The sequence below is a fragment of the Pecten maximus genome, chromosome 2 (genome assembly GCF_902652985.1).
Source record: "Pecten maximus chromosome 2, xPecMax1.1, whole genome shotgun sequence".
Classification (NCBI taxonomy): Eukaryota; Metazoa; Mollusca; class Bivalvia; order Pectinida; family Pectinidae; genus Pecten; species Pecten maximus.
This window is the reverse complement of record NC_047016.1, coordinates 53,686,981-53,798,634: the sequence shown is the minus strand read 5'-3', so window position 1 is coordinate 53,798,634 and position 111,654 is coordinate 53,686,981. Positions and strand designations below refer to the sequence as shown.

Below are 111,654 nucleotides of genomic sequence, written 5' to 3'. Positions count from 1 at the left end.
AGCAAGCTTTAGAGGTATGAGAATACATAGCAAGCTTTAGAGATATGGGAGTACATAGCAAGCTTCAGAGATATGGGAGTACATAGCAAGCAATAGAGATATTGTAATACATAGCAAGCTTTAGAGATATGAGAGTACATAGCAAGCTTTAGAGATATGGGAGTACATAGCAAGCTTTAGAGGCATGAGAATACATAGCAAGCTTTAGAGATATGGGAATACATAGCAGGCTTTAGATGTATGAGAATACATAGCAAGCTTTAGAGATATGGGAGTACATAGCAAGCTTTAGAGATATGGGAGTACATAGCAAGATTTAGAGATATGGGAGTACATAGCAAGCTTTGTATGTATGAGAATACATAGCAAGATTTAGAGATATGGGAGTACATAGCAAGATTTAGAGATATGGGAATACATAGCAAGCTTTAGAGATATGGGAGTACATAGCAAGATTTAGAGATATGGGAGTACATAGCAAGCAATAGAAATATTGTAATACATAGCAAGCTTTAGAGATATGGGAGTACATAGCAAGCTTTAGAGATATGGGAGTATATAGCAAGCTTTAGAGGTATGAGAATACATAGCAAGCTTTATAGATATGGGAGTACATAGCAAGCTTTAGAGATATGGGAATACATAGCAAGCTTTAGAGGTATGAGAATACATAGCAAGCTTTAGAGATATGGAAGTACATAGTAAGCTTTATATACATTGGAGTACATAGCAAGCTTTATAGACATGGGAGTTCATAGCAAGCTTTAGAGGTAAGGGAGTACATAGCAAGCTTTAGAGGTATGAGAATACATAGCAGGCTTTAGAGATATGGGAATACATAGCAAGCTTAAGAGATATGGGAGTACATAGGTAGCAGTGTACAGTAAAAATGCCAAATTCTGAAAAATATGGCACATGCTTTAGATATGTAAACATTGCCAGTTAACCTTACATATAACCTCTAATAAAGTATATATATTTGAAATCTGTACAACATTTGCAATTTTAATAGAGCTCTGAAGGATAAGTAAACTGATATTTTCTGTGATTTTAAAGCTGTGAATACCATGGTAACAGCTTAAAAAATTCTCAAAAATTGCAAAATATTATGATATTTGACCCAAAATGGCACAATTCTCTACACAATTTTTTTTCTGAAACCTATTTAAAATTAAATATCTCTATCCCAAAGACAGAATTAATCTTGTTTGGACATATGTTGTAAATTAAGTTTTTCCGCTATCTTACCTTTTCTGTGGGCTTCCATTTTGCGCTGTAGGCAAAACTAAATTTCCTGTGTAAACACACGTTCGGAAAATCCGGATATTTAAAATCCGGAACCAATTTATTGATTTTTGTTTTAATAAATGTGAAGCCTGTATGTACTACTTCATACTGGATATACCAATTATAGTGTACATTTATTTTTTCATTTTTTATACATATCATAATACAGGAGTTATTTGCTTAACAAAAAAATTGCCCATGGCCAGGCTGTCTTACTGTGGTGTGCTACCATAGCAAGCTTTAAAGATATCAATGTGAGGATAAAACGCAAGCTGCAATATATAGAAATATAAGGATATATAGCAAGCTTTAGAGATATGAGAATACATAACAAGCTTGAGAGATATGATGATACAGTTATTAGATTTGAGTGTCTATTCATGCTGTAAGTTTGGTAAAATGGGACAAAACAAGCTTCAATCATGCGAGGGAGAATCCCATGTCTTTATCATCTCACGTGTCACAAGCCCCATAGACACGTTGTAGAGATCTTCTTGCTGTATTCACGCAGATAGTATTTCAAACTCTCCTTAATCTCATTTCCATCGTGGTCTTTTACGCCTACCTCCAATGTAACGCGCTTAGCGTTTGAGGTATCCACGTGTATGATGAACACGGCTATATCTTCGTAAACAGTATTGATTTATTAATTAAAAGCTTTGTTTCATCTTTAATTAGGTACTTGAACTTTTAGCTATTAGTGTATTAATACATTTTGCGCTCTGTTACGTTGTCAGACCATGAGATAGAACTTCAGACAGTTGTGTTATTGGTTATAAATGAACAGGTTTAATATATGGGTGACTTTCTTTCTCTGTAACACATTGTACATAAGTAAAGTCAGTTTTATCTCTTCATCAGATTTACAAATTCCTGACAGATTTCTGATGTGTAGAGTTGAACTGAGTATGACATCAGCGGACATCCTATTTACCTGGTTCCTACTGGCATTGATGACAAATGTCACCATCTCGTCACCAACGTTACAAGATGTGAAGGATATCTACACACACATTTTTAAAGGTTATGACAATCGAATCCGGCCTCTCATCAACCAAAGTGAGGCCTTATCTGTGTCCATGACCTTTCTATTGAGTTCGATAAACGAATTCAATGAAAAGTCACAGAAACTTGTAATCGCGGGTTGGTTTAACATACAGTGGGTGGACGAATCTTTAACCTGGAATAAGTCTGATTTTGGTAACGTGTCGCATGTATATGTTGATGGGAAATCAATCTGGCAGCCGAATATTGTCCTTTTGAATTCCTTTGGTAGAATGAACATGCTTTCCCAGTTAGAGACAAGGGCTGGGATCCACGCGAACGGGGAAGTTGAATGGTTCCCATCTGACAGTTTCGTTGTGAAGTGTGAAGTCGATATTACGTATTACCCTTTTGATACACAACAATGCTCTTTGGAATTCGAAATGTGGGAAGCTCCCACCTCCGAAGTGGTGCTCATGCCAACATCAAAATCAATTGATACGAGTTATTTCGAGGAAAATGTGGAATGGAGACTGACGAGTTCTGTTGTAAAAAAATTGGAAATGGAGTACGGAGAACCGATTTCATCTGTACAATATTTATTGCTCCTACAGCGGAGACCTCAATTCGTTATCCTGACACTTATCGCTCCCATTATCCTGTTGGCGTTTCTCAATATCTGTGTATTCCTAATTCCCTTATCGTCAGAAGAGAAGAATACGTTCTGTGTAACCGTGTACCTGTCATACGCTGTGTTTCTAGGAATAATCAGCTCAGAGCTCCCACCCAACTCCAAAAACGTGTCCTATCTGGCCATATATCTGCTCGCACTGTTGGTTTTCAGTGTCATCATCGTCCTGATAACAGTCATACAGGTTCGTCTTTATATCGAGTATGGAGAAACACCAGTTCCGGCATCAATTTTGAAAGTGTGTTGCTTCTGCACAAATGGAACTCGATCTCAAGTAACTCCTCAGGACAATAATGATTTGGACGTCACGACAGAAAACGTTGTGGAACCGTTTGAATTAAACAATCAAAACGGAAAAGAGACGATAACTTGCTTAAAGGACATCCTGCCGAAATTTGACATTCCTTTGTTCTTTTTGTTCCTGGTCATTTTGTGCGTTATGACGTCGACTATCGGCGCCATATCCTACTCACATTCCATATGAAATGGATGTTGTGATGACCAAGTTTAGCGTTGTGGTCGATTCTCGTTCTTTGTAAAGTATTTCGAGGGCAACGATAGCTACGAGTATTATGACCTTTCCATGTTACAATGCATTATGACGATAACTATTGACTTTGTGGTATATTCACATTTATGATGACGGTTATGGACGTTGTGGCAAAATCCGATTTTTGGAATTTGTATTGTTTTATGTATGGTTCATGTGACCTATTATCTTAATATTCCTTGATCAGGATCGTATCAGTTGTATCTAAAATGTACGGTCCTCTATAATGGAACGCAGTTGAATTTAAAGTGAGTTTCCAAAATGGCGGCCGTCTCTCAAATATAAAAAAAACGATCATTTGTCTATTTGTTTTACATCTAAATTGATGTGAAATCAATGCAGGAGTATTGTAGTCATACATTAACATATAGAATCCATACAATTTTATCGCTGTTAAGATTTCTTGCCTAAGTTAACGAAAATAGTACATTTACATCTGGTAGAGACCCGATAAAGAAAAACATGGGGTGTTTCTGTGTAATGAGTTATGACCGTTACAAAAAGATTTAGACTTCGGGTTATTCCGGACTATTCTTCGTTTGTGTGAATCAATGGCATTATGGACGCCGTGGTAGATGTTTCTGTGACATTGCATAGTATGTGTTTGAACAATGCATTAGTGAAATGTCCCTTTGGGTATTGTGTTTGTGATGAGGGACTTACACTTGAGAATGAACCTTGTAGAATTGTGATAAAATCTCTTTCAATCATTTTCGAATTATTTTAAGATGTTGAACAGTAGAGCAGAGGAAAGTGGAACTTAAGAATAATAAGATTAGATTTGATCGTATTTTACAATAACAAGTGTACTTCACTGGAGTATAAAATAGCTATTTACAGCAGAGAAGAATATTTTATATTGATTTATTTTAAGTGTAAACCATGTATTCAGATCTAAAAATTGGCTTAATATGAAATAATATATTGAAGAGTTCAAACATTCAAGAGACTGCATTTTGTCATATAGAACTCGTTCATCAGGCTTAGTAAACTTTTGTTATCATAAAAACAACTGCCTACCTTTAATTTTGTTATTTTAAAGGAAAACACAAACCATACTTGTCTCGGACAAAAAGCAAGTTAAGGAACGATCTTGTAATGTCGATATGCTATGTCTGATGTATATTTTTTATGTAACCTTTAATGGTTGTGAATGTAATTCATCATGCAACACGAGGAATAAAGCAATTTTGGCAAATTTGAATTTCTTTCCCTTGTATTTCTACATTATCTTTGACAGAATTAAATCATTTTCTGGTTTCCATATCATTTTTGACAGATTTAGATTTCGATATTATCTTTGGCAGATTTCAATTTCCTTTTCTGTATTTCCACATCATTTTTGGCAAATTTGAATTTCTTTCCTGTATTTCCATAGTATTTGTGGCAGATTTGAATTTCTTTTTCTGTATAAATTTCCCCATTATTTTTGTCAGATTTGAATGTCCTTTTCCGTATTTCCATATCATCTTTGGCAGATTTCGATTGCCTTCACTGTATTTCAACATTGTACCTCCCACCATAATATTTATGAATTATCCAAGAAGGGCGGAACATAGTAAGAAACAGCTACATTACAGTTTTAGTTCTTTGTGCCGTATTTTAATTGACGCTTCATAATATACGCATCCCTTCTGACCACTTTCGTGGGTTTTTTTTCGGTCGCATCCTAGGGGGCCGCGGTGGCCGTGTGGTTAAGGTGTCCCGACACTTTATCACTAGCCCTCCACCTCTGGGTTGCGAGTTCGAAACCTACGTGGGGCAGTTGCCAGGTACTGACCATAGGTTTTTCTCTGGGTACTCCAGCTTTCCTCCACCTCCAAAACCTGGCACGTCCTTAAATGACCCTGGCTGTTAATAAGACGTTAAACAAAAACAAACCAAACCAAAACAAACCAAAAGCCTCCTAGGAATCAAATCCTTAGGTTCTTAAAATCACGTAGAAGTCCTAGAAAGACGAAACAGCTTTGTGATGCATTTAAATTCATGATTTTGGCTCTATCGTATCTAACTTCCAGTTTGTATTGAATTGTGTTAATATGTCGTGTGACATTTATACAATCCATACGACGTATGCTTTTCTTAAGGAGGTGAATCAGCAGTAAATCATGCTTTTAAGGTTAAAAATCCAGTATTAACGAGGCAGGTTTGTATCCAGGTAAATAACATCTATCACGCCAGGATTCAACACAGCACCTTATTTGGGTGGTCATTGTTTCATCGCAAAAGATAGGAAAATAAGCAGGTAGAGCTACCTGGATTATCATAAACCTTCTTCATTTTAGAATCAGGAAACTTAATACCTTTTCCATAGAAGGGTAAAGTTATCGGATGCTTGAATGCTAACATACTTATCCACACTAAATAAAAAATTCAACATGTCAATTAATTTGCCGTCATCATCAACGAAAACTGACGTGTTAAATAATCATTTTATATCCCAAGCTGCTAACCCTTTTAAAATCATGAACTGAAGTGTAAAGGCAAAACCAAGTGTTCTGTATGCCAATGGATCCGTAGGTGTTTTGAAACCGACATTCTATTTGAATAACAACATTTTCCGGATCTAAACAATATACGTAAAACTTTCCACGGAAAGGTATTGAAACTTGATATCTTTGATGATATTTACTTACTAAGTCTCTAACTATACAAAACTTGATGAAAGTTAAGGCCTTCTACATCCAGCTGTTGCATCATCATAGTAAAATAATTAGAATAGTGGAACCACATCGAATATGAACAAGTATATAATAGGTTTGATTTGGTTTGTTTGTTTTTGTGTAACGTCCTATTAACAGCCAGTGTCATTTAAGGACGTGCCAGGTTTTGGAGGTGGAGGAAAGCCGGAGTACCCGGAGAAAAACCACCGGCCTACGGTCAGTACCTGGCAACTGCCCCACGTAAGTTTCGAACTCGCAACCCAGAGGTAAAGGACTAGTGATAAAGTGTCGGGACACCTTAACCATTCGACCACCAGGTTCGACTTGCATCGCACAATCAAATAGAATATTTATTTCAACATGATTTCGACCAACCTGAAAACTTCCCATGGTCTCCATCCATAAATCTACAATTCTTAAAAGCCTGAGTTAGTTCCGATAATCAATAACCGATATTGGTCATGGATGGGTTATTTTGCGATGTAACACTCTCCTTAGCAACCAGCCGTAATGTATCTCTAATAAGGTATTTGTCTTACTTTTTTGGTATTTATGTGTCAGTGTAAAGGTGAAATATGACGTGGACATGAGACCCGAGGAAACGAGATAGAGACTGTGGTGGCGTCGAGAGAATGACAATTAATGTCTAAGGTGACAAATAATTTACCAGTTCGAACGTTAATGAGACACAGGTATGACAGGACAATCGTGTTTATTGATATAAAACATCAGTAATTTCACGGTTCTCTGATATGACGTTGTTAATGTACAAAACGAACGTGTTAGTATGGGGTATACGCGTGTATTAAACCGGTAATAGACGCTTTGCTATTAAACATTTACAACCTATAATTAAATTCTTACTTCACACCCCTCAACGAAATCACGGCTTAAAACAGTTCTGGCATTAAACCAAATATATGCACGTGATAATACCACGTATTATCATCCCTTTACTAGGGGAATTCGCTACAGCAGCTTCAGGATTAATCACAGACGTTGTGGATGTTGGTTTGTAGAGTACTGAAGAACATGAAACCAGCAGACAATCCATTGACTTGGTTCTTACTGGCATTAATGGTAACCGTCACAATCTCGTCACCAACGTTACAAGATGTAAAGGATGTTTACAAACATATTTTCAATGGCTATGACAATCGAATCCGGCCTGTTATCAACCAAACTGACGCCATACCTGTGTCCATGATGTTCCTGCTCAATTCGATAAACGAATTCGATGAAAAGTCACAGAGACTTGTAATATCCGGATGGTTTAGCATATGCTGGATAGACGAGTCTCTAACCTGGAACGAGTCTGATTTTGGTAATGTGTCGCATGTGTATGTTGATGGGAGTTCAATCTGGCAGCCGAATATTGCCCTTATCAATACTTTTGGGAGGTTGAATATGCTTTCCCAATTGGCTTCAAAAGCTGAGATCATGGCAGATGGAAAGGTTGAGTGGTTTCCAGCTGACAGTTTCGTTGTGACGTGTGAAGTCGATATAACGTATTACCCGTTCGATACACAAACCTGCCATATGGAATTCGAAATTTGGGATGAGCCTTCTTCCAAAGTCGCCTTTATTACAACACCAGCATCAATCAACATTAAGTATTTCGAAGAAAATGTCGAATGGAAATTGGTGAGTTCTGAGATTGAAAGTGCTGAACTTGATTTGGAATCTAATTCATTTGTAGCTTATTCATTATGTCTACAGCGGCGGCCGAAATTCGTTATTTTGACGATCATTTCTCCCGTAATCCTCCTGGCCTTTCTAAACGTCTGTGTATTCTTAATTCCGCTTTCATCAGGAGAGAAGAATTCCTTTTGTGTGACCGTGTACCTGTCGTACGCTGTGTTTCTGGGAATTATCAGTTCCGAACTTCCTCATAACTCAATAGATGTATCTTACCTAACGATTTACCTGCTCGCACTTTTGATGTTCAGTGTCATCATCGTCCTGGTAACAGTCATACAAGTTCGTCTCTACATCGAGTATGGAGAAAGGCCAGTACCGGCGTGTATTTCTAAAGTATTGATATCCTGTAAACAAGGGAAGCAATCCAGCCTAAGCAGTGCTGACATTAAAGATTCGGATAACGTGAGTGATATCAGTGTGCAATCATTCACGGTAAAAGAAAGAAATGGAACAGAGACACGTGTTTGCCTTAAGACGTGCTGCCGAGACTTGACGTGCCTTTGTTTTGTTTGTTTTTCCTTATTATGTTCGTGATCACGTCAGTCATGGGCGGCGTGGCTTTTTCACAGACATTTGATGAAGTATAATGTTTGGACTTTGCTTTTATTCTTATAGAACATTTTGCGTATTGACCTCATTAGTGATTTCCGTTGCTGAAAAAGTGCAATTGAGAAGAATAGAGGAGCCATGGACCTTTTCTAATCAACTGCTCTGTGATTACTACATAACCTATACCTATCATCATTGTCTGAAAGATATATATTTAATATGTATCTTGTTTCTAAAGCTTTAACACAGTTAGTTGTAGGAACATTTTACATCGAGGTTAGTATTACTATGGAACATACAATATTAACTTGCCTTATGGTAGGCATTGTTTTGTCTGTGTAGGAACTCGTATGTTGTTCTGATAGCAGCCTTTGTGTTCTGATCTTTTAATTACTGGTAGTATTTATTTCTATCTATTGTACTTACGTATACAATAATATAAATAGTACTGAAAGTGAAAAGGTATGGGATCACCTGCCCGACCCGTGGATTTTCTCCGGGTACTCTAGTTTCTTCACATTAAAACCCCTTCCACACTTCCATCCGGGCAACAAGCGTGATTAATATAAGTTGATATAACTTGTTTCGCAATTGTTGTAAAATAAATAGTTTACATCAAGTCGTACTTTACATGAAGGCACTCATGACAACTGATTATTAGTGGTGTAATTCGATCCAGAAGAACTTAAGTGGTGATGCGAGAAGAATTAGTAGGGAACATAACATGAACAGTAACACAGAGACATGAACAAAAGTATTGTTCAAGTGTTCATGTGTATATTGCAGAGGTACTTGTTCGTGTATGTAATGTTCAATCTAAATTAAGCTGCATTGCTGACCGTATATAAACAGCTCCTGCATTAAGTGACAGCCACACTGTATTATAAATAGAAGTAGCACCGAAAATGAAAAATAATGATAATAACACTACTCTAATAATGACTGCTAACTGGACAGAAAGTTACAGACAAAATATAGGGCTGGATCACGTTCGAATTTCTTAGGGTGAAATCAATTATTGATTCAGGATGGTAATAACACGAGACATTTGATTTTTGGCATTATCACAAAATATGCCATACAAGTGTAGCTTATAACTTTTTGTATTTTGTTTTTGTTTTTGTTTTGTTTGTTTTTGTTTCCAATAAATCATAATTATTCATTACTGGACATATAGCATCTTTAAACTAAACTGGTGTAACAGAACGCTAATTACTAGTAGTAGGTCTAGTAACGGAAACCACCATTACTTTTAATCTGTTAATTAGTCAACACGCTGACATTGTGTGCTTATTATATAATAAACAAATTCTGCTTTTCGTAACTTAAGCTCGACAGTAACACTTCAATGTTAAAATCATCTTGTTATCTCACAGAGCATTAACCGACATTTAGAATCACTGCAGACAAAACAATTTCTGTATAATATCCAATTTCAATTGGATTTCACACCCAAACGTAAGAAGATATATTCTAGACTAATTATGTACAACTGTAGAAGTTTAATGATGATAAGTGATAATCGTCTTACTGTGTATCAGTAATTAGTTAATACAGGTCTAGTGAAATAAATACATATTGCTGTTTATGGTTGTCAGCTGATTGAAGCATCACACATCTTCCCGTCAATAAATGAAATGCTAATTGTTATTGTAAATACATTACAAATCACCGCTTTCGTTGGCAGTAGCAAACGATTTATCAGTCTAGTTTTAATTGTTCTATTTTATAAAGTTCTGTATTTTTAAAATATGAAATATCAGTAAGATTGGACGATGCACATCCCAACCAGTTGAAAGCTGTTTGGAAATAAGCAAGTGGATGTCAAAAAAAAAAAAAAAAAAAGAAAAAAAAAGAGTTGAATTTCATCTAAGAGATTGGGAAGTCAAACAGATATGTCCGTCTTCACTATATTGTCAGGTCAATGTGTCTCAAATTAAAACACCCCCTCATCACTCTATTGTCAAAGTAACTTCAATAATACACTCCCTCATCACATTATAACTCCTATAGATTCGCTCCCTCATCAGTTTATAACTCCTATAGATACACTCCCTCATCAGTTTATAACTTCTATAGATACACTCCCTCATCAGTTTATAACTTCTATAGATACACTCCCTCATCAGTTTATAACTCCTATAGATTCGCTCCCTCATCAGTTTATAACTCCTATAGATACACTCCCTCATCAGTTTATAACTTCTATAGATACACTCCCTCATCAGTTTATAACTTCTATAGATACACTCCCTCATCAGTTTATAACTCCTATAGATACACTCCCTCATCAGTTTATAACTTCTATAGATTCGCTCCCTCATCAGTTTATAACTTCTATAGATACACTCCCTCATCAGTTTATAACTTCTATAGATACACTCCCTCATCAGTTTATAACTTCTATAGATACACTCCCTCATCAGTTTATAACTTCTATAGATACACTCCCTCATCAGTTTATAACTTCTATAGATACACTCCCTCATCAGTTTATAACTCCTATAGATTCGCTCCCTCATCAGTTTATAACTTCTATAGATACACTCCCTCATCAGTTTATAACTTCTATAGATACACTCCCTCATCAGTATACGTCTCATATAGATTCATCCCTCATCACATTATGGATAATGTGACTCACATAGATATACTCCTCAGTTAAGGTTAACAAATTATTTTCCAAAGCAATACAGTTGACATTTGACCTTTCAATATTATAGAAATTGAAAAAGAAAAATCTATATCTTACAAAGTGTGTTCAGTATAACGAGTTATTGTAGGTTCGTGGTTTATAGATTACTCGGGTCGATAATCCGTACTAGGACTAACCTACCGGACGTTCGCTTACCTCTGTTCATTAACCAATACTGGATGTATATATATATATATATATATATATAGCTACTGATTATGTCAGAGGGTTACAATTATCCCTGGTAACAAGCTAATTTGTAACAACGCTGACAGTATAGGTTTACGTGTTACAAACGATACGTAAGTGTATAACGTTTCATCATTACGCGTACTCCGTCACCTTCATGGAATCAGTAAAGATATTATCTACACTTATAGTAGGCGAGATAATAAATGTCTAAGAAGTCAATTCGGATAACAATATTAACAGTAACACTTGTTAATAAGTGATTTTAGTGGACGAGATGACAATTGGGAAATTTTTAATTTGTTTGTTACAGATTATACGGTATCTATATATACGGTATCTATATATACAGTATATATATATACATATATATAGTTTGTATGTTTCTGTTTGTAAGTACCACTGATAATGAGAATGATTTTTAAAAGCTTTTATTTGTTTATCAGTTTACTACTTGAAATCCCAGCATCTAAATACATGTAGTTGTATCCTTTTATTTACGGCTAATTAATAAGCTCCCCTTGTTCTGTACCGTGCACTGCCCAAATCGATACCCCATTACCTGTCATATACAAAACAGTCAGTATTGTACAAGAGTGAAGATCTGAGGTGGGTAGTGCGATCACATAGCGGACGGTAGCTATGTCTAAGGAAACTTTGTTGATGTGTTTGTGCCAATAGGCCAGACAACTGTTATCATTAATGTATCACCACTCCACCCACCAAACAAGCTTTCCAAATGACTAGTTGTTCCAAAGTCAAATAACATAAATAGTAAGTACCCCCCCCCCAAAAAAAACCCCAAAACAAATAAAGAGATCGACTACAGTACACTAACCACGTGTAGCAGTACACTAAACACGTGTATCAGTACACTAATCACGTGTATCAGCACACTAATCACGTGTATCAGTACACTAGTCACGTTTATCAGTACACTAATCACGTGTATCAGTACACTAAATACGTGTATCAGTACATTAAAAACGTGTATCCGTAGACTTAACACGTGTATCACACTTAACACGAATATCAGAACACTAAACACGTGAATCAGTACATTAATGACGTGCATCAGTAAACTAATCACGTGTTTACGTACACTAATCACGTGTATCAGTACACTAATCACATGAATCAGTACACTATTCACGTGCATCAGTAAACTAATCACGTGTATCAGTACACTAATCACGTGTATCAGTACACTTATCACGTATATCAGGACATTAAACACGTGTATCAGTTCACTAATCACGAATCACTTGTATCAGTAGACTAATCACGTGTATCAGTAAACTCAACATGTGAATCAGTACACTGAACACAAGTACCAATACACTCAGCTATGTATCAGTAAACTGAACACGTGTACCAGTACACTCAACACGTGTTTTAGTACACTAACCACGTGTATAAATACTCTTAACACGTGTATCAGTACACTAATCACGTGTATCAGTACACTTACATGTGTATCAGTACACTTAACATGTGTATCAGTACACTTATCACGTGTACCAGTACACTTAAAACGTATATCAGTACACTAAACACGTGTATCAGTGCACTAATTACGTATATCAGTACACTAATCAGGTGTATCAGTACACTTATCACGTGTATCAGTACAATAAACACGTGTATCATTACCCTAATCACGTGTATCCATAAAAAGCTTTATGATATATATAGTTACTCAAATAATAATCCATTCATTTGACATGTAACTTGATCACGTTCCTCCCTTCCTCTCTCCTTGGTCCTTCTGTTCTGTGGTGGTGTCCCGATCTCCGACACGGGTCTGTATAGTCATTTGACCTTACAAATCGCTGTAGCAAAGATGTTAAACACAAACATTCAGCGTTTGGCGATAGCTGATAAAGTGTTTCATTAACATCTGAAATCGAATCGACGTATATTAATGTTTAATAGCAGAATATACTGTCCAGACATCTACGCTTAGCGATCGACATGCGAGCTCAAAGAGCTGCCAATACCATCTGGCTTACTCCTTAACGTATATGAGGTCTTATTGAGACATATTACATGACAGCCTGTCAAAAGTTTCCAGTCGTGTAAACCTCTAGTACTTTCGGAGTACATCTGGCTGTGAAATCAAAAGATACCAATATCAATATCAGTGTCAGAAGATTTACACCAACAGGTGTCAGTATAAACTTGTCACGTGACTTCTTACGTTCGCGGTCATCATAAATGCTTTATGATTGTTGAACTAAAAATCTGTTGATCCGCGAGCACGTCCGTTCACATTTCTTTTGTTTCGTGAGGTTTGTTTGAAAATCGGTATCATGGTCCCGATTTGAGATGTAGAAACAGCCTCCTCGGCTGGATACGACTCCAATGAACCGTGTATTGTGGAAACCGTCATCCTCCTGTCTTGTGGTAACGTCACTGGCTCCGTGATGGAAACCCTGAAAGGGGAGGTAACTTTCACGCTGGCTGAAGATGTAGAAGGAGCGGCTGAAGTTGATGGATGTGATTTCGATCTCCGCGATTTTTTGACAAACATGGGACTTAGAAAGGTTTCATTCGACATGTTCGCCTTCGGACATGTTGTAGCTTTACCGACAAGTAAAGCAAAAACTCCGATGATCAATGTCAGGGTAAGACTTCCGGTAGCTATTTAAAATCCATGTTGTCGTGATGACGTCATCCCCAAATGATACATGATGTATAGCGCTGTCATGATTCCACCAAATAGGGCTACAAAATAAAAAAAGTATTGAAATTTTGCTGATGTTTGTTTAGAAAGTACCTGCTATGCAATGCTTTAACGTTTCTCCATTTTAATAATTGACCTTGAACTGTTTTCAAAGTCACCGGAGTCGAATATGATAAAGACTTCCAAGAATCAAGTTAAAAAAAAATCATCGTCATCATCTATAATATTCATAATCATCATAACACTGGGCACAAATATAATAAAACCCCATCAGATTCAGTTAAGATTCCAATGACTCTTACAGGTGGCTTTAAACTTAAAGGCGACAGTGCAAGTTAAAGCATTCTGTAATGTTTTGAGGATATTTCAGAAACAATTTCAGATTACAGACACGTATATATCTACTTAAAATTTCCCAATTGGAAGCTTTTCAACTTGCGCTGTCTCTTTTAAAGTAGCACTAACTTAAACTGCGTGTGGTCACCAACACACTTGTCATTGCTACACGTATCTATGGGTTTGTGTGTTTCTTGGGTATATGATAAACGTCGTACAGTGTCTGTGGCTGAACACTCGCTTTATGAGGGGCCGCGGTGGCCGAGTGGTTGAGGTGTCCCGACACTTTAACACTAGCCCTCCGCCTCTGGGTTGCGAGTTCGAAACCTACGTGGGGCAGTTGGCAGGTACTGACCATAGGCCGGTGGTTATTCTCTGTGTAGTCCGGCTTTCCTCCACCTCCAAAACCTGGCACGTCCTTAAATGACCCTGACAGTTAATAGGACGTTAAACAAAAACAAACCAAACAAACCACTCGCTTTAGAATTTACTTCGTCAAGTCTGATGAAGGGAAAGGTAGGTTTCTACCCGACATTACTTAATAACGTAGTTGGATTTTCTTTCTGGTATAGGACTTGTTATTTTCTACGTCATGGTAAACATCTACGACGAAGCTATACCATGTCTGTCCTGCAGGTAGGCAATGGTACTGCTGCCCCCAGTGCTTAATCGTAAGAGGCGACTAAGCTTGGAGTCTTCACTTTCTCTTTTGAAACAACTTTTTTCTTCTTTGACATTGACCTATTGTTGGCCTTCAGTTAAGCGTTTGGACCTGTGAGGAAGGCTCTGGGTTCTATCCCTTGCCTCAGACATTCTAAAGTCGATACAAATTGGGAAAGGCTACTCCTACTTTTGAAGTTGGACGTCTGGTTGGCCTGATGTCTGTATAATTTGACCGATAAGGTTTCCTGCTGGATGTCTTTGACACTATCCTTTAGCAAGATCACAGCCTTCTAAACGTACGCATCACTCACATAAATGGCCATAGCTGTTGATCTCATACGACGGTACAGGTAGTGGGAATGCAATTAGACTGAGGCTGCTGTGAAAGAAACCATCATATTTTATATCTACACAATGGTAGTTATCACGAATGAGAGAGGTATAAAACGCCATAAAGCCATGGACTTACATGTGACCAAAGCCGATTCTCCACACACGAATAGGAAGTAACGACTCCATGGGTAGGGCCCACAAAAGGTCAGGCTACAACTAGCGATAGACACAAAGTAGAAGAGGAGAGCCAGTGTGGCAAAAACCTGAGAGGCCACGAACAGACCTGTAAAACAAACGGGAACTCTGTGGATAGGGACATTCACAGGGACATGTCTAGTCTTATATCAACAAAGTCTTTATAAAAAATATATATAGATATTTATGACTGTATTTTGATATAAGACTAGACTTGCCCCTGTGATCCATAGGTGTGTATTGTATATGAATCGTGGATTGTGAAGTTGTCCTACATCCCTGTGAATTATAGAAATCAAGAATACCTATACAGCTCTACGACATGTCACTCAGGTGTGTCGTAATCATGCATACTACAGGTCACTCAGGTGTGTCGTAATCATACATACTACATGTCACTCAGGTGTATCGTAATCATACATACTACATGTCTCAAAGGTGTGTCGTAATCATACATACTACATGTCACTCATGTGTGTCATAAACATACATACTACATGTCACTCATGTGTGTCGTAAACATACATACAACAGGTCACTCAGGTGTGTCATTAACATACATGTCACTCATGTGTGTCGTAAACATACATACTACATGTCACTCAGGTGTGTCGTAAACATACAAACTACAGGTCACTCATGTGTGTCGTAAACATACATACTACATGTCACTCAGGTGTGTCGTAATCATACATACTACAGGTCACTCAGGTGTGTCGTAAACATAAATACTACATGTCACTCAGGTGTGTCGTAAACATACATGTCACTCAGGTGTGTCGTAAACATACATACTACATGTCACTCAGGTGTGTCGTAAACATACATACTACAGTTCACTCAGGTGTGTCGTAATCATACATACTACATGTCACTCAGGTGTGTCGTAATCATACATACTACATGTCACTCAGGTATATCGTAAACATTCGTACTACATGTCACTCAGGTGTGTCGTAAACATACATGTCACTCAAGTGTGACGTAAACATACATGTCACTCAGGTGTGTCGTAAACATACATGTCACCCAGGTGTGTCGTAAACATACGTAGAACAGGTCACTCATGTGTGTCGTAAACATACATACTATATGTCACTCAGGTGTGTGTGTTGTAAACATACATGTCACTCAGGTGTGTCGTAAACATACATACTACATGTCACTCAGGTGTGTCTTAAATTACATACTACATGTCACTCAGGTGTTTCGTAAACATACATACTACAGGTCACTCAGGTGTGTCGTAAACGTACATACTACATGTCACTCATGTGTGTCGTAAACATATGTACTACATGTCACTCATGTGTGTCGTAAACATACGTACAACAGGTCACTCAGGTGTGTCGTAAACATACATACTACAGGTCACTCAGGTGTGTCGTAAACATACATACTACAGGTAACTCATGTGTGTCGTAAACATACATACTACAGGTCACTCAGGTGTGTCGTAATCATACATACTACAGGTCACTCAGGTGTGTCGTAAACATACATACTACATGTCCCTCATGTGTGTCGTAAACATACATACAACAGGTCACTCAGGTGTGTGTGTTGTAAATATATATGTCACCCAGGTGTGTCGTAAACATACATATTACATGTCACTCAGGTGTGTCGTAATCATACATATTACATGTCACTCAGGTGTGTCGTCAACATACATACTACAGGTCACTCAGGTGTGTCGTAAACATACATACTACAGGTAACTCATGTGTGTCGTAAACATACATACTACAGGTCACTCAGGTGTGTCGTAATCATACATACTACAGGTCACTCAGGTGTGTCGTAAACATACATACTATATGTCACCCAGGTGTGTCGTAAACATACGTTCAACAGGTCACTCAGGTGTGTCGTAAACATACATACTACATGTCACTCAGGTGTGTGTGTTGTAAATATATATGTCACCCAGGTGTGTCGTAAACATACATACTACATGTCACTCAGGTGTGTCGTAATCATACATATTACATGTCACTCAGGTGTGTCGTCAACATACATACTACAGGTCACTCAGGTGTGTCGTAAACATACGTACAACAGGTCACTCAGGTGTGTCGTAAACATACATACTACATGTCACTCAGGTGTGTCGTAATCATACATATTACAGGTCACTCAGGTGTGTCGTAAACATACGTACAACAGGTCACTCAGGTGTGTCGTAAACATACATACTACATGTCATTCAGGTGTGTCGTAATCATACATATTACAGGTCACTCAGGTGTGTCGTAAACATACATACTACATGTCACTCAGGTGTGTCGTAAACATGCATACTACAGGTCACTCATGTGTGTCGTAAACATACATACTATATGTCACTCAGGTGTGTCATTAATATACATGTCACTCATGTTTGTCGTAAACATACATACTATATGTCACCCAGGTGTGTCGTAAACATACGTACAACAGGTCACTCAGATGTGTCGTAAACATACATACTACATGTCACTCAGGTGTGTGTGTTGTAAACATACATGTCACTCAGGTGTGTCGTAAACATACATACTACATGTCACTCAGGTGTGTGTGTTGTAAACATACATGTCACTCAGGTGTGTCGTAAACATACATACTACATGTCACTCAGGTGTGTCGTAAACATACAAACTACAGGTCACTCATGTGTGTCGTAAACATACATACTACATGTCACTCAGGTGTGTCGTAATCATACATATTACAGGTCACTCAGGTGTGTCGTAATCATACATATTACAGGTCACTCAGGTGTGTCGTAAACATACATACTACAGGTCACTCAGGTGTGTCGTAAACATACATACTACATGTCACTCAGGTGTGTGTGTTGTAAACATACATGTCACTCAGGTGTGTCGTAAACATACATACTACATGTCACTCAGGTGTGTCGTAAACATACAAACTACAGGTCACTCATGTGTGTCGTAAACATACATACTACATGTCACTCAGGTGTGTCGTAATCATACATATTACAGGTCACTCAGGTGTGTCGTAATCATACATATTACAGGTCACTCAGGTGTGTCGTAAACATACATACTACAGGTCACTCAGGTGTGTCGTAAACATACATACTACATGTCACTCAGGAGTGTCGTAAACATACATTCTACATGTCACTCTGGTTTGTCATAAACATACATACTACAGGTCACTCAGGTGTGTCGTAATCATACATTCTACATGTCACTCAGGTGTGTCGTAATCATACATACTACATGTCACTCAGGTGTATTAATAATATAGTACGTCACTGGATGGTCATTTACATACACCATAATTAAAAATATAGTTCGTCACTAGATGTTCATTTACATACACCGTAATAAAATTGTAGTTCGTCACTGTATGGTCATATACATACACTGTAATTAAAATATAGTTCGTCACTTGATGGTCATATACATACACCATAATTAAAAATGTAGTTCGTCACTAGATGTTCATTTACATACACCGTAATAAAATTGCAGTTCGTCACTGTATGGTCATATGCATACACTGTAATTAAAATATAGTTCGTCACTTGATGGTCATATAAATACACCAGAATTAAAAATGTAGTTCGTCACTAGATGTTCATTTACCTTCACCACAATTAAAAACATAGTTCGTCACTTGATGGTCATTTACCTTACTTAAGTTACTCACTGAATTTTCGCATAGACCATAATTAAAGATATAGCTTGTCATTGAATTGATATTTACAAAGACCATTACGAAAAATATCCTGTTATGAAATTTAAACACAGAATGAATTAGCGAATTACTGATTTTTTTAAATTTAATTTTTCTTCTATTTTTATCTTTTATTTTCAGAAAAATACTCCAAAGAAATTCAACCAGTAATTGTAAGATGCTATGAAATAAAGCACAGATTCATGCGCCAAAAAGGAGCAGTATTCTTTTCAACATTTAGTCTTTTCTAAGTCAAGCTTGAACAGAATTTGAATTAAAAATCGTTTTCGTTTCTCATTCATTCTGAATGTACATTCGATGTTAGTGTTGATCGTTTTTAATCTATTTCAGAGATGACTCAAACAGACTAATTAATTTAAAAATTTCTTTTGTCCATTTCTAATTAGCGATGTGTGTTATGCATATAAAACGAGAAACACGTTTTATAATTACAGAACGTACAGTGCTAATAAGGTGTATATGTTTACCTCTTTTAATAACTTATTGGGGGTATCGTATACAAATGTTATTTCCCATATCATGACGTCATTCTACATCAATTTGTCGTACTTTACGCAGAGCGCGCGTCGTTTCAGTAAAAACAAACTTCATTAAAAAGGTTGGCACCTATCTGATGGCATACCTTGTCAATGTGTATCGCTGTTACAGCAAATCATTTCCTTTAAATCGATCGCCTGTGATTGGACCAATATAAACCAAGAGACAAGTTGTTTACGTTGTAATCAGGTGATATATCGAGTGACGCATGAAGGGAAAGGAGATATTCCTGAATCGATTACAAAAAAAAAAAAGACAATTATAATCTGTGACTTCACAATCAATTAAACGGTATCGAAACTGACTGATTTATACAAGTTATTACATATAATATTCCGTTGGTCGATACGGAGTATACACCGCCTCGTCTCTTGTTTCCAACTTAGACGCCATGGTATACACGTTGTTTAAAAATTCACCGAGTGTCAAGTCATGCCAAGTTTCACTTAGAAAAGGTAAGCTCAGAACTGGTAAACTTACAAACGCGACTATCTTTTTGATATTATTATTTTCTGATGTTTACATCTCAATTCAATTTCATTACAATGAAGCATTACAGTTAAAGCATGTTAACATTGAATTTTATAAGTATCCATATCATCATATGTTCATGATGGCTGGCACTATTTTAAGTTGATCAGGACATCATAATAACGGACGATTTCTAATACATTAAAGTATCGCGGGACGGTGTCCTACTGACTACATGTATATATGCCCCTTGGGTAAATGATCACCATAGTCGGAACCAAACAACCAATAGTTTTCCCATAGGCTTCAGTGTTAATGTTCTGGAGTATATGATTTAAATTCGCGAACTTCAAATTGGATTTAGAGATATAAGGATACATTGCAGCTTCCCAGTATTAGATATATGAGAATAGATTTGGTTTATTTTTGTTAAACGTCCTTTTTAACAGCCAGAGTCAATATGATATAAGATATAAGGAGATACAAGGTCTCATAGCAAGCAATAGAGATACAAGCTTTAGCGATATTATAATACATAGCGAAGCTTTAGAGGCATGATGGTACATAGCAAGCAATAGAGAGATAATAAAACATAGCAAGCAATAGAGATATTGTAATACATAGCATTTTTTTAGATGCATGCTGATACATAGCAAGCTTTAGAGATATGGGAATACATAGCAAGCTATAGATACAAGAGGATACATAGCAAGCTTTAGCGATATCAATATGAGGATACAAAGCAAGCTAGCTATAGAGATATAAGGATATATAGCAAGCTTTAGAGATATGAGAATACATAACAAGCTTGAGAGATATGATGATACAGTTATTAGATTTGAGTGTCTATTCATGCTGTGAGTTTGATAAAATGGGACAAAACAAGCATCAATCATGCGAGGGAGAATCCCATGTCTTTATCATCTCACGTGTAACAAGCCCCATAGACACGTTGTAATGATCTTTTTGCTGTATTCACGCAGATAGTATTTCAAACTCTCCTTAATCTCATTTCCATCGTGGTCTTTAACGCCTACCTCCAACGTAACGCGCTTAGCGTTTGAGGTATCCACGTGTATGATGAACACGACTATATCTTCGTAAACAGTATTGATTTATCAATTAAAAGCTTTGTTTCATCTTTAATTAGGTACTTGGACTTTTAGCTATGAGTATATTAGTACATTATACGCTCTGTTACGTTGTAAGACCGTGAGATAGAACTTCAGACAGTTGTGTTATTGATTATAAATGAATAGGTACAACCTATGGGTGACTTTCTTTCTCAGTAACACATTGTACATAAGTAAAGTCAGTTTTATCTCTTCATCAGATTTACAAATTCCTGACAGATACCTGATGTGTAGAGTTGTACTGAGTATGACATCAGCGGACATCCTATTTACCTGGTTATTGCTGGCATTGATGACAAATGTCAGCATCTCGTCACCAACGTTACAAGATGTGAGGGATATCTACACACACATTTTCAATGGTTATGACAATCGAATCCGGCCTTTAATCAACCAAAGTGAGGCCTTATCTGTGTCTATGACCTTTCTGCTGAGTTCGATAAACGAATTCAATGAAAAGTCACAGAAACTTGTAATCGCAGGTTGGTTTATCATACGGTGGGTAGACGAATCTTTAACCTGGAACAAGTCTGATTTTGGTAACGTGTCGCATGTATATGTTGATGGGAAATCAATCTGGCAGCCGAATATTGTCCTTTTGAATTCCTTTGGTAGAATGAACATGCTTTCCCAGTTTGCGACAAGGGCTGTGATCAACGTCAATGGGGAAGTCGAATGGTTCCCATCTGACAGTTTCGTTGTGAAGTGTGAAGTCGATATTACGTATTACCCTTTTGATACACAACGCTGCTCTTTGAAATTCGAAATGTGGGACGCTCCTACCTCCGAAGTGGTGCTCATGGCAACATCAAAATCAATTGATACGAGTTATTTCGAGAAAAATGTGGAATGGAGACTGACGAGTTCTGTTGTAAAAAACTTGGAAATGGAGTACGGAGTACCGATTTCATCTGTACAATATTTCTTGCTCCTACAGCGGAGACCTAAATTCGTTATCCTGACACTGATCGCTCCCGTTATCCTGTTGGCGTTTCTCAATATCTGTGTATTCCTAATTCCCTTATCTTCAGGAGAGAAGAATGCGTTCTGTGTAACCGTGTACCTGTCATACGCTGTGTTTCTAGGAATAATCAGCTCAGAGCTCCCACCCAACTCCAAAAACGTGTCCTATCTGGCCATATATCTGCTCGCACTGTTGGTTTTCAGTGTCATCATCGTCCTGATAACAGTCATACAGGTTCGTCTCTTTATCGAGTATGGAGAAACACCAGTTCCGGCATCAATTTTAAAAGTATGTGGCTTCTGCACAAATGGAACTCGATCTCAAGTAACTCCCCAGGACAATAATGATTTGGACGTCACGACGGAAAACGTTGTGGAACCGTTTGAATTTAACAATCAAAACGAAAAAGAGACGATAACTTGCTTAAAGGACATCCTGCCGAAATTTGACATTCCTTTGTTCTTTTTGTTCCTGGTCATTTTGTGCGTTATGACGTCGACTATCGGCGCCATATCCTACTCACATTCCATATGAAGTGGATTTCATATCAGCCTATATTTATACCTTTCTTTGTGAGGTGTTGTGATGACCAAGTTTAGCGTTGTGGTCAATTCTCGTTCTTTGTAAAGTATTGCGAGGGCAACGATAGCTACGAGTATTATGACCTTTCCATGTTGCAATGCATTACGTCGATAACTATTGACTTTATGGTATATTCACATTTATGATGACGGTTATGGACGTTGTGGCAAAATCCGATTTTCGGAATTTGTATTGTTTTATGTATGGTTCATGTGACCTATTATCTTAATATTCCTTGATCAGGATCGTACCAGTTGTATCTAAAATGTACGGTACTCTATAATGGAACGCAGTTGAATTTAAAGTAAGTTTCCAAAATGGCGGCCGTCTCTCAAATATAAAAAAACGATCATTTGTCTGTTTGTTTTACATCTAAATGGATGTGAAATCAATGCAGGAGTATTGTAGTCATACATTAACATATAGAATCCATACAATTTTATCGCTGTTAAGATTTCTTGCCTAAGTTAACGAAAATAGTACATTTACATCTGGTAGAGACCCGATAAAGGAAAACATGGGGTGTTTCTGTGTACTGAGTTATGGCCGTTACAAAAAGATTTAGACTTCGGGTTATTCCGGACTATTCTTCGTTTGTGTGAATCAATGACATTATGGACGCCGTGGTAGATGTTTCTATGACATTGCATAGTATGTGTTTGAACAATGCATTAGTGAAATGTCCCTTTGGGTATTGTGTTTGTGATGAGGGACTTACACTTGAGAATGAACCTTGTAGAATTGTGATAAAATCTCTTTCAATCATTTTCGAATTATTTTAAGATGTTGAACAGTAGAGCAGAGGAAAGTGGAACTTAAGAATAATAAGATTAGATTTGATCGTATTTTACAATAACAAGTGTACTTCACTGGAGTATAAAATAGCTATTTACAGCAGAGAAGAATATTTATATTGATTTATTTTAAGTGTAAACCATGTATTCAGATCTAAAAATTGGCTTAATATGAAATAGTATATTGAAGAGTTCAAACATTCAAGAGACTGAATTTTGTCATATAGAACTCGTTCATCAGGCTTAGTAAACTTTTGTTATCATAAAAACAACTGCCTACCTTTAATTTTGTTATTTTAAAGGAAAACACAAACCATACTTGTCTCGGACAAAAAGCAAGTTAAGGAACGATCTTGTAATGTCGATATGCTATGTCTGATGTATATTTTTTATGTAACCTTTAATGGTTGTGAATGTAATTCATCATGCAACACGAGGAATAAAGCAATTTTGGCAAATTTGAATTTCTTTCCCTTGTATTTTTACATTATCTTTGACAGATTTAAATCATTTTCTGGTTTCCATATCATTTTTGACAGATTTAGATTTCTTTCCTGTATTTCGATATTATCTTTGGCAGATTTCAATTTCCTTTTCTGTATTTCCACATCATTTTTGGCAAATTTGAATTTCTTTCCTGTATTTCCATAGTATTTGTGGCAGATTTGAATTTCTTTTTCTGTATAAATTTCCCCATTATTTTTGTCAGATTTGAATGTCCTTTTCCGTATTTCCATATCATCTTTGGCAGATTTCGATTGCCTTCACTGTATTTCAACATTGTACCTCCCACCATAATATTTATGAATTATCCAAGAAGGGCGGAACATAGTAAGAAACAGCTACATTACTGTTTTAGTTCTTTGTGCCGTATTTTAATTGACGCTTCATAATATACGCATCCCTTCTGACCACTTTCGTGTTTTTTTTTCCGGTCGCCTCCTAGGGGGCCGCGGTGGCCGTGTGGTTAAGGTGTCCCGACACTTTATCACTAGCCCTCCACCTCTGGGTTGCGAGTTCGAAACCTACGTGGGGCAGTTGCCAGGTACTGACCATAGGCCTATGGTTTTTCTCTGGGTACTCCAGCTTTCCTCCACCTCCAAAACCTGGCACGTCCTTAAATGACCCTGGCTGTTAATAAGACGTTAAACAAAAACAAACCAAACCAAAACAAACCAAAAGCCTACTAGGAATCAAATCCTTAGGTTCTTAAAATCACGTAGAAGTCCTAGAAAGAGGAAACAGCTTTGTGATGCATTTTAATTCATGATTTTGGCTCTATCGTATCTAACTTCCAGTTTGTATTGAATTGTGTTAATATGTCGTGTGACATTTATACAATCCATACGACGTATGCTTTTCTTAAGGATGTGAATCAGCAGTAAATCATGCTTTTAAGGTTAAAAATCCAGTATTAACGAGGCAGGTTTGTATCCAGGTAAATAACATCTATCACGCCAGCACCTTATTTGGGTGGTCATTGTTTCATCGCAAAAGATAGGAAAATAAGCAGGTAGAGCTACCTGGATTATCATAAACCTTCTTCATTTTAGAATCAGGAAACTTAATACCTTTTCCATAGAAGGGTAAAGTTATCGGATGCTTGAATGCTAACATACTTATCCACACTAAATCAAAAATTCAACATGTCAATTAATTTGCCGTCATCATCAACGAAAACTGACGTGTTAAATAATCATTTTATATCCCAAGCTGCTAATCCCTTTTAAAATCATGAACTGAAGTGTAAAGGCAAAACCAAGTGTTCTGTATGCCAATGGATCCGTAGGTGTTTTGAAACCGACATTCTATTTGAATAACAACATTTTCCGGATCTAAACAATATACGTAAAACTTTCCACGGAAAGGTATTGAAACTTGATATTTTTGATGTTATTTACTTACTAAGTCTCTAACTATACAAAACTTGATGAAAGTTAAGGCCTTCTACATCCAGCTGTTGCATCATCATAGTAAAATAATTAGAATAGTGGAACCACATCGAATATGAACAAGTATATAATAGGTTTGATTTGGTTTGTTTGTTTTTGTTTAACGTCCTATTAACAGCCAGTGTCATTTAAGGACGTGCCAGGTTTTGGAGGTGGAGGAAAGCCGGAGTACCCGGAGAAAAACCACCGGCCTACGGTCAGTACCTGGCAACTGCCCCACGTAAGTTTCGAACTCGCAACCCAGAGGTAAAGGACTAGTGATAAAGTGTCGGGACACCTTAACCATTCGACCACCAGGTTCGACTTGCATCGCACAATCAAATAGAATATTTATTTCAACATGATTTCGACCAACCTGAAAACTTCCCATGGTCTCCATCCATAAATCTACAATTCTTAAAAGCCTGAGTTAGTTCCTTTAATCAATAACCAACATTGGTCATGGATGGGTTATTTTGCGATGTAACACTCTCCTTAGCAACCAGCTGTATTGTATCTCTAATAAGGTATTTGTCTTACTTTTTTGGTATTTATGTGTCAGTGTAAAGGTGAGATATGACGTGGACATGAGACCCGAGGAAACGAGATAGAGACTGTGGTGGCGTCGAGAGAATGACAATTAATGTCTAGGGTGACAAATAATTTACCAGTTCGAACGTTAATGAGACACACAGGTATGACAGGACAATCGTGTTTATTGATATAAAACATCAGTAATCTCACGGTTCTCTGATCTGACGTTGTTAATGTACAAAACGAACGTGTTAGTGTGGGGTATACGCGTGTATTAAACCGGTAATAGACGCTTTGCTATTAAACATTTACAACATATAATTAAATTCTTACTTCACACCCCTCAACGAAATCACGGCTTAAAACAGTTCTGGTATTAAACCAAATATATGCACGTGTTAATACCACGTATAATCATCCCTTTACTAGGGGAATTCGCTACAGCAGCTTCAGAATTAATCACAGACGTTGTGGGTGTTGGTTTGTAGAGTACTGAAGAACATGAAACCAACAGACAATCTATTGACTTGGTTCTTACTGGTATTAATGGTAACCGTCACCATCTCGTCACCAACTTTACAAGATGTGAAGGATGTTTACAAACATATTTTCAATGGCTATGACAATCGAATCCGGCCTGTTATCAACCAAAGTGACACCATACCTGTGTCCATGATGTTCCTGCTGAATTCGATAAACGAATTCGATGAAAAGGCACAGAGACTTGTAATATCCGGATGGTTTAGCATACGCTGGATAGACGAGTCTTTAGCCTGGAACGGGTCTGATTTTGGTAATGTGTCGCATGTGTATGTTGATGGGAGTTCAATCTGGCAGCCGAATATTGCCCTTATCAATACTTTTGGGAGATTAAATATGCTTTCCCAGTTGGCTTCAAAAGCTGAGATCATGGCAGATGGAAAGGTTGAGTGGTTTCCAGCCGACAGTTTCGTTGTGACGTGTGAAGTCGATATAACGTATTACCCGTTCGATACACAGACCTGCCATATGGAATTCGAAATTTGGGATGAGCCTTCGTCCAAAGTCGCCTTTATTACAACACCAGAATCAATCAACATTAAGTATTTCGAAGAAAATGTCGAATGGAAATTGGTGAGTTCTGAGATTGAAAGTGCTGAACTTGATTTGGAATCTAATTCATTTGTAATTTTATTCATTATGTCTACAGCGGCGGCCGAAATTCGTTATATTGACGATCATTTCTCCCGTCATCCTCCTGGCCTTTCTAAACGTCTGTGTATTCTTAATTCCACTTTCATCTGGAGAGAAGAATTCCTTCTGTGTGACCGTGTACCTGTCGTACGCTGTGTTTCTGGGAATTATCAGTTCCGAACTTCCTCATAGCTCAATAGATGTATCTTACCTGACGATCTACCTGCTCGCACTTCTGATGTTTAGTGTCATCATCGTCCTGGTAACAGTCATACAAGTTCGTCTCTACATCGAGTATGGAGCAAGGCCAGTACCGGCGTGTATTTCTAAAGTGTTTATATCCTGTAAACAAGGGAAGCAATCCAAAGTCAGTAGTCCTGACATTAAAGATTCGGATAACGTGAGTGATATCAGTGTGCAATCATTCACGGTAAAAGACAGAAATGGAACAGAGACACGTGCTTGCCTTAAAGACGTGCTGCCGAGACTTGACGTCCCTTTGTTTTGTTTGTTTTTTCTTATTATGTTCTTGATGACGTCAGTCATGGGCGGCGTGGCTTTTTCACAGACATTTGATGAAGTATAATGTTTGGACTTTGCTTTTATTCTTATAGAACATTTTGCGTATTGACCTCATTAGTGATTTCCGTTGCTGAAAAAGTGCAATTGAGAAGAATAGAGGAGCCATGGACCTTTTCTAATCAACTGCTCTGTGATTACTACATAACCTATACCTATCATCATTGTCTGAAAGATATATATTTAATATGTATCTTGTTTCTAAAGCTTTAACACAGTTAGTTGTAGGAACATTTTACATCGAGGTTAGTATTACTATGGAACATACAGTATTAACTTGCCTTATGGTAGGCATTGTTTTGTCTGTGTAGGAACTCGTATGTTGTTCTGATAGCAGCCTTTGTGTTCTGATATTTTAATTACTGGTAGTATTTATTTCTATCTATTGTACTTACGTATACAATAATATAAATAGTACTGAAAGTGAAAAGGTATGGGATCACCTGCCCGACCACGTGGGTTTTCTCCGGGTACTCTAGTTTCTTTGCATTAAAGACCCTCGTACGCTTCCATCTGGGCCAACAAGCGTGATTGATATAAGTTGATATAACTTGTTTCGCAATTGTTGTAAAATAAATAGTTTACATCAAGTCGTACTTTACATGAAGACACCCATGACAACTGATTATTAGTGGCGTAATTCGATCCTGAAGAACTTAAGTGGTGATGCGAGAAGAATTAGTAGGGAACAGAACATGAACAGTAACACAGAGACATGAACAAAAGTATTGTTCAAGTGTTTATGTGTATATTGCAGAGGTACTTGTTCATGTATGTAATGTTCAATCTTAATTAAGCTGCATTGCTGACCGTATATAAACAGCTCCTGCATTTAGTGACACCCACACTGTATTATAAATAGAAGTAGCACCGAAAATGAAAAATTATGATAACACTACTCTAATAATGACTGCTAACTGGACAGAAAGTTACAGACAAAATATAGGGCTGGATCACGTTAGAATTTCTTAGGGTGAAATCAATTATTGATTCAGGATGGTAATAACACGAGACATTTGATTTTTGGCATTATCACAAAATATGCCATACAAGTGTAGCTTATAACTTTTTTATTTTGTTTTGTTTGTTTTGTATGGGTTTTTTTGGTTTTTTTCCCAATCAATCATAATTATTCATTACTGGACATATAGCATCTTTAAAACTGGTGTAACAGAACGCTAATTACAAGTAGTAGGTCTAGTAACGGAAACCACCATTACTTTTAATATGTTAATTAGTCAACACGCTAACATTGTGTGCTTATTATATAATAAACAAATTCTGCTTTTCGTAACTTAAGCTCGACAGTAACACTTCAATGTTAAAATCATCTTATCTCACAGAGCATTAACCGACATTTAGAATCATGCACTGCAGACAAAACAATTTCTGTATAATATCCAATTTCAATTGGATTTCACACCCAAATGTAAGAAGATATATTCTAGACTAATTATGTACAACTGTAGAAGTTTAATGATGATAAGTGATAATCGTCTTACTGTGTATCAGTAATTAGTTAATACAGGTCTAGTGAAATTAATACATATTGCTGTTTATGGTTGTCAGCTGATTGAAGCATCACACATCTTCCCGTCAATAAATGAAATGCTAATTGTTATTGTAAATACATTACAAATCATCGCTTACTTTGGCAGTAGCAAACGATTTATCAGTCTAGTTTTAATTGTTCTATTTTATAAAGTTCTGTATTTTTAAAATATGAAATATCAGTAAGATTGGACGATGCACATCCCAACCAGTTGAAAGCTGTTTGGAAATAAGCAAGTGGATGTCAAAAAAAGAAGAAAAAAAAGAGTTGAATTTCATCTAAGAGATTGGGGAGTCAAACAGATATGTCCGTCGTCACTTTATTGTCAGGTCAATGTGTCTCAAATTAAAACACCCCCTCATCACTCTATTGTCAAAGTAACTTGAACAATACACTCCCTCATCAGTTTATAACTTCTATAGATACACTCCCTCATCAGTATATGTCTCATATAGATTCGCTCCCTCATCAGTTTATAACTCCTATAGATACACTCCCTCATCAGTATATGTCTCATATAGATACACTCCCTCATCAGTATATGTCTCATATAGATACATCCCTCATCAGTTTATGTCTCATATAGATACACTCCCTCATCAGTATATGTCTCATATAGATACATCCCTCATCAGTATATGTCTCATATAGATACACTCCCTCATCAGTATATGTCTCATATAGATACACTCCCTCATCAGTATATGTCTCATATAGATACACTCCCTCATCAGTTTATAACTTCTATAGATACACTCCCTCATCAGTTTATAACTTCTATAGATACACTCCCTCATCAGTTTATAACTCCTATAGATTCGCTCCCTCATCAGTTTATAACTTCTATAGATACATCCCTCATCAGTATACGTCTCATATAGATTCATCCCTCATCACATTATGGATAATGTGACTCACATAGATATACTCCTCAGTTAAGGTTAACAAATTATTTTCCAAAGCAATACAGTTGACATTTGACCTTTCAATATTATAGAAATTGAAAAAGAAAAATCTATATCTTACAAAGTGTGTTCAGTATAACGAGTTATTGTAGGTTCGTGGTTTATAGATTACTCGGGTCGATAATCCGTACTAGGACTAACCTACCGGACGTTCGCTTACCTCTGTTCATTAACCAATACTGGATGTATATATATATATATATATATATATATATATAGCTACTGATTATGTCAGAGGGTTACAATTATCCCTGGTAACAAGCTGATTTGTAACAACGCTGACAGTATAGGTTTACATGTCACAAAAGTGTATAACGTTTCAGCATTACGTGTACTCCGTCACCTTCATGGAATCCGTAAAGATATTATCTACACTTATAGTAGGCGAGATAATAAATGCCTAAGAAGTCAATTCGGATAACATTATTAACAATGTTGATAAGTGATTTTAGTGGACGAGATGACAATTGGGAAATTTTTAATTTGTTTGTTACAGATTATACGGTATCTATAGATACTGTAATTGAAGTATCTTTGGGGATAATAAGCTGTCTTTCCTTATTTTGATATTTTTGAACCCATTTTGAGTTTCCATCACTTCCCTTGAGGAGTTCAGCACTTAAATCCTAACCCTGTGAGTCCTAAAAGGATGAAACAGTCTTATTCGTCCTAAACTCCATACGTTACATTGTGTACTAACTTTTTTGTTATCGTGTTTTGTTTTGTGTATGAAATAAATCATACCTTATTTATTTAGCTTTATAACTTTTTTTTCACAGTGAAATAGACGGTTTTACAATGAAAATATAAGGGATATTTGTACACACAATCAGAGCACAGTACACAAATTAGTTTCATTTTTAATTTTTCATATTATATTCTCTTAATGAAGTATTAATTACAAAAAAACAATATGACCTAGATTTACATCACTGTGTTGTCGATGAAGAAGGAGACGTTCACCCTCCCGGGATACCTGGTCTTGAATCATTCGAAAGGTCTATATGTATATTTTAATTTTTTTTTTACACTTTTTCTACTGTGATTCTTTTGGATATCGGTATCTAGCTGTACAGAGAGTAGTTCAGCTTTAAAAAGCTTTATTTGCAAGCAATATAAAGCATCCATCTGTTTCGGAGAAAAACATCTTCACTTTAGATAGATATGTTCATTCTCCAAGTCTTCTTTCCATGTTTTACATATGATCTCTGTAGTTTGCATGTTTCTGTTTGTAGGCACCATTGATAATGAGGTTGAATTTTTAAAGGGCATGATGAGAGGTCAATGTTTATTTGTGTATAAGTTTACTGATTGATAACCCAACACCTAAATAGTTGTATCCTTCCATTTACGGCTAATCTATAAACTCCTACCAGTCATACACACGACAGATCGGTCAGTATCGTACTAGAGTGAGGATCTGAGGTGGGTGGTGCGATTACATCGCGGACGGTAGGTATGTCTAAGAAAAGTCTGTGCTGTTATGTTTGTGCCAATAGGCCAGACAACTGTTGCCATTGATATATTTCCACTCCACCCACCAAATCAGCTTTCGAAATGATTGTTCCAAAGACAAACACTAAAAGATTAAATACCTAAAATACAAAGCATAACTGTTTCGACCTTGTAGGGTGATCGGTGATTCTAAAGGCCAAAGGTGTAAACAAAGTTTAGGGCTGGGAGGGTAGGTAAAACACTAAACACGTGTATCAGTACACTAAACAAGTGTATCAGTATAATATACATGCGTATCAGTACACTAAACACGTGTATCAGTACACTAAACACGTGTATCAGTACACTAAACAAGTGTATCAATACAATAAACAAGTGTAATAGTATACTATACACGCGTATCAGTATACTATACACGCGTATCAGTACACTAAACACGCGTATCAGTACACTAAACACGTGTATCAGTACACTAAACACGTGTATCAGTACACTAAACACGTATCAGTACACTAAACACGTGTATCAGTACATTAAACACGTGAATCAGTACACTAAACACATGTATCTGTACACTTAACACGTGTATCAGTACACTAAACACGTGTATCGGTACACTAAACACGTGTATCAGTACACTAAACACGTGTATCAGTACACTAAACACGTGTATCGGTACACTAAACACGCGTATCAGTACAGTAAACACGTGTATCAGTACACTAAACACGTGTATCAGTACACTAAACACGTGTATCAGTACACTAAACACGCGTATCAGTACAGTAAACACGTGTATCAGTACACTAAACACGTGTATCAGTACACTAAACACGTGTATCAGTACATTAAACACGTGAATCAGTACACTAAACAGGTGTATCAGTACACTAAACACGTGTATCTGTACACTTAACACGTGTATCAGTACACTAAACACGTGTATCGGTACACTAAACACGTGTATCGGTACACTAAATACGTATCAGTACACTAAACACGTATCAGTACACTAAACCCGTGTATCAATACACTAAACACGTGTATAAGTATACTAAACACGTGTTTCAATACACTTAACACGTGTATAAGTAAACTAAACACATGTATCAGTATATTGAACACGTGTATCAGTACACTAAACACGCGTATCAGTACACTAAACACGTGTATCAGTACACTAAACACGTATCAGTACACTAAACACGTGTATCAGTACATTAAACACGTGAATCAGTACACTAAACACATGTATCTGTACACTTAACACGTGTATCAGTACACTAAACACGTGTATCGGTACACTAAACACGTGTATCAGTACACTAAACACGTGTATCAGTTCACTAAACACGTGTATCGGTACACTAAACACGCGTATCAGTACACTAAACACGTGTATCAGTACACTAAACACGTGTATCAGTACACTAAACACGTATCAGTACACTAAACACGTGTATCAGTACATTAAACACGTGAATCAGTACACTAAACACATGTATCTGTACACTTAACACGTGTATCAGTACACTAAACACGTGTATCGGTACACTAAACACGTGTATCAGTACACTAAACACGTGTATCGGTACACTAAACACGCGTATCAGTACAGTAAACACGTGTATCAGTACACTAAACACGTGTTTCAATACACTTAACACGTGTATCAGTACAATGAACACGTGTATCAGTACATTGAACACGTGTATCAATACACTAAACACGTGTATCAGTACACTACACACGTGTTTCAATACACTTAACACGTGTATCAGTACAATGAACACGTGTATCAGTACATTGAACACGTGTATCAATACACTAAACACGTGTATCAGTATACTAAACACGTGTATCGGTGCACTAAACACGTGTATCGGTGCACTAAACACGTGTATCAGTACACTAAACACATGTATCAGTACACTAAACACGTGTATCAGTACATTGAACACGTGTATCAGTACACTAAACACGTGTATCAGTACACTTAACACGTGTATCAGTACAATGAACACGTGTATCAGTACATTGAACACGTGTATCAATACACTAAACACGTGTATCAGTACACTAAACACGTGTATCGGTGCACTAAACACGTGTATCGGTGCACTAAACACGTGTATCAGTACACTAAACACATGTATCAGTACATTGAACACGTGTATCAGTACATTGAACACGTGTATCAGTACACTAAACACGTGTATCAGTACACTAAACACGTGTATCAGTACACTTAACACGTGTATCAGTACACTAAACAGGTGTATCCGTACACTAAACACGTGTATTAATACACTAAACACTTGTATCAGTACACTAAACACGTGTATCAGTACACTAAACACGTGTATCAGTACACTAAACACGTGTATCACTATACTAAACACGTGTATCAATACACTAAACACGTGTTTCAATACACTTAACACGTGTATCAGTACAATGAACACGTGTATCAGTACATTGAACACGTGTATCAATATACTAAACACGTGTATCAGTACATTGAACACGTGTATCAATATACTAAACACGTGTATCAGTACACTAAACACGTGTATCGGTGCACTAAACACGTGTATCGGTGCACTAAACACGTGTATCAGTACAATAAAAATCCTTATGATATATAGTTACACAAATGATAATCCATTAACAGATTTATAGAAGGACTACTGTATAGATTTATTGTTGATAGTAGCCAAGGTCTCCCGTAGCAATGTGTTATAACCCCATGAGTCAACCCACTCGGTATATATAACAGGAAATGATATATTTCAAACTGGTGACATTTACATCGGGTATAAAATTCTTCAGACTTCCTTACTGCCCAACAAAACGATCAGTTTCTGTTCATTTCACATGGAACTTGATCACGTTCTTCCCTTCCTCTCTCCTCGGTCCTTCTGTTCTCTGGTGGTGTCGCCTCACTTATGTTTTAATTCCATTAAATATATGTTTTATTTATTTCCCTTATGATAAGTGATAAGAACGTATCAAAGTTAAAGTTTACTCACGCTGTTTCTTAGTTGACAGGTCCAAGGGGTTCATTCCATTATACCATGGGTAGGATAGGAGGACAGAGTGACTTTATGGACATATGGTCAGTTTTATTTACCTTAAGATGAAAAGAATTTCACTTAAGGGACAAGTATTTTGCATTATGTGTGCACATAATTTTTTTTCACTTAAGTGAAATTCTTTTTGTCTTAAGGGATATTAACATTTATTTGCATTATGTTTTATTTCACTTAAGTGAAATTCTTTTCACCTTAAGGTGAATAAATTATTTGCATTATGTTTTTTTTTCACTTAAGTGAAATTCCTTTTTCACTTAAGTGAAAAAACATCCCCTTAAGAGGAAATGGGATTAAATGTTAAAACGGCTTGCCATAGGTGTCCGGATCTCCGACACGGGTCTGTAGTCATTTGACCTTACAAATCGCTGTAGCAAAGATGTTAAACACAAACAAACATTTAGCGTTTGGCGATAGCTGATAAAGTGTTAAAATGACATCTGAAATCGAATCGACGTATATTAATGTCTAATAGCAGAATATACTGTCCAGACATCTACTCTTAGCGATCGACATGCGAGCTCAAAGGACTGCCAATACCATCTGGCCCTGAAATCATAAGATACCAATATCAATATCAGTGTCAGAAGATTTACACCAACAGGTGTCAGTATAAACTTGTCACGTGACTTCTTACGTTCGCGGTCATCATGAATGCTTTATGATTGCTGCACTAAAAATCTGTTAATCCGCGAGCACGTCCGTTCACATTTCTTTTGTTTCGTGAGGTTTGTTTGAAAATCGGTATCCCGATTTGAGATGTAGAAACAGCCTCCTCGGCTGGATACGACTCCAATGAACCGTGTATTGTGGAAACCGTCATCCTCCTGTCGTGTGGTGACGTCACTGGCTCCGTGATGGAAACCCTGAAAGGGGAGGTAACTTTCACGCTGGCTGAAGATGTAGAAGGAGCGGCTGAAGTTGATGGATGTGATTTCGATCTCCGCGATTTTTTGACAAACATCGGACTTAGATAGTTTTCATTCGACATTTTTGCCTTCGGACGTGTTGTAGCTTTACCGACAAGTAACGCAAAAACTCCGATGATCAATGTCAGGGAAAGACTTCCGGTAGCTATGTAAAATCCATATTGTCGCGATGACGTCATCCCCAAATGATACATGATGTATAGCGCCGTCATGATTCCACCAAATAGGGCTACAAAATAAAAAAAAAAAGTATTGAAATTTTGCTGATGTTTGGTTAGAAAGTACCTGCTATGCAATGCTTTAAAGTTTCTCCATTTTAATAATTGACCTTGAACTGTTTTCAAAGTCACCGGAGTCGAATATGATAAAGACTTCAAGAACCAAGTTAAAAAAAAATCATCGTCATCATCTATAATATTCATAACCATCATAACACTGGGCACAAATATACTAAAACCCCATCAGATTCAGTTAAGATTCCAATGACTCTTACAGGTGGCTTTAAACTTAAAGGCGACAGTGCAAGTTAAAGCATTCTGTAATGTTTTGAGGATATTTCAGAAACAATTTCAGATTACAGACACGTATATATCTACTTAAAATTTCCGAATTGGAAGTTTTTCAACTTGCGCTGTCTCTTTTAAAGTAGCACTAACTTAAACTTCGTGTGGTCACCAACACACTTGTCATTGCTACACGTATCTATGGGTTTGTGTGTTTCTTGGGTATATGATAAACGTCGTACAGTGTCTGTGGCACTCGCTTTAATGAGGGGCCGCGGTGGCCGAGTGGTTGAGGTGTCCCAACACTTTAACACTAGCCCTCCACCTCTGGGTTGCGAGTTCGAAACCTACGTGGTGCAGTTGGCAGGTACTGACCATAGGCCGGTGGTTTTTCTCTGGGTACTCCTGCTTTCCTCCACCTCCAAAACCTGGCACGTCCTTAAATGACCCTGACAGTTAATAGGACGTTAAACAAAAACAAAAAACAAAAACAAAAAACAACCCCAAACAAACCACTCGCTTTAGAATTTCCTTCGTCAAGTCTGATGAAGGGAAAGGTAGGTTTCTACCCGACATTACTTAATGGCGTAGTTGGATTTTCTTTCTGGTATAGGACTTGTTATTGTCTACTATGTAATTAGATTGCGGTTGCAGTGAAAGAAACCATACTATTTTATATCTACACAATGGTGGTTATTACAGATGAGAGACGTGTAAAAACGCCATAAAGCCATGGACTTACATGTGACCAAAGCCGATCCTCCACACACGAATAGGAAGTAACGACTCCATGGGTAGGGCCCACAAAAGGTCAGGCTACAACTGGCGATAGACACAAAATAGGAGAGTAGAGCCAGTGTGGCAAAAACCTGAGAGGCCACGAACAGACCTGTAAAACATGAAGTATGTACATGTATGTTTACGACACACATGAGTGACATCTAGTATGTATGTTTACGACGCACATGAGTGACATCTAGTATGTATGTTTACGACACACCTGAGTGACATCTAGTATGTATGTTTACGACACACATGAGTGACATCTAGTATGTATGTTTACGACACACCTGAGTGACCTGTAGTATGTATGTTTACGACACACATGAGTGACATCTAGTATGTATGTTTACGACACACCTGAGTGACCTGTAGTATGTATGTTTACGACGCACCTGAGTGACCTGTAGTATGTATGTTTACGACACACCTGAGTGACCTGTAGTATGTATGTTTACGACGCACCTGAGTGACCTGTAGTATGTATGTTTACGACACACCTGAGTGACCTGTAGTATGTATGTTGTCGTAATAATACATCTTACATGTCACTCAGGTGTGTCGTAATCATACATATTACATGTCACTCAGGTGTGTCGTAATCATACATATTACATGTCACTCAGGTGTGTCGTAATCATACATATTACATGTCACTCAGGTGTGTCGTAATCATACATATTACATGTCACTCAGGTGTGTCGTAATCATACATATTACATGTCACTCAGGTGTGTCGTTAACATACATTTGTCAAATGTGAAATAAATCCAGAATTAAATTGGGATTTAAACTAAGTAAATGACCTGTCAATGAATACTCTAATGGCAATAGACATTTCCGTCCTAGATACCGTTTTTTTATATTGACACACACTAGTTTTTTTTATAGAAACCTCACTCCGAATGTTTCAACAAGTAACAAAAAAGAAAGAAAAAAAACCCCAATAATCTCATTACTTATTAATTAATATATAAATCATGTTATCGGTTTACGCGAGTATGCTAGTTATTGAGAGCGTGCACTGTTTTTATTATTTCATGAGAAATTCATTTTCATGATCTCATTTGATTCAAGTCAAGAACACGAAAATAGAAAATTGTGATCGAGTTGATATTTTGTGTATGAACGAAGAACTAAGAACGAGAGTACAGATATATGAGGACGATATGTTCCATAATTATGAAACATTGCTGAAATATTCATAAAAATGGTATATTTATCACCGTCTGAATAAAATCACGAGAAACAAATACACGAAACAAAAAAGAAAGGTTTACACAGCAAGAACAGTTTCTCTGAAAGTATTAATTACCATTCATGTGAATTATAACAGTTCGTCCGACTGAAGAATATATCGTTATACGGTTTACCAAACTAATTTATATCATGTATTGTCAAACAGCTGTGTTATCTACGATCTTCTTATTTCTTTTTTATTTTCTCTCCTTACTTATAAAGATAAACCAATACATTCACCACGTACATAAAGTATACACTAGATGAGGATAAAAAGGACAAATTGGTAAAGATAAAACTGTAGCACGTATTTCCAGATATATACAAAAATGAAATAAAGTAACTGGCATAAAAGATTTCCGGATTATCAAAAAAAAAAAAAAAAAAAAATCCTGTTCGGATTACGAGTTTCTGGATAAAATATCATGTCTTACCGTTGACTGACTCCGGTGAGACTGTTCCACACGCCTGGCTTCGTGCTGTAATGATACAGACTGTGAATATTCCATACTGGAGTATGTGACCGTCCGTCCGGATATAAGTCCAATACGGAATAACGAATGCCACACAGTAACACAGAAATCCAAGGGCACATAACACCAAGCAAGTCCACCGACTGATTATATGTTGTCTAAAACTGAGAGCCATTACGATATACCTGTGGATAATGGAGTTATGTTAATTACGAGTTACAGTTTTTAGTATCATTATGGTCAATGTTTTGTCGCGAAGTTTACCTGTTATATATGGTTTTATAAACATACGTTAATCTAACACATTCGAGACAAATTAAGTGAAAATGGAAGCTTGCAATTAAAGTGTGAAATAATCTGATTGGACAGCTCTAAACCCACTCTCGTTTATAGTTACACTATACAAATGTTGATGTTTATAGTTACGGTGTAAATTTCCGAGCATTTAATCGTCAAAGCAAGTCACTGATGATTGAAAGATACGAGGTTTTTATATTGAACACCTGACATGACCTCGATTTATTGCTCATGATAATAGTTATCGAAATATACATATGTACATCCGGGTTATGAAAACAATTTGATTAAAAAAATCTTGCTGGCGATTCTGAGATTAACCCCTGGGGTTTATATGTACAATGCCTCAGTCGAAACTATTGTGTGAGTTTTTTAAAGTCTCCTGACACGGGGGAACATATTTTATTGAAACGGCCTATAAGGGCTTAACGTATCACGCCTATATCGTAAAATAGAATAATACCAATTTATTAAAGGAAGTAAATATCGCAGAAATGATAAGTGGTTTCATTATAAGTTCGACGCTATTTATTTTTTGAAGGACCGCTAACACTATAGGCTCTCCGAGGTCAACCTTAGTACATTTTTTTTCTCATTGAAAAGGGACCTATATATTTTATTTTTATATATAGGTCTCTGCACTGAATGAGTCTTTTATAAAATAATTTCTCACGCGCTCAATAATTATTTTAAATATATCTCCCTTTATACATGATGTGAAACAATGTGTGAACTGATACATATTACACCAGAATCTTACGACAGAAAACCAAACCACCTACAAACCCGATAATATTTATATAACATTTACTGTGATATTTTTTTGTTGAATGAATTAATGCATCAATGTTATTTATCATTGTTGACGAGGTCAGGAGAAACAGACAACGAAGACAATTGGTCATTCTGTCGATATTTTCACATGTAACCCGCACAAACCTCCGGGGAAAAACACAAAATACCTTAAAGTAAAAACATAAATCGTTAATTGTTTCAATTCAATTTAGTTTAAATGTATTTTACTTTAAAATTATTTAACTGAGTATGGTGTACTTATCGGTGCAAATGTCTGAAAATAATATCATTAGTATATTATTGGTTGTATACACAAATGTGCACGTGTAAAATGAATCAATATTCATATCTAAATCATATAGCTGAAAAATCTAGGATTCGGCTCAAGGTTTGATAGTAAAAAATGACACACGCTCTCAAAACAATGTCGGCGAAATGAGGAGGATCCCGTAATTGAAGTGATTTTATTGGTGTCTTAATTTTGTTTATCCATTCGGGTATTTATTTTTCTTCACACAAAGAAAACGAATAATTTGCCTTCGGAACCTACTTGACATCCAGTTTTTTTTTCGGAACTTATCGTCAATCTAAAGTGCCGACAAATAGTAATTATGATCGATTTAACAAATGGATATGCTGTTGTATATTGCTATATAATACCCTATATTAAAACTTCATGCTATTACAACCCTCAAACAGTTTGAACTTCTAATTTTATCTTATAAATCTAAAGTGGGAAAATGATTAATCACATCCCGTAGAAATTCTTTCGTGCTCCGCGCGCGCCTCTACCAACCTGTCGCGTCGACTTTTTCGTGGGACACGCAAATTAGGCGACCCACTTGCGCTAAGGTACATGTACATGTATGTATGTTTCGGTACATTGAGTACAAATGCTCACATTAACAACACACTGACAAAAAATAACTGCTTTTATCACACAGGAAAAACAAATCTCGTATACACTTATACCTGTACTCGTCGACTTTACCACTTACCCCTCACGACTGGCTCGTCAGTGGAACAAGTCTCCGGCATCATTCTAAACTGTCGCCTATACATGTACATGTATACACTCTATCTATTTTCATAATGGTCATCGACTCGTCTGCCAATCAAATATCAACATCACAGGTCACTATGGGTGGAATCACAGGTGCCTGTCTCGTTTTATAAAATAATAACATGTAGAGTACATATTTATATGTACTCTACATGTTATTATTTTATAAAACGAGTCAGGCACCTGTGGTGGAATATAACTTTGGGTCTTAACATGATCATTAGTAGGACACTATTATCATTTTTGTCATTTGTTGGTGTTAATTAGACAGATTTTAATCAGTGTGTGCAGTTTTATGTATGGTTTGTGACTTGCAGTGTATAGATTATCGGCACTGTAGCATATATATATATATGTTGAGAGTAGCTACAATTAATAGTACCACCCTATATAGTCGGTCACAGGTTCATCCACGTTTGTAAGAAAGGTTACAAACAAAAAGAAAGTATTATGTCAGACAAGGAAAACATTTTACTTGTATTTACACTTGATACCGTGACAAACTGAAGCGGACACGAGATGGAAATTCGGTTATTGGTACTGTACGTCATTCCAGAGATACCATCGCCTACTCTTTCAGCAGCATGGGCTATCGACCAATTCAATTTTTTAAAGTTAAATTTATAACTAAATCAAGACGATCGTGTCGTTATATTCGAGATCTTGGTCCATCAATTCATCGATATTGGTATAAAAACCATGTACTAGTGTACTTTTAATTCACGAAGAAAACTGAATGAATGTAACTTCTTTTGATGAAGGTTAATTCATAATTTCATACAGAGAACTTTTCACAGAAACACAATTATCATTATGATAGAATATTTATCAGGATGAGTCGATGTATATCATACACATATGTACCTATAGCTTCATAATCTGACGACTCAAAATGTTTAACTATTAAGAACAAAAGTCGAAGGTTAAAATGTCTCGACTTTAATACACATACAAACGTACAGATCGAGATGTGTACGTACAGTGTAGGCAAATGATGTGCATGACCGGGTTTATATTTACATGGCAGCAGAGACGTATACAAGTCTCAGATGGCAGCTACGCCCTTGATACGAACAATTTCTTATTTTTATCGTGTCAAAATTATCATTGTGGTAATTTTTCATAAACCCATTATGTTATAGAGGACAATTATTTATTTTGATTCATGCTGTGATCTTACATACACTGTTTACCAGAATGTATTTTTTGTCGTTGTACTCTACGGTACTAAAACTGAATAGAATATTGAATCCAGGCCAAACTTTGGAAATATATAAGGTGAAACAGTAAAAACAACTACATTGTACCTATAGAAATGTTAACAGTGAATGTGCATAACTACACGACAATTAGCCTATCAATTAAATAAACTGAACGGCCAACCAGTGCCAGCATGGATTCGCGAGAATTTCCGCGGATTTACCGGTAGCTGTAAACATTTATATTCGAATGCATTGTGAAGTTTTATTCGAACGCGCCGAAAGTAAGAGCTCTTCAATCGGAAGGTAGATATTTTTAGTAAACAACACGTTGAAAACTGAACAGCTGGTGGTGAAATAGAGGTAAAGTGTAAGTGGGTACGTCATTTTTATTTGTTAAGCATTTTAATTTTTATGAATGTTATATATATTAATAAGATATAGCTGTGTTAATGAAACACATAACAGCCCATACTGGAAACAACAGTAGCGGTCATGGCCCTAAACATGACAGCTACACTTTTTTTTATTGTATACTCACATCTGATGTCACATATGACCTTAACTAGGTCTCGGCTAATATATCTGAACGGTATATATGTTGTGCTGATTACTGTTTCTCTGTGCATGTAACTAAAATACTGATAATATATTGAAGGCTACGATATTTATATATATACACAAATGATACATTACCAGAAATAGCCTAATGTTTTGATGAGTTGAAAATTATTGTAAAATGACCTATATAATTTTATTAGGTATCCTATGGTACCGATAACCATTAAGTGTCTTTTTTTGCTTTAAACATATTTATTGTCCAAAATAGGCAAAAAGGATTTGGCACAAGTTATGCCAACTTATGAAGCCATCTCCTATCAACAAAACATTTGGGGCCGCGGTGGCCGAGTGGTTAAGGTGTCACAACACTTTATCACTAGCCCTCCACCTCTGGGTTGCGAGTTCGAAACCTACGTGGGGCAGTTGCCAGGTACTGACCGTAGGCCGGTGGTTTTTTTTCCGGGTACTCCGGCTTTCCTCCACCTTTAAAACCTGGCACGTCCTTAAATGACCCTGGCTGTTAATAGGACGTTAAACAAAAAACAAAAACAAACAAAACATTTTACACAATTGATGACATCGACATTTACAGAGTCAATGTTTAAATAAGTCAATTTTACATAATTATGTAAATAGTGATATAAAGACAGACTTGCATGTTTTAAATTTCTTGCTGGATTTGATAAAAACCTGCACATTTTCGAACACATAATCATTTACATCCAAAGCCAAGTCTTCGTTACCAAAAACTAACCAATTAAGATTAATTTGTATATTCAAATAATTCAAAGCATTAAACATATCTGAACGGGCAGTGTTTATATTTACTCACGAATAATTTGAGATAACATCTGTATCGTTTTAGATATCAACAGTTAGATACAAAAATGGCAACCTCGCAAAATCAAACATCTGCAGCAGAGAACATTCCAATTGACATACATTTCAACAAATTATTGGGTAAGTAAAAATTGCAAGGGTTAGTTAATTTTTTACCAGGATAAATAGAGAAAATGTAATATTTAGACGGAAACTAAAACCTGTAAACTGGTGATTAGTCTAGACCAGTTTAATCACACTCCTCCCTAGACCTTCACCAAACCTATAAAGTAGTGATCAACCCATGCCAGTTTTATCACATCCTAGGCCTTCTCCAAAAGCTTTCTGTTGGTCTCTGATATATATTAAGCTAATTTAAAAATTAAATCACAAATCTGAATGGTCGTCAAAAACTATGTCATGTAGACACCTTTGCAATTCCAAGAGTCAAAACTAATTCTGGGGTGTCAAATACATATACCTAAAGATAAACTGAGAGTTATCAAAGTTTTCCTCCCCAAGTACACAGGAGACTCTAGAGCTATACCACATTCAAAAGTTCATAAATCTAAGAACAAGAGTTGAAGACCTTGCATGCATTGGATGTGGTGGCTTGGACCATCCAACTCTTTTAAGATTATATGAAGACATGGTTTCTATAGATTTGTATTTAGATTTGTAAGATGAGTTAATGTTTGTAGATTGGCTGATTAATCGCCGTCACTGCGACAAAGAATGGCACACAGCCATGACGGTCATAAGGAAGAAGATCAACCAAGCAATACAGGACATGCCAGCCATGGAGGAAATCACGCAACTCCTGGAGGGAACATGTAATATATTATTCATAAATTCATTATAGATGTAAAAATTTAAAAAGGAGATGAGGGTTATAATTAGTACCGGTTTTGCTCTCATGCTCTGTACATGTGTAGGCTTTGAAAAGGCAAGCTCAATTTTAGGAAACTGAAGTTTTTATGCAAGATTACATCATGTGTAAAGGGCTGGGCCAAGAATTAAAGCATGTATATCTAAAGAAAAGGACATGTGACTAAAATGTTGTTGTGTAATTATATATATAAAGTGTCCTAGATTATAGATAGGGTCTAGTAAGTAATAACGACGGTATAAACCAATATAGGTACTAGGTCCTAGATTATGATATACATGTAGTAAACCTAAGTGAAATACACACATCTGTAGAACAGTACTTTATGATAACAGTACATCTTTATAACAGATTTGTTCTAATACAAATGTGTCTTCATTACAGATGTTAACTACTTTCACTGTCTGAAAATTGTGGAAATTCTAAAGGACAGTGAATCAGGAAAGAAAAATATGTTCGGGCAGTATTCATCACAAAAAATGAAGGTATCAGTATGATTATTCATATCAAAATGTAGATGATTTATAAAAGGCCATATCCCACTCAATGATTTCATATAAACACCAGATATAAGTGGTATTAATGATTCACATACTGTATATATTATAAATCTTATTTAGACATTTTTAAAGTTTGATACTTTCACCAAACCAAACATTATCCAGAAAATTAATCAGCTAACCCCAAAACTAGTACAGTAAGAAATGATTGAGTTTTATGTGCCACAGTTCAAGTACAATCTATAAAATCATCAAATATCCAACACCTTGCTCTCAAACAGTCATGCATTGATTTTCATATAAAACAAAACATTTTCTCATCTGACATTAAAACAAACAGTTGTTCTGGCAGAATTAAATGAATCAAAATTAGCATCCTGTTTTACCAGAAATTATTTAATCAGGATTTTAAAATTGTTATTAAACTGTGATTAGCCTAATCACCTTTTTAACAACTGTGCCATGAAGTCCTTAAACTCTTGGTAAAAGAAAGTAATACTGTTCCTAGAAATAAAAAAAAACAACAGACAATGTGGCATTTCATATTTGAAATCAATGCCCATTTTACATATCATTATTTTTTATATATATATATATATAATTGACTTATATTTGTTTCAGGATTGGGTAGAAATCATCAGGCTTTATGAAAAAGATGGAGTGTATTTAGGTAAGTGTTACCCTCACTGTCCCGGATACATTACACAAATAATAAACTCCAATCTTCTGGTACTATTTTGTATTAGACTTGAAGGTAAGCATAGACGTGTGCCTAGCTCAGAGGCTTACAATGGAACTGACTTGAAATACAAAGTTTACTCAATATACCATTTATAACACAAAGGAATCCCTAACGATTACAAAATGAAAATAGGCATGAAGTAAAGTTACGCTGTTCTGAATCCAAAATTAATTAACTATCGTTATCTGACATTGACTGTGGTCACAAAGCTACATTGTAGGTGTCCTGACAGCTATGAAATTTATTACACTGGCTGCACTAGCTGGGATAGCCCAGGCAGCATCTAATTGTAAAGATAACCGCTACATCCATGAAATTGAACTTGACCTCAGGGGTCAACTTTTACTCTTAACAGTAAGGTAAACCTGTTGTCATGGATATTAAATTAGTTAAAAAAAGAGTCTGGGATATCATCGAAAATGCTAACTGAGGTGAATTCATGGTGATAGCACTTGGCACTTAAATTTAGTTGACTGCACTTCCTGTGATGGCTTGGTCTCAAATGATGTCACAGGTCTTTTGGTTCAGGGGCTATAATTCATGCGAGATTTCACGGGATAGAATTTACATGTTGCAAGTTTTCTTTTATTTTTAATATTATCATGCATGCTTGAAGTAAACGTATATGCATTTCATGTTTCAAAATTATTCTGTGAATGTAAATAGACAAAGAAAATCTGGTTTCAAGTTTCCATGTTTGTCACCTTTAAAACATTTATGCCAATTAGGAATAATTTGTGTTGATGAAGTTGACAGAAAATGTAAAAGAAAATGCTTTTCACTGATTAATTAAAGTCTCTTAGAGAAAATATTCAACATAAAACATATAAAATATTTCTGTTTTTCAAGGAGAAACAGCTCAAATGATCGGACGTAATGTAAACTATGAAGTTCCTGCCTTGAAGAAACAGATTGCAAAATGTCAACAAGCTCAGAAGGTGGGATAAAATTCATTTCTTCTTACATTAACTAAATGAGCTCCATTTTCTTTTTATTGTCAAGTCTGAGTATGGAAATATGTTATGATTGTGTACAGTGAAACTTCAACCATTGACATGGTACCGAACCTAGCACAAGTTCAAATCGATGAATGTTTTTGTTACAAGTTTTTTTGTTCTTTTTTTTTGTTATAGGAGTGTGACAAGAAAGAGGCTGATTATGTTGCCAAGGCTGCTGAGTTACGTAAGAAATACAATTCCAGGTGTAAGGAACTGGGCATTGAGGTAAAAACTGTAAAATAAATATCAACTTATTAAAGATATTATAAAATATATTTAGTCAAACATTTGAAGGAAAACAAATTTCACATACAGAACTGCATCAGTAGTGGTCAGTTAAGTAATAGAAAACTTCTGTTTGTAATAACCTCATCAATATATGTGTGATGTTTTCCATTTATCTACCATTATCATCTACTGGTGATGAATTTACTAATTATACTAGTGACATTTTTTTTTATTTTAGGGAAGTAAGATCAAGTCAGAGTTGTCTGCCCTTGTTAAAGACCTCCCGGTGACTTTCAATAAGATTGCAGATTCAGCTAAGGATATACAGGAGGCCGTTCAGTTTTACGGAGATTTTGTTAACTTTGTTATGGACAGGTAAACAAATTGAAATTATTTTGCTAGTCATATGTAAATATATAAACTTTGTTAGTAACAGGTGAATCAATTATTTTGATTATCGATATGTATAAAATATAGTAAATAGAATTTCCTCTTTGTATTAAAAATAGAACTGTTATTGGTTTTGATGCAATTGAACCTGTTAAAACATGAAGACAGAAATATGTATGTAGTTATATATACACAATGTATAATAAACATATCACATGATTTCATGCATTGCTATGATTGGTTGTCTACTAGGAATTTAGTTATTGAAATACAGCAGCTCCTCTGTCAAAACCTGGGGATAGGAATAATTTCTTAGAATATTTAAATGTCATTTGACAGATAAGAATAATTTCTAAGAATATATAGATGCCATTTGACAGATATGTATAATTACTAAAAATATATAGATATCATTTGACAGATAAGAATAATTTCTAAGAATATATAGATGTCATTTGACAGATAGGTATAATTTCTAAGAATATATAGATGTCATTTGACAGATAGGTATAATTACTTAGAATATATAGGAGATGTCATTTGGCAGATAGGTATAATTACTAAGAATATGTGTAATTACTAAGAACATATAGGAGTATATTGTACACAGTATATACAGTGATATTTACCCACCAACATGAATGTCTCACCACAAAAAAATATTTTTTGTTAACCGTCCTCTGATAACTCACTTTATATTTGAAGCCAAAAGCACCAAGAGACATGTTTGCCAATGTTAAAACACGTACAAGAGTTTGGAGACACAACAACGTACGAATGGAAAACCGGCACCAAGCCTGAGAAGATAGTTGAGGCATCCATTTTGATTAACCTTGATGATGAACAAGATCAACTAGACAGTGCTGAAAATGTAAGTTTTCCTCTTACTCTGGGTGAGATTCTGTATTTACCACAATACGCTGTGTTTTTCCACTCTCAAGCCATTGTATAAATGTGCCGACTGTTGGATAAATATATGTTATATACCACTAGTGGTATATGACCTTCCGGTCTTTTGATTGGTCAAGAATTCAAACTTTGACCCAAGCTGCAATTGTTATTGAAGTCATCAATAATCGAATCACATCACCGGGTCCCGAACGCCACTGGCACACTTTATTTCCATACACGAAATTATACTTGGCCACGTTTCCCTTTGATTCAAGCCGATATTATTGTGTTAGAAACAGGTCACACGACTCGTGATTGTTGGATATGGAATTTATTTCACACTCGTAAGTTATTTTTTTAAAGTTGCAAAAGACACTCGCTAAAGCTTGTGTCTTTTGCAACTTTTGAAAATAACTTACGAGTGTGAAATAAATTCCTTATCCAACAATCACTCGTTGTGTAACCTCTATTTATCAGTCAGCAGTCTTATTCCCAAATATTGTTTCTTCAATCTACTGGAAACTATTTTCACTGCTTCCTGTCAAGGCTAGATATATATATATATATATATCTCCACATGTAGGTATCTTAAATTTATACAGTCCCCTTATGGAGCCCTGAAACATTTGTTTTAGTTATATTTCTTAACTTAAACAGTTCAAAATGAAAAAGTAAGTATCAGAAAATTAATTTGTTTAGATCAATTTGGAGATTTTTTTAATGATTTTAATTCAGTAAGTCGTTTTCTGTTTTACCAGATTGACTGGGACATCGGGGCTGACATTGAAGCAGACATTGATTTTGGTGATGATGTCAACTTTGACATTTCTGAAATTACCATCGAACAAGGTGGAACAGAGGCTGGAGACCAGGTGCAGTTAAATATAGAATTTGACATTTAATTTCCATTCCATTCGTTTGTTGAAGGACTAAAGATTTTCTAAATCTCTACCAAAGATCTTCACTTCACTAAGATTGTGTTTCCGTGGTTCTGAACACTACAAAATAAATGGGTTGTGAAGTGTGGATTAGATTCTGTTTTCTGGTTGCTTGTCGGTTGTTTTGATGTTTAATAAGTTAGAGACTGTATAACTAGTATTTTTTTCTATATCATATTGTATAAAGATACATACAGAGGAAAATTTAATACTTTCCAGCTAATGAAGACAATGAAAGCAGATCCTATTATACTGTTAGACCAAATCATTTACTGGTACATTGTACATGTAGATGTAGTAGACTCTACTTAAGTGCAAGAGAAATTTTGCAAAAAGAGTACTTAGATTTGCTTTAAGTATCAATTGCTAGCAGGTCTAGGAAATCTGCTCATTATCTATTTTATTCGAAGATTAAAGATTGCATTCTTAATTGAATAATAAGAATTAAATGTCTGTTCACTTTTATGTTTTCCAATATTGATATTTTGTATTTTCTCTACTCCATCCCAGACGCCTGTGGAGCAAGACAGTGACAGTAATGGTATAGACTGGAGTGATACAGTTCTGGTGGAACACCCAAATAAAGGTAAGCTCCCCATCAGTAGTGGTATATACTGGAGTGATACTGTTCTGGTGGAACACCCAAATAAAGGTAAGCTCCCCATCAGTAATGGTATATACTGGAGTGATACCGTTCTGGTGGAACACCCAAATAAAGGTAAGCTCCCCATCGGTAATGGTATAGACTGGAGTGATACAGTTCTGGTGGAACACCCAAATAAAGGTAAGCTCACCATCAGTAATATTATGTAGGCTGGAGTGATACCGTTCTGGTGGAACACCCAAATAAAGGTAGGCTCACCATCAGTAATGGTATAGACTGGAGTGAGACCGTCCTGGTGGAACACCCAAATAAAGGGAGGCTCACCGTCAGTAATGGTATAGACTGGAGTGAGACCGTCCTGGTGGAACACCCAAATAAAGGGAGGCTCACCGTCAGTAATGGTATAGACTGGAGTGATACCGTCCTGGTGGAACACCCAAATAAAGGGAGGCTCACCGTCAGTAATGGTATATACTGGAGTGATACCGTCCTGGTTGACCATACAAATAAAGGTAAGCTCCGGTCCACATCAGTAATGGTATATAGATGGAGTGATACTGCCCTGGTTGACCATACAAATAAAGGTAAGCTCACCGTCAGTAATATTATGTAGACTGGAATGATACCGTTTTGGTTGAACACCCAAATAAAGGTAAGCTCACCGTCAGTAATATTATGTAGACTAGGTGATACTGCCCTGGTTGACCACCCAAATAAAGGTAAGCTCACCGTCAGTAATATTATGTAGACTGGAATGATACCGTTTTGGTTGAACACCCAAATAAAGGTAAGCTCAACGTCAGTAATATTTTGTAGACTAGGTGATGCTGTCTTGGTTGAACATCCAAATAAATTAACTTATATTTTACCAGATACAATTATGGTGCAGTGTTATTTTTCAGATGGATTTTGAGGGTGTTTGATTAAAATGTCAGTATGCCATAATGCATCCAAACGCCTTCATACAGTTAAAATTGAAAAATGGTCGTGGATTTCTTCTTTAAAAAATGATCTGATTTACTGTGATCCTAATCTATCAATGCTTTTCTTCAATTTCCTGAGTCAAAAATGTTCCTTCTGATATGGATACTGATTAAGTTCTGTAATATGTGTAGACCAGGTTTCCCACTTTCATTATATTTCTACAGACGGGTCAGAGGAGGGCGTGGCTAAAGGAGTCGATGCACTGACCATACTGGACAACCCTGTCACTCGCACCAAGTTCATGGATGACCTGATGGAGGTACTTTGTAACAAACATCTTCTGTATCAACAATCATTGATTAATTTGGAGAGAATTTGAGTTGTCTCCCCTTGATTATGATGGCGTCATGCAGCCTTACAGCTTAATATGATGTACTCTGCTAGCTAATACTGACCATAATCACAAGCTCCAAAATTCTGGCTGGTCACCTGTTTATGTTCCATCTTGTAATACACACGTGACATAGGGTACATCAGATTTATAAGAAAAGTATAAGCAAATCAACAGATTGGTTTGAAATTGCTGATAAGATCTGATAATTTTCATGCACTGTGTATATTATAACTGATCAGACTAATTATATGCAGTCATATGTTCAAACTTTATCATGATTTTCAAATCCAGCATCTTACTGTGGCACATTCTCTGATGACTGAACTTGATTAAGATTTTAACTATACGCCTGTCTTTGTTAACTGCTGATGCAGTTGTGTAGTAGTCGCCATCTTGTTGACAGCTGGAGGCATTCCTGACCCAGCGGATCTGTGAGATGGAGGGCAGTGGAGACTCGGATATAGTCAGTACCAGTCAGTTCCAGAACGCCCCTTCATCTGTACAGGTGGAGAAAAGCAAGGTCGTATCCATGACATCCAAGGTCAAGGATATTCTTGGTCAGCTGACCTCGGTCAAAATGCACCACTTACTGCTGATCAGGAATTCACCAAGGTAATGAACTCCTGTTGTGAGAAGCTGAACTGCCACATCATCCTAACCTGTCTAAAGAGAACTACTTAATGGAATCTGTATAGTATAGATCAAGTTGTTATCATTATCAGAAAAACTTGTCTAAACTGACCTTTAGTTTCACTGGAACTAGTCTAAACTCAGTTATTTTAACTATATCATTAAAACCAGTGAAAAACGAACTACTGTACAATCAGATTTTTTTTCTAAAGTCATGTAGGCAGTAAACACATAACTAACTAAGGCCAACAGGACCTTTACCTTATCTGTGAGAGGAAGTCTAGTAATAGACATAGCTATGTAGGCGGTAAACACATAACTAACTAAGGCTGACAGGACCCTTACCATTTCTGTGAGAGGAAGTCTAGTAATAGACTCGAACTAACTAAGGCCGACAGGATCCTTACTGTATCTGTGAGAGGAAGTCTAGTAATAGACCGAGTCATGTAGGCGGTGAACACGTAGCTAACTAAGGGTGACAGAACCCTTACCATTTCTGTGAGAGGAAGTCTAGTAATAGACTCGAACTAACTAAGGCCGACAGGACCCTTACTGTATCTGTGAGAGGAAGTCTAGTAATAGACCGAGTCATGTAGGCGGTAAACACGTAACTAACTAAGGCTGACAGAACCCTTACCATATCTGTGAGAGGAAGTCTAGTAATAGACCTAGTCATGTAGGCGGTAAACACTTAACTAAGGCCGACAGAACACTGACTGTATCTGTGAGAGGAAGTATAGTAATAGACAGAGTCATGTAGGCAGTTAACACTTCACTAAGACCGTCAGAACCCTTACTGTATCTGTGAGAGGAAGTCTAGTAATAGACAGAGTCATGTAGGCGGTAAACACTTAACTAAGGCCGACAGAACCCTTACTGTATCTGTGAGAGGAAGTCTAGTAATAGACCGAGTCATGTAGGCGGTAAACACATAGCTAACTAAGGCTGACAGAACCCTTACCATATCTGTGAGAGGAAGTCTAGTAATAGACAGAGTCATGTAGGCGGTAAACACTTAACTAAGGCCGACAGAACCCTTACTGTATCTGTGAGAGGAAGTCTAGTAATAGACAGAGTCATGTAGGCGGTAAACACTTAACTAAGGCCGACAGAACCCTTACTGTATCTGTGAGAGGAAGTCTAGTAATAGACAGAGTCATGTAGGCGGTAAACTCGTAACTAACTTAGGCTGACAGAACTTAACCCTTACCGTATCTGTGAGAGGAAGTCTAGTAATAGACCGAGTGAGTCAGGTAGGCAGTAAACGAGTTACTAACTAAGGCAGACAGAACACAGACAGTATTAATGAGACAAAACCTAGCTATAGGCAGAGTCATGTAAACCAGGAAGTAATTAAACTATCAAAAGTTAGATTGCAAAATCTGATTCTGACCCAGTTGTATGAACTTCCACAATATGTGCATTGTTAAAATATCCTACATATTATAAATCATAAAATGTAGGGATAATGATCTTATGAAATGAAACATTATCAACTTTTAAAACTTTTAAAATACAGGTATGTTGACCGACTGAAAGACTCCCTGAAGCAGACACTGTCACTGGCAGACAAAATGGTGTTTTATGAGAAGGAGATGGTTGTCAAGAAGAAAGACGTTTTGGAGGAACAGAGACAACTTGAGCCTAAACTTGATGTGATCGTCCAGAGAACCAAGGATATACAAAGACAGGTTTGTAAACACTATCTCTGCTACAGTAATATAGTTATCATTACCTGTTAAATATTCAGCATAGAGGAGAATATCACCATTGAGATTTCATTTCATTTTGGTAATACATTGTATGTTGTTTTAATGAATGTTGAAAAAAAAACGTCAATGTTTTGTAATAAACGAAATCTTACATTTGCTTCCTTCTGTCAGAAATTTATCAAACTCATCACAAGCGTTATTTTTTCCCTTTGTTATTTGCATGGTAAAAATGAAAAATTTAAAATTCGTTTTATAATTTTGAGGCAAAATGGAACTAATATAAACTCGTCTGTGTAACAAATCTCTCCTCTCTGTATGTGATGTTAGAATTGAATGGGAATTAAACAAGGTTCACAATACTTAGTAAAGAATGCATGCTTGATGATTGAGTACAGTCAGGCTATAATGTTCACGTTGAGCTTTGATAACATTTTATGGCAGGATTAAGATATTATTTTGGAATTTACAAAATGTTCTTGGTTTATATCTTTGTGGAAACAAATGTTAAATATTTGAAAAATTTCGTTTCTTTTTTTGCCTCCACCATAGATGGAGACATATAGTGTTTTACCGATATCTGTATGTCCTCCGGTCTCATCCCGTTACGTCCTGTCCAGTCCCATCCAGCCATACTGTCCTATTCAGTCTCGTCCTGTCCTATCCAGCCTCATTCAGTCCCATCCGGTCTCATCCCGTCCAATGCAGTCTTGTCTTGTACTATCCAGTCCCATCCGGTCTCATCCAGTCCAATGCAGTCTTGTCTTGTCCTATCAAGTCTCATCCGGTCTCATCCAGTCCAATGCAGTCTTGTCTTGTCCTATCAAGTCTCATCCGGTCCCATCCAGTCCAATCCAGTCTTGTCTTGTCCTATCCAGTCCCATCCGGTCTCATCCCGTCCAATGCAGTCTTGTCCTTTCCAGCCAAAATTATGTGAGGGTAGAATTTTGCACATTGATGTCTATATCAAAGTGAATGAATATTGTATTCATTAAGCTTGAGGTTAATTTTCATTACATTCTAAAAACTGACGAAGTGAAAATTTTATACCAATTAAAGTACGCAATATAATGTACTTAATGTTTTTCAGATGGAACAAGAAATTTCATCCAAGTACAAGAACAGGCCTGTCAATATTATGGGTGAGATCAACATGATATGAAACAGGAATCTTAACTCGATATCCAGACCAGCACTGAACATTGTGACACTTTTTCTATTCAAATGATTCTTCAAAATAACAGTTTGCCGGTTATGTTTATGGGAAGTGTTGACTACCACATGGAACTCCTTCATTGTGCTATAAGATATGAATTTTAGTGAGATTGACACCAGGACAATCATGAAACTATTAACTGTAAGTCAAATCTGGCCAGTGGAGTGGTAAGGCAGCCCTAGATGAATTCGAACCTCGCCATAAAATTCAACTTCAGAATAACTATGTATATGTTATTGACCGGTTTGTTCCAACATTACAGGCAACTGTCCATATTAATCACATGCTATATCCAAACTTAGCAGGTACTGACTTATTCTTTGATATTTAGGGAGTAAAGTGTTGATCACAAATCTGGATATTTGTTATCAGAATTGGTTGTCATTTAGCAGAAACTGATATGTATACTATCTAATTTCATATTTAACAGTTAATATTAAAGTCTAATATTAGTTTCATGCAAATGAATATTGTTTCAGATTTTTATTAAGTACATAAGGGTTACAGAGTGACATCAGTCAGTTGTATCAAGTAAATGTTAAGTGCTAGTCACCTTTGTATAATGGGGCACTTCAGATTGTCTGTTAAATATAACAAAATTACTTTATTTCAGAGAATATTGTTATAAAAAAAACAATTTCAGAGAATATTATGATTATAAACACAAAACTCCCGGCTAATTTGTTGCTAATTTTTCTTTTAGATCTTTAATATAATTATGGATGAAAAATTGTGAAATAGTGATAAAATCTCCATGTTATGCTACACAGACATAACGGTATGGAAGAGATGGTGCATTTGTTTTGATAAAATGATCTGTATGTAAATTAATATACATACATGTATATGTGTAAGGAAGTGGGTTGATAGCGAGATGGAGTGTGAGACAAAGTATACATGTATGAGTTGAGAATATTATATGGGAAATATGAAGGTGTATGTGTAACATAACGAGCGTAAATGTGTACATATTGTATCCATACATTCAGACCAGCAGTGCTATGATTGATTTGTGCAAATTTGTACATATTTATAGCATCATGTATTTAAATTAATAAAGAAAGAGGCCCAGTGGACCTGCACCATCGATATTGTTTGTCAAGTATATCAAATGATGCTGCGGATATTGTAGTCAGGTCTATACCGAAAAGTGTTAAGATAACACTGCAGCTATATGAATAATTAATTCATAAGGAACCAAGCCTGGAAGCCACATGGTTACTTAACTGATGTACTGAAAAAAGAACCCAACTTCCCCCATAAACGTTATATGGGAAAGTAGTCAACATATAGTAAAACAGTTTGGAATTTTTAATTCTGCAGATTCATAGTCCCAATGGACATGGCATAAGATTGACTATGTATAATATAGGGAAGAGAACTGAAATACACTGTTTTCGAAATCGATCTCAATATTCTATGATCTGCTGCACATTTGACCCAGTATCAGCTCCATTTGATTAGGGAATCCTAGCTGGCCCTTTTATTTGCAAACGTGTAAACTCAAACTCGAAATTGAGAAACCTTAATAAATACTTGTAACATCATTTACTCAGAGACCTGTTTAAATATATTTAACAACGTTACGAGGTGTTTAGGAAGAGAAATGTTCTTCAAAGAGAGGAACGTGAAAAATACAACGCATGATTGTATGGCAAAAGAATGAAAAAAAAAAAAAAAATGAAAAAAATAAATAAAGGGTGTCATTCACCGATGTGGAATTATTTCCAATGAGACCCGCGCGATTGACAAGGTATATCTATGGGGACAATCCTGTTAATCGAGAATCGTGCAAGGGAAGGGATTTAGAAAAAATATATATGTATAGTGTATTTTCCTAGAAGATAGCAGAAAGACGTGATGGAAATAAATAGTAGATAAGTCTAATTAGTATTAATTATAAGGATATCCGCATAATGGAAAGCTCCGTGTAGGTGTTTTATAACATACCCTACATTTTACTTCATATCCGTCCGTATTTTAATTGTATCAGAAAACCCTTACGTCTTCATATCATAATGTGTATTTTATACCTAAACATTTTGATTAAAACATATTGAAGAAATACCGTTTTTGTTCATGTGATAGATCATTTAAATTCAAAGACATGCAGATTTTCTGCCGGACCAGAGCTCGGTATGAGGTAGAGAATAGGACTGATTAAAAAAACCGACGAAGAATATCTGATGCTAAATAATACCACACACTATTACTGTTATCGGGCACCTCTTTGTATGTATTTTGAAAGTCAAGACCGTTTACACTTTCCTAGGTTCTGTTATTTATTATTCTTGTTACACTTCTGTTTGCTACCATCACTGACGAGTCATGGAAGGATGAAAGCAACAAAATGCAGTTTTATTTTTTTGTATTCGGCAAATACTCCCCTCTGCCTTTGTGCATGAAGGAAAGGCAGCGTGGAAGTAGACAGATTACTTGCAACAGCAGGACACCAACTGAGAAATGAGGGCAGACATACACAGGTTGGTTTGGTTGGTTTATCTTGTTTAACGTCCTATTAACAGCTAAGGTCATTTAAGGACGGCCTCCCGTGCGTGCGACATGCATGCGTGTTGTGAGTGCGTATATGTGTTTTGGGAGGCTGTGGTATGTTTGTGTTAAGTCTCTCTGTGATAGGCCGGAACTTTTGCCGATTTATAGTGCTACCTCACTGAAGGATACTGCCGAAGACGCCCAGCAGGACACCCGACCCAGTCACAATATACTGACAACGGACGAACCAGTCGTCCTACTCCAAATATGCTGAGCGCTAAGCAGGAGTAGCAACTACAATTTTTAAAGACTCTGGTATGTCCCGGCCAGGGAACAGAACCCAAAGCCTTCCTCACAGGGGCGAACGCCAAACTAAAGGCCAAAACTGAGGCATTGTCAAGAGAGACATTAGGAAGAAGAAAGTTGTTAAGAAAGAAGAGAAAAGATAAGATCCCAAATTAAGTCGCCTCTTACGATCATGCAATGGGGGCAGCAGGTACATTTCTAACGCCCTACCTGCAAGGCACACATACACAGGATGATCATCGTAATAAAGGTTTCTCAACACCTCTCTGCCCGGACATCATGTTGTAGTCCCGAAGATCCAAGCAAATAGTGATGATCGGATTAACCATGGAAAGACAGGATTGAGGAGGCCAACGAGTGGAAGCAACATAAGTACCTGCAGCTAGTAGAGGAGTGTCAACAACATGAATGGAGGACATGGTGTCTGCCTATAGAGATCGGATATAGGGAATCCCCCGGTCAATCAGTCTGTCGAGCCTTACGACTACTATATGAGTCAAAGAAGCGGACCGGATATGAATAGCAGCCAAAGGTTGTTTCCAGATGAATATAGAGAAAGTTCATAGATGAAGAAGGAGGAAAGACGGAGGAGTCACCAGACAGGACTTTCTGCCTGACGATGCAGCAGTTGACGAGATATCCAGTTAATGATGGTACAGGAGAGCATTGGATGTCATGTTTTGAATATATAAATCTATTACTAAACACGTTTCTAAAGGTGTCCTTAACAAGTGTATATTCTCAGGATAATTTTAAAAGGATAAAAGTCTGACTGCACTTTCCTGAGGCTAAATTAAACCATTTAGATACGAAATGCTTTATTATTTGAGCACATGAACTTGTTGAATTGTTACGTTTCTTGTCATAAGTTGATCATCTAGACCCTCGTTAATATAGTTTTATGATTACTTGATTGCGGAAGACTTTAAGGTATCCCGCAGCATTGTTATATTGATGTAAGAAGTCTGATCTTTGTACTTATAAAGGACATTTCATCTTCAATTTTTTCTTTAATCTTTAAGAAGTTTTATCGAAATTTCAGTTTATTTGACCCTTTTTGGCCACGCCCAATTTTGGTAAAGCACCTTAATACCTTTCCATATTTGAGATGCATTTGATTCGACCTTATATGGATTTTTAGAAGTTAAAAACTTGAAATGAATTCTGATAGAAATCAAACAAATGATAGTCAAATACATTGTACATGTGATGTCCCCATATAAACTATAGTAAAGTTTACCCCCTCCCAAGGAGCAAACGTGAGACCACAGGGTCATGAAATTCACAACTTTGGTAAAACTTCTCAAGACTCTTACATCTATGAAGAGTATGCTTGTATTTAATTCTACCTTATTTAGGTCTTGAGAGGAGATTTCTTGAATTTTCAGTTTATTTGACCCTTTTTGACCCTGCCCATAAGCCCTTGAGGGTCAGTCAGTGCCAGTATGCATGTATTTTGCAACATGCATATAATACTAAAAAATTCTATCCAAGTTTGTTTTATTTCCAACGGTAATTGGAACAAATAATGCTCTAAAATGTGGTTTCTCTATATAACTTTAGTAAATTTAACCCCCCCCCTCCCCAGGAAGAAACATGAGACCCCAAGGTCATGAAATTCACATTTTCGTTTAAGCACATTAAGACCCTTCAATATATGAAGTGCATTTGATTCTACCTTATTTTGGTTTTTAGAAGAAGTTTTGTTAAATTTCGGTTCATTTGACCTATTTGGCCACGCTCATACATCCCTGGGGCTCAGTCGGTGCCAATATACATGTACTTTACAACAGGCATCCCATATTGATAATTACAACCAAATTTGTATTATTTTCAATGACAATTGGAACACATACTGCTCAAAAATGTGATTTCCCTATATCAACTCAAGTAAACGTTACCCCTCCCCAGAAACATCATACCCAATGGGTCATACAGGACCTTTATACCTTTCTATCTGTGATGAGTATTTGCTTCTACTATATCTGGGAATTGAGAAGAGGATTTTTGAAATTTTAGTCAATTTGATTCTTTTTGGCTCTGCCCCTCAGGCCTCTGCGGGCTGGAACAATATAAATCACAATTTTGTTTAATCGTTGGCCATGAAAGCTTCCTACCAAAAGGCATATATCTTCAATGTTTGACATACTGAAGGAAGGGAGACAATCCATCTATCAGCTGTCAGTATGACCTAAAAATAGTAGCGAAACTTATTCTTCCTTATGATTTGAAATATGGGGTTTTATTAAAAGTTAGTAGAGCGACTTCACTTAAAATGTTGTATTTACTTGGAGTTAAGAACAGTACTTCTATTGGAGAACATGAATTTATCCTTTATCAACTACTATTGTAAACAGAATGATCAATTACTGGACAAGAATTTTGGTTGGAAAAACTGAAAAATTTCTACATTCATGTATAATGAATCTTATCTAAAATTCATTAATGGGAATGTGATTTGTCATTGGTTAAAATATTTCAAAAATAGTAGTATGTGAATATATAAAAAAATAATGTGAAAGGCGAGTTTATACAAAAATGGAAAACTCTTAAAAATCTACATGTAACCGATTTTTTTTACTCTGTACTGTGTTTCGAGAAATACCTTGATGTTTTAAATGTAAAAATGCAAAGAAATTGTGTAAATTTAGAACATTTAGTCATGATTAACGAAATGAAACTAGCAGGTCGGAATATATAAATAGACATGAAAGGCTATGTTTTCTATGTAGGGAATAAAAATAAACTAGTGATGAGTTTCATTATATTTCAGATTGTCCAGAATATGAAGAAACTTACTTGGTAAATACTACTGCGAAAGAGTTACTCTTTTGAAATATATTAAACTAATGTACTAAGAAAATAGGGCAACGTCACCCCATAAACATTATATGGAAAAGTAGTCAACATACAGTAAAAAAATGGAATTCATAATTCAGATTATGGTGCCAATGGACATGGCATAACAAAATTGACTATGTATAATAGAAGAGAAAGAGAACTGAAATTTCGAAATCCATCTCAATACTCTGCTTATGTTCTGCTGCAATCATTTGACCCAATATCTGATCCATTTGATTAGGGAATCCTTGCTGGGCCTTTTATTTGCAAACGATAGTCATCTCCTTATTTCATACCAAACAGTGTAAACTCAAAGTCGAAATTGAGTAACCTAGAAAATATAGAAATAACATCATTTACTCAGAGACCAGTGTACATATATAAAACACCGTGATCAAGTGTTCAGGAAGAGAAAGGCTCTTCAAAGAGAGGGAAGTGAAAGATACCACACATACTTGTATGTCCAAATAATAATAATAATAAAAACCATACGAATATCATACACCGATGTTGAGTACTTTCTTGCAAAGGAAGGGATTTATTAACTTCTCATGAGAAAAAATTATATAATGTATTTTCCTGGAAGTAGACAGCAGGAAGAAGTGATGCATTGATTCCCGTGTCTGTAATGATTCATACCTCCTGGATAATCTTTAATTCCATTAGAAAATAATGTAGGTAAGTCTAACTAGTATTAATTATAAGGATATCCGCATAATGGAAAGCTCTGTGTAGGTGTTTTATAACATACTTTACACTTTGCTTCAATATTCTTCTGTTATGAACTCTTCAAGTATAAGAAAGCTCCGAAATTTATGTAAGTTTATCAAAGGTATTAATTATGCCATACAGAATGTACAAGTGTGTTCAGGACTAAATAATTACCAAGACGGACAGATATTGGTTCATTGTTTTATTCAACATTTATCACATTTTACAATCGCATTTTGCACAAGACTTCAGCTTCTTACATATATGTACATCTATAACCATCGGTACGATTTACATCTCGCGCTATCCAGAGTTTCCGCCTCAAACCAGGTAAAAAAACATTTTGACGGACAGACCACGGGCGTCTGCTTCTGTTTAGTATTGATAGAAGGAAAAAAATAAGCCCCCTATTTCTACTGTTGATGTAGCATGGTTAAGGCCTTATATATTTTTTCTATCAATACTAACCGGAAGCAGACGCCTGTGGATAGACGCTGTGGTTTGATGCACCCATCCGACAAAATGCCTTAAGTCTGGTGCTGGGAAAAGAGGAAATTCGGACAATTTAAACCAGTGTATATTGATACGTTTTTAATTGCCTCCCAAACCTCACACACACATTTTCAATCGCTCTCGCAGTAGTTACCATCTAAAGCAACTGTATACCACGGACATTACAGCATATCACAGTTCCGCGAACGCTACTAGGATAATTTGATAACTGTGTTATATTATTATAGCGCTTTCTTTAGATCGATACGGGATTTGAAGCTAATGGATCTGGAAGCGATGGAAGTGATAGAAATATTTTTTTAAGTACTGTACAAAGGTCACAGACTGGAGGCTTAGTACATCTGCTGAATGTTCACATTTTAAAACACATTTACTGACAACTCAGTAAATAAAAATTGTATCGAAAAAAATGACAGGCAATTATATTAAGCAAACAATGGAATATTCTGATAATTATAAACGGTTACATCACACGTAGATTATTTTTTTTAGAATAGTAATACGCGGAAAATAAGATTCGTGGAAGATACATATTGATACAAAAAAGGAAACAGTGCCAAGTGAATAAATGAAGTTTGAATCATCGCAACCGTACACACATAAGCATTTACGCAAAAGAACAAAGAGGTATGCACACTTTGAAAGTGGAGCAACTTTGCTTGAACGCTATCACTGCAAACTGCGCTTATCTGTCGACAATTATTACCATCTCGTAAACACTTACCACGTTAGTGTCTACACGCTACACTTTAAGTCTGACGAAAATAACAGAGCTGTTATCGAAACGTCACTAGCAATAACGTTATTGGTTGTGTTAGATACTGTTTTTACATAGTCGACATAACGTAAAAAGTTGGGAATTTTCAGTTCAGTTTCATGGTCTCCATGGAGATGGAGATGTCTAGTAAATTCATAAAGTTTGAAACAAACATAAGCATCCATGCAAGGGGGACAAAGGTATGCACATTAGCACAAACGCACACATATAATACATAAAACAATTATTTTTTGTTCCAATGGATGTATGAAAAACGGCGGTAGTTTAGATGGATTATCTCTGAGACAAGTGTAAATTGAGAAAGATATAAATGCGTGGTAATACAATAACATATTTGTTATTATAAAAAAACATAACAATTACCACTTAGCGCATAATAAAACGTGCAATCCACGGAGTGCCCGTGGTACACGCCTATGAACAATAGTAACCGACCAGCAATCAACACTGCAACAAGCATTTAAGTGTAGATAAATACATGTAATCAATAACTTTTAACAATTATCATTTCTTTAAAACAACATATACTTTATGTATTACATCCAACTGCTCTATGGCTTCCTACACATTTATTGAAAACACGTGTAATTTAAACATCATTGCAAAGATAAAAATAATAAAATATCATCTTAAAATCCAGCAATAGAGCTAGATCTTGATTAAATTTGATTCCGACACATATGACTATTTAATGTGTGGTACATCTATACGAATTTCAGAAACATTTTTGAGATTGGCATTAACTAAGTGATCGCTTTCACTGACTGAGTGAGATTGACGTGAATCATTGCATCACGTGCATCAAGTTATGATTGAAGTGTGAGCCACTTAGATTTATACACTGATGTAAAGCAAATCAGTAACATGAATCCAGGAAAAAGATGATTAAAACAACACTTGGCAGTCACGTTGATTTCGTGCAAGTCACTGTCCGTTTTATAACAAGTAACTGTAAGTACAACGGAAGTGAAAACATCCTTCATAAAGATTAATTATGTAAACAGTAACAAACATGGCTTATTTTGGATTTCGCGTATTGTTTTGGTTACAGTTAACGTCCTGGGCCGGTCTGGAAAACGACCCACATTTATCGTAAGGTTTGTCGACAAGCGTGAAGCAGCTTCGCTTTATATTTTCTATAGTATCATATTCGGCGGACCGCACCACGTCATACGGGTTATCCTCAGTCGAATCGTCAAAATTGTGTACTACAATCGGTAGGACGCCATTGCTGAAGGCGTTCGACATCCTTCCTTTGAATTCTAACTGATTGTACGTGTTGTCTGTGACTATGTTGTCAGGTTTGGGAGATATCTTTGATGTCCTGGCCTGTTCCCTGGGTCCAGGTTTGCCACGGATTGGTGTTTCCTTCAACGTATCAGGTCCATCAATTGTATTGTATATGCTTTCCTCCTTCTCCAGGACGAAATAAAAATGTTCCTCTTCCTTCTTTCTTTGTGCTTTCTTTGCTTTTCTGTATAAATACATATAGGTAAATGAATAACTAACACTGTGTATTTTACAGCCTACATTTTAGGTTAATCTAGTCAAATAAAAAGCTTCCCTGCCCTGTATAGTTTGAAAATTTACCTTTGACTTATGAAATTAAAAAAAAAATGCTAACAAACTCATTTCATTATTTGCAATATTTATGTTAATCAGACTTGTTGACCTTTAAAATGTTATACACTAAAACATACTTGTATAATTAATAATACTTTTGATTCCAAGTATGTTTTCATTTTCGTTTACCAAGACTATTAAAATGCCCTTGATATGTCCACTCGACCAAATAAAATGTTAAGAATATGGCAAAAGAAACAAATATGGCAAGCATGATACGATTTGAACTATTCTTACCTTTTCCGGATGCTACAGATGATTATTGTCAGAATTATCAATATAAAAACGCCTGCTGCTGCGGGTATGATGATGTAGAATATGACTGGAATAGACAATAACATCATGACTGGTGACAGTGTAGATTACTATACAGAAAAACACCAACTTTGATTTCAAAAATCTATAGGTAGTTATACAGAAAATCTGCCGTAATTCGAATGCCATCATTTTGGGGAATACATAAATATTCGAGTCCATTTGGGACCGTTTCAAAATAACAAGCATGATATGTATACTGTGTTAATCAAGTGACATGCTTACCAAACAAGTAGCCGTCCGGGTCAATTTCCGCTTTTGTCAGTCCAGTATCAAAGTCGTTCCGGTATGTATACTCGTTTGACTCGGGGATACTACCGTCTACAAGTAAATAATGAGTGTCGATAAACAAACACCACTCCTTATCTCATATATCTATGGTCTACCGAATACATATTATTTTGCGTACTTGTACATGTATAGAACAGAGAATAGGGATATTTCCGTAATCTCGTCTCCAGTCATGATCAGAGACATATATATATCATATACAGTGTATGATGTATAGGTCTCGTCTCCAGTGTTTTCATTGCAATGTTATTAGATTTTTCAATCGTCCTACTAGGTAAAGAAGGGGGTATTTAATCGATTGACTTGTGGTATCAGGTATATTTTTCTGTTATCTTTTAACATAACACTGTTGTATCGCTTTAATTGAGTGTCCCCTAGTTGTACTTACGCAAATGACATATGTAGGGCAGGTGTTCTTTACACGACACGCTACCTAACGACCAGGAGTCGTCCACTTCATTCTTCTGTAAAGTCAGACATGTCCGGGTTCTATTCTCAATCCTCTGTGAACGGGGAAGGGACATATCCACAACATTTTTATCTGTAAAATATATAAATCTCAATTACCAAACAAGACCAGCTTCGAACAATTTAAATCTTTTTTCACATGTCAGGACATGGCATGATGAAAGAGGGTTTCTTTTATTCGTGTGCGTATTTTCTAGTTTGAACAATGTGATTTGCGAGTTGCTAAGTGCACAGTCGTCTGCTTCTCGTTAGTATTAATAAAAAACGACAGCCCTACTACTGATATATCTAAAAGTGAATAAATACATATAAATTTCAGTTTTAACAATATTCGGGAATCGTACAGAAGATGCGCGAGCATTTCATAATGATTTCCTCGTTCAATATTTCTTTTTCTTTAATATAGCTATCAGAATAAAAGAAACTAAGAATGAAATGATTGAGAGTCCGCGATGAGATAGAAGCCTCCAGTGAGAGGCGACATTTTGTAAGTTGGAGTTCGCAAATGCTGCAGGGGAATAAAATAATGTTTTTCGTAAAAAAGAAAGAATAGGAATAGGTCATAATTGATGAAGCTGTTGTCGTCCCTGTTTGATACTTACTGCCACCAATCCAGGTCTGAACAACTCGTGTTAACCCTGTCCAGTAAAACGTGTGATGTTTCAGGATACTGTCCTCATCCTCCACAGCCCTGTCAGAGAGATGACCACCCATCTGTTTACATTTTTTAGCAGATTCAAACCACGTTTGTGCATCATCAGAGGCAAAATAACAGGGGATAGCTCTTTTGTAGAAATTACAGACGCCGGGATTGTTAACTGAAAATAGAATAAACTTATATGCAAAGATATTCATAGTTTCTAAACATTAATGTAAATAAAAACAATTGTGTTAAACAAAATTATTAAACAAGTAACGAAAAGAAATTGATATAATAGTACATATATATAATACATATTAAGAAATGACCATAAATAAAAAAAAAAATGAAAAAACGTTATTTTATTAGATCGCATGTAAACAATCAATGTGTAATAATAATGTCTGTATTAATAAGCAAAGTTATCAAACAACAAACAAAAAGAAATTGGTAAAAATAGATTAAGGAAAGACAATGAAATGAAAGAACAATAAATGAATAACAAATAAAAAGTATGATTGAATGAATATAAATAAAAGGATAACTAAACGTGATTTTGTTAGATCGCATATATGCAACCGATTACACGGTGTCACTTATCCCCGAAAGTTAGCATCATATATAGCTTACCTATCTTACAGATGTATTTGTGTCGCTGTGTACAGTTTCCAGAGTACCACATGGTTTGATTACTATCAATCCGCATTATCTGTCCACAGTCCTGTCGAGTTTGTTCCGCATCTGGTTTATGCATATGCCATCCCAGGGAATCTATCAAACGAAACAATATTTGTACTTTAGGAGAATGAACAACAAATGTATTGAAATCAAACGAAACAACTTAACGCTGAAAAACAACAAATGTATTGAAAGCATAGCATGTCTACAATTATTATAATTCCATATAAATTCTTTGACATGTAGGCAACTGCAGGAATAGGGCTTGCTTTGATATAGCATAATTCTCAACTTCCATTGAATCATGTCAACCTGATTTAGTCTGGTTTGACATATTATTTTTTAGGAGTTGATGTAAGGTAAAAGTCTCATAGAAAATATATTGATTTCATCAGGATATAGCAGGATGGGCAAGCACTCAAAATTACTAAACCCGATTATAGTAAGAGAGAAATCCGGTTCTAAGTGCTAAAGTGTTTTATTCCTGATGTGATAATAATAGACAGATGGACTCATACAAATTGATCATTACCAGTAACGTTGCAGTCAAGTGCTCGTTACAATTGGTTTTAAAACCGTGTCCTTTTTAAGGTATCTTCAATACTAATTCTGTAAGTTTTAGATCAAACTAATTTATCTTATTATCACAAATATCTGGTTTTAACAGACCGTATCTTAGGCTAACATCTGGTTTAGGTATAAAACGACTTCACTTTCAATTGTTATTTGGCCTGTTTTTAAGACACAGTGTTGTTGTAAGGAGAGAACTATGACACGAGCCACTCTCTCGAGCCACTCTCGTGAGCCCACCTCACCTTCAGTGTTGTAGACGGTGACGCTGTTATCGCCTCCACAGAACTGGTACCTATTTCCGGGGCAGGCTGTGTTACAATTGGCATCCAATACTGATTCAAACTTCGTCTCTTCTCGGAGACAAAAACACTCGGAACCCTAGTCAATTGTAAGATTAAACCACACTTAATACAAGTATGATGAAATAGACATCGCGTGCATTAAAAAAAGTCGATCAATATTGTAATTTAACATCTTGTACAACGCAACTTCTGGATTAATCACAGTAAAAAATTACAAAGTTAATTACCAAATTAAGCAACGAAAACATTACACAGTAGAAATATATCATTGGCTTAAGGATAAAAAGGTTAATAAGAATTTAACTACATATGTTATGGCGAAGACATAACTCTAACGACGCTAATTTGAAATATTGATGATTTTGTTTGTTCTGATACCGAAAATCACTTAAATTTCGTGTCAAATTTATTTTCGCGTTAATAACACCTGTCGTTGTCTGCCACGATATCGGATACTAATAAATGAGTCTTTTGGAGCCCATGACCCGAATAGGTCATTCGCGAAATAATATATAAGCGAATATGTCTGAAGAGTAAGTTCGCAAAATAAAGTATTCGCGAAATCTAAGTGATTTACAGTAACAAACGAGAACCAATACACAGGATATGTTGACCAAACCGCAGGAATGAATATTCATGAACGAAACAAAAAAAAATGTAGAAATTGAATCCCTTTTTTCGGAACAGTTTTTATCGTGAGTGGGGTAATACAAGTCAATACATACATTTGCATCTTAAATGCGTGAGTATCTACTACATTATTTTAACTTTATATTTTATTAATTGATCAGGTCGACGTAATTTGTCGGTAACGTTACTTACCTTCAGACCAGCGTATTGGGTGGTCATACTGTGCTTACAGAAACTTGTACACAAAGTCGGCTGATTATTCGTGAAGTTACTAGGATAGGTAAACTTTTCTGTAAAACAGCCTATTGGCTTCCTCTGGAGTACGGATAAATCTGCACAAGAATAAAATGCACACATATATATTATATCAAATACACTGTATATACCACACATTCAAATGCATGAATCACATATCTGAATTACACATATACAGTTAAATCACACACATATATATCACATATACAAATTCTATTCGCCGATTGAAATATTAAAATAAAACGTTTGCTGACTTTTCACAAATTTTGTGTTGATAACACATACATGATTTATAATGATAACAGATACAATGATACGGTAAAAATGCACAATTCTGAAAAATAAAGCACATGTTTTAAATATGTAAATATAGTCAGTTAACCGGATATTTGTAATCTACACAACATTTGCAATTTTAAAACAGTTGAGAAGGATAAGTAAATTTATTTTTCTCTGTTTGTCATATCCATGAAAATCTTGCAATTTTGGTAACCTCTTCAAAAATTCTAAATAATTGCAAATTATCATGATTTTGGACCCAAAATGACACAATTCCCTACAATTTCCTGAAACCTATTTGAAGTAAAATATCTCTAGCACAAAGACAGAATTAATCTTGTTTTTATGCTTTCTTCCCTTGTCTGCGGCATCAGATTTTTCGCTGTAAGCAAAACAAAATATCCGGTGTAAACACACTTTCGGAAAATCCAGAAATTTATGATATTGAACCAAGTTTTCTTTTTTTTCAAACAAAAGTGAAGCCTGTATATACATCTTCATAATGAATATACATATATTTTATTTTTTCTTCATGTCATAATACAGAATGTTATTTGTTTGCTTAAGTGAATCACCCATGGTCAGGCTATCCTACCGTGGTCTGCTACCTATAAAGTATATAACTGTAACAATAGGTATGTGTTAAAAGGGAACAACCAACCAATTGAAAAAATATATTTTTGAAACAGCCCCTGTTGAACGTTGAGCCAAGGATAAAATGTCTGGCAGCCACTGATTGGCCAGTATGTTATGAAGTGAGAAAATAGATATGTAGCCTGATAGGTAACTATCAATAAGAAATGTTGATATAAATTTCGTAAGTCCGATTGGTTTTTTCCCAAAAGTTCACGTAATAATAGTAAACAGGTAAACATTTACGATTTTTGAGAATTTTTACTGCGAAATTCACCTATTTTCAAAATGGCTACCCTGGAGAAAATTTGAGCTGAAGGACCCAACTTTTTTTTTTCGATTAGGTGTTATATCAGACCCTAAACTTTTGTTATAAACCATAATCGTCATATTCAATTCAAGAATTTGAATGAAATAATGCAAAACGTTAACACTAAAGTCTATGGGAAAACAATTGGTTGGTTGGTCTCTTTAAAAGACTGATATGATATACTGTTTAATCTTGGTATGCTGTCCAATCTGAAGTATGAGAAGTTATATACATGTTAGTATTGTATATAACATATTTTTAAACATCCTTCAGACATCCGTTTGAGTCTTTTAAAAAAAAATTGTCATTTTTTTTTCACAAACACACTTGTGATATCCAATTTAGACATCCTTATAAAAACATAACGACCTCTCTGTTTATGGGTTTTGTGACGGGAAACAACGATGGCGACGGAAAAGTTGTTTTGTAACAGAACGAAAATCAAGTCAAGTGGCCATCATTACAATTGGAAGTTGTTCTGAAGGCACGGGTCCAGGTTCCCACGACCATTAATGGCCAGTGTAGTACAGAGATCATCCTTATGTTAAGTAATATCCTGATTTACTTAACACACGCCTCTCTTGTTTGGACTGATATAACTTGGTAATTGAGAGGGTATCACTAGCATTACACACAACTATTTGATCAAATATGCTTTTCTATTTAATGAATTCAAAATTAGACAAAGATGAACAGTGATAATTCTATATTGTTTTATTAAAAAAATAGATTTGCAACGAGCACATTTTGTGTAGCAAAACTGTATATGTAACAAAACTACCGCCATTACAGTTATGAGGGTATCAAAGATTAATTTGATTGTTGCAAAAGCATGATGACACCAGATTGACCTATGTTTTCGTGTACGCAACTCATTCGTCAATAACGACTCCCATATGCACAAAGTGGTGATGGTATTCGCGGAGAGATATGTTAAGAGAATTAACTTCACCAGAGAAAATTAAGAAATACTCGCCTTTAGTATAAATGTCTAAATGGTGGTCATTTTCTGGTACTGACAACCCAACATCAACCTTGATTTTTTTTTCTTTTTACGATAGGATTACTGAAGACATATGTCTCGAACCGTTTAAATACTACAGAATAATATTAAAACTGTGCTAAAAGCAAGCATGTAAGATTGAAGCATCATGAACATGTTTCCAAAGGACGTTATTCCGATGATTTTTGAGAGATTCGAACCCAGGACTTTAACTCTTAATACACTTCATGAATTATAAGAAACTAGCTCGTATGTGTATGTGCCTCTCTAAAACAATTCTTGCGATTATAAAATACATGAATGAAAAATAATCATCCCTCTTAAAAAGCATTTGCGGAAAGACATCCTATATCATTACAAAAGACATACCATGTGACCATATCCAGGATTCCTTATCTTCTCGGCCGCCGATCCATATAGTTGACCCAGTATCTGTGACGTTTAATCGGTCAATCACTTTGTCCCAGTAATCAATATCTTCGATGGTCAAAAGTTTCCCGCCTCTGTTCCGACATAATTTCTTGGCATCCTTCCAAACAGTGGCACGACTGTAATATGTTCCTATGCCACGTAATGACGTCCATTGGGCGCCTACAGTAGATTGATGTTGTAAAAGATAAGTTGAATTCTGAAATGATTGCTTATCTAGACAATTAAGAGAATACAGAGAGATAAAGAAACAAAAAATAAACCAACAAAAAACTAATAATTTTTAAATATTTGTGACGACCTATTGGCATCAGATGGAAACAGTGTACAGTTATGGGAACTGTGTCTGAGCAAAAGATGATATAGTGAACACGAACCCGGGATACCACACCCATTTATTGTCACTTTAAAATTAGAAACTGGTCTAAATACGTGATCAACAATTCTCAAAAGGATCGGTAGACCTAATATTTATAGCCCGATTGTTTTAAACTGTCAGCCTCGATTCATTTCCACCATATGCTTTAAAGAGGATGAACAAGTGTCAATTATGATACAACGTAACAACGACAAAAGTTATTTCTTTAGGTAAAAAGGAGTAATATTTTTTTTAAATGTTTCATCAATATCATATTAAGTTTTAAAATGTACGGAGTTTGGATATAAATTATCACATCTGCCCGTGTTCGTTATCTAAGGTAACAGTTAAAGTTTATTGGTTGTGCCATGAAAACACACATATATTCTCCACGTGTTCCAAACTTTACACGTGCCAAACACGTCAGCTGCAGTAGCAATTGATGTAGGAGAGATAACGTATCATTTATCTGCACGAATTGGTAGCTGACTAGCACCTTGTTGTTGATAGAAGTTTTCCCAAGAGGCTTTCATTCCGTCGTACATGCAAGTGGGTATTCATAAACACTTCGCATCTATTTCTTGAAAGTGGGTTTGGAACATGAGATAATTTTGTAAATGAATTAATACATTTGTAGAACGTAAATGATCAAAACTGATGTTTTAAAACATTAAAAAAAAACAATAATGATGTAATGATATGACATATTTATTATAGAGCACACGGTATTAAATATATATTAAGTGCCAGATTTTGGAAAAGAAATCTCAAGAAATCTCAAGAGACCTGCGTATGAGTTAGTCATATACCTTGTGATATTGGACAATAACTTATTGATTTATGTAACAATCCGTACCATCTAAAATATATCGCAAAATTTGAGTACCAAAATACAACAAAAATGATAATGCGAGGTACAATTTTGCCAAAATCATTCCTAATTTCAGATAAGAATTCATTACACACAAAATAATAAGTAAAAGGTTTGTACGTGTATAAATGAATTTAGGGTTGCAGATTTGCACTCTGAGAGGTAAGTCAGTTTAATCTGGCATATTCGTTGGTCTAGACAGGATATAGGTGAAACGATCAATGTTTTAACACACTTGGGTCATCTTGGCTTGCTATAACAATAAGTACCTTAAACACAGTAGACATGGGATAAGGTTGATTGAATAAGAAATAACACGCAAAAAACGCCAAATCAACTCTGAAAAATTATAAATGATAATACATGCATGATCCATTTTATTAACCTCCTACACAGACATTCAACATAAATATTTTAACTATGTCATAATTACAAAAACTGTCGACACTACATATATAGTTGACAATGACAAAGAGCTGCAATAATAGATAGATATATAACCTATGTAACTAGAGATATGTCACTAATAAACAACTGCTATAACAAATATTCGATGGGTATGTAGTGCACAATTCGTCTCTATTAAGTTAAATGACGATTCTCATGCAGTTTCTTATCATTACGTATAGTCATCTCGGATACATACACTGTTGGTTTATATATACCACTCGTTACCAGGCGGAAGTGCCTAGCTCGCGCGGATACTCTACATCTCGTATATAATGTCTAAAGATCGATTGTCAGATGATTTGTTAGCTTAACGAAGTAGCAATACGAAATCTAAAAACTACATTGTTAAGCATTGTTGGAAATGTTGATGTTCACGTCTATAAAATTTATATTTTTAAATTCATCTTTAGTCCCTTTATAATATGATTTTACTTATGGATTGCTCTATTTCTTAAATACCTTATAAATGCAGCTTGTATTTATCAAATGATCAAGCGAATCAGACTTTAATAACGTGTCCTTAAATGTCAATCATTGTGACCACAATGCATTAGGCATAGTTCACAAGCATTTAACATCGTCTGTGCGATGAGACATACCCACATGTGAGAACATCACTAAGTTCTGGCGTTTTGCCTATCTCCACTCTGTTGCCATGAGATGGAAATGTTTATAAATATATTTATCAGCTGAGCGTTGACTTTTAGCTTTAGTCTATACGCAAGACATTTTAATGGCAACTGTTTTTTTGGTTTCCCACCAAAGTTTTTTTTTAACTCTTGTCGAATAATGAACTCTTTGATGCCAACCGGTTGCTACTTTGCTTTGACCAGAATATAATATTGTAATTTATTCATATTGAATACATGATTATATTAAAACAGACCAAAATCTCCTTCTATAGTCGGACTATGATATCTGTTAGGAGTTTGGTTAAGTGGATACCACCCAATAAAACTGATTATTTCCATATGTATTGTCAATTTCACAAAAAAAAAAAAAAAAAAAATATATATATAATGATAATAAAAAATTGGGTAATGGGTTAATTTACTGCAATTTTATCCTAACAGGTTTATCTCCTTTGAATGAATCGTTTAACGTAGTCGACAGCTAACAAATGTTATCATGTTGCTGTTTGTTTTGTTGATAATTCAGCCTATAGTAGATATGGTGTAACACAAGACAGCGTTTGGTCCTTTTGTTAAGTGAAACTGATTCAGTAAATATTTATTTCAGCTCGTGATAATTACATTATGTACACATGAATTGCATAGGACGTTTTGATTAGGAGTGGTATATATAGTATAATTGTGTACTTTGTGGTAATTATTTATTTCCTTTTTATGTGTAAAATAACTCAACAATACTCCATAAGTGATGCACGATCGCGATAGCAGTCACGTATGCCATGGAAATTATATTTTGGTAGTAACAAGGGCTGCAGAAGTTAGAAGTATCAAATTACTTACCGAGATATGTAAGTTCTATAGAAATTGGCACTAAATTATAAGTATGTGTGTTACTCGTATATACTTTAACAAAACAATATTTAACAAAAAGTTTTTTTTATAGACAAATTATGTCATATCTATAAATCATGTCTACAGTGATATGTGATGATGTTTAATTGATTAACAGACTTGTATTGTAGAAGGGTATAACAAGTATGCTGTAGAAACCTGCAAATTCATCTCCTATTAGAGGCACCGAAAAAACTTGACTACAAATTTGATCATCTTTTGTTGTTTTTATTCGTCCCCAAAACGTAATTGTTTACATATTTTTCTTTGTTTCTCTGCATAAACCTGTCATTCATGGAGTGTTTTTATTCATCTTTGTGGATATGTACGAACACAATGTTGAGTTGTAAATATCTACATAAAGAAATATATGTCGACATTGAGTAAGAAGGCCACAACAGCATTAACTATAACATAACATAAACTAGTAACATACAATACAAACCATACCCATACTATTCTGAAAAAGTCTGACTTACCCAGAACAGGCAGAAGTAAACTTCCATAAACAACAGCTGTAGCTACCAACACATACAGACTATCCGCCATCTCGCTTGGTGAAATGTACGAACTGGTCGTCCCCTGGTCACCTGCTTGTGTGGAAACAGGGAAACGTAGATCAGTTTAACAATAAATGAGGCACTGTTGATGAAGGACCATAGTATCAAGTGCAACAGGATGACAGCGTCATATACCTTCGAGTAGTCACCATTACGCGTGTGGGCCAGGCATAGTGTAAAAAACACCCAGCCTATATGATAGATGTAAACAGAGCGAACATAGTAACAACAGTAACATGTCTGCCTTCTCTACTAGTGAAGGTTACAGCAACATGTCTGTCTTCCCTACTAGTGAAGGTTACAGCAACATGTCTGCCTTCCCTACTAGTGAAGGTTACAGTAACATGTCTGTCTTCTCTACTAGTGAAGGTTACAGTAACATGTCTGTCTTCTCTACTAGTGAAGGTTACAGTAACATGTCTGTCTTCTCTACTAGTGAAGGTTACAGTAACATGTCTGCCTTCTCTACTAGTGAAGGTTACAGCAACATGTCTGCCTTCCCTACTAGTGAAGGTTACAGTAACATGTCTGTCTTCTCTACTAGTGAAGGTTACAGTAACATGTCTGCCTTCTCTACTAGTGAAGGTTACAGTAACATGTCTGCCTTCTCTACTAGTTAAGGTTACAGTAACATGTCTGCCTTCTCTACTAGTTAAGGTTACAGTAACATGTCTGTCCTCCCTACTAGTGAAGGTTACAGTAACATGTCTGCCCTCCCTACTAGTGAAGGTTACAGTAAGATGTCTGTCTTCCCTACTAGTGAAGGTTACAGTAACATGTCTGTCTTCCCTACTAATGAGGGTTACAGTAACATGTCTGCCCTCCCTACTAGTGAAGGTTACAGTAACATGTCTGTCTTCCCTACTAGTGAAGGTTACAGTAACATGTCTGTCTTCCCTACTAGTGAAGGTTACAGTAACATGTCTGTCTTCTCTACTAGTGAAGGTTACAGTAACATGTCTGCCTTCCCTACTAGTGAAGTTTACAGTAACATGTCTGTCTTCCCTACTAATGAGGGTTACAGTAACATGTCTGTCTCCCCTACTAGTGAAGGTTACAGTAACATGTCTGTCGTCCCAACTAGTGAAGGTTACAGCAACATGTCTGTTTTCTCTATTAGTTAAGGTTACAGTAACATGTCTGTCTTCTCTACTAATGAAGGTTACAGTAACATGTCTGCCTTCTCTACTACTGAAGGTTACAGTAACATGTCTGTCTTCTCTACTAATGAAGGTTACAGTAACATGTCTGCCTTCTCTACTACTGAAGGTTACAGTAACATGTCTGTCTTCTCTACTAGTGGAGGTTACAGTAACATGTCTGTATTCCCTACTAGTGAAGGTTACAGTAAGATGTCTGTCTTCCCTACTAGTGAAGGTTACAGTAACATGTCTGCTTTCCCTACTAGTGAAGGTTACAGAAACATGTCTGTCTTCTCTACTAGTGGAGGTTACAGTAACATGTCTGTCTTCCCTACTAGTGAAGGTTACAGTAACATGTCTGCCTTCCCTACTAGTGAAGGTTACAGTAACATGTCTTCCTTCCCTACTAGTGAAGGTTACAGTAACATGTCTGCCTTCTTGACTAGTGAAGGTTACAGTAACATGTCTGTCTTCCCTACTAGTTAAGGTTACAGTAACATGTCTGTCTTCTCTACTAGTGGATGTTACAGTAACATGTCTGTCTTCACTACTAGTGAAGGTTACAGTAACATGTCTGTCTTCCCTATACTAGTGAAGGTTACAGTAACATGTCTGTCTTCCGTACTAGTTAAGGTTACAGTAACATGTCTGCCTTCACGACTAGTGAAGGTTACAGTAACATGTCTTTCTTCCCTACTAGTGAAGGTTACAGTAACATGTCTGTCTTCCCTACTAGTGAAGGTTACAGTAACATGTCTGTCTTCCCTACTAGTGAAGGTTACAGTAACATGTCGGCCTTCCCTACTAGTTAAGTTTACAGTAACATGTCTGCCTTCCCTACTAGTGAGGGTTACAGTAACATGTCTGTCTTCCCTATACTAGTGAAGGTTACAGTAACATGTCTGCCTTCCCCACTAGTTAAGTTTACAGTAACATGTCTGCCTTCCCTACTAGTGAAGGTTACAGTAACATGTCTGTCTTCACTACTAGTGAAGGTTACAGTAACATGTCTGTCTTCCCAACTTGTGAAGGTTACAGTAACATGTCTGTCTTCCCTACTAGTGAAGGTTACAGTAACATGTCTGCTTTCCCTACTAGTGAAGGTTACAGTGATATGTCTGTCTTCTCTACTAGTGAAGGTTACAGTAACATGTCTGCCTTCCCTACTAGTGAAGGTTACAGTAACATGTCTGCCTTCTCTACTAGTTAAGGTTACAGTAACATGTCTGTCCTCCCTACTAGTGAAGGTTACAGTAACATGTCTGCCCTCCCTACTAGTGAAGGTTACAGTAAGATGTCTGTCTTCCCTACTAGTGAAGGTTACAGTAACATGTCTGTCTTCCCTACTAATGAGGGTTACAGTAACATGTCTGCCCTCCCTACTAGTAAAGGTTACAGTAACATGTCTGTCTTCCCTACTAGTGAAGGTTACAGTAACATGTCTGTCTTCCCTACTAGTGAAGGTTACAGTAACATGTCTGTCTTCTCTACTAGTGAAGGTTACAGTAACATGTCTGCCTTCCCTACTAGTGAAGGTTACAGTAACATGTCTGTCTTCCCTACTAATGAGGGTTACAGTAACATGTCTGTCCTCCGTACTAGTGAAGTTTACAGTAATATGTCTCTCTTCCCTACTAGAGAAAGTTACAGTAACATGTCTGTCTTCTTGACTAATGAAGTTTACAGTAACATGTCGGCCTTCCCTACTAGTGAAGGTTACAGTGATATGTCTGTCTTCTCTACTAGTGAAGGTTACAGTAACATGTCTGTCTTCTCTACTAGTGAAGGTTACAGTAACATGTCTGCCTTCCCTACTAGTGAAGGTTACAGTAACATGTCTGCCTTCTCTACTAGTTAAGGTTACAGTAACATGTCTGTCCTCCCTACTAGTGAAGGTTACAGTAACATGTCTGCCCTCCCTACTAGTGAAGGTTACAGTAAGATGTCTGTCTTCCCTACTAGTGAAGGTTACAGTAACATGTCTGTCTTCCCTACTAATGAGGGTTACAGTAACATGTCTGCCCTCCCTACTAGTGAAGGTTACAGTAACATGTCTGTCTTCCCTACTAGTGAAGGTTACAGTAACATGTCTGTCTTCCCTACTAGTGAAGGTTACAGTAACATGTCTGCCTTCCCTACTAGTGAAGTTTACAGTAACATGTCTGTCTTCCCTACTAATGAGGGTTACAGTAACATGTCTGTCTCCCCTACTAGTGAAGGTTACAGTAACATGTCTGTCGTCCCAACTAGTGAAGGTTACAGCAACATGTCTGTTTTCTCTACTAGTTAAGGTTACAGTAACATGTCTGTCTTCTCTACTAATGAAGGTTACAGTAACATGTCTGCCTTCTCTACTACTGAAGGTTACAGTAACATGTCTGTCTTCTCTACTAATGAAGGTTACAGTAACATGTCTGCCTTCTCTACTACTGAAGGTTACAGTAACATGTCTGTCTTCTCTACTAGTGGAGGTTACAGTAACATGTCTGTATTCCCTACTAGTGAAGGTTACAGTAAGATGTCTGTCTTCCCTACTAGTGAAGGTTACAGTAACATGTCTGCTTTCCCTACTAGTGAAGGTTACAGAAACATGTCTGTCTTCTCTACTAGTGGAGGTTACAGTAACATGTCTGTCTTCCCTACTAGTGAAGGTTACAGTAACATGTCTGCCTTCCCTACTAGTGAAGGTTACAGTAACATGTCTTCCTTCCCTACTAGTGAAGGTTACAGTAACATGTCTGCCTTCTTGACTAGTGAAGGTTACAGTAACATGTCTGTCTTCCCTACTAGTTAAGGTTACAGTAACATGTCTGTCTTCTCTACTAGTGGATGTTACAGTAACATGTCTGTCTTCACTACTAGTGAAGGTTACAGTAACATGTCTGTCTTCCCTATACTAGTGAAGGTTACAGTAACATGTCTGTCTTCCGTACTAGTTAAGGTTACAGTAACATGTCTGCCTTCACGACTAGTGAAGGTTACAGTAACATGTCTTTCTTCCCTACTAGTGAAGGTTACAGTAACATGTCTGTCTTCCCTACTAGTGAAGGTTACAGTAACATGTCTGTCTTCCCTACTAGTGAAGGTTACAGTAACATGTCGGCCTTCCCTACTAGTTAAGTTTACAGTAACATGTCTGCCTTCCCTACTAGTGAGGGTTACAGTAACATGTCTGTCTTCCCTATACTAGTGAAGGTTACAGTAACATGTCTGCCTTCCCCACTAGTTAAGTTTACAGTAACATGTCTGCCTTCCCTACTAGTGAAGGTTACAGTAACATGTCTGTCTTCACTACTAGTGAAGGTTACAGTAACATGTCTGTCTTCCCAACTTGTGAAGGTTACAGTAACATGTCTGTCTTCCCTACTAGTGAAGGTTACAGTAACATGTCTGCTTTCCCTACTAGTGAAGGTTACAGTGATATGTCTGTCTTCTCTACTAGTGAAGGTTACAGTAACATGTCTGCCTTCCCTACTAGTGAAGGTTACAGTAACATGTCTGCCTTCTCTACTAGTTAAGGTTACAGTAACATGTCTGTCCTCCCTACTAGTGAAGGTTACAGTAACATGTCTGCCCTCCCTACTAGTGAAGGTTACAGTAAGATGTCTGTCTTCCCTACTAGTGAAGGTTACAGTAACATGTCTGTCTTCCCTACTAATGAGGGTTACAGTAACATGTCTGCCCTCCCTACTAGTAAAGGTTACAGTAACATGTCTGTCTTCCCTACTAGTGAAGGTTACAGTAACATGTCTGTCTTCCCTACTAGTGAAGGTTACAGTAACATGTCTGTCTTCTCTACTAGTGAAGGTTACAGTAACATGTCTGCCTTCCCTACTAGTGAAGTTTACAGTAACATGTCTGTCTTCCCTACTAATGAGGGTTACAGTAACATGTCTGTCCTCCGTACTAGTGAAGTTTACAGTAATATGTCTCTCTTCCCTACTAGAGAAAGTTACAGTAACATGTCTGTCTTCTTGACTAATGAAGTTTACAGTAACATGTCGGCCTTCCCTACTAGTGAAGGTTACAGTGATATGTCTGTCTTCTCTACTAGTGAAGGTTACAGTAACATGTCTGTCTTCTCTACTAGTGAAGGTTACAGTAACATGTCTGCCTTCCCTACTAGTGAAGGTTACAGTAACATGTCTGCCTTCTCTACTAGTTAAGGTTACAGTAACATGTCTGTCCTCCCTACTAGTGAAGGTTACAGTAACATGTCTGCCCTCCCTACTAGTGAAGGTTACAGTAAGATGTCTGTCTTCCCTACTAGTGAAGGTTACAGTAACATGTCTGTCTTCCCTACTAATGAGGGTTACAGTAACATGTCTGCCCTCCCTACTAGTGAAGGTTACAGTAACATGTCTGTCTTCCCTACTAGTGAAGGTTACAGTAACATGTCTGTCTTCCCTACTAGTGAAGGTTACAGTAACATGTCTGTCTTCTCTACTAGTGAAGGTTACAGTAACATGTCTGCCTTCCCTACTAGTGAAGTTTACAGTAACATGTCTGTCTTCCCTACTAATGAGGGTTACAGTAACATGTCTGTCCTCCGTACTAGTGAAGTTTACAGTAATATGTCTGTCTTCCCTACTAGAGAAGGTTACAGCAACATGTCTGTCTTCTTGACTAATGAAGGTTACAGTAACATGTCTGCCTTCCCTACTAGTGAAGGTTACAGTAACATGTCGGTCTTCTCTACTAGTGAAGGTTACAGTAACATGTCTGCCCTCCCTACTAGTGAAGGTTACAGTAACATGTCGGTCTTCTCTACTAATGAAGTTTACAGTAACATGTCTGCCTTCCCTACTAGTGAAGGTTACAGTAACATGTCTGCCTTCCCTACTAGTGAAGGTTACAGTAAGATGTCTGCCTTCCCTACTAGTGACGGTTACAGTAACATGTCTGTCTTCCCTACTAGTGAAGGTTACAGTAACATGTCTGTCTTCCCTACTAGTGAAGGTTACAGTAAGATGTCTGTCTTCCCTACTAGTGGAGGTTACAGTAACATGTCTGTCTTCCCTACTAGTGAAGGTTACAGTAACATGTCTGTCCTCCCTACTAGTGAAGGTTACAGTAACATGTCTGCCCTCCCTACTAGTGAAGGTTACAGTAAGATGTCTGTCTTCCCTACTAGTGAAGGTTACAGTAACATGTCTGTCTTCCCTACTAATGAGGGTTACAGTAACATGTCTGCCCTCCCTACTAGTGAAGGTTACAGTAACATGTCTGTCTTCCCTACTAGTGAAGGTTACAGTAACATGTCTGTCTTCCATACTAGTGAAGGTTACAGTAACATGTCTGTCTTCTCTACTAGTGAAGGTTACAGTAACATGTCTGCCTTCCCTACTAGTGAAGTTTACAGTAACATGTCTGTCTTCCCTACTTATGAGGGTTACAGTAACATGTCTGTCCTCCGTACTAGTGAAGTTTACAGTAATATGTCTGTCTTCCCTACTAGAGAAGGTTACAGTAACATGTCTGTCTTCTTGACTAATGAAGTTTACAGTAACATGTCGGCCTTCCCTACTAGTGAAGGTTACAGTGATATGTCTGTCTTCTCTACTAGTGAAGGTTACAGTAACATGTCTGTCTTCTCTACTAGTGAAGGTTACAGTAACATGTCTGCCTTCCCTACTAGTGAAGGTTACAGTAACATGTCTGCCTTCTCTACTAGTTAAGGTTACAGTAACATGTCTGTCCTCCCTACTAGTGAAGGTTACAGTAACATGTCTGCCTTCCCTACTAGTGAAGGTTACAGTAAGATGTCTGTCTTCCCTACTAGTGAAGGTTACAGTAACATGTCTGTCTTCCCTACTAATGAGGGTTACAGTAACATGTCTGCCCTCCCTACTAGTGAAGGTTACAGTAACATGTCTGTCTTCCCTACTAGTGAAGGTTACAGTAACATGTCTGTCTTCCCTACTAGTGAAGGTTACAGTAACATGTCTGTCTTCTCTACTAGTGAAGGTTACAGTAACATGTCTGCCTTCCCTACTAGTGAAGTTTACAGTAACATGTCTGTCTTCCCTACTATTGAGGGTTACAGTAACATGTCTGTCCTCCGTACTAGTGAAGTTTACAGTAATATGTCTGTCTTCCCTACTAGAGAAGGTTACAGTAACATGTCTGTCTTCTTGACTAATGAAGGTTACAGTAACATGTCTGCCTTCCCTACTAGTGAAGGTTACAGTAACATGTCGGTCTTCTCTACTAGTGAAGGTTACAGTAACATGTCTGTCTTCTTGACTAATGAAGGTTACAGTAACATGTCTGCCTTCCCTACTAGTGAAGGTTACAGTAACATGTCTGCCCTCCCTACTAGTGAAGGTTACAGTAACATGTCGGTCTTCTCTACTAATGAAGTTTACAGTAACATGTCGGCCTTCCCTACTAGTGAAGGTTACAGTAACATGTCGGTCTTCTCTACTAATGAAGTTTACAGTAACATGTCTGCCCTCCCTACTAGTGAAGGTTACAGTAACATGTCTGTCTTCTCTACTAGTGAAGGTTACAGTAACATGTCTGTCTTCCCTACTAGTGAAGGTTACAGTAACATGTCTGTCTTCCCTACTAGTGAAGGTTACAGTAACATGTCTGTCTTCTCTACTAGTGAAGGTTACAGTAACATGTCTGCCTTCCCTACTAGTGAAGTTTACAGTAACATGTCTGTCTTCCCTACTAATGAGGGTTACAGTAACATGTCTGTCCTCCGTACTAGTGAAGTTTACAGTAATATGTCTGTCTTCCCTACTAGAGAAGGTTACAGTAACATGTCTGTCTTCTTGACTAATGAAGGTTACAGTAACATGTCTGCCTTCCCTACTAGTGAAGGTTACAGTAACATGTCGGTCTTCTCTACTAGTGAAGGTTACAGTAACATGTCTGCCTTCCCTACTAGTGAAGGTTACAGTAACATGTCTGCCCTCCCTACTAGTTAAGGTTACAGTAACATGTCGGCCTTCCCTACTAGTGAAGGTTACAGTAACATGTCTGTCTTCCCTACTAGTGAAGGTTACAGTAACATGTCTGCTTTCCCTACTAGTGAAGGTTACAGTAACATGTCTGTCTTCTCTACTAGTGAAGGTTACAGTAACATGTCTGTCTTCTCTACTAATGAAGGTTACAGTAACATGTCTGCTTTCCCTATTAGTGAAGGTTACAGTAACATGTCTTTCTTCCCTACTAGTGAAGGTTACAGTAACATGTCTGTCTTCTCTACTAGTTAAGGTTACAGTAACATGTCTGCCTTCCCCTACTAGTGAAGGTTACAGTAACATGTCTGTCTTCCCTACTAGTGAAGGTTACAGTAACATGTCTGTCTTCCCTACTAGTGTAGGTTACAGTAAGATGTCTGACTTCCCTACTAGTGTAGGTTACAGTAAGATGTCTGACTTCCCTACTAGTGACGGTTACAGTAACATGTCTGCCTTCCCTACTAGTTAAGGTTACAGTAACATGTCTGTCTTCCCTACTAGTGAAGGTTACAGTAACATGTCTGTCTTCCCTACTAGTGAAGGTTACAGTAACATGTCTGTCTTCCCTACTAGTGAAGTTTACAGTAACATGTCGGCCTTCCCTACTAGTGAAGGTTACAGTAACATGTCTGTCTTCCCTACTAGTGAAGGTTACAGTAACATGTCTGTCTTCCCTACTAGTGAAGTTTACAGTAACATGTCTGCCTTCCCTACTAGTTAAGGTTACAGTAACATGTCTGTCTTCCCTACTAGTGAAGGTTACAGTAACATGTCTGCCTTCCCTACTAGTGAAGGTTACAGTAACATGTCTGTCTTCCCTACTGGTGAAGGTTACAATAAGATGTCTGACTTCCCTACTAGTGACGGTTACAGTAAAATGTCTGTCTTCCCCACTAGTGAAGGTTACAGCAACATGTTAGCCTTCCCTACTAGTGAAGGTTACAGTAACATGTCTGCCTTCCCTACTAGTGAAGGTTACAGTAACATGTCTGTCTTCCCTACTAGTGAAGGTTACGGTAACATGTCTGTCTTCCCTACTAGTGAAGGTTACAGAAACATGTCTGACTTCCCTACTAGTGAAGGTTACAGTGATATGTCTGTCTTCCCTACTAGTGAAGGTTACAGTAACATGTCTGTCTTCCCTACTAGTGAGGGTTACAGTAACATGTCTGCCTTCCCTACTAGAGAAGGTTACAGTAACATGTCTGTCTTCTCTACTAGTGAAGGTTACAGTGATATGTCTGTCTTCTCTACTAGAGAAGGTTACAGAAACATGTCTGCTTTCCCTACTAGTGAAGGTTACAGTGATATGTCTGTCTTCTCTACTAGTGAAGGTTACAGTAACATGTCTGCCTTCCCTATTAGTGAAGGTTACAGTAACATGTCTGTCTTCCCTACTAGTGAAGTTTACAGTAACATGTCGGCCTTCCCTACTAGTGAAGGTTACAGTAATATGTCTGTCTTCCCTACTAGTGAAGGTTACAGTAACATGTCTGCCTTCCCTACTAGTGAAGGTTACAGCAACATGTCTGTCTTCTCTACTAGTGAAGGTTACAGTAACATGTCTGCCTTCCCTACTAGTGAAGGTTACAGTAACATGTCTGTCTTCTCTACTAGTGAAGGTTATAGTAACGTGTTATACTGATGTACAGACCAAATACCAGTTTGCACTTTGACTTAACCACAAAGCGCTTTTTGTTAAGGGGCTTCTTGGGTTTGTGTTTTGGCTGATCGTCTGTTACTTTGATATTTCTGACATGTGTGTTACTTACTGTCTTCCTACATTTTGCTTTCTCTTGTGTTCAATTGTTTTCTTGTCACAAATACTGTACTTCAGAAGGGCCTGTACATGCAATATCACTGGTTTTTCATTCCAAATGTTTTTTTTCAGATCAAACGGCGGTATTTGCTAGTCACACAAACGTTTAAAGTTTGCATAGTTTTAATGCTCATTTATCATTTTCGTACTTCGCTATTTTAAGGAATATGACACAATTATTTTTCAATGGAATATATGTATCTAAATAAAACAGAGATCCATAAAAATATTGGTGAACTTTGTTACCAACATAAAAAACACGATATACCGTAGTGTTCTACTGAAATATTATACCATATATTCAATTACAGATAACCCGCGGGTATTAAAATGTGAATTTAACTGCAGATAAACATAACGATGGATTTTCCCGTGGTAGTCAAACATGAAGATAATTCGAGATAACCCTAACGACGATTTCCCGCGGGTAGTAAACTTCAAGATAATCCTAACGATGATTTCCCGAGGGTAGTAAACTTCAAGATAATCCTAACGATGATTTCCCGAGGATAGTAAACTTCCAGATAATCCTAACGATGATTTCCCGAGGGTAGTAAACTTCCAGATAATCATAACGATGATTTCCCGCGGGTAGTAAACTTCAAGATAATCCTAACGATGATTTCCCGAGGATAGTAAACTTCAAGATAATCCTAACGATGATTTCCCGAGGATAGTAAACTTTAAGATAATCCTAACGATGATTTCCCGAGGGTAGTAAATTTCAAGATAATCCTAACGATGATTTCCCGAGGATAGTAAACTTCAAGATAATCCTAACGATGATTTCCCGAGTATAGTAAACTTCAAGATAATCCTAACGATGATTTCCCGAGGATAGTAAACTTCAAGATAATCCTAACGATGATTTCCCGAGGGTAGTAAACTTCCAGATAATCCTAACGATGATTTCCCGCGGGTAGTAAACTTCCAGATAATCCTAACGATGATTTCCCGCGGGTAGTAAACTTCCAGATAATCCTAACGATGATTTCCCGTGGGTAGTAAACTTCCAGATAATCCTAACGATGATTTCCCGAGGATAGTAAACTTCCAGATAATCCTAACGATGATTTCCCGCGGGTAGTAAACTTCCAGATAATCCTAACGATGATTTCCCGCGGATAGTAAACTTCCAGATAATCCTAACGATGATTTCCCGCGGGTAGTAAACTTCCAGATAATCCTAACGATGATTTCCCGCGGATAGTAAACTTCCAGATAATCCTAACGATGATTTCCCGCGGGTAGTAAACTTCCAGATAATCCTTACGATGATTTCCCGCGGATAGTAAACTTCCAGATAATCCTTACGAGCGACAGTTTACCCGCTGGTATTGGAATGTTAATATTATTCCAGAAAACCCTAGAACCTTGACGGGGAATAAAATATTAATAAAATTCCAGTTATCTCTAACGACAGACAACCCGCAGATATTCAAACATAACTATATCACAATGTTATCAATAACCGCCGAGAACGTCAGAATACATGTGGTTTGATAATCTACATTTCCATTAGTTTGTTTAAAGGGATATATATAATTGAATGGTATAACAATAATATATTGTGCCAATCAACTACTAAGTAAATTCTTAAATGATAACAGTCATGATCGCTCTTTACTTCCACAATTATTGATAAAGCAGAAAGCGCACTTCCCCAGCCAGCCTTCAAAATGTATGAATCATACAGTCCGCAACTACCATAGGGAATGTTACCAAGCCAGGCCACATGTTCCGCTATGCCAATGGTAAGTATCCCGCCGTGTCTACAATATATATGTCTGTAGGGCCAGACGCCCACTTAAAAACTCGCGACAACTATGTTTTAAAGCCACCTTGTACTCAGGAGGTTCACCCAATCTTTGTCCCTTTGTTTAAATCAACAAGCCTGATTGTGTGATAATTAATTGCGGTGTTGGTGGTGAAGGAAAAGGATTAACTATATATAACACGAAATACGCTAAATTTATACTTAAGAATGAAGCATTTAGTGTTTTATCCCTACACGTGCATTCCATGCGCCAGATATTGTTCTTGTACATGAATCATACATATATATATATATTGATTGTATATCAATTAACATAGACATAAACACCCCTACTTGTAATAATATTGATAGTGTAAGCTGATAAGAAGTAGCACAAAAGGTCCATAGGGCCTGCATCGCTCACCTGGTTGGGTTTGACCAAACGTCAAAATAATGTTCATGTTCATTTTGTTACTAGCTTTATTAGTCGATCTCTAGCAATACTATACATGGTTATAGTGTGGGGATCTTAGCTGCTTTAAAGAAATAATTTCAAGACTCTCTAAGAGTGTGAAAGTCAGTCACCGTTTATGCAAGATCTGTTTACCTTCTCCCAAAGATTTTTCTGACCAAATTGGGTTTAAATTCATCAATAACTTTATGACTTGTAGCGACTTAAAGGAATTACCCCTATTTCACCTAATGGGTCCCATCCCTTTGGTCCCTTGGGGGTGAGAGTCACTATTTATGCAAAATCTTAACCCCTCCCCCAATGACCTTTCTGACCATATTTGGTTAAAATCCATTAATTATTTTATGACTAGTAGCGATTGAAAGCAAATGTTGACGGACAACGGACGCCGCGCCATGGCATAAGCTCACCGGACCTTCGGTATTGGTGAGCTAACAAAAATGAGTTTGTGTACATGTAAATCGCATGCGAAATGTTCTAAATTTGGTTTTACATCACCCTTTCCTCATCCTTACATCGCCCTTTCCTCACCCTTACATCACCATCATCCCTCATCCTCACCCTCAATCTCACTTTCAGCCTCGTCCTCAAGCTAACCTTAGCTTCACCCTCAAATTCATTCTAACCCTCAACCTTACCTCAACTTCAACTAACATACCCTAACCTCACCATCACTCATATCGTCAGCCTCATCCTCAACCTCAACCTCATTCTCACCCTCAACCTCACTCTCATTATCACCCTCAGCCTCACTCTCATCCTCATCCACACCCTCGCCTACACCCTAACCTCACCATCACTTATATCGTCAGCCTCACCCTCAACCTCACTCTCATTCTCACCCTCAACCTCACTCTCATTATCAAACTCAGCCTCACTGTCATCCTCAATCTCACCCACACCCTCATCCTCACCCTCAACCTCACCCTCACTCTCATCCTCAACCTCACCCTCACCCTCAACCTCACTCTCAACCTCACTCATCCTCACCCACATCCTCGCACACACCATAGCCTCACCCTCAACCTCACCCTCAACCTCATCCTCAACCTCAACCTCATTCTCAACCTCACTCATACCGTCAACCTCACCCTCACTCTCATCCTCGGCAACACCCTCAACCTCACCCACACCTTCGCCCTTACCTCATCATCACCCATACCGTCAGCCTCACCCTCACCCTCACCCTCAACCTCACCCTTACACTTTCACGATCCAACCCTAACACCTTTATGTGTATCTACTTATCGAAAGGTCAGTTAATATATACACGAAATGGGGCCGCGGTGGCCGAGTGGTTAAGATGTCCCGACACTTTATCACTAGCCCTCCACCTCTGTGTTGTGAGTTCGAAACCTACGTGGGGCAGTTGTCAGGAACTGACCGTAGGCCGGTGGTTTTTCTCCGGGTACGCTGGCTTTCATCCACCTTTAAAACCTGGCACGTCCTTAAATGACCCTGGCTGTTAAACAAAAACAAACCAAATATACACGAAACTAAGCGATTCAAACAAATCAAATTATCAATTACCTATTCTAAAGTCTTAAATAGCCCTTGATATAATTCAAAATACCTATTGTGTATATGATGTTGATTTTATAGATCGTTTTCAATGACTTTAAGGTTTGATCTAATGCTGTAAACTTCTTGGCGAAAGATTAATGTTATTGAAATCCCTCTATCCACATTGATACCCTATTTAAATACCCTTTACCCATTTAAACTACAGACGTCTTCATCTGGTTAGTACTCTTAGCAGACCCTACTCCAATTATAACAGGGGTAGAGGCTACACTTCTCCATATTTGACCTGCTGTCAGAGGTCATTTTAACCGACACTTCTCCGTCTTTGGCCTGAGGTCAGAGTTCATCTTAACCGACACTTCTCCGTCTTTGACCTGCGGTCAGAGGTCATCTTAACCGACACTTCTCCGTCTTTGACCTGCGGTCAGAGGTCATTTTAACCGACACTTCTCCGTCTTTGGCCTGAGGTCAGAGTTCATCTTAACCGACACTTCTCCGTCTTTGACCTGCGGTCAGAGGTCATTTTAACCGACACTTCTCCGTCTTTGGCCTGAGGTCAGAGGTCATCTTAACCGACACTTCCCTGTCTTTGGCCTGAGGTCAGAGTTCATTTTAACCGACACTTCTCCGTCTTTGGCCTGAGGTCAGAGGTCATTTTAACCGACACTTCTCCGTCTTTGGCCTGAGGTCAGAGGTCATCTTAACCGACACTTCTCCGTCTTTGGCCTGAGGTCAGAGGTCATCTTAACCGACACCTCTCCGTCTTTGGCCTGAGGTACAGAGGTCATCTTAACCGACACCTCTCCGTCTTTGGCCTGAGGTCAGAGGTCATTTTAACCGACACTTCTCCGTCTTTGGCCTGAGGTCAGAGGTCATCTTAACCGACACTTCTCCGTCTTTGGCCTTGAGTTCAGAGGTCATCTTAACCGACACTTCTCTGTCTTTGACCTGCGGTATCACAGAGGTCATTTCACATATGGGGCAAGGAAAGTTATGGTAACCTTCGTCTACACGGTCAAGCACGAACAGCAGAATGTGTGGCGTATTGGGTTATTTGACATGTTTAGCCTGTGTTCCTGGTACAACAGGCATCGGAACTCCGGACTGCCAACAGCTTAGTAATTGTGACGTGTCGGATTAAATTGCCCGGGTTTTCTGTTGAAAAGACAAAATCATAACCATCAGTTTAATACTAATTGAGTAGGTTATAGATATATCATGGAGGCTGGACAATTTGGACACATCTTAGTTTAGAAATTTAGACAGATTATTGAATGTCTTCTCTTAATTCTCAATTGCTAGTACTAGTAATTTGACTAACTTAAACAACGATAGTCGTGTTCTTTAATATCTATCAATGTAACGTTTCCTGGATTGATTGTAAAATTGGCGTTACAAGAATGAAATGTAATTCGTCCTCTATAATAATGTATCAAGGGAAGGAACTCGTAGATACATCACGACATTTTTTTCTGTCAAGTAAGACTTCAGAAATAAAAGATAGTTTACGTGCCAGTTGAGTGTTTTAACGGTACTTTTGCTGATAAAAGCATTTCAAATTTACCTTCTAAGAGACACCAGTACCAGTATCTCAAGTAGCATTGAAACAAATCGTCCGACATCCCTTTAAGATAAAAGGAGCCCTCTAATGGTGGCATTGGGTACATCATTCATCCCAATACGATTAGGATCTGAACTTCTGTAATAAAAAAAAAATCAACATCCAATAGCTATGACCTGGCTCTAGTTTTATAAATTTCCCCCGAAAAAATAATTCGAGGTTTCCCAAAATGGAGCATTACAAGAAACGAACATTCTCGAGCCAAATTGTTTCCTTTCATCAAATAACGTTTTCTTGTGGAAAAATTAAAGTGAATGATTGTTAATATTAGGCGATCGTACATTTGTACGTTAACATAGAATAGGAATCAAATGAATTATTGTATATTGGTATAAGTTCCCGTTGTCTTGTTTGAAGTTATGTTAATAAAACCATGGCTTGGTGACCTATATAGTGTTTAGGTACTATGTACGAGTGTCTGATCAGGTACCCGTATGTGTACGTTTTAACTGTTGAAAATTATGACAAAGACACACAGTTGTCATTTATTCATGGATCAATATTTTAGACCATATGCTGATACAATCTTTGAAATATCTTGTAAAATATATAAAACATTTCATTATAAATATTGAAAATATGATAAATATCTCATAGGCTAAGCTTCATTTGGAGAGAACGAGGCTAGTTCGGCCTTTAAAATAGAGGCACGTTCGGCCTAATAGCAGCCGAACGTGCCCTGCAATAACACTATTAGACGGGATATTTCATGGCAATTGTTTAGGTACTATGTACGAGTGTCTGATCAGGTACCCGTATGTGTACGTTTTAACTGTTGAAAATTATGACAAAGACACACAGTTGTCATTTATTCATGGATCAATATTTTAGACCATATGCTGATACAATCTTTGAAATATCTTGTAAAATATATAAAACATTTCATTATAAATATTGAAAATATGATAAATATCTCATAGGCTAAGCTTCATTTGGAGAGAACGAGGCTAGTTCGGCCTTTAAAATAGAGGCACGTTCGGCCTAATAGCAGCCGAACGTGCCCTGCAATAACACTATTAGACGGGATATTTCATGGCAATTGTTTTACTTTCTAATCTTAATTAGTATACTACATTAAACTAAGCATCGATTTGAGGAATGCTGTTCTGTTGTTTAATGTCTTGAAATGGTCGTGTACAGCTTTTTTTCCGGAAGAGAAGGCAATCCTGAATTTAGTCGCCTCATATGATCATGCAATGAGGGCATCAGGTACAATTCTAACGCCCCACCAGGCGGTGATGTCGGGAAGATCACTGAAAAGATATTCCAAAATTGAAACATTGAGCCCAAGATAACGTTTGTCCATTTCGAGTTCAATAACTCCATTACATCTAACTTTATGACACCTGCTTGTTCCGAAAAGAAAATGTATTTAGACCTATTCATGTCCATATATGTTTCTACTTGCAAACCGAAAACTATCAGGATGTGAAGAATTGCATTTTTCAGTTATTCAAAATACAAAATAAAGAAGAGGTCTGCGAAATAATACATTGTTCAATTACATTTCTATGGGACCAAACATGTCCCCTCCCCCCCTCTCACGAAAGCAGAATTATATGGAACGCCAAATTAACATACAATGTATATTCAATTAATTGAACCTATCTCTAATTGAATTGAACCTATTTTCAATTGAATTGAACCTATCTTCAATTGAATTGAACCTATCTTCAATTGAATTGAACCTACCTCTAATTGAATTAAACCTATCTCTAATTGAATTGAACCTATTTTCAATTGAATTGAACCTATCTTCAATTGAATTGAACCTATCTCTAATTGAATTAAACCTATCTCTAATTGAATTAAACCTACATATGTATCTTCAAATACAACAGATCCTTTATTAAATTTAACATATCTTCAATTCAATTAGACCTATCTTTAATTCAATTGAGCCTATCTTTAATTCGTCCCTTTCCCTATTTTTTCGTAATTGAAGATATGTTAAATTCAATTTGAGATAGGTTCAAATCAATTGAAGATAGGTTCAATTATTCTTATTTAAACTTATCTAATAGAATTGTACCTATCTTCAAATGAATTGAATCTATCTTTAATTGAATTACACCTATCTCCAATTGAATTGAACCTATCTCTAATTGAATTAAACCTATCTTTAATTGAATTGAACCTATCTTCAATTATTTTAAGATAGGATCAATTAATTGAATATATGTTAATTTGGCGTTCCATAGAATTAGATCTACCTCTTATGAAGAAAGAGAAATATATATATAGGGAATACTGCGGCTAATACAGCTCAATCATACCTTACTTAACTATTTATTCTTTACATGTCTATCTGCATAAATCATTTAAAAACTGTGACTTTTCTAAAAAGGAACCAGACTTAGCCCAGTCTACCTTAATCTCAAGAACATGACCGACAAATGAAGTCGAGTACTCTAAAAACTAAAGTGGACAGGAGAAGGATTAGGCCAAATTCAATCACTGACAAATACTATTGTACTGAGGGTAATCACGTGTTTGTTAAACCATATACTTGTAGACATGTCCCACACAAAATTGTGTGAAATTTTACTTGTATAAAAATAAGCTGCCGCTAAGCTGGATTAGGCTACCGATTTGGCGATTACTTGATAGGCCAAACTGACCTAGAATCTAGTAGTTTCTTCATATTTGTGTACCTTTATATTTAGTTTAAAAAAAAGAGAGAAAATAATGTGTCTTCTCGTTTTATAAACTAAAGTCTTTAATTCTTAAACAAGTTATAAACAAAATCACCTGACAGTTGAGGTTTTCTAAAAAGTACCGCCTACGAAACTTCGGCTATCACCACCGATTGACGTTAGGTGGCGCCTCGTACATAGGCTTCGTTGCCAAGGAAAATACCGGAAGAGGGGTATCCATGATTCTGAAAAGGTGAAAGTTACAACCAAGAAACCAAAATGTACGACGGCGAAGACTCCGATGGTCCTAAAGGAACTTTTGAAATATACAAAGCGGAGGCTGACACGCTTTACAAACAAGGGGAATACAGAAAATCTATTGAAAGTTACACCACAGTAAGTTTAAGAAAGATATGTTTCATTTCGGAATTCATTGTTTACAATGTCAGGTTGTCTTGTAGACGTTGGGTGGCTTTATTTTAAAGTTAGATATCTTTTCACGTCGGCTTTGGGTTCAGTCGTTGACAATATACTATTTAGAAAGTGTTTATCACACTAATAACTAAGAGTAATAAATAGGTATATGTTTATATAGTTACCGGTTGCAGTAGTTAAAAAAAAAGTTTTACATTGTATGCTCCATTGTATTTGCACTATGAAATTTCCTCAGATAATCAACACATATTTTGACAGGTATGGCAGATTACATGGTGGTAATTCTTAATTTTGGAAATTTGATCTTATAAGTTTAATTGTTGTGAAAATCTTGAAATTTGACAACTAAAGCGATATTCATGACATGTACATTAATAGCTGATTAGCACTTTTATTTCAGCAAGTTTATTAAAGTATACTGTACAGTAGCCTTTGTGTGGTCAATAAGCTGTGTATATTTCTTTCTATCCAAAGGCATTGGAACTACAGCCAAATGAGAAAAATACTTTGGTTGCCAGATCAAAATGCCACTTGCAACTTGGAGATACATCCAACGCTTTGATTGACGCAGAAGCATCACTTACTGATGACAAAACTTTCCACAAGGTATGTGACCCAGTAAAGAAACTTTTACAAAACCTTCCTAGGTATGAAATGCTAGGGAATCAAGGACACAGGATCACATAGATATCTAATACTCTGCCAGAACAGCTTATTTTCGAAGCTGCATCATGCTCAGTTGTCTTGAAATTGCTGATGAATTAATTTTCAAATCACTTGAGTAAAGATCAGGGATGAGACAAACAAGGCCCACACTACTGTAATACCATTACAAATTTATGCATTAAGGTTTTATTTGATGTCACAATCTTTTTCAAAATTTCTCATTTTATTAATATTGAAATGACAATTTCATGTCTTCAAAGTTGTGAATGTGAATCTTTCAGATTGATTTCTGTTGACTTTTGAGATTAAAATATTGAGATTATGATTAATGAATGATACTCTAATTTTCCATGTTTGTTGAAGATTTTTGTTGTTTCAATTTTTTGTGTTATTACTTTGATTGCAGGGTGTATACCAGAAAGCCCAGGCGCTTTACTACCAGGGCGATTTTGAAATGGCCCTTGTCTTTTACCACAGAGGGCACAAATTGCGACCAGAACTACAGGAGTTCCGTCTGGGAATACAGAAGGCTCAGGAAGCCATTGATAATTCTGTAGGATGTGAGTAAGGGGACTTGTTCAATAGATATAGAGCTGTCAGAAATTTGAGGTGCAAAAATTAAATGAGCCACCAATTAAATCAAACTTGAAGTCTTGACATAATTTCATTTTGCATTGTATCTATGATAAAATCATTGTGAAGTAAACAATTTAAACCCCAATATTTTTGGCTGAATTGTACTTGCATTGATTCAATATTTTGTGATAAGACAAGGAAAAAAGAATTGAAATTTTTTGAAAATTGTCACTTCATAAGCCTTAAAACCTAACATAGTTTTAATAGTGTATGAGAAATTATTTAGCACATGCACACATTTGTAACCAAGATCATTTCTCAATTATATCTGCACTGTTTTTAGCTCCAGACAAGGTCCAGCTGACCACAGAAGGCGATTTATCATTCTTTCAGAAACAAGATGAGGTAAGAAAATTATCAACCTCACTCGTTAAGTGTTTTATTTTAACTACACCTATATGTATACATATACAATTTTAGGATAACACTACTCATATATTTATGATACTGTCACAAGTATCCATTTTACTGATTCTATTTTTGACAGCAGTTTACAACTTCAAAAACCATATTTTCAAAACGTTATCCCCATTCTATATATAATCATATAAACTAATACAAATGACTGCAAGAAATAAAAGAAAATTGTTTGATAATTACATTTTTTTTAAGAAATTTGGGACACTGAGATAAATTATTTCAAAGAGAGGCAGGATGTTCCTCAACACTGTCACTACAAATCAGAGATATTGTAGTCCTAGCAGTGATTGATAACTTTTCAGAATTTAGCTTCAGCGGGATATGTTTGATGCAGCTAGATGTCTTTGAAAGCAAAAAAAAAAAAAAAACACTTTTTGACCCACTTTTTCTTATTCTCAGACTATAATTTTCTTATAAATCTGTGGATATACTACTGGAATTTCTTTTTTTCCCTTTTATGCCCATTTTCTCAGTTTTGAGAATCACTGTTGAGTGTTGTGATGGTCTGTTGTGTGTTGTAGAAGCGGCTCCCTAAACGAGGTGGTGGCTATGGTATGGGTCGCTCTCTGACACATGCCCCTGTCAGAAAGAGGAAGTTTGATGTCAACAGATCCCCTGGTAATGAGAAAACAATCAAACAACTCCTTGGGGAGTTATACGGTGACAGACAGTATCTGGAGAGGCTTCTTAAAGAAACAGGTAAAGATGGAACTTCAACTTAAGATCACACCTGTATACCTCATTGGTAGATGTCGTTCATATGCCTATTAATGCAATGACCAAATTGTCGAAATTTACATACTGCGACATCATAGTTATGACTATTTTACTTTTCTAACCATTAAAAAGCTTACATGATGTGCTAGCAGCAATCCTTGCTTAAATAAATTGTGAATTTTGATAAATTCTGTTACAATTTGGCATAAGGTTATATATTGTCAATTCCATAAATGTTTAATATCAGTATTGAACTGCTATACATAAATGTATGTTATAAAGGAAATATGAATGTCAATTTAACAAATACAATTTCAAATTGAAAGCTATGTAAACGGTTCATTTTTGAAACATTGGCCCTAATAGCTATGATATATGGTAATAAATATTGTTATTGTACAATTTAACAAAAAGCTTGTTTCTTAGATCCCAAAACAAACATGGGCAAGACGATATCCAACCTGGTGGAGGAGGGATTGATGTACCTGGATACACGCACAGACTTCTGGCGTCAACAGAAACCCATGTACGCCCGCAGACACGAGAAAATCATGCAGAAACATCGGTTTGAGTCCAACACAGGGAAACTTTCTCCCAACGACTACATTATCAGAGAGCTGGAGCGAATAGATCAAGGTAAGCGTCACGACAATTACAAACAAAAACAAAGACTCCAGTGTTGAATTACTGTTTTTTGAAATTATTTTTACCAAACAAGAGGAAAAAATCTTACGTAATTTATAAAGAAGTAATCATACTTCTTCCTGCTTTTAGCTAATTTTGATAGCTGCTCTTCTTGCCTCGTTATAATCTTGTCACCATTCTTACATTGTCTGTTGTGTGTAATGTAGAGTTAAATCATACAGTATGTATACAGGTTCAATTGTGACGTTATGGTGACAATCATCTGCATGGTTTATCATCAAACACTATTACATTGTATTTACTTGGTTTTGTTCAGCACAAATTGAAGGAAAGTACCAAGAAAGTTTAAAGAAAGCCCAAAGATGTTTGAGCACAGTTGAGAATTTCACAGAAGATCAGGTACCCAATAAACTCGAGGTGATCGCTAACCTCCACAGCTGTATCGGTAACGCCTACCTAGAGATGGGACAATTTGACAAAGCTCTGGAACACCATCAGATAGACTACAACATGGGAGACACACAGTAAGTATTGTATAAATACAGGGGTTTTCTGGGAGCTTTTTGGGGCCGTTAATTGCCCTATTCCCAATTGAAATTATTTCATATTCAAGCCAAATTTCTAAAATTTTCAGTTTAATCCTGAAAAATTCTTTCCCAATTCACCAATTTTCTTCCCAAAATAAAACAAAAAGGCCCTTTCCCAAATCTGTGAGAAAAGCCCTGAAATATAAGAAGGATGCATTGTAATGTCGCTCAAGATGAGGAGTACATGTTTGGGATGGTTTAGTTGTGTGGTTTGACCTCATAGCTTCATGACAATGAGATTTTTAGGTCACCCGTGACAAAGTCTCTGTTGACATATTGCGATCACCTTTTGTCCAGTGTCATGCATTGTAAGCAATTTACAAGTCCCTGTTGACATATTGCGATCACCTATTGTCCAGTGTCGTGCATTGTAAGCAATTTACATTTTCAACATTTCTCAATTACCAACAGGCCCAGGGACCTGATATTGGGTCTGTAGCATGCTGGGTTAAAGAACTATTACATTTGTTGAAATGGATAACCTTAACCTTCATTCAAATTCAAGGTCACTAGGATGTTATAGGCTAAAATCTTTAAACAACTTCTTCTCGATTAGCAAGAGGTCCAGAAATATGATATTGTATGGCCCTCTTGCATGCCTGGATGAAGGGGTACAAAGTTTGTTCAAATGAATGACCTTGACTTATATTCATGGTGACATGGGTCAAAAAAGCTTTAAATGACTTTTTTTAAATAACCAAGAGCCCAGAGGCCTGATACTGGGTTTGTAGCATGCTTGGATGAAGGGCTACAAAGTTTGTTCAAATGAATGACCTTAGCCCTCGTTCAAGGTCAGGGGGGTTAAATATGCTAAGATCAAAGACTTTTACACCTCAAGTGACCATTAAGGCTCATGGGCCTCTTCTTAGTCTTGTCAAACTCATGCTCATGAAGTCAGATGTATGATACTTAATTATATTGCTGTATATCTTTTTGACTTTCCTAAAAAGTTAATTGATAAAATGGTTCTTATTCATCAAGGAATAGGGAATTGTATTTATCTTTCACAGAAATATAATTCAGTAAGAATTAGGGACCCGGTATGAATTGCATGTATCTGATTTTAAAAGTGATAGTAATTCATGTGTTATTGTCCAAAAATTGAGCTTTTAATGATGGATCCAAATTGTTACTAATGTTATAGTTACATTATAAAATATCTTAATTTCTATTTTTTTTTTTCAGCGATCTAGAAGAAGCCAAATCCAGAGGTTTGGATAACTTAGGTCGAGTCAATGCCAGGCATGGCAACTACCAGAAAGCCATTGATGTGTAAGTCCTACTTTATTAACTTGGTCTGGTACCAATAATATTAATACAGTAGGAGAACATGGATGTTATCTCGATGAATATTTACAGAATCTTACAATGGTGTAGTGGTATTGGACTGGACTGAACTCCAGTGGCCATGTTTATGTAGTTCAGATGGTGAGAGGGTTTATCTTATGTTCAGAAGTCCCTGTATCGAATCCCTGTCTGGTCATTTCCCTCTCCTGTTTGTTATATATAAAAGTCATTCAATAAATCCATAATGTCCGCCACTAATGTATCCATTATTAAGTACAGGGCAAGAATTAGCCCTAACCCAATAACAACTGAAATTTTGTGTGCTAACTTTTCTATTGTTCAAATTTTTCGAATTCTGATTAGAATGGCTCAGGAGATAGATGAATATTAAAGTGTGTGTAAAATGATGATTTATGATTTAGTACAATAACCACTTTGCATCTAAACAGTTTAATTTCCTTTTAACAGGTGGGAACAGAAACTTCCAATGTCAAAATCAGCATTAGAAAGCACATGGTTGTACCATGAAATTGGACGATGTTATCTAGAACTTAATAAATTTGATAAAGCGAGAAATTACGGAGAAAAATCACTGACAGCAGCAGAGGAGGCAGATGATCCAATGTGGCAACTTCAGGCAACAGTCCTCATCGCTCAATCTGAAGGTGAGAGGTCCTCACAGACAAACTCAATAAATAGTCCTCATAGCTCAGTCTGAAGGTGAGAGATCCTCACAGACTAACTCAATAAACAGTCCTCATAGCTCAGTCTGAAGGTGAGAGATCCTCACAGACTAACTCAATAAATAGTCCTCATAGCTCAGTCTGAAGGTGAGAGATCCTCACAGACTAACTCAATAAATAGTCCTCATAGCTCAGTCTGAAGGTGAGAGGTCCTCACAGACTAACTCAATAAACAGTCCTCATAGCTCAGTCTGAAGGTGAGAGTCCTCACAGACTACTTCAATAAATAGTCCTCATAGCTCAATCTGAAGGTGAGAGGTCCTCACAGACTAACTCAATAAACAGTCCTCATAGCTCAGTTTGAAGGTGAGAGTCCTCACAGACAAACTGGATAAATAGTCCTCATAGCTCAGTCTCCTCACTGGCTAATTCAATATGACAACCTCATCTAATTTTTTTTAATGGTAAATTGTTGTATTCAGTTAGTATTTTTAACTGTAAATCAACATGTATTGCATGAGAAAAATAAGCAGAAGTTAAATCAAAAACATTATTTTCTCATATATATTTTTGTTTATTTATTTTATTAATATGATATGTATCGTCTTTTTTTCAGTAAAACTTGGCGATTTGAGTGGTGCATTAGCAACATTTGAAACTTCATTAGATCTAGCAAGAACACAAGGTAATGTTGGCTCCATCTGATATATACATTAATTACCTAATTTATGTTGATGTAAATTAATTGTGTTGCTGTTTTATCAGACTTCCAGGTAAAAGTTTTGAAGATCGCTGTATATGAAAGGACATGTTGGCTAACAGGTCTAGTTTGAATTGCTGTGTGTATGTGTTTAGTTCTAGCTCTGCTTTAAAAGAAGTTCGTGTTACACCTTTAAGATACTTATAATGCTGTTGCCATCGATTTAGAAAATTGACTATAGTAAAACACTGCATGGGTGTGTCCTGTCAGATCTTACTAATGGGAATTTCCTTTAGCGTAATAAGTAAGTATATATACATGTATTGGCACAATGAAAAACTAGATGGTTTGAGTTCAGTTCCTTGTAGAGGCACTCTACTGCCTCCCTGTTATAAGTACTTGTCTGGGTGTAACCTGTGTTATATAGATAAAATGGTATCAATAGTTATTATCATGAAAGGGAGACTACTCCGGGAAGCTATCTTTACCTTCAGATTTTCAATGTGGCCTGAAAATTGTATCTTTAATTTGATAAATTATATTTTCAGAATTAAGAATTATTCAATGTCTTTGTCATGTCAGAGTTATTTTGATATTTATTTTGATATAGATTATGCCCTAATTTATTTATTTTGATATAGATCATGGTCATTATGCCCAAATTTATTTATTTTAATAGATTATGCCTAAATTTATTTATTTTGATATCATTATGCCCAATTTTATTGATATTGAGTCAATCAATTCAGATACTCATATCTATTTATTGTAATAATTATTTTAATATTTTCAGGTGATACATCAGCAGAGACGGCCATTAAAAAAGCAATAGAAGAGGTGAACGCAAAAATAGCTAAAGGTGGGTCTAGAGGTTCGGGCAAAAGTACGGATTCTGGTATGAAAAAGACTGAAACAAAAACTGACAAGGAACTAGACATGAACAGTTCGAGTCTAGAACGAGTAGACACAAAGATGGAGGAAACAAAAAAAGAGGAGGAAGCAGAAGAAAAAGAGAGAATAGAACAAGAAAAGAAAGAAGAAGAACGAAAAGAACAGGAGAGGAAAGAGGAGGAGGAACGAAAAGAAAAAGAAAGAATAGAAAAAGAGAGAATAGAAAAAGAAAAACAGGAAGAAAGGAAAGAACAAGAAAGAAAAGATAAAGAGGAAAAAGAAAAGGCTGATCGAGAAAAAGAGGAGCAGAAAAAAGAAACAGGTTTGTTGGAAAGTTAAGAATTATGCAAGAAAAAAATGGTAATTTTGGTGTTCTATAGATGTACTAAAATCTCTGTGGTTCTTTCTTTAGGATGAAACTTTTACTTTCTATCACTACTGACTGATTGAGAAAATTCATACTTATGTGTATTACGGAATGCTTGTAAGCATTCGTACTGTGATGTTTTGATAATTATTTTTCATTAGAAATTAATACACACTTGTAAATGTAACACTAGTGTTATGTTTATTTCTGGTCCCGTTGTTACAAGTATACTAATCTTTAAAAGCATATCAGATAGATAACATAATAAGATAACTATTTTATTTTCTTTGTAAAAAATACAATTCAATTATTTGTAATTGAAAAGAAACTATTACTGAAGCAGAGATGTTGTGTATTAGAACGACTGTTTTGGTTTGATCAGTATATCTTTGCTTTACACAATTCACTAACATTTATATCTTTATGAAATTTTCTTGCACATTTCTTTCTTTCTTCTTCCTGTTCTGTCATTCCTATCTCTGTTTCTCTTTAACATTTCTTTTCTTTTCCTTCTGTACCGTTTTTCATATCTTCCTTTTTTCTGCTTTCTTTTTCGTTTTACTCCTCTCTTTGCTGTCTTTTAGTCTTTTGAATCTTTTCTCTCCCAACCTCTTTAGTAACTATAATGAAGTTCACTAATGAGAAAAAATGACTGCCATTTCAGTAGTCTATAGTATTAACTTAAAATATTTAATTTTATTGTTATCTTCATGTGATGTTTTTCAAAATAGTTGAGTTAATTAAATGAAGACATTTCGTCTTAATAAAAATGTGACTTGTCCAAGGACACAGCTATGACTTACAAGTATATATAGTTTCACGTCATAAATAACTACGCCATAATTACCTCCCTTGATCAGGAATCGCAACTCCTATGTTTTCTGTCAAGAATGAATTAAGTTTCATTTGTAGCACACATAACTACAAAGATACATGAAAACAACATAGCAACATAGGGTGATTTTTTATATTGACATATTTACTGAATTTTCAAATGAATTATATTGTTTGTTGTTTTTTAGATGAAGAGGATAAAGGAGAAGAAGAATGATATTCAGCAAGAACATTTAAATGATTACATCACAAGTCAACTTACCAGTGATAACACGGAAACATCGGGTATACAACATTAACGATATATCTCCACGAAACATTTGTTAGATTTGGATTTTATAAAACAGTTAATAAAATACTAATGTCAGCATTATTGTATTACATCAACATTTTAATTGATTAGAGATTATGAGTGTACCTCACTTGTCTAGTCTTTGATAGTAAATATTGCCTTTTAATATCACCACTATTGTGCAAAAAGTATTTCGAGTGTAATGAAAACATCTCATCCATTTGAAAGCGGGAAAATATTGTCGTTAAAATCTGTATGAATGGACAATAATAAAGGGCAATTGAAGATAGAAAAAAACTAGTCAGTTTTAAAGAGATTAACTTGCCTGTTTATTTTTTTTTGACATACCGTATGGTATGATTTCACGTATGTGCCAAATTAATAGGAATACTGTAAAATTGTACAATTATTATACATTTATTTTTTGTACATAAAGATAAGAATTTGTGGCCAAATTGATAGTTATTTTACATATATCAAATGAAATATGTATATTTTATGGTGACTAAATGAAAATAATGATATAATTGCCAAATGAGAAATGATTTAATTAAATTTTTAGTTTGAGGAATGATATTTTTTGTCTTTGTTTTATTTAAGCTGTTGTGTGGCTCACAGTGAGGTCTGTTAATCTATTACCTATTACTGTTGTGAAGATGGAAACATTACCCCAGATCTCCTAGTTACATCAATCCATCTTTTAGTTACCTCCATCCATCTCCAAATTTCTTCTGTCCATCTTAGTTAATCAACCTGTCTCCTAGTTACTTAGATCCACCCCTAGATACCTAGATCCACCCCTAGATACCTAGATCCACCTCCTAGTTAACTCTATCCATCTCTTAGTTACCTAGATCCATCTCCTTGTTACCTCGATCCATCACCTAGTTACCTCTATCCATCTCCTAGTTACCTAGATCCATCTCCTAGTTACCTCGATCCATCACCTAGTTACCTCTATCCATCTCCTAGTCACCTAGATCCACCCCCTTGTTACTTAGGTCCATCTCTTAGTTACCTAGATCCATCTCCTTGTTACCTCGATCCATCACCTAGTTACCTCTATCCATCTCCTAGTTACCTAGATCCACCCCCTTGTTACTTAGGTCCATCTCTTAGTTACCTAGATCCATCTCCTTGTTACCTCTATCCATCTCCTAGTTACTTAGATCCACCTCCTAGTTACCTAGATCCATCTCCTTGTTACTCGATCCATCTCCTAGTTATCAAGATCCATCTCCTAGTTAACTCGATCCATCTCCTAGTTACCTAGATCCACCTCCTACTTACCTCGATCCATCTCCTAGTTACCTAGATCCATCTCCTAGTTACCTAGATCCATCTCCTAGTTACCTAGATCCACCTCCTAGTTACCTTGATCCATCTCCTAGTTACCTAGATCCATCTCCTAGTTACCTTGATCCATCTCCTAGTTACCTAGATCCACCTCCTACTTACCTCGATCCATCTCCTAGTTACCTAGATCCATCTCCTAGTTACCTAGATCCATCTCCTAGTTACCTAGATCCACCTAGTTACCTAGATCCATCTCCTAGTTACCTTGATCCATCTCCTAGTTACCTAGATCCATCTCCTAGTTACCTAGATCCATCTCCTAGTTACCTAGATCCACCTCCTAGTTACCTAGATCCACCTCCTAGTTACCTTGATCCACCTCCTAGTTACCTAGATCCATCTCCTAGTTACCTCGATCCATCTCCTAGTTACCTTAACCCATCTCCTAGTTACCTCGGTCCCTCTCCTAGTTACCTCGGTCCCTCTCCTAGTTACCTAGATCCATCTCCTAGTTACCTCGATCCATCTCCTAGTTACCTCGATCCATCTCCTAGTTACCTCGATCCATCTCCTAGTTACCTTGATATATCTCCTAGTTACCTTGATCTATCTCCTAGTTACCTTGATCCATCTCCTAGTTACCTAGATCCACCTCCTAGTTACCTAGATCCATCTCCTAGTTACCTTGATCCATCTCCTAGTTACCTAGATCCATCTCCTAGTTACCTAGATCCACCTCCTAGTTACCTAGATCCATCTCCTAGTTACCTAGATCCACCTCCTAGTTACCTAGATCCACCTCCTAGTTACCTTGATCCACCTCCTAGTTACCTAGATCCATCTCCTAGTTACCTAGATCCATCTCCTAGTTACCTAGATCCACCTCCTAGTTACCTAGATCCATCTCCTAGTTACCTTGATCCATCTCCTAGTTACCTAGATCCATCTCCTAGTTACCTAGATCCATCTCCTAGTTACCTTGATCCATCTCCTAGTTACCTAGATCCATCTCCTAGTTACCTTGATCCATCTCCTAGTTACCTTGATCCATCTCCTAGTTACCTAGATCCATCTCCTAGTTACCTAGATCCATCTCCTAGTTACCTAGATCCATCTCCTAGTTACCTAGATCCACCTCCTAGTTACCTAGATCCACCTCCTAGTTACCTTGATCCACCTCCTAGTTACCTAGATCCATCTCCTAGTTACCTAGATCCACCTCCTAGTTACCTAGATCCACCTCCTAGTTACCTAGATCCACCTCCTAGTTACCTTGATCCATTTCCTAGTTACCTAGATCCATCTCCTAGTTACCTTGATCCATCTCCTAGTTACCTAGATCCACCTCCTAGTTACCTAGATCCACATCCTAGTTACCTAGATCCATCTCCTAGTTACCTAGATCCACCTCCTAGTTACCTAGATCCATCTCCTAGTTACCTAGATCCACCTCCTAGTTACCTAGATCCACCTCCTAGTTACCTAGATCCACCTCCTAGTTACCTAGATCCATCTCCTAGTTACCTAGATCCACCTCCTAGTTACCTAGATCCATCTCCTAGTTACCTAGATCCATCTCCTAGTTACCTTGATCCATCTCCTAGTTACCTAGATCCACCTCCTACTTACCTCGATCCATCTCCTAGTTACCTAGATCCATCTCCTAGTTACCTAGATCCATCTCCTAGTTACCTAGATCCATCTCCTAGTTACCTAGATCCACCTCCTAGTTACCTAGATCCACCTCCTAGTTACCTTGATCCACCTCCTAGTTACCTAGATCCATCTCCTAGTTACCTCGATCCATCTCCTAGTTACCTTAACCCATCTCCTAGTTACCTCGGTCCCTCTCCTAGTTACCTAGATCCATCTCCTAGTTACCTCGATCCATCTCCTAGTTACCTTGATCCATCTCCTAGTTACCTTGATCCATCTCCTAGTTACCTCGATCCATCTCCTAGTTACCTTGATCCATCTCCTAGTTACCTAGATCCACCTCCTAGTTACCTAGATCCATCTCCTAGTTACCTTGATCCATCTCCTAGTTACCTAGATCCATCTCCTAGTTACCTAGATCCACCTCCTAGTTACCTAGATCCATCTCCTAGTTACCTAGATCCACCTCCTAGTTACCTAGATCCACCTCCTAGTTACCTTGATCCACCTCCTAGTTACCTAGATCCATCTCCTAGTTACCTAGATCCATCTCCTAGTTACCTAGATCCACCTCCTAGTTACCTAGATCCATCTCCTAGTTACCTTGATCCATCTCCTAGTTACCTAGATCCATCTCCTAGTTACCTAGATCCATCTCCTAGTTACCTAGATCCATCTCCTAGTTACCTTGATCCATCTCCTAGTTACCTTGATCCATCTCCTAGTTACCTAGATCCACCTCCTAGTTACCTAGATCCATCTCCTAGTTACCTTGATCCATCTCCTAGTTACCTCGATCCATCACCTAGTTACCTCTATCCATCTCCTAGTCACCTAGATCCACCCCCTTGTTACTTAGGTCCATCTCTTAGTTACCTAGATCCATCTCCTTGTTACCTCGATCCATCACCTAGTTACCTCTATCCATCTCCTAGTTACCTAGATCCACCCCCTTGTTACTTAGGTCCATCTCTTAGTTACCTAGATCCATCTCCTTGTTACCTCTATCCATCTCCTAGTTACTTAGATCCACCTCCTAGTTACCTAGATCCATCTCCTTGTTACTCGATCCATCTCCTAGTTATCAAGATCCATCTCCTAGTTAACTCGATCCATCTCCTAGTTACCTAGATCCACCTCCTACTTACCTCGATCCATCTCCTAGTTACCTAGATCCATCTCCTAGTTACCTAGATCCATCTCCTAGTTACCTAGATCCACCTCCTAGTTACCTTGATCCATCTCCTAGTTACCTAGATCCATCTCCTAGTTACCTTGATCCATCTCCTAGTTACCTAGATCCACCTCCTATTTACCTCGATCCATCTCCTAGTTACCTAGATCCATCTCCTAGTTACCTAGATCCATCTCCTAGTTACCTAGATCCACCTAGTTACCTCGATCCATCTCCTAGTTACCTTGATCCATCTCCTAGTTACCTTGATCCATCTCCTAGTTACCTAGATCCATCTCCTAGTTACCTAGATCCACCTCCTAGTTACCTAGATCCACCTCCTAGTTACCTTGATCCACCTCCTAGTTACCTAGATCCATCTCCTAGTTACCTCGATCCATCTCCTAGTTACCTTAACCCATCTCCTAGTTACCTCGGTCCCTCTCCTAGTTACCTCGGTCCCTCTCCTAGTTACCTAGATCCATCTCCTAGTTACCTCGATCCATCTCCTAGTTACCTCGATCCATCTCCTAGTTACCTTGATCCATCTCCTAGTTACCTTGATATATCTCCTAGTTACCTTGATCTATCTCCTAGTTACCTTGATCCATCTCCTAGTTACCTAGATCCACCTCCTAGTTACCTAGATCCATCTCCTAGTTACCTTGATCCATCTCCTAGTTACCTAGATCCATCTCCTAGTTACCTAGATCCACCTCCTAGTTACCTAGATCCATCTCCTAGTTACCTAGATCCACCTCCTAGTTACCTAGATCCACCTCCTAGTTACCTAGATCCACCTCCTAGTTACCTAGATCCATCTCCTAGTTACCTAGATCCATCTCCTAGTTACCTAGATCCACCTCCTAGTTACCTAGATCCATCTCCTAGTTACCTTGATCCATCTCCTAGTTACCTAGATCCATCTCCTAGTTACCTAGATCCATCTCCTAGTTACCTTGATCCATCTCCTAGTTACCTAGATCCATCTCCTAGTTACCTTGATCCATCTCCTAGTTACCTTGATCCATCTCCTAGTTACCTAGATCCATCTCCTAGTTACCTAGATCCATCTCCTAGTTACCTAGATCCATCTCCTAGTTACCTAGATCCACCTCCTAGTTACCTAGATCCACCTCCTAGTTACCTTGATCCACCTCCTAGTTACCTAGATCCATCTCCTAGTTACCTAGATCCACCTCCTAGTTACCTAGATCCACCTCCTAGTTACCTAGATCCACCTCCTAGTTACCTTGATCCATTTCCTAGTTACCTAGATCCATCTCCTAGTTACCTTGATCCATCTCCTAGTTACCTAGATCCACCTCCTAGTTACCTAGATCCACCTCCTAGTTACCTAGATCCACATCCTAGTTACCTAGATCCATCTCCTAGTTACCTAGATCCACCTCCTAGTTACCTAGATCCATCTCCTAGTTACCTAGATCCACCTCCTAGTTACCTAGATCCACCTCCTAGTTACCTAGATCCACCTCCTAGTTACCTAGATCCATCTCCTAGTTACCTAGATCCACCTCCTAGTTACCTAGATCCATCTCCTAGTTACCTAGATCCATCTCCTAGTTACCTTGATCCATCTCCTAGTTACCTAGATCCACCTCCTACTTACCTCGATCCATCTCCTAGTTACCTAGATCCATCTCCTAGTTACCTAGATCCATCTCCTAGTTACCTAGATCCATCTCCTAGTTACCTAGATCCACCTCCTAGTTACCTAGATCCACCTCCTAGTTACCTTGATCCACCTCCTAGTTACCTAGATCCATCTCCTAGTTACCTCGATCCATCTCCTAGTTACCTTAACCCATCTCCTAGTTACCTCGGTCCCTCTCCTAGTTACCTAGATCCATCTCCTAGTTACCTCGATCCATCTCCTAGTTACCTTGATCCATCTCCTAGTTACCTTGATCTATCTCCTAGTTACCTTGATCCATCTCCTAGTTACCTTGATCCATCTCCTAGTTACCTAGATCCACCTCCTAGTTACCTAGATCCATCTCCTAGTTACCTTGATCCATCTCCTAGTTACCTAGATCCATCTCCTAGTTACCTAGATCCACCTCCTAGTTACCTAGATCCATCTCCTAGTTACCTAGATCCACCTCCTAGTTACCTAGATCCACCTCCTAGTTACCTTGATCCACCTCCTAGTTACCTAGATCCATCTCCTAGTTACCTAGATCCATCTCCTAGTTACCTAGATCCACCTCCTAGTTACCTAGATCCATCTCCTAGTTACCTTGATCCATCTCCTAGTTACCTAGATCCATCTCCTAGTTACCTAGATCCATCTCCTAGTTACCTAGATCCATCTCCTAGTTACCTTGATCCATCTCCTAGTTACCTTGATCCATCTCCTAGTTACCTAGATCCACCTCCTAGTTACCTAGATCCATCTCCTAGTTACCTTGATCCATCTCCTAGTTACCTAGATCCATCTCCTAGTTACCTAGATCCACCTCCTAGTTACCTAGATCCATCTCCTAGTTACCTAGATCCACCTCCTAGTTACCTAGATCCACCTCCTAGTTACCTTGATCCACCTCCTAGTTACCTAGATCCATCTCCTAGTTACCTAGATCCATCTCCTAGTTACCTAGATCCACCTCCTAGTTACCTAGATCCATCTCCTAGTTACCTTGATCCATCTCCTAGTTACCTAGATCCATCTCCTAGTTACCTAGATCCATCTCCTAGTTACCTAGATCCATCTCCTAGTTACCTTGATCCATCTCCTAGTTACCTATATCCATCTCCTAGTTACCTTGATCCATCTCCTAGTTACCTTGATCCATCTCCTAGTTACCTAGATCCATCTCCTAGTTACCTAGATCCACCTCCTAGTTACCTAGATCCATCTCCTAGTTACCTAGATCCACCTCCTAGTTACCTAGATCCACCTCCTAGTTACCTAGATCCACCTCCCAGTTACCTAGATCCATCTCCTAGTTACCTAGATCCACCTCCTAGTTACCTAGATCCACATCCTAGTTACCTAGATCCATCTCCTAGTTACCTAGATCCACCTCCTAGTTACCTAGATCCACCTCCTAGTTACCTAGATCCACCTCCTAGTTACCTAGATCCATCTCCTAGTTACCTAGATCCACCTCCTAGTTACCTAGATCCATCTCCTAGTTACCTAGATCCACCTCCTAGTTACCTAGATCCACCTCCTAGTTACCTAGATCCATCTCCTTGTTACCTCTGTCTATCTCCTAGTTACATAGATCCACCTCCTAGTTACCTCAGTCCATCTCTTTGTTACCTCGATCCATTTCCTGGTTACCTTAATGAATATTTTGGTCATCTCAATCATATCCTTGCTTTCTCAAAACCCATCACTGGTTTTGTCTATGTAACTCTTGGTTACCATAATCCAAATCCCAGTTAGCTCCATCAATCTATTTGATCCTATTACTCATCTCATAGATTAATCTGTATTATTCCTAGTTACCTCAATCTTTCCTCTACATTCAAAAAAATATCTCCTTGATACCTAGATCCATCTCCTTGATACCTAGATTCATCTCCTTGATACCTAGATCCATCTCCTTGTTACCTAGATACATCTCCTAGTTACCTAGATACATCTCCTAGTTACCTTGATCCATCTCCTAGTTACCTTGATCCATCTCCTAGTTACTTCGATCCATCTCCTAGTTACCTTGATCTATCTCCTAGTTACCTTGATCCATCTCCTAGTTACCTAGATCCATCTCCTAGTTACCTAGATCCATCTCCTAGTTACCTTGATCCATCTCCTAGTTACCTTGATCCATCTCCTAGTTACCTTGATCCATCTCCTAGTTAACTAGATCCATCTTTTAGTTACTTAGATCCATCTCCTAGTTACCTAGATACATCTCATAGTTACCTAGATCCATCTAGTTACTTAGAACCATCTCCTAGTTACCTAGATCCATCTCATAGTTACCTTGACCCATCTCCTAGTTACCTCGGTCCATCTCCTAGTTACCTAGATACATCTCCTAGTTACCTAGATACATCTCCTAGTTACCTTGATCCATCTGCTAATTACCTTGATCCATCTCCTAGTTACTTCGATCCATCTCCTAGTTACCTAGATCCATCTCCTAGTTACTTCGATCCATCTCCTAGTTACCTCGATCCATCTCCTAGTTACCTTAACCCATCTCCTAGTTACCTCGGTCCCTCTCCTAGTTACCTAGATCCATCTCCTAGTTACCTCGATCCATCTCCTAGTTACCTCGATCCATCTCCTAGTTACCTTGATCCATCTCCTAGTTACCTTGATCTATCTCCTAGTTACCTTGATCTATCTCCTAGTTACCTTGATCCATCTCTTAGTTACATTGATCCATCTCCTAGTTACCTTGATCCATCTCCTAGTTACCTAGATCCACCTCCTAGTTACCTAGATCCATCTCCTAGTTACCTTGATCCATCTCCTAGTTACCTAGATCCACCTCCTAGTTACCTTGATCCATCTCCTAGTTACCTTGATCCATCTCCTAGTTACCTAGATCCATCTCCTAGTTACCTTGATCCATCTCCTAGTTACCTTGATCCATCTCCTAGTTACCTAGATCCATCTCTTAGTTACATTGATCCATCTCCTAGTTACCTCGATCCACCTCCTAGTTACCTAGATCCACCTCCTAGTTACCTCGATCCATCTCCTAGTTACCTTGGTCCATCTCCTAGTTACATTGATCCATCTCCTAGTTACCTAGATCCATCTCCTATTTACCACGATCCATCTCCTAGTTACCTCGATCCATCTCCTAGAAGCATCATCAATTTACATCAACCCTTTCCCTGTACAAGCAAACCAGTGATTGATATAACGAGGTTTTACTTTACACAAACCAGTGATTGACATAACGAGGTTTTACTGTACACACAAACCAGTGATTGATATAACGAGGTTTTACCGTACACACAAACCAGTGATTGATATAACGAGGTTTCACTGTACACACAAACCAGTGACTGACATAACGAGGTTTTACTGTACACACAAACCAGTGATTGATATAACGAGGTTTCACTATGCACAAACCAGTGATTGATATAAGGAGGTTTTACTGTACGCACAAACCAGTGATTGATATAAAGAGGTTTTACCGTACACACAAACCAGTCACATGTTTTGAGATAACGAGGTTTTACCGTACACACAAACCAGTCACACGTTTTGAGATAACGAGGTTTTACCGTACACACAAACCAGTCACATGTTTTGAGATAACGAGGTTTTACCGTACACACAAACCAGTCACATGTTTTGAGATAACGAGGTTTTACCGTACACAAACCAGTCACACGTTTTGATATAACGAGGTTTTACTGTACACACAAACCAGTCACATGTTTTGAGATAACGATGTTTTACTGTACACACAAACCAGCCACACGTTTTGACATAACGAGGTTTTACTGTACACACAAACCAGTTATTGATATAACGAGGGTTTTACTGTACACACAAACCAGTGATTGATATAACGAGGTTTTACTGTACACACAAACCAGTCACACGTTTTGAGATAATGAGGTTTTACTGTACACACAAACCAGTCACACGTTTTGAGATAATGAGGTTTTACTGTACACACAAACCAGTCACACGTTTTGAGATAACGAGGTTTTACTGTACACACAAACCAGTCACACGTTTTGAGATAACGAGGTTTTACCGTACACACAAACCAGTCACATGTTTTGAGATAACGAGGTTTTACTGTACACACAAACCAGTCACATGTTTTGAGATAATGAGGTTTTACTGTACACACAAACCAGTCACACGTTTTGAGATAATGAGGTTTTACTGTACACACAAACCAGTCACACGTTTTGAGATAACGAGG

At 37.0% G+C, this 111,654-nt stretch overlaps 5 protein-coding genes across 7 annotated transcripts; 4 read left to right on the top strand and 1 right to left on the bottom strand.

Annotated features, from left to right (window-relative positions):
* The first annotated feature begins 21,672 nt into the window (after positions 1–21,672).
* On the top strand, positions 21,673–22,878 carry LOC117343906 (neuronal acetylcholine receptor subunit beta-3-like). The gene has a single exon (XM_033906465.1). The coding sequence runs from the start codon at positions 21,673–21,675 to the stop codon at positions 22,876–22,878; it is 1,206 nt and encodes a 401-aa protein (XP_033762356.1).
* Positions 22,879–26,686: 3,808 nt separating this feature from the next.
* LOC117343901 (neuronal acetylcholine receptor subunit beta-3-like) lies at positions 26,687–27,550 on the top strand. Its single transcript, XM_033906453.1, has one exon. The coding sequence runs from the start codon at positions 26,687–26,689 to the stop codon at positions 27,548–27,550; it is 864 nt and encodes a 287-aa protein (XP_033762344.1).
* A 15,006-nt stretch (positions 27,551–42,556) lies between these two features.
* On the top strand, positions 42,557–55,797 carry LOC117322503 (CDK5 regulatory subunit-associated protein 3-like). 3 transcript variants are annotated; one of them, XM_033877460.1, is made up of 15 exons: positions 42,557–42,649; positions 43,706–43,800; positions 44,361–44,492; positions 44,933–45,033; positions 45,670–45,718; positions 46,640–46,728; positions 46,924–47,013; positions 47,255–47,391; positions 48,112–48,277; positions 49,056–49,169; positions 49,746–49,821; positions 50,988–51,082; positions 51,561–51,769; positions 53,307–53,478; positions 54,587–55,797. In XM_033877460.1, exons 2-15 carry the CDS (start codon positions 43,728–43,730, stop codon positions 54,656–54,658), a joined length of 1,575 nt encoding a protein of 524 aa, XP_033733351.1. In that variant the 5' UTR covers positions 42,557–42,649; positions 43,706–43,727; the 3' UTR covers positions 54,659–55,797. The 3 variants fall into 3 exon arrangements, with proteins under 3 accessions (XP_033733351.1, XP_033733350.1, XP_033733353.1); XM_033877459.1 differs by having other exon boundaries at positions 42,569–42,657; XM_033877462.1 differs by having other exon boundaries at positions 42,618–42,642.
* A 5,451-nt stretch (positions 55,798–61,248) lies between these two features.
* LOC117322502 lies at positions 61,249–74,678 on the bottom strand. Its single transcript, XM_033877458.1, has 10 exons — positions 74,465–74,678; positions 70,724–70,945; positions 68,067–68,206; positions 67,185–67,320; positions 66,322–66,462; positions 65,654–65,869; positions 64,972–65,124; positions 64,518–64,613; positions 64,215–64,299; positions 61,249–63,828 (listed from the first exon to the last, which is right to left on the bottom strand). Exons 1-10 carry the CDS (start codon positions 74,532–74,534, stop codon positions 63,372–63,374), a joined length of 1,716 nt encoding a protein of 571 aa, XP_033733349.1. The 5' UTR covers positions 74,535–74,678; the 3' UTR covers positions 61,249–63,371.
* An 18,006-nt stretch (positions 74,679–92,684) lies between these two features.
* Positions 92,685–101,642, top strand: LOC117322501 (tetratricopeptide repeat protein 25-like). The gene is made up of 12 exons (XM_033877457.1): positions 92,685–92,885; positions 93,399–93,530; positions 93,997–94,150; positions 94,510–94,571; positions 95,168–95,345; positions 95,790–95,999; positions 96,325–96,532; positions 97,781–97,867; positions 98,351–98,547; positions 99,182–99,250; positions 100,059–100,478; positions 101,546–101,642. The coding sequence occupies exons 1-12, from the start codon at positions 92,769–92,771 to the stop codon at positions 101,572–101,574; spliced, it is 1,863 nt and encodes a 620-aa protein (XP_033733348.1). The 5' UTR covers positions 92,685–92,768; the 3' UTR covers positions 101,575–101,642.
* The last annotated feature ends 10,012 nt before the right edge of the window (positions 101,643–111,654 follow it).

Excerpts from the sequence above, each read along its gene's own strand:
- LOC117343906 (XM_033906465.1), top strand. The coding sequence starts at position 21,673 with ATGACAAATGTCAGCATCTCGTCACCAACGTTACAAGATGTGAGGGAT.
- LOC117343901 (XM_033906453.1), top strand. The coding sequence starts at position 26,687 with ATGAAACCAACAGACAATCTATTGACTTGGTTCTTACTGGTATTAATG.
- LOC117322503 (XM_033877460.1), top strand. The coding sequence starts at position 43,728 with ATGGCAACCTCGCAAAATCAAACATCTGCAGCAGAGAACATTCCAATT. Across the intron at positions 44,493-44,932 it reads GCAACTCCTGGAGGGAACAT|ATGTTAACTACTTTCACTGT; the intron begins GTAATATATTAT and ends TCTTCATTACAG. Across the intron at positions 49,822-50,987 it reads GGTGGAACACCCAAATAAAG|ACGGGTCAGAGGAGGGCGTG; the intron begins GTAAGCTCCCCA and ends ATATTTCTACAG.
- LOC117322502 (XM_033877458.1), bottom strand. The coding sequence starts at position 74,534 with ATGGCGGATAGTCTGTATGTGTTGGTAGCTACAGCTGTTGTTTATGGA. Across the intron at positions 67,321-68,066 it reads CCCAATACGCTGGTCTGAAG|GGTTCCGAGTGTTTTTGTCT; the intron begins GTAAGTAACGTT and ends ACAATTGACTAG. Across the intron at positions 64,614-64,971 it reads GCCCTACATATGTCATTTGC|ACGGTAGTATCCCCGAGTCA; the intron begins GTAAGTACAACT and ends ATTTACTTGTAG.
- LOC117322501 (XM_033877457.1), top strand. The coding sequence starts at position 92,769 with ATGTACGACGGCGAAGACTCCGATGGTCCTAAAGGAACTTTTGAAATA. Across the intron at positions 92,886-93,398 it reads CTATTGAAAGTTACACCACA|GCATTGGAACTACAGCCAAA; the intron begins GTAAGTTTAAGA and ends TTCTATCCAAAG. Across the intron at positions 96,533-97,780 it reads TACAACATGGGAGACACACA|CGATCTAGAAGAAGCCAAAT; the intron begins GTAAGTATTGTA and ends TTTTTTTTTCAG.